The sequence below is a fragment of the Mya arenaria genome, chromosome 6 (assembly GCF_026914265.1).
Source record: "Mya arenaria isolate MELC-2E11 chromosome 6, ASM2691426v1".
Classification (NCBI taxonomy): Eukaryota; Metazoa; Mollusca; class Bivalvia; order Myida; family Myidae; genus Mya; species Mya arenaria.
In genome coordinates this window covers 73,280,214-73,424,392 of record NC_069127.1, presented here as the reverse complement: position 1 = coordinate 73,424,392, position 144,179 = coordinate 73,280,214, and the positions used below count along the sequence as shown (strand labels likewise).

The window sequence follows — 144,179 nt, the reverse complement described above, 5'->3', positions numbered from 1 at the left end:
AATAAGCTTGAGAAATATAATATGAAAATACAATTAAATCTAAAGGGACACCTTTTAGATGTACCATTTAAATCCCTCTAACGATAAGAGACAAAAAAACGTAAAACGGTTAACATTTTTAAAAAAAAATTTGGTGATATTTTATTTCATTTCTGATGAAACATGTGTTTGTATTCATTTTAGTGAATGTTGGCCTGAAACTAGTACTGCAATATTTTCCGCAAGTATATACACACTAATCATCGTTTGTAAAAGTCATTTTAGGAAAACCTTGTATTTATAATTAAATATGCAAAATAGGATCACACGCATGCGCAATGCGGTGCGCGTGACGACCCGCCACGTGAGAGTTGGTGTACAAAATGAAAAATAAACATGAAACATAAAAAAATCATAAAAATTGCTTTCTTGTATCGTTATAAACTTCAGCTTTTGATTGCCAAGTAACCTTATAATTGATTTGCAGTACCTGCTTTATGAAGATCTAAAGAAAGTACGTGAGAAAGCAATTTGTCGGAAACTGCTTCCCGTCGAAAACTGCTTCTCAGCCAGTACACTTACGTTTTCGCCATTTTGTTTCATTAATAACATGAAACAGCAGCTTAGTTGACAATGCCGATGAAAGGGTCGGTCTCATTGTGAAAACAATAACCTTCTTATGAAGATATACAGAATTCCAAGTGCTAAGGTTTCTTTGGTTTATCAAATAAAGTGCATTGTAAACGTCAAAAACGAAATATGATGAAAGTACTCATTGGATAATTTAAATAAATTATACAGACAGTTGACCAGTTTGTCTGGCAGCTAAATTGCGTAAATATTCAGTAAAAAACGCAACAACGATCGATTGCCCTTCAACTCTGGTGACCGTCTGCGACCCGGCTTTATTCGGAAGTAAATTTACTTTAATATAATGTAATGGGAAGCAGAGATAGTGCCTGTGTATGCTTATTACAACGGCTTATTTTAGCTCGTATAATAGTCGAGGCGATCCAATATATACTTATCATACAGCAATAATTTGCAAATCGTCCAGAGCATTTCCTATTAAAATGTAGGCGGATTAATTCAAATAGGCACGAATTATTTCTTGAAACAAGGCATTACCACCAACTAAGTACTATACGAATGGCGACCAGAACAAATACGTTCAACGAGTATTTCATTGTATTCCTCTATCTTCGTCCAGGCTTTTCTACATTCTTTGTTATGTTATATAGTAACACAAAGCATAAAAAGTATCTTGTATTGTATCAAATGCATTCTATTTATGTGCAAAATGATCACATCATAACGTTTCAATCCAGACGTTATATGACACTGCGGGGAGGCAGTTGTTTAAAACTTGTGGCCTAACCCAATTGTACGCCAATATATTATTATATGTTGCAAAAAGACCATATATTGAGCATAAACAATACAATATGATTAAATTAATGTTTCCCCTTCACCTCCCCCTATATCAAAGCATGTTTGATGGCATTTGACGAAACGAAGTGGATTAGAGAGACAAAAACTTACAACGTTTCAAAAGTACATGTGTTACTTTGTTTTGATGTGCAATCTTATCAATAAGTACAACATAGACCATGTTAAGGTCACTGAGAAATTAAATAAATATTGCACCTAAAAATATTTAAATACTGGTTAAAATTCCGTGTGCAATAGTTAAGGAAACTTTTGCGCTGTTGATGTTCCTTACGTTGAATTACATTGCAATCTTGAAGGCAAATAACAACGAGTGTTTCAGCTACTTTAATATTTAGATAATATCAATCCAATTGATCATCCATAAAATAAAAAATAATTCTAACAATAATTGAATAATGTCAGATCTTTTCATTAAATCTCGTTTTCAAGTATTTTGCTGAGTTTTACAGGAACATAAATACTCAGTATTGTTTTATCAAAGGAGTTTATCTCATTTAACATAAAATGTAGTCTGGAAATCATTGCTGTAAAATATATATTTGCAGAATTTGCTTTGTTATACATGGTCACTGGTCCATCTTTCATATGATAGACACCCCTACGCGAAAACAAGTAAGCGCGCGGTTTTTGTTTACTTAGACAGGTAGAGCGTTTTGCGCTCAATTTAAATATATCCAGAATCAACGAAATATGTTGCATACTACAGCTAAAAGTAACCCAAATCAGTTCTGGGATCTTATTCGTAAAAATTAATATAAAGATACAAATAATGTATACAAAAATGGTATGAACATTTAAAATGTATAGTTTTAGGTTCTTTTAAACAAGCTTAACGAACGTCGGCAAAACAAGGAATATTACTGTTAATACCAAAAAGCTGTAGCAATGGTAAGTTAATTGGGAACTCGAGTTGAACACATCGTTAAATTTTACGATAGGACAAAGCTTAATTCTGTATTTAAATTTACTTAAGGGGTCACTCTTCTTCAAATGGAAATTTTATCAGTCTCATAAGGCTTAATCATTAAGGGCTATATATTCTTTAAATTTTCTTTTTGACGTTCTCACATTTTGACGTTGTGCCACTGGGGATAAGTGAAAAACTTCCATTAAATAACAGCATGCTCTTAACTATTCCTAATTACGGAGCAGAAATATGAGTATTTTATGAAATCCCTGATATGGAGATGATACATCTAAAACTCCTGAAAGAAGTGTTTAAACTTCAAACACTTCAAACATGTATGGTGAGCTGGGGATGTTTCCCTTAGATATTGAATGTAAAGAGCGAATTCTGAAATGTTGGTGCAAAATTGAAGCAAAACCCCAAGATCAAGTTAATAGGATCACGGACATGGAGATAAAGCTATTGGATAGTAATTTAGGTTTTAGTTTGTTGTGGAATATTGATGACATTTCATTGCATTCATTAACCAAGGTAACCCATATAATAAGATTGCATTATCAGTATTATCAATACTGGTTATGTCTATTAGACACGTCAGTCAAATTATAAACATTTTGTAGAATAAATATATATTTGGTTTCGAAATTTATCCAAATCGTATTTAAACGACAAGCATTTATTATGCTGACCAGATTTAGATGTTCAGCTCACTTACTTGCAATCTATGAAGGCTGTTTTAGATATTTTGATCACTCTTGCCAAATGAATGTTTCAGATGATGAACTTCGCTTCGTCTGAGCATGTCCTCTTTAAAAAAAATATAGTGAAAAGTTCTCTAGATACGTTTGTCATTTGTCCCACAATACAAATTATTGAATGGTTATTTTCTGACTAAAATATGAATAATACAATGAAAACTAAATGAACACCTTTTCAGAGGTACAATGTAAACGGAAACGATAGACACAAAACGAAAAAACACCACATACAGATCAAGACCACAAATGCAACACAAACGCTTTACCAATATTTAATGCGATTACTGCATTTGATCGGTCCGTAAAACAAGAGCTCACTGAAACACGAGTTCACCGGGTATTTCACCTTTTTTATATGATCATTTCCTTACACTTGTAGTCAATTGATGTTTGTCTCACTGACTGTTTCAAGGACGTCGTCCTATCATGTTTCAAGGTAACCGTAAATTTCCGTACCGGCCTGATTTGATTTAACGGTACACCTGCGTTTACGCCATTTTTATCATTAATAACATGAAACAGTTCAGTTGACAATGCCGTCGGAAGGGTCGCTCTCATTATTAAATTAATAACCTTCTAATGAAGCAACACAGAATTCCAAGTGCTAGACTGTTTGCAGTTTATCAAATAATGTGCATAACTGTAAATTCGAAATGGATGAAAGTACTTGATATTTTGTTCATTTCTTCGTTCGCCAGTCTCGTTGCGTAAATAGTTTATTTATAACACAACTACGACCGATTGTCCTTGTACTCTGGTGATCGTCTGCGACCCGGCTTTTAAATTTACTTTGTTAAGAAATGTTATGGGAAACAGAGAAAATGCCTGTAAGTGTATGTCTGTTACATCAACTTATCGTAGCTCGTATACGTGTCGAAGCAACCCCAATACATACATATTATACAGCCATAATTTGCAAGTTGTCTAGAGCAAATCCCATGTTTACTTGACATAGGCACAAGTTATTCCTTGAAACTGGACATTACCGCCAACTTAGTACCCACAAATTACTGTACGAATAATGAACAGAGCGAATAAATTTGTCAACGGGTATTTCATTTTATTTCCCTATCTTTCTGTAGGCTTTTTCCTACAGTCTTGGTTATTTTATCCAGAAACATAAAACTAAAAAAAGTATCCTGTACTGTATCAAATGAATTATAACGTTTCAATCCAGATGTTATTATGACACTGCGGGGTGGGTTGTTTTCTAAGGTTATTTATAAATTATGGTTTTATGTTTCCCACATACATTCCCCTTTATTAAAGCAAGTTTAAGGGCCGTCCTTAAAACGAAGTGGGTGAGAAGAACAACAATTTTAAATGTTAATTCACTTTATTACCTCGTTTAGATGTGTAATCTTTTTAATTAAATATAACATACATCATTATCTACAACACGTTTTAGGTCATAAAGAAATAAAGCAAATATTTTACCAATGAATATATAAATATTGGTTGAAATTCCATTTGCAATGTTTAGGGAAACGTTTGCACTATTGCAGTTCCTTAAAGGTAACCGCACTACAATCTAAAGAGCGAATAACATCGAGTGGGTCGGTTACGCCCAGTCGATTATTTTAATAATAAGATAATATCAATTCAATTATATGATCCTCTTTAAATTTATTCTAACAATAGATCAATGATTCTCCTCTGGATCATTTTTATAAACCTTCAATATTTCAATATCATCTTAAAGAATGTAGCTGAGTAATACAGGTACTGACTATCTTAACACTTACCAGGTAAGGGCTTTCAGATTAATTGATTTCAAACGAAAAACAAAATTGTTTTATCAAAGGGGTTTGCCTCATTTAACATTCATTTAACATTAAAAATAAAGTCATTGCTGTTAAATCAAAATATTGCATGATTGGCTTTGTTATTAGTGGCCAGTGATATTGTACATGCATTTTTGTTATTAACTGTGCCTGTCAAGTGTTCCAAGCTGTTCTTACTTTTAAGCATTTTGGATTTGTTAAAGAAATGAATTACATGTCGTTGACACCATGATTTCACTTACCAATTAAAGAATTAGAACATGGAAGTTATGAGAGTGGGAGATTTTGAGATAGAACAGAAAGGAATATAAAATAATTCTGTTAACATAATAGACTGTTCTAAGTTAGACTTTTATCGACTTATAACAGTATGGAATTTAAGCGACAATTTCTTAATGGTTTCTCACTGATCAAACATTCAAAAAATAGACAAACATATTGCGAGACTAACGTCAAATATTCGATATTGCAAGCTGATTTATAATATGACTTAGATACCAATTGCAAAGTGCGGAAGATCAATCAATTTTGTTTAAATTTATAGTATTAAAATGTAAATACTTATTCTCTGTTGTCTCGGAATACATTTACTTGACTTATTTTCAACAAGCAACTTATCTGGAACAAAAGAAACACCACCAAGGATCTGTGTATGCTCCTTGTTTTGACAATGCAGCATCTATCTGCACTTGGCAACATTCCCGGGAGAAAACGGAGCTCTCATCACCTGCCATTAAAATGTTAGAGACGCAATATTCTCTAAGCACTGTTTGTGTGTTTAATTGATCATTTGTTAAAGAGAAGACAAGTCTTGTTTGATTACCGATAGAAGACGTCAACTTGTTTCGATGTTTTGGCAAATTATTTCCTTTCTTTGCAGCAAATAGGAGCAAGATGATTGTACATAAATTAAATATTGAGGGATTTGTTAAGTAATAGTTATATGACATGATGGAAAATCTTAATGATTTAAAATTGGCGGGGTGATCGTAGCGAACGAGCCCTTCTTAATTAATAAGGGTTTCCTTCAGTTCTTCTAAGTGACTTCAAATTCAACCCCAATGCTCACACAATGTCGGCGCAACATATGACACAGGTAGTGTAAATCGAATGAGTGGTAGTAGGCGGACATTTAAACACACGCGAATTTGAAAGTCTTCATGATTAAACCTACTGCTTAATGATTGCCGTTCTGCAGATTCATTGGCTGAAAATGAAGGTTGTAATATAAATCGATTATATTATTCAAAATTAGCTTTGGCATTAATTGATTTTAACGTATTTTTGGAAGTAATATACATATTATGTTTACTTAGCATATATCTTTCTTTCAAATCACCAGTCTCAGAGGAACACCTCTTAATCGTCGCTTTTCATCACAGCACTTAATGTGTTTCTTTAGCAATATCCATACGTAAGACAGCCAATAATACATTGCATAATTACCACTTCTCTCTGAAATGTGTATGTACCAATTGTACCGGTCCTCTGACCAAATAGTCAATTTGAAATATGTACACTGGGCTTCACAACGACGTAATCAGAAACACTTGTGAAGAATGTTGTATCGATTTGCTCACTGCACCACAACAGGAATAAATGCTTTTTTCCTATTTCATGTTGCAAAACTCAACTGCAGTTATGCCTTTTTTCAAAGAGCTCAATATTTCGAGCAGAGGTCATATCTCATCCACACATTTGGCTACTGGGCTTGTTTCTCTAGTTTTTCACGTCAGTACTATGGTTGTGTGTTTTTATCTTTTATGGCAAATTCTTGCTGATATTTAACAGCGATTTTTAATAATAAAAAATAGTATTGCACTTGTTTCGCTTTATAATTATTTATTCGATTTGCTTCTTCTCTATGAAGGTAATTGGCAAAGACACAGTTGCCGTACTTAATACGCTTCCTTTGCCGAGAAATAAAAACATTACTGAGCTGTTACCATGATTGTTAAGCAATTACTTAGGATATCGGCTTAACGCATTATATGCGTGTGACTTAACTTTCACAGCGGTGGAATATGCATCTGTTCAGCACTGGTCACATGAACGGAAACCCAAGCCCAGTATCCAAAAATGATGGATTTGACAAAATACCAGATTCCCTGTAACAACGACCGGATGCCAGTAGAGAAATCGGTCAAGGGTGGCGTAATTGTACTTCTATGACCATATCCAAACCATACTATTCAGTCTCAAGAGAACAATGATCATTACTTCGTATTTAATATTTATGCAAAAAGCTGCAGAAACAAGCTCAGTAGCAAAACGTTTAAACATAAACCCGATTTAATGGCACTGGGTAAACGCCAAAGACATAGAACATAAAATCACAAACAAGAAACATAGATGAACAGCACAAAACTCCACAAACAGCACAGTGCAAACATACTATATATAAAACACTAAGACATCACTGGGAATCGAACAGAAAAAACAACATTGAGTAGTTTTCGCTTGGGCTGATGAAAACGTCTCTGTGGCATTTCCTTTTCAACGTCTTAAACATCTGACAACATTGCATAAAAATATATAATTGCTTTAAAATTGCTATGCTTCTAACTTATACCGCACTCTAGCTATATAATGATCGTTTTCTAAAACAAAATGGTACAACAGAGAAACGTCACAAAGTACCCTCGCGATTAAAATTAAACACTTGCGTGTGTGTGCAAAAACTTTTTATTGTCATTGACGTTATTGAATATTTTACATTCTCCTTTCATAAAAGGGTCAGTGCGTAGTAATGTTTTCACACGCTATTTAAAAAACGGTAAATCTCCGCCAACTAAAGAAGTAGTTGCAATACCGGCTCTTCTTGTATCTTAATGAGAACATAAAATAAAATGTAAGAATGCTTATCATTAAATTACACATTATAGCTCTAAGTATAACCTTATAGTGTTTGTTTCAGTGCGAAAAAAAAACAATCAACCGCATCTTTTGTTTTATTTTTTGGTGTAATACAAATCCAAACAAGGCGGTGTCGACTTTGCGCGCGCTTATGCACATGTTTAAGTTAGTGTAATCTTTAATGGTTTCACGAACATGTAAATTGACTACATTTAAATCATCCAACCATTGTAAAAGCAAATAAACGCATATTGTGTATCACATAATGATATCAAATTTCTTAAATAATTATGCGGTTTATTGATATATCCGTCTTCTCCGGACATCTAGGGAATTGATACATTAACGTTGGAAATAATTGTCATTAGTCTTCTGCTTTCTAGGAACGTGACATTTTATGCACAATATTTATAAGAGTTGTCAATGAAAAAAGCAGAGGACTGCAATATGAAAAATACAATGAAACCAAAGATACACCTTTTAAGAAGTACAGTGAAAGGGACCAAAACGACAATGAGAGACACACTACGCAAAAAGGTAAAAACACCACAAACAGACCACATATGCATTTAAATAGCTTTAACAATTAATATTGTTGATACCGCCATTGTACGTTCAGTGAAACAAGAGTTCACCAGAGCACAGGTTCACCAGGGTCTAACCATGTTAATATGCGCATAACCTTACAATTGTGTTCCCTTGATATATGTCTCACTGACAGTTTCAATGCGGTAGTTTCATCATGTTTCATGGTAACCGTAAACCACCGTTCCGGCTCGGGTGATTCAATAATTTGATTTAATGGTACGGTTACGTCTTCCCCATTTTGTTTCATTAATAACATGAAACAGCTTAAATGACAATGCCGACGAAAGGGTCGCACTCGTTGTGAACAATGTACTTCGAACGAACCAACAGAATTCCATCACAGAAGAGCTAGGGTTTTTTTGTGTTTTATTAAAATTGTGCATTACGTCAAATGCGAGATATGATGAAAGTGCTCATAGTGTAAATTAAAAACATTAAACAGACAGTTGAACGAATTATTCGTCTGGATGCCAAGTTGCTTTAATATTTTATTAATAACACAACCACGATCGATTGCCCTTGTTCTCTGGTGACCGTCTGCGGGTTTATTCAGTAGTAAATTTACTTTGATAAGAAATGTTTCGGGAAGCAGAGATAATGCCTGTAAGTGTATGCTTATTACAGCAGCTTATCGTAGCTCGTATACTTGTCGAAGCAACCCCAATATATACATATTATACAGACATAATTTGCAAGTCGTCCAGAGCACTTCCTATTACAATGTAGGTGGATTACTTCACAAAGGCACGAGTTATTCCTTGAAACTAGACAGTACCACCAACTAAGTACCCACACATTACTGTACGAATGACGAACAGGGCGAATAAATTTGTCAATGGGTACTTCATTTTATTTCTCTATCTTTCTGTAGGCTTTTGTCTACAGTCTTGGTTATGCTATCCAGAAACATAGAAACATAGAACTTGAAGCGTAGTTAGTTCTGAATCAAATGAATTATATTCGTGCGCATGCAAAAACAGATCACATTATAACGTTTCAATCCAGACGTTACTATAACACTGCGGGGAGGGTTGTTTTCGAAAATTGTTTATAACTTGTGGTTTAACAAAACATTATTAGATGTTGTAATTATAATCATTTATTACCTGATTTTGATGTACAAACTTTTAAATTGTGTATAACATACATTCTCAACAACATGTTTCAGGTCAATAATAAATAAAGAAAGATTTTTACCAATGAATATTTAAACATTGGTTGAAATTCCGTTTGTAATGTTTGAAGGAACGTTTGCTAGCCCCATTACAATCTTAAGAGCGAATAACATCGAGTGGGTCGGTTACGCCCAGTCGATTATTTTAATAATTAGATTATATCAATTCAATAATATGATCCTCTTTAAATTTATTCTCACAATAAATCAAGGATTCTCCTCTAGGTCTTTTTCATAAATCATCAATATTTCAATATCGTCTTGAAGTATGTTGCTGAGTAATACAGGTACTGAACATCTTAACATTTTCCAGGTAACATCTTTTAGATTAAGTGCGTACAAACAAAACAAGATAGGGGTTTGTTTTATATAGGGGTTTGTCTCATTTGACATTAAAAATAATTATTGAAATCATTGCTGTAAATTCAAAATATTACGTAATTGGCGTTGGTGGTACTGGCCACTGATCACACTTTCATATAATAGACACACGCATTGCGCACCTAACGTAAAATCTTCAATATATATAAAGCGGATTTTAAAAATGACTTAATTACATATTGCAAAGCGCGAAAGATTAATCAAGGTAGAAGACAGCATTTAAAATTGTGTTCATTTCACATTAAAAAAAAAATAACCGCATATGAAAAAATCTTTATCTAAAGTCGGGTAAACGATAGCAAGACACATAAGCTCAATGAGCTATTTACCAACATGATTTACAAATTGTCATTACACATCAAAACATAGCAATGAGCTGGTGATCCGGAAATAAAAAGCATATAGTTTAAATGGGTATTATTTTGGAACAAGTATTTACAAAATCGTTTTTCTTATTATAGTCGTGCATACAATTTTTCTATAGGATGGATTAGAGTTCTGTATGCAATGATAACATCAGCTTGTTTTCCCCGGCTCAATATTTCTAGTAGAAGTCAAATGTCATCCGTAACGTTGTATATTGACAGTGTGCAGCTTGAATCATCGACTGGTTATGGATGATAATCATTCAAGTGTGCATCTATTGACATTACTCTAATATTAAACTATAGACAGATGATGGTTTGGGCACAAATACAATATACCAGCAAAGCAAAGAAGAGGCTCTGCTTCTAGATGAACATAATATATTTTGTTGTATTTGTGAACAGTTTTGTACGGTTTATGTTTTTTAAACTTTTAAAGCAAGTACTTATGACATTAAACAACGAGTTTTAATAAACTTAACTATTGAACTTGTTTCTTGTAGTCAAGTATTTATTTGAGTTGCTTCTACTTTACGAAGATGACTGGCAAGGACACAGTTGCCATACTTAATACTCTTCCTATGGCGGGAATGTATACGTAGAAAAAACATTGTAAGTGACAAAAAGTCCGAAATATATTTATGACGAATTAATACGTAAAAAAAATTGTAAGTGATAAAAAGTCAGTATACATACCCTGGTACCGTATTTGAAACTGAAAGCACGCTTTCGCCTTCCTTCAGAGGATTCCCTTTGGATAAATAGCACCAACAATGGTCTCATTTTCTCCTAATTACTTCGCTTAAACACAGTGTCTAGTCACAGAACCCATAAAGTCATCAAGCCGATTGAATACGGCACTCACATCATCCGGCCTACATAACGCTACAGACTTGACAACCTGAAGACACGTTGGTGTTAATTGCGACTTTGTAACAATATACTTTTAGTGGGATTTCTATCTTAAAAAGAAATCATATTGTTAATAATGCAGTGCCAATAATTCTTATTTCATAACCTTTGATGTAGCTCAAAAATATATATAATACATATTATAAACATATCAAGGTGGATTAAAATAATTATTCAAGGAAATATATTTGAAGTACATTTGCTGTGCTGTTTTTGCAGTGTTTTGCATATGTATTACCGGGTAAGTATGTATGTGTCCATGATATTTTGCCATTAAAGCGGTCAACAAAATAATAAATATCAATTAAAAAAAGAAAACTACATGAAGTCATAAACGTCAAATGCGTTTGAAACATTTTAACAATATTTATTATATTGTTTTACTCTTGTCGGGTGTTTTAAACAACATAGTTAAAATATGTGAACACTGAACAAGGCAGAGTTAACTTTTTCGTCCTCAAACGCCGCGTTGAATGCATTTGTATCATGGAAGGAAAATGGCCCTCCCCGTTCCAACCACTCCAAGGTTTGATTCCTATGTTTTAGCTATACTGATATACGAGGGCCATCCCTAAAGTTCTTGGACTCATGAATTTCAAACACATCTTTTGAAAGAAGAAAAGAAAGACACTGTTTCCCAATAGCACTATGTTGGTGCTGTCTTCATACAAACAAATAATCACAAAACTTACCAAATAAAAACGTATAGTGCATAAGTACATGTTCGAAGCATATCTATTAAGCAAATAACAAAAATATTATCAAAAAACGAGATGTCCGAACACTGCTATTAGATAATTCCAAGAACAATCACTGGTAGACATTAAAGGGACAATACACCAGATTGGCACCAAAAAAGTTTTTTTTTCTGTAACGAATCTCAGGACAATTATTTAGTAAAATGTTTTAGTCGTTGATATCATAATTGTAAAAACGAATACCAAAATTAAAAAAAAATGTGCCGAAGACCGGGTTCGAACCGGTGTCGCCATAATTGCAGGTTAGCTCTGTATCCACTGAGCTACGAAGGCTTACTCTAGATGGTTCATATAACTAAGCTATAACTCGGTAATATCATGTGATAACATTGACTAGCCAATCGCGCATAATGAATGAATTCTACTGGTTAGACATACCCAGTAATCTTTGTAATGGAAAAATACGAAAACACTGCGAAAAATAAATTAATTGTAAACTATGTGGTACTTAAATAAAGTTATTAAGTTTCAATGCATTGTACACAACGATACCAATTATGTCAGTTTTCGACAATTTTCTTTTTTTCGCAATTTCATTATACGGAGTAAAGTCCCTTTAATAGTCTTAAAAACAGCATTCTGCTGATGATAAAGGGGAGAAACGAAAAAAAAAAAACAATGTCTAGAAAAAACAAAATGTGCAAAAATAGGAACTTTTAAAACAAAGCGGTTGGGTGAAATTATTGAAAAAATGATGATTACAAAAAAAATATTGGTAGATTTCTTTCAGCTTACATCAAGAATGGACACATTTGAAGAAATCGAAACGAAATACTTGTAATAACGTTAATGACATTAAAAACAATCATGTCATTATGATATTTTATTTGGGAATGATATTGCCCTTCACACAGTGCCAATTTGTCACCTTGCGATTCGAACAACATTCATTTGACGTCAGCCAAAATAAATAAGATGTGCAACCATCAAAGTGTGTTGCGGGGTTTCTTTTGATAATGTTTTCGAGGAAAAGTGCAATACAGAAATATGATTTAAATGAATTCTAAAGAACTGCTGTAGACAACATATCTCGTGTACGGATGCTACAATAGGCAAGATTTGAAACAGTTTTTGCCTCCGTTACATTGAAGAGCCTATTAGCAAATATAATAAACACAGAAAACGTATGCATCGCAATATTACATATAAAGTGTTGGTATAATAGGACATAGAATAAAATATGCACCGGAAAGTACAAATCAAGCCATAGTTGCCCAACATTTAACGGTGAACCAGTTAAGACCAAATTTTAAAGGACCTAAATTGAAAGAAGAGTTTTCTCTTTTTGTGTTATCCTTTGTTTGGTGTGCCTGTCATTGCTATTTATAAGTTATGTATGTATAATGTTTTATTTACTATACAGTCATGTTATTTTTAAATGTCCATGTACGTGCATTCCTTATTGAAATAAGTATATCTATTTATAGTGTGTGAATTCTAATATTTAGTTACTGTTAACCAGTTTAGCCCACTACGGGCTTCTGTTTTAACTGGCAATTTTCATGCGGTAGCCCAATGTACCCAAATGTTATAATAAGCGGACTTCGACGTAAAGCATACGTCCGAAATCTACAACACCCAAGAATTGAAACCCAAATGTTTTTAAAAAATCTTAAACTTCCTTGTTATCAGAGATTCTTTAAAACTCGTAAATAAACACCCTCCGTATGGTATGTCCTTCGTAATATCACTAAATAATATTCCAACTTAGAGTACATTTTATTACCGTTAATGTTCTTTTTGCAAACGAAATATTTTGTGCTTTCATTATATAATATTATGATGTTTTTAACTGCAATTATTTTCAATATTATATTACAATTTAATCCATCCAAAATCGCTACTTGTTCGCGGTGGAAAAACACGTTAGTCATCTGTTTACTACGTAAACAAACATGTTATGGATCTCTTATGCGGACGTTTGACCGTTTCTCATTTGATAGTATAATATTTCTCGTATGATAAAGCAATGATTAATTATGATGATTTCTCGACAAAAATACCAAAGCAAAGCTTGATAGGTCACAATTAACTATTACGCTGACATACCATATCAATTATTGAAGAAAACACCAAGTCCTTGATCCAGTGGTTCTCTTATAATCAAATGAAAGCTAATCCTGATAAATTGCAAGCTATAGCAATTCGCAAAAAGGTCAAATTGAAAGTATCTTTCGTTAAATGTGAACGGCAGACCATTTATATGTTACGATGAGGTTAAACTGCTTGGGGAACAATTGACTTTCAACTCAAATTTCACATCCAATTATCTTATATCTGCAATGACGCCTCAAGACTATTGAATTTGCTTAAAAGGATGAGCACATGTGTAAATTTGGTACTCTTGAAATCTATTATTCATTCACCATGTCATCACTCAGTTATTGTCCTCAAACTTGGCATTTCTGTGGTGAAACTTATGCTACAAAAATAAAACAAAATAAAAAATAAGCGCTTCATTTTAAATATGATGACTTTTCCTCAGATTATAATGCTCTTCTGCAAAGGTCAAAGCTATCCATACTAAAACTAAGACGACACAGAAGCAAAGCATTCAAGATTCACAAAATAACAAATAAACTGGGGCCTACGTATTTACACGATATTTTTAGTATAAAAAAGTTCTTTTAATTTAAGATTCAAGAATATTGTCCTTATCCCGCTTTTGTCACGTGACATTTCGACTGATTTGTTAGAAACATGCAGCGGAAACTAAAGGGGCAAGGTCAAACGCAACTAAAACTGATTTAGAGTATGTTGATTTTGTTCTTAGGCTATGATTTGTATATAAATGTACTCATCCCGCGAACATAAAACCATACTAACGCAAAACATTGAACCAGAACACGTACAGAGGCCATTTTCTTGTTGCTAAAATGCCCTTATCGTGACAAACATTCGTCCTTGAAATCAACACTTGTATTTTCGTGAGTGCTGCATAATTTAAGAATCCCAACTGAACTCAAAGTGGCATAATAGTACCAACATTCTCATTAATGTCTAGGATATGCCAGCAAACCTATAATTATGGCCAGTAACAAAGACATTTCCTTGAAGTAATTATTGGTTACCCGCTCGACCGTAGTACCGCACACAAACCAATATTTACGATGCAAAATAATTACGCAACGCAATTACAGTATTTCGAAAAAATATGTCATACATTACGTTGTCATATTTAACAGTCCACAGTTAACAGCAGCGGGTTTTCGGATGAGAATAGCTTGCGCATAGCGGTATTTAAAGTTGAAGAACGCAATTAACCATAGCAAAGACCCTAATGTGTTTGTATATAGGTATTGTTTTGACGAGTTTACCTATGATATAATACTGCACTTATATTTTAAGATAAAAATAGTACCTGTTTAAAATTTACTTTTGGGTAATTCGTTGATTGTTTGTATGAATTTCATTGGCTTAATCGTGATATCAACTAACGTGTCCTTCTCTTGTTTTCTCGGTTCACCAAAGTTCTGTGTACTGAGTTAGTTGACGAAAGTGAATTTATAATCAGAGGACACACTTTGCATATAAAGTGAGCGTTATCGTGTACCAAGAAGTATATAATAGGATATTTTCCTGTAGTTTAGTGTATAATGCTTGTTATATGACAGCCCAACTCATGGACGTTAAAATGTGTCGCGTAATTGATTGGCGTCCTGATTGTCTGATCATTTATAAATTGAGATCATGTGACGGCTTGCTTCCATGAGGGCAAAACGATCATACTGGTATTTTAGATTTGATCATGTTCTAGGCAGCTGTTTAAAAGCTGCACTCTCACAGATATACCACTTTTACGACGTTTTTTATGTTTTGTCTTGGAAAGAGCAAATTTTTGCGTAAATATCTCCAAACCAATGATAAAAGATTGCTGACAAAAGATCAGGACGCGGATTTTCATATTTCCGTTCGGTTCGAAAATTAATGTTTTACGGCTTAAACAGTTACTAACGGTTTAAGAAAAATCCATTAAAATCGATTTTTGAACTTGAATATAAAAAATAAATTGCTATCTAATCTTTTGTCAGCAGACTTATATAACTGGTTTCGATGGATTTTCTCAAAAATTGGCTCGTTCCAAGACAAAAAAAAATAAAAAAAAAGTTGTCAAAATGTTCAATCTGTGAGAGTGCAGCTTTAAGTTTAGCTGTACTGTTTTATATCCACGACAAATGCTAATAAACTATTGCTAATCTGAATTCCAGCACTTATTAAAGATACAATGCAAGATATTAGCGCGGATGTATTTCAGCAATTGTATAGAATATTGTCATGTTACGCATAGAGAACGTTTTATACAGATGTTAATCTAATCATGACGCCTGAGTGCTTAGAAGAATTTAACACATAATCACAATACAACATTGTAGTATTTGAAACTGAAAGAGCGCTAAAGAAAAACTGCATTAATTGCTTGGGGAAAATAATATCGAAAGTGGAATAATTGAATCTCAATCACCAAACTTATTTAAATTGTAAGTACTTGTTCTATTTACCTCGGAACACATTTACTTGTTTTATTGTCAAGAAGCAACTTAGCAATCATCGCAAAGGTTTTGTGAAGACAGCTTATTTTGACAATGCAGGGTCCATCTAAATTCGGAGAATTTTTCAGTGGAAAAGTTATCGTTTGCCATCAATAACGTTACAGACTCGATATTCTATCTAAGGATTGTATGAGTGTTTAATAGATCACTTTAATAGAGATGACAAGTCTTGGTTGTTGACCTATATAAGACGTTAACTTGTATATATAATGTGGCAAATGATTAAATTTCTTTGAAGTACATAGCAGTAATAGGATTATTGTACATAATGAAATATTGAGGGAATTATTAAGGAATAGTTATATGACATGAACGAAATTCATAATGATTAAGAATTGGCGGGGTGAGCGTAGTGAACAAGCTCTTCTTAATCAATAAGATTTCACTTCAGGTCATCTAACTGACATCGAATTCAACCCGATTGCTGACACATCTTAAACGCAAAATATGTTAGAGTGTATATGGGATGAGCAGCAGAAGGCGGAGCTTTAAACTCCCGAGAATTTGAAATTCTTAATAATAATTAAACCTTGTACTTTATATTGGCCGATCTGCAATTTCATTGGCTGAACATGTAGGATTTATTCTAAAGCGTTCCGGAAATATAATGGGTTATTGTAATTGTTATAATTAACAATCTTCGGTATTGAGTTGCGCCAAGTGGGCAGCAGAAATTTGTGCTCTTGATAATTTGATCATTGTGTAAAAATGGATGACTTTAGAACCAGGATTGTTTGCATAGTGTTTGATGAATATATGCACACAACATTTGTGCGATTTTAAATTGAATTCATTTATTCGATAGTGGATTTTATTCGATAGAATGTACAATGAAATAGTCTAATTTTACCTGTAAAATAGTTTATGTTATTATAGTGAACGCAATCTCACAAACATAATGTGTTTTATAAAATACAATAGAGACCAATTATTGAAGTTGGAAAACATACCCATTACCTGAAGCTATTCCAACGGTAATATCAACATGTAGATCAAAATTTATGCAAAAAGCTGCAGAAACAAGTTCAGTAGCAAAAAAGTTTAAACATACACCCGATTTAATGGCACTGGGTAAACGCCAAAGAAATAGAAATAGAACATAAAATCACAAACAAGAAACATAGAAGAACAGCACAAAACTCCACAAACAGCACAGTGCATACATACATACTATATATAAAAAACTAGTTATGTTTAACAAGAAATGTTAGGTACCGCCTTGGAACGGTCAGTAAAATGTAAATTTACTGGGGGTGTAAACAAGTTGGTGTGCACAACCTCACTCTTGTCCCAACAATCCCGAATAAAGTAAAAACGCAAATGGTAATCTTATCGAAGTATTCATTAACGCCTAAGACCTAGAATACAAAAACAAACAATCACAAACCGGACATATTGAACAACACAAAACTCCACAAACTCAGTACACATATACTATTTAAAATAAAACAACAAACAAGGGTGTTTATCAAGGATTATTAGGTACCGCATTAACTTGAGGAAACTTATCAATAAAACAAATGATAATAAACGAAAAGGTAAACCCCAAGTACTTATATGATTAGAGATCCCAATTCTATCTGCAGACGGAGGAATACAATTCAGAGCACCTAATGCAAAAATTCAACAAAGAAATGCTGGACTCTAGGAGAACAATGAATGAGCAAAGTCCCTACGTAAGGCAGCCAAAATAAAATGGATTGGAATGCTATCATTTATGTATGAAATGTGTATGTAGCAATTGGACCGGTCAGTATACACTGACCTACAAGTCAATTTCGAATATCGATTAGTTTATTTTCACCGATACAAGAATACATGCTTCTACTTTATTTAATTTTGTCAATCCGACCTTCTCGGTTATTTTCCATCGAAAACAAACTCGGATGTATATGCCGGTACATCAGTTGAAGTACTTCATAGAATTAATAATGATAATATTAAATATTATTTAATAAATAATTGTACCGTGTTAACGTGTAATTTGTAATGCTATGCATCGGCGGGACACGGATGAGAATTAAACAATTGTGCATATATTGGCATTATTTTAGATTAAACAATAGACAAATGATGGTTTAGACACAGATAGAATATACCAGCAAAACAAAGAAGAGGCTCTGATTCTTGCTGGACATGTTTGGAATTTACTATGCGTGCAGTTGTGTAAGTTTCATGTCGTGTATTGATCTTTTATAGCAAGTTCTTTTGAGATTTAACAACGATTGTTTTTATAAATTCTTGCTTTTTAGTAATTATTAATTCGAATTGCTTCTACTCTACGAAGATAATTGGCGACACATTTGCAATTCTTTCCTGTGCCGGGAAAAGCATCGGTCATTACTGAGCTGTTACCATAATTGTTAAGCAAACACTTAGGATATCGTCTTAACGCATTTTCAAAATACTTTGCTTTGTCCGTGAACTGATGCAAATGAATTTACGACGAATGTTAATGTAGCAGAAAAGTCACAAAACGTCAGATTGCATACCGTATTTAAAACATAAAGAGCTCTTTCGCATTCCGTCAGAAAATTCACTTGGGATGAATAGCATCAACTATGAACTCATTTTTCCCAATTATTTCGCTTTAACACATTGCCTCTCTTATAACACTTGCACAGAATTCCCAGTTGAATACGGCGCTCACATCATCCGGCATTCAAAACGCTACAGTCTTGACAACCTACAGACATGTTGGTGTTAACGATGTCTAATTTAAAATAGACGGACAAGTCTTAAAACGATGTCAAAGAGTTAAAAATGCAGTGCCAATTATTCTTTTTTCATAGCAAAATGTGATGTAGCACAAAAATATATGCATTATAAACCCATCAAGGTGGATAAAAATAATTCTTATTGGTATTATTAAATTTTATATTTGAAGTATTTTGATTTTGCTGTATTTTTGTAGTCTTTTTCTGTACTTTTGTAGTGTTTTACATACGTATTCCCGGGCATGTATGCATATGTCAATGGTATTCTGACAGTAAGGCAGGCAACAGAACAATAAACATTAATTTAAAAAGAAAAGAAAAATACATTTAGCCATAAAAGTCACATACGTTTGACACACTTTTAGAAATATTGATTTTATTTTTATATTTGTTTCGGATGTGTGATACAAAATAGGTTAATATGTGAACAAAATAAGGTTAAGACTTTTGTCTTCAAACAGCGCTTTGAATGCATTTGTATCATGGAACCTATTTTGTGCCCAACTCCCCGGCCCAAACACCCCAATTTGTCACGATTTGTCAAGGTTGGATTCCCATGTTTGAGCTATACTGATATATTAAGGAAATATTATCTAATCAACAAACGAATTCCAGATGTTCTCTTGTTGATAGCGGGAAGGAACGTTAACACACAATGTCTACAAAATACTGTAGCACCCTCGTTCCAACACAAGTCGTATACACTAAGCAATATATCGATCTTTACAAAGTCAAAACAACCACGTCCGATTAAGGTGGAACGCGACTATGTATTTTTTTTCGAGTTACTGTCTAAAAATTGGAATACGAATAGAAGAGCATATGCCCGATTAAGAACTGTTTTTACATTTTCAATATTCGGAACAGTTTTGAAACTATGACTCCTCAAAATATACCACTGACGTCAATTTTGAGACGTCTCTCATAGTTTTGCGTTCCAGCTACAATAACCGATATTTTCATCAATTCTTCGTTTACAGCTATGAAATTTCAACGTCAAGTGCGTCTTGTGAAAACGTTCACGCACATATATTTTTCGTTCTCTTGTTTTACGTTATTTTTTTAAAAATTCGTCTATAACGTCATTTTTCGTGGGAAAAACGGCGTCGTGTTTCGCTGAAAAAAGTGCGCCTTTCTTTAATTCTTGAAAAAACTGCTCGTTTAATTTTTGATTTTTTTAAATACATGTATTCAATGTTTCATTACAAATCGCCTGATATCAAAATAAGGGTACCTCACCGAGTTCGTTTTTGCGCAGTATCAAATAATCTAACCCCTATACCTATTATTTTTCATTACGTATTGTTATAAAACGTTTAGCATGACGTAAATCGAACTATTATTTACACTTATAAGAGCTAAGTTTTCAATAAACCACCGATCAATAACATATAACAGTTGTTGTTAATTTTAGTTAAATTAATAATTCAACATTGTTTTCTTCTGTTGAATTCCGAATAGTTAACATTTTTAAATCATTAAAGCACTGATTATAAATGAACTATAGTTCAAGAGACATGCTTATCCAAAATCCATGCATACGAGTATAACAAGATCAATTTTGTCTTATAATTTTTTACTTCTTACTCAATTATGCATTTATGGAAAATATTAATTACTGGTTACAAGATTTCAACCGCGTGTTTAATAACAGAATGCGCAAAAACATTAAATTATTGGTGAATGCTAAAACATTTACTGTGGTCTACCCTAATCTCATAATGTAAAAAATACTATGTTATATGCTCATTTCTTTCAAATCGACTCGGTATTTCTCGTAAGAACCTTTGTTTTCGACAAGATTTCTGCATCCAAGCGTCAGATCACATACGACCTTACTATCATGGAAGATAAATAGACTTATTTTATTTGCATGTAGAATATAAGCTTTTTATTAATACTTATATATAGCTATATCCTACCTATATTAATATTTTGACACCAATTTGCTATAATTTTAAACTGTACTATTACTGTATATAATATTATTTATGTTCTATGTCTATCAATGTTTGGATATATTTGATTATGTCCAGCCATGGGGAAAATTAAGATATCGAGTTGAGTTGAGATGGGAGAGTAAGTGTGCATCATTAAATAGTTACTTTAAGCTCATTTTGTTAAGGGTTGTTAGATTACATACAAACACACGCACAAAACGTACAATAAAGTCACGTACGCAAGCACGCGTAAAAACGCATTCACAAACCATCCCATACTCAAGCACGCGTGCACACACACACACACACACACACACACACACACACGCACACACACACACACACACACACACACACACCAGCGTGCACACACGCACGCACGCACGCACGCACGCACACACACACAAACGATCATACGCACGCCCATACACACGCACGCGCACACTCACGCTCTCACGCACATGTACGCTCTCACACGCACGCACGCACATACGCACGAACGCACGCGTGCACAGCCATTGTACGCAAGGCAGTGATATTGAGTGCGGGATAAGGTAGCTATGCTGGCTTCTGTATTGTGGGCATTGAATGCATCGCCGAAAGTTGTCTCATGAAGTTGCTTGTACGCACGAGAAGCTTTGATTACGTGGTAAAGTCAGGAAAACAAAATAACTCGTTATGAATTAAAACAAACAATGCATTGATGAACAAAATTAAACATTTTATAGCACTAAAAACATTATCTTTAAGATCATTCTTTGAGCCATTTGGAACATATATTTTATCATAGCGTGTGTGTGTGTATGTGCGTGTATGTGCGTGTTCGTGTGCGTGGGCGTGCGTGCATGTACGAGTATGTGGGCGTATACGTGCGTTCATGTGAGTGCATTTGTGTGAACTATAACAACCTTTAATAAGATGAGATAATAGAAACAATTCAATGTGATCATTTACAATCAGTGCAAACGCAAGTATTAAACAAAAATACGATTTACCACAACTAATACTATTGTTTTAACATGCCTTTAAGAATAAACACATATCGAAAACAATGGTTCTTATGAAGAATACTGAGTTTAATTTGAAAGAAATATGAGACCATAGTAAATCCTTTAGCATTTACCAAAAAAAAATATCATTTTTGCGCTTTCTACTATTAAATAAACAGTTACAATATTGTAATCAGTGAATAATATTTTGTATGAGTTTATTTTTTAGTAAGAAGTAAGGGTTTATCAGTCAAAATAAGTGTTTGTTATACATGTGGAATATTGATTTTGAATAAGAGTTTCACTTTAAAATATTAGTGTATTTTAAATTAACGCCGATGTATCATTCAATTTTGACCTGTTATATATTGACCACATGACTCTTTTTCTTTCTGTTCAAAGAATGACCGATCATTTTTTAACGTCAAGAACTGACCATCCCCCACCCCTCCCCAAACCGTTGCGTAACAAATGACCCTCGTTGAAAATGTTCAAGAGTTATATTCACTACCAAACTTAGTCAATAATATGGTTACCCCTATTAGTGGAATTTATAAAGTGTATATGTTTGTATACAACGATAACTGATTGACTACATCAAGATTAGATTCAAAACACTGAACTCTATAGTCGCGTATTTGCGTATTTTATAGATCTGTATACTATTACATTTCTCTCCGATAGTGACATACAGAAGAAAACTTTGGATGATTTTAGGGGTGGGGGGGGGGGGGGCTGCACCCCCTCAACTGCCGGGATCAGTTTGTGCTTATTACAATGCAGATTTCTGTCGATTATCATTTTTTGGTTTGTTAGTTATATTTCGTGTATGAAATGAGTGCCACACACTGGTTTTACTATGCTATTGTTTAGTTTAGAGCCTTATAACTGCAGATCTTTTCTGAAACTTATAAAAGAAATTGGTAACTAATAAAGTAGTAGAACCGTTCATTGTTGTGTTATAACTGTAGATGTATATATAAAAAACAAAGCACTAATCAGCATAGTCGCAGTTCATAGCATAGTGACTGGAACGATTATTGATGTGTATTAACAAAATATTATAATTCGGCAAATGAGATTGCTTGATAATTAAGAAAGCCTCTTATTAAAATTGCCGCCAGATTTAAGTCATTGATTTATAAAAATGGTTATTCAGCGCCTGTCTTGTGTGGAATTAGTAATGTACAACAACAATAACAAATATCGCTAACATAAAACTGATCAGACACTCTAAGATTTATAATCTTTCCATTTAATAAACAAAAACAATTCGATTAACGTCATGCTAAACGTTTAAATACACTACGAATTGAAAAAGAAACAGGTATAGGGGTTAGATTATTTGATACTGCGCAAAAACGAAGTCGGTGAGGTACCCTTTTCTTGATATCAGGCGATTTGCAATAAAACATTGAATACATGTATTTAAAAAAATCAAAAATTAAACGAGCAGTTTTTTTCAAGAATTAAAGAAAGGCGCACTTTTTTCAGCGAAACACGACGCCGTTTTTCCCGCGAAAAATGACGTTATAGACGAATTTAGAAACAATAACGTTCAACAAGAGAAAGAAAAAAATATGAGCGTGAACGTTTTCACAAGACGCACTTGACGTTGAAATTTCATAGCTGTATACGAAGAATTGATGAAAATATCGGTTATTGTAGCTGGAACGCAATAATATGAGAGACGTCTCAAAATTGACGTCAGTGGCATATTTTGAAGATTCGTAGATTCAAAACTGTTCCGAATATTAAAAAAGTAAAAACAGTCCCTAACTGGGCATATGCTCTTCTATTCGTATTCCAATTTTCAGACAGTAACTCGAAAATAAATTCATAGTCGCGTTCCACCTTAAATAAAGTTTATTGTCAGCAATTATTTATTTCTTAATTGCCAATTATGTTGTTCTATTAAACGAAAGCAAAGTTGACTCTCAGATCTTTACCATGTAGACTATTAGAATCCTAACCAGAACCTGACTACTAGTCGTACTCCCAAAATGAGGTTTTATACTCCCTAAATAGCCTCGACAGCAATTGGCAATTCAGAAATGTTTCCTAATTCTTCCTTAATTGTTTAACGATATTATGTGATACCTTTAACCTCACGTGACAATAATCAATTTTACTTCCTACAAAAAGAAGCTTGTCAATCAATAGCTTCAGTGACGTTAAATTTAGCTAGACCAAACCCTTTTCACAGAACTTTAGTAAACAAGGTAACAACAAATAATTATTTTCTGCTCAGTACTTGAATAAGCCATAAGCGGTTGACCTTAGCCAAAGCCGATTGATGGTATCAAGTAAGGTCAGGCAGATCCTTGATAATTATACCCCCTCAAACTTCGTTTATAGGAGTGAGCTTGTCGGTCGGTCGGTCGGTCGGTCTGTCTGTCGGTCGGTCTGTCGGTTTTCATGGTTTCCGGACGATAACTCATGAAAGGCTTGACAGTTTGAAAAAAATTTGGTACACAGGTGTAACATCAGAAAATACAGGTCAAGTTCGATATTGGGGCTGGTGGGGCCAAGGTCAAAGTCACTGTTACTAAAAATAGAAAAACGGTTTCCGGACGATAACTCATGAAAGGCTTGACAGATTTGAACAATTTTTGGTACACAGGTGTAACATCAGAATATACAGGTCAAGTTCGATATTGGGGCTGGTGGGGCCAAGGTCAATGTCACTGTTACTAAAAATAGAAAAACGGTTTCTGGACGATAACTCATGAAAGGCTAGACAGATTTGAAAAAAAATTGGTACACAGGTGTAAAATCAGAAGATACAGGTCAAGTTCGATATTGGGGCTGGTGGGGCTGGTGGGGCCAAGGTCAAGGTCATTGTTACTAAAAATAGAAAAACGGTTTCCGGACGATAACTCATGAAAGGCTTGACAGATTTGAACAATTTTTGGTACACAGGTGTAACATCAGAAGATATAGGTCAAGTTCGATATTGGGGCTGGTGGGGTCAAGGTCACTGTTACTAAAAATAGAAAAACGGTTTCCGGACGATAACTCATGAAAGGCTAGACAGATTTGAACAATTTTGGTACACAGGTGTAACATCAGAAGATACAGGTCAAGTTCGATATTGGGGCTGGTGGGGCCAAAGTCAAGGTCACTGTTACTAAAAATAGAAAAACGGTTTCCGGACGACAAATCATGAAAGGCTTGACAGATTTGAACAATTTTTGGTACACATGTGTAACATCAGAAGATACAGGGCAAGTTCGATATTGGGGCTGGTGGGGCCATGGTCAAGGTCACTGTTACTAAAAATAGAAAAAAGGTTTCCGGACGATAACTTATGAAAGGCTAGACGGATTTGAACAATTTTTGGTACACAGGTGTAACATCAGAAGATACAGGTCAAGGTTTCCGGACGATAACTCATGAAAGGCTAGTTTTTCTTGTCAGCAGTTAAATTACTCAACAGATTTAAATAAAACAATAAATGCATGATAAAAGAAGATGCAGTGTGCAGTTGCCTTGGAGTTATGGCCTCTTTTCAAAGGAATGGTTTGCCATTCCTGTGTCCAGGCGGCATTTGGGGGTATTCGTCAGTCCTGTGATAGCTCTAGTTATTAAACAAGTCTTAAGGCCATTCTTAACATATGCTGAAGCGATTGACTGTTACATCTATTCCTAGAATATCTAATCGACACCTGCCAGTAGCGGTAATGAAGAACCAATGAAAATGAACGCTATGGAATTATGATCACTTAGTAGCTAAAGATAAGAATGATGACCTTAACAGAGATGAATTAATATTGGGTGGGGTCATTGTTACAATACAAAATTTACAAAAATAAGCACTTGAAAAACAAAGAGTTTATATGTAAGATTTGTTTCAGCGAACATCAAAAATTCACACCTTTAAAGTTACGAAATATAATGTTTTCGACATTAAAATACAATAGCATATCAAAATGATGTTTTATTTGCGAATGATATTGCACTTCACACAGTTACAATTCGTCACCATGGGGTTAGGATCACATTAATAAGTATGTAAAATCTTCAAAGTCTGTTGTGAGGTTTTTTTAATCATGTTTTCGCGGAAAAGTGCATTATAGAAATATGTTTTCCCACAGTTTAGCCCACAGCGGACTCCTGTTTTCACTGGCAGCTGCAATGCGGTAATACAATATTCTCAAAGGTTTTAATAAGCGGACGTCGACTTAAAGCATACGTCCGAAATGATTGAAACCCAAGTCTTTTAAAAATAATCTTTAAATTGCGTTTCACGTCAATAAAAATTGACTTCCGCGTTTTACGAGTTTCTCGTTAATAAACACCCTCCGTCTAGGATGCCCTGCGTAGTATTATACAATAAATTGCAATCCTGATCATTTGTAAGCTTTAACAATTGGTCAAAGAACAAAATGCTGGAATCTTGCATTTAATGTAAACAGCAGTCCAATTTTATGTGAAGATGAGGTTAAATGTTTGGGGAATATTTGTCTCTCAACTCATATTTTACCGTCACTTATCAAACATCTGCAAAGAGGCCTCAAGATATTTGAATGTGCTTAAAAGGATGAGCTCATGTGCAAACTTGGTAAACTTAATATCTTTTATTCATTTATCATGTCAACTTTCAATTATTGCCTCTTACTTGGCATTTCTGTGGTGAAACTTATACTAAATGTAAGAATAAACGCTCCGCTTTAAAAATATGATGACTATTTCTCAAATTATGACACCCTTCTCCGAAGGTCAAAGCTATACACATTAAAACTAAGAATGCTAAGAAACATAGCATAAGAGACTCATAAATAATACATCAAAGGCCTTTGTATTAACATGATAGTGTTAATTAAAAACAACATTATTTTAATTTTAGATACAAGAATATTGCTAACAGGACAACTTGTTACGTCAGCAACTAATTTCGTTCCAGTGCCCAAAACTTTGGAATTTACTGCCCACAAATTTAACAGAAGAAATAAGATATTTTTCATAAGTTGTCCTCAATCTTTTCTTTTCGTATTGTATGTATGCTAACCGCATTAGAATGTTAAAGATTAGACTCGTCTGTTTATAGAACTGAAGAAAACAAAGCAGAACATGTACTTACCAAAATATCATACACCCATGCTGGCCAAATATCATACAAAATGGCGACAAGTACAAAACATGTTAATACATGTATATGCCATTTCATTCATTACAGACTACATTAAGCATATCAATAAAAACACTTTTAATTGGTAATTGAAATTTTCAAATTTGTTATGTTTTCAAGGAAATCGTTTATATACGAGCTTATATGTATGTGTGTTTCCTCATTGCTATATAAGTAAGAAAGTACTTTGTTTATTTATGTAGTTAATACCTAATTCTTACCATGACTATTGATTTATGTTCTGAGAAGCTGTTGTTAATCAGGTCATTAATAATCTGATTGTTAAGCCATTTATGATTGCGTATCGTCTTTTCATCTAATTTCATGTTTTTACTGTCCTTCGTCTTATTTATATTTTAGATTCTATTAGCGGTGGCTGCTTCGTTTTACCTTTGTATAATTAGTTGTATTTGTCTAAATTTAAATGTGCAATTTAAAATTTCTTATAAGTTCTTAACCGCATGTTTTTGATTTATCTGTAAATATCCTACCATTTTACTCTTTGTTATGATTTCGGTTCAAGGTGCCTATCATTCAGTGTCATTAAAGTAATATATATATATATAAATATATATATACTTATTTGATGTAAAATCTGAACCTGTCGGTGAAAAGTTATTCAAAGAAAGGAGTAGAGATGACTTGTTTGATAGCTTTTCGCATAAATATTGTAACCGCCTCCAATTTAGCTGCAATAATGGACTGGGTCAGATACTATTAAGGCATTTGCAACATTGCTTAGGGAGCAACCAATGCCGCAAGGACAGGTAGCAACGTCACCAAGAGTCGTAACAGTGACGATTAAGTGTTAACTGTGTGGCGATTCTAGTGCGGGGACTGAATTACACCGACGAGATAGAAACAACGACGACGGGGTGGATTTACATCGTGAAAGCATAAAAAATAACGATGACGGGACGGACATTACGACAATGAAAATGATAGAAACTTGAATTAATGACAACATGATAGATAGTAACGGCGACGGCGGTAGACAGAATAACGACGGGAGTGCAAAAATGGCGATGGAATGGCTAATGACAGTGGCGAAAGTAATAGAATTATCGGAGACGGAAGGGGTTACAACTATAATGGGATGGGTCACAACGGCTGCTGAAGTGTTGACAACGGTGTTTGGCGAACTAGTTACAGCGAAGTTAATAGACACAAAGACCATTAGAGGGGTAAAAACGGCTATGTTAGGGTTACACCGCCGATGTGATGGTCACAACAGTGACAGGAATGTAATCGACTTGAGGGATACCAAGGTGGTTCGAGTGAACACAAGGTCATAAAATTGGTAACAACGGCACTATAAGTAGACAGAACGGCATCAGGGGTGTAAAAAGACAAAGGAGGGGTAGCGACGATATACAATACTTATGTGAAAAACTACAGAAACAAGCTCAGTAGCCAAAAGTTAACATAAACCCCGTTTAATGACACTGGGTAAACAAAGGACCAAAAAATAACAAACAAGAAACATGGAACAACATGTCAAGGAGTGTGAGATACCGCCTTGGAACGGTCAGTAAAATGTTAATTTACTGGGGGTTTAAACCAGTTTACGTGCATAAACCTCACTCTTATCCCAACAATCCTGAATAAAGAAAGAACGTGAAAGGTAAATCTTATCAAAGTATGCAGAAACTGGCGGAAACTTAATAATAAAACAATTAATAATAAATAAACTAATAGTTAAACCCCAAGTACTTCAATGATTAGAGATCCCAATTTTATCTGCAGACGGAGGAATACAATTCAGAGCACCTAATGCAAAAACTTTTCAAAGATACGATGCAGGTATTGTTTGAAACTATGAGCATAACATACAGTTTGCCTTAGAATAATCACTTACTAAATCGAAAACATGAAATAAATAAACATTTTTGTTTATTCTTAATAACATGTGTTGGTGGAACAGGCGTACCTTTTGCACAATTTATACAACAATCCTAAAAATTATAGATGGAATTTTGCAAAATTTCAAATTTTGGAGAGGCAATATTTGTCATTATATATGTCTTTTTGCGTGGCATCACCACAATTGACCACAAAACAGCTACGGTGCGCCATATACTGCCCTGTTATAGACATGGCATCCATGTGATAGTTTATATATGCTGATTGTTTACGGCTTAAAATATTTGGTGATTTCTAGTGAGTGTTAATTTTCTCTCAAACCGAATTTAAACATAAGTGTAAAAATTACCTTTATCTTAATACTGAAAACCTCAAAATTAATTGCAAAGTATTCGGTTACCTCATGGAATTAAAAAATGATATTTTTCCAACATTCCGTATTTTCAGATTCTGATAACAGTACAAATTTAACAAATTATCATCCTTCGAATCTTAGCTATGCAAACATTTATGGTACAATGTAGCAAATTATTGACCTTATGCACAACAACAGCATCGTTTCCAGCCCGAACAGTGATATCGAACAAATTCTTAAACACGTTTGATACTAACATGGAGTTAGTATTTTGTTTGTGCATTTCAAACCATCGGATCGGATTGCCCCAGTTCTCAGTTAATTGCTTTGCTTATCCTTCGCAATAATTGTATATTCTCACATGTACAAGTAAGTTAAACTATTACAATTTAAACCAACATTACGGTTTCAAGTCGCAAGATATCGAGCAAATTATGTTATATGGCTGATACGAATATCCCCTGATCCCTCTGTGCACCAAGAGGAAATTGTGATTTTCTCTGAAAGCATTTAGCTCTTAAATTTTCAAACATTTTATCAGTTCTGAATAATCATATTCTAATTTGATCAGAGCGTAGAGCTCCATTTTAGCATCTTTGTATGAACAACTGTGTAATTATACATGTGCGATTATCAGACATGGAATAATGATAACTTGTTATGATTTACGTTATTACAATAAAAAAGCGAAAACTATTGTTGGCACACTCTACGCTTTAAAACATTTAACAACATTACCGAGTTTTAATAACTAACAAAGGATTTAAGCAACACCTTTTGGTTAAAACCCGTAAATAAATATAATAAATTTGTCGTAAAAGCACGTTTTTTCTTACATTTCACAGAAATGCACATTTTTCGTTTTATAACAATTTGATGCAAGTTATTTAAAATAAGATGACGTAAAATAACGGTATTTATCCAAAATTTGAATGTGTTTTTTATATTCATTTTTATTTGATATTAATTTGATGACCGTGTTGTTTTGAAAAGTCATACATTAAGTTGCATTTAATTAAACATTTTAAATTTTATATCGGTGCGTGACTGATCTTCCACAAGGTTAAAAGAATCTTTTCTTTCCAGCATTGATCATATGACTGAAAAAGACCGATGCATTTAACGCAGTATCCCTGCAACAAAGATAGTTTGCCGACATGGATGACGTGATTGTACTTTTACGTTAATTTCCAAACCTCATCATTCACTCTCAAGAGAACAATGTTCAAATTCTAAACATCGCGCGTAATCAAACAGAGCAAATAGATTAAAACTTGTTTTCGCTTGAGCTGCCAAATATGACTCTTCGCCGTTTCCTTCGGGAACGTCGATCAATATCAATATTGCAGAGTTATACAATTCTTGTTCAGAACCATGACGCTAAAGCAAAAAATTCGCTTTTAATAAAACAGAACGTGGAATATTCGATATTACTGGTGACAGTGTATTCATTGGCAATCTTAAAATGGTCTCAGAACATGTAACCTCTAATTGGACGAGAAGCGATTCATTACGTGATATTTTGTGTTTTTTTTTGTTATAAACACAGACTGTTCTAGACTAGATTGATATCTGAGTACGTCACATTCCGCAAATTAAAAGTAGGTTGTCCAAAAGTTAGGATTTACGTCTTAGTCTAACGCTAACCAAACCTCTAGAAAATGTCTACCAAATAGTACAATATCTTCAGTTGACACACGCATTAATCATTCAAGCATAAACATATTGAGGCTTAAGAGTTGCCATGAAAACAAACGAAGTGACAAAAGGCAATTATCTCGTTATGATTATGTCAGCTAGAATAACGGTGTCTTGGCAATAACAGCTTTTTATCTTAATAAGAACAACATATTCCTCCCGGGCTATCTTTCATTAGAACAAAATATTATTCGTTTGTTTTAATTAAAGTTTGAAATTATGATACTTTGCACCATTGTTTTAATCTAACAAAAGTGGGTAAAATCAATCTACCACGTTTTCGGTTTACTTTATTAATTAAAAAAACATAAAACCCTTTGCCGATCTACCATGAAAAACGACATACACATGCAATACCATTTTTTGATTTACAAATATATTGCTTGACTACATGAATACCTTGAATACATGTATATCTTGATTGACGACATGTATAGCTTGCTCGACTACATATATAGCTTGCTTGACTGCATGAATAACAGGACTACATATATAGCTTGAATAAATGTGTAGCTTGCATGCCTAAAGGCACAGTTTGACTACATGTTTAGCTTGACTGTGTGTATAACCTACCTACATGAATAGCTTGACTACATATAAAGCTTGTGACAAGCTTGTATCCAAATATGCAACTATGCAATTGTCTGATATAATTTTGCGCTTGACAGAAATATCGGTCAGTTTAAGAGGTCTATGGAAGTATTTGTTTCATATGAATAGGTCGTTATATGCACAATATGTTTTATTATTGTAAGTTGGACCAAATACAATAACCCTAAATTGCCATAACGGCCACAACGCGATTCTGAAATAATTCCCTTCTAGAATTGAAGAACCAGTCCTATACCCTAGGGATAACAATTTTGACATTCAACAATAACATATGTTTGCATAGTACATTACTTTATTGGGACGACTTCGTTATTTTTCTATTCATGAGGATCAACAAAGGATTGCACATTTTAGAACTTAATTTGTTTGATTGGTTGTATTTTAAAAACAGCATTTTAAAGGAATCAACATAAAGAAGGTTTCTATTTGAATATTGTCACATAAATATTTTAAGCGTGCACTGAATAGAACTCAATACGATTTGATAGCTGATTACACATCTATCATCAAATTCGGGTTCATGACGAAAGCTACAACTGCCTCTAGAAAACGACAGCCGTAGCAGTCAATCAAAGTTATTTCGCGCATGCGCAGAAGGCAGAGAGATCTATAAAAATACGACGACTTCACCAAATCATGTAGATCGACAAAATACTTTCTACGAAATTACATGTTTAAGTTCACCGTCATATCTGCTCTACATGTTATTGAGCTGCAGTGAATAGGTACATCCTCGATTGTCATTGGCCCACATATATGTGCGAACACCAAACAGGGATGAGTCACAACGGCTGCAGGAGTGTAAACAACGGTGTTGGGAGGACTAGTAACGCCGAAATAAATAAACGCAAAGGCACTTAGACGTGTATCAACGGCTATTGTAGGCGTTAAACAGAGATGTGATGGGTGACAATATCGACAGGAGTGTAATCGACGGCGATGTGATTGGTGACAATATCGACAGAAGTGTAATCGACGGCTATGTGATTGGTGACAATATCGACAGGAGTGTAATCGACGGCGATGTGATTGGTGACAATATCGACAGGAGTGTAATCGACGGCGATGTGATTGGTGACAATATCGACAGGAGTGTAATCGACGGCTATGTGATTGGTGACAATATCGACAGGAGTGTAATCGACGGCGATGTGATTGGTGACAATATCGACAGGAGTGTAATCGACGGCGATGTGATTGGTGACAATATCGACAGGAGTGTAATCGACGGCAAAGTGATGGGTGTACACAACGGTAATGCAATGGGTAATGTGAGGGGAAAGAATGGCATCAGGGGTGTAAAAAATACAACGGATTCGGTAGCGACAATATACAAACCTTATGAAATAGTTTCATACCAGTTCAAATTAAACACTCCTCGTTTCTTAGCTGTGCAAACATATATGGTATATTGTAGCAAATTTTGATCTCGTACACAACAATGTCATCGTTTCCTGCACGGACAGCGATATTTTAATGTTTTTGTGTTGTTGTTTTTTTATGAATAATTTTATTGCGATAATTTAAAATTACATATATTAAGTTGCATTAAGTTAAAAATATCACAATTATCAATGGGTGCGTGATTCGTCTTCCAAGGGGTGGGAAGGATCATTTTTCCAGCATTGATCACATGACCAGAAATCCAGAACGATGAATTAAAAACAGTGTCATAATCCCTGCAACAAAGATAGTATGCCGGTATGGAAGACTTGATTGTACTTTAGCGATAATTTTCAAAACCTCATCATTCAGTCTCAAGAGAACAATGATCTATTTCTAAACATCACGGGTAATCAAACAGGGAATAGTATTGAAACATCATTGTTTCGCTTGAGCTGCTAAGTACGACTCCGCGCCGTTGCCTTCGGGAACGTCGATCAGTATAAATATTGCAGAGTTATACAATTCTTTTCCAGAACATTGACACTAAAGAAATGAGTTCGCTTTAAATCAAACAGACGTAGGAATATTCGAAATCAATGGTGACAGTGTATTTATTGGCAATCTTGATATATTGTCAGAATATGTAACCTCTAATTGGAAAGCAGTGACGCATTACATGGATTTTTTTCATAAACACAGACTGTTCTAAACTAGATATCTGAGTAATCCACATCCCGAAAGTAAAAGTAGATCGTCCAACAAGTAGGATTAATAAAATATGCTCACACTTACACAACCTCTAGAAATTGTCTAACAAAGAGTACAATATCTAAAATGCTTTGCCAGAATTATTGCCTTAAACAACAAGATTCTCGCCTACAGTTCTATTGGCACACGCATTAAACACTCACGCATAATCATATTGTGGCTATAGAGTTTCCATGAAAACAAGTAAAGTGACAAAAGGCAATTATATTGTTACCAGTATGTCAGCTAGGATAACGGCAATAACAGCCTTTTTTTTAATTTAATAAGAACAAAATATTCCACCCGGGCTGTCTTTCATTAGAACAGATGATCATGCTTGCTTGATTACATGTATAGCTTGCTCGCCTACATGGATAGCTTGCTTGACTACATATACAGCTTGCTTGACTTCATGAATAGCTAGCTAGACTACACGAATATCATGCTTGACTACATGTACAATTTGCTTGACTACATGTATAACTTGCTCGACTACATGTATATTTTGCTCGTCTACATTATTATCTTGCTTGACTACATGTACAACTTACTTGCCTACATGTATAAATTTCTCGACTACATTAATTATTTTCTTGACTACATTATTATATTGCTCGACTACATGTATAACTTGCTCGACTACTTATATAACTTGCTCGACTACATGAATATCTTACTCGACTACATGTATAACTTGCTCGACTACATGATTCTCTTGCTCGATTACATGTATAACATGCTCGTCTACGTGTAAAACTTGCTCGTCTACATGATTCTCTTGCTCGACTTCATGATAATCTTGCTCGACTACATGTATAACTTGCTCGACTACATGATTATCTTTCTCGAGTACATGCATAACTTTCTCGACCTCATGTATAGCTTGCTCGACTACATGTATAACTTGCTCGACTACATGAGTATCTTGCTTGACTACATGGATACTAGCTTGGCTACATGAATAATTTACTCGACTTCATGTACAGCTTGCTTGACTACATGTTAAGCTTCTAACTTCACTTTAAACTACATGATTAGCTAGAGGTTATACATGGACTTCATATATAGTTTGTAACGAACTGGTATCCGAGTATGCAATTATGCAATTGTCTGATATAATTTTGCATTTGATAGAATAATTGTTAAATGAACGGGTCATAAGTGAGCAACTAATTTATCATTTTGATAACATTTTCATCCTTTCCTGGCAGCATTCAGAACCACATTTGAATGTCAAACTCAGAAAATATGTAGGTGCAGTTCTTATGGACCTCCCAAAAGCATTCGACTGCCTGCCCCATGATTTCATCTTAGATAAGCCTAATGCATATGGTCTCTCAGCCCCAGCATGTTATTTTATGCACAACTGTCCTACAAACAGACAGCAACGTGTCAAACTTTGTCTATTTACCAGTGAATGGGACTCCATACTAAAAGGCGCACCACAAGAATCAATATCAGGGCCGTTAGTTTTCAACATCTTCCTTAACGACATCTCCTACTTTATCAATAATGCAGTTTTGTATAATTGTGCAGATGACAATAATCTTGCTGTGTATGATAAAAATCCTGATGTTGTTAAAAACACTTTTGAAGAAGAAAGACACATTTGATTAACTGGTTTACTTCCATTCAAATGCAGGCTAACCCTGACAAATTTCAAGCAATTTCAGTTGGCTCAAAGTCTGTTAAAGAAATAAAACAATTCAATATACTTAATCACAGCATTGTTTGTGAAGAGCAAGTGAACCTTTAAGGTGTTGAGGTAGATAGTATATTAAATTTTGATACCCAGTTTTCTAAAATGTGCAAAAGCAGCGAAGCAATTGCATATTCTTCAAAGATTAAGCAAATTTTTGACAATCAATACTTGGCTTATTATCTTTAAATCTTTTATCAGATCAAATTTCAACTACTGTCTTGTCGTTTGGCATTTTTGTAGCAAGACCAACACAGAAATAAAGATTCAACACAGAGCTTTAAAAATTGTTTTTTAAGATTACTACTTAACTTACGAGAATCTTTTTCATATATTTCAATTGCCAAAATTACATTTGAGCAGGGTAAGATACATTGCTATAAAATTTTACAAATGTCTGTGTGGTATCTCACCAGATTATGTTCAAAACCTTGTGACTTTTAAGACCTGTAATTTTATTCTAAGATACGAAAACTGTGTAGATGTGCCATCAGTAAGAACAACTAAATATGGTCAAAAATATTTCCGCTTTGTGGCCAGTCAGGTTGCGAACAGCCTCCCAAAGTAAATAAGGTGTTCCCAAAACTACCCAGAATTGAGAAGGCTGATCTGCACCTGGACAGGTCCCTCTTGTAAATGGTAAATGAGCAAATCATACTTTTTTGCTTTAAGAAATAGAAGAAATTGAGACTTTATTAGAGTCTTGTTTTCAGTGGGATGGCTCAAAACCCACTTGACAAGAGATGGCATTCAAATACCAGAAAAGTGTTCAGCGGACTTTCTGAATAAAATAACAACTTAAATTAAATAACATGGGCTAATATCTATTTATGGTTGTTTCAAATTTATATAACATCTGTCGAACACATACAACTACTTGTGCTTTTCTTTTGGCAAGAATTTTGTTTAGGTGTTACGACTTTACTTTTTAAATTATCATTCTTTACAGTGATAGGTGTAATATCAAAATGACATGATAAATATAATACCTCCTCTAAGAAATACTTTTCTTTTCCAAAGTTTTCCCCATCACGCTAGTTAATTATTAAGGTTTTTTACCAACTACACATCGATGTACAAAGCTGTTATTCCCTTTTATATGTTGCTACTTACATTTTCGCTATTTCAATTTATACATACGATTACCCTTTAAGCTATGCTTTGGAGAGAACTAACCATTTTACAGTGGTATATGAACAAGTGGAACCGTGCTCGTGTGGACTGGCCGTACAACCGGGAAAACTTGTTGATGTTATCGATGTTTTAATGCTCTAATCCAATTTTACTATTTGAATTTTGTATGCATGACCATGATAACGAATGGCTTTTGTTAATACTTGCCTTAATATGTGTTCATTTTAACATATATGCTTTTATTTCCAGGTCACAAGCTCATTGTTATTTTTTCATGTGTTACGTATGTCTGTTATTCATGTCGGAAAATATCTCATTGAGCTAATGTTTCTTGTTAACACATACCCGACTTAAAGTATTCTTATATCTTGTATCTTGTATCGGTTAGGAAAAATAGTGACTCATGTGAGAAACCCGTTTAAGTCAAGTGATTCCTCAACCTGAATTAGATGTTTTTCAAGGATTGCATCATTAAAATACTAGCAAATCTAAAATAAAATCACTGACTTGTTTGTTGACATCGGTTTTGATCCGTGGTGACCCATGTGAGAACCCCTTTTAGTCATTTGATTCCTCGCTCTAAATAACTATTTCGAATTATTTTTTCTTGTATGATGAGTCTGAAACTTACGCTCTTTTGATTTCATAAATAACTGAATACAACTAAGTTGTAAAGCTCTCATTTACTTTACTTGTACCTCATCATTGTGCAAGTTTTAGTTACGGTGTATCAAATAATATGTATTTACATTTCGCCAGTGAAAGTGTTCATTGTGTTAATGAAATACAATATTGAGACAGTAGAAGGACTTATTGGTTTGTCCCTTCATTCATTTTATACACATTTTGCAGCCACGATGAGTAAAGTTATTATTAGTCCCTAACGCATACTAAATTGACCTTGTACTCTGGCGACCGTCTGCGACCCGGCAAAATTCGGAAGCAAATTTGCTTCGTAAATTGAGTTGATGAATAAACAGGGATAATGCTTTTATGAAACCGAATGTTATAAAAGCAACATATCCGGGGGAAAAAGCCATATTGGTATAGCAATAATTTGGGAAAACGATTTTGAAATATCATTCACAATTAGGCTATCATCATCACTAGACAAATTTCCATCATTCTAAACAAACTAAATGTATATGTATGCTCCATGACGGCAGACAGAATAAATGAAAGATCATGGCCGCTTGAGAACAACGGAAGTAAATATTTCAAATAGTGTTATTGTATATTATCCCAAATAGATATGTTTGTTTTTAAATGTTCATTCGAGCTCAGCCTTTACTTTTCGATATAAAAATATTTTGAGTGAATGTCACTTTTCACGGTTTATTTTTTAAACATCATTATGATAATGTTCGGAACGTTCATTGGTAGAGCTCCTTAATTCCACTACAGGTTTGATGTAACTCGCTACATGTTTATAGAAGGGCATCATGTATTATAACCTAGATAATTAGAACATTGTTAAGTGTTCAATACAACACAAAGAGATATTCATCTTCTATCATATTTGAATTGCATATCGACTCTGGAAATACCTTTATATCTGCCAGTTTCACACTCTTATGTATGCACAGTTTTAACATATCAAATATTTCCATAAGGTCTATAGCATTTTTGCTCTGCATTAAGTATTATTTAAAAGAAAACTTGTCCTTAATTTTCAATTACATGACCTATCGGTAATAAAAGCATTCCAGTTTTGTATTATTCGGTCGTGAATTCTACATTTAAACATACGAAGACGATTAATGTCAACACATAGTTAGTCTTATAGCCATGAAACTAAGCTGATCAATCATAAAGTTAGTTCTTTATGTCCAACATGAACACTAAAATGTTTACTTATGATTAACATTATTTCAAGATTTTAAACAAAAATTTGACAGACCTTTTTACATATAATATATAAAGGAAATCTGCATTCTCAGTAAAAACTTGCTAAGAAAAATATAATGAACGTTGATCATATTAAACAATGTTAAATAATAAGTTATTTTTGCTCAGCAAGGTACTTGTTTGATATACCAGTATGTTTTAGACAAGCAAGGGTCACTATTTGCTTGATAATCAACCAAAGTGTGTATTATAACTCACTTATTCTCTGAATTACACCTTAAAACATCTTTACTCAACACTCTTTCTTTTTGCTCTAAACGGTATTCAAAAATGTCTAGAAAAATGACGTCACTAACGTTATTCCCTCTTCCGTTTGCTTATTTTTATCATAGCGTTTAACGTGAATGACATCACGACCTGTTTCGCACACTAGTTTGCAAATATATCACTTTAAATCGTTGTATATCTAAAGTTTGTCACCTGACAGACCTTCGGCCAATGAAAAAGGCTAAAATATACTAAGTATCTTATAAACATGTACAATGCTTCCGATTAGGTAAAACTGTTATTTGGATTTTAGCGGGGTTTTTTGGAAACAATTGAAGACCTTTATTTTTTTATGAACTACACTAGCAAGTATAATTTTAGTCCTGCACTTACGTCTGTAGAAACAATGCTATGCTACACATAAATAAATGTGATTCAAATAGAACCGACGTTTTGAAACAAGTACAGCCAATAACAAAACTTATTTCAGGGAGGATATACCTGGATAACATCAATAGAAGACAGAATATAGAGGTCGTACAATATCAGCCTAATTGTACAATAAAACAACGAGTTGTGGTCTAATGTCAGACTTATTACAAGTCTGTAATCAATCAAAGCAATGAGAGTTATTTTATTGCCCCCAGATTATGGAAGTTCTCCTTATACGAAACATAAAATTGCATTAATCGTGAATTTATTTCTTATGGCAACATCAGATATCTTCTTCTCTACAGTTCTGGTCACACAATGGCATCGCCGGGATAATTTATATATTTGTATATCGTTAGTCCTCCATGTTATCACGGACCTATAAACTATACGGATATGGGAAAAACAAATGCCATTGGCACTAGGTGTTTTAGCCTTCACAATAAAAGTAAGGACCAATAGCTCATCGTCTCAAAACGGACATAAGAAAGGGATTGTAATAACTTGTCTATTTTTATAAATCAATGAAACTTTAAATTCTTGAACAATTTTAAATTTGTCCACAAAGTGGCATCTATATTAAGTAGATCGGATATATATGAACTCTTTTCCCTTTATTTGTGCTGACAAATATTAATCTAAATAGTTCAAGACAGAAAAGAATACATCAATCTACTCATGACAACTATATAGTATAATGGCCATATAACTGACTTGAAAGAAGAAGTTTCGCCATTTGATTTAGCCAAAAGTCATTTCACAGACCCTCTCATAAATAACAAAAGGCCTAGCCGCCAATCAATTTCCTTCCCTTTGTCACTATTGGAATTTAGTTCAGTAAATTGATGTTATAGTACAACATTTCTTTGTCATTTCAAAGACGTGCGTTATATTAAATTCAATTTAATACAAACAAAAAATCAACTATTAAATTGATCTTCATAATCATGTCATAACTGTTATGTATTCGTCTATAATTATGTAACGTCCAAAAATAACAAACCTTGTATACGTATGTTTATCATATAGCATTGTGTATTTAATGCGCATGCCCAACTGATGACATTTAAATATCTTAACTAATTCCATCCAAAGGAATGATTTCATTTAACCTTGAGCGAAAAAAAATAGGAATGTCAGTTCATGCTATTTTTTATTAGTCAAGAATAGTCGAAGTTGGAGTGAGTGTCGATTTGGGATTTGAATTTTCATTTCCTCTACCAACGTACGTTTGTTTGTCAAACTAGTTGTCTTGTTCATCGTCGGATAGAAGAGTAAAATCAGAACACTCGTTGTCTTGAATTATTTAGTGCTGATTGGGAAAGTGGTTTCTGCTCTTTTAAGTGGTGGTACTTTGAAAGCCTTATACATCGGCGACCGAAATGGAGTGTTGTGTGATAAAAAGACTGTCGTTTCACTTTAAATGGTCTTAAAGGGTTAAGCATGCGAATCCGTGTATGATACCCCACCGATGCAACCCCCTCCCCTCTCCACCCCCATCTTTTAGAAACCTTCGCATTTCAGTGATAGGCTAAGTAACGAAGTCCAACGGCGGTTGGCGTCTTATCACTCACCTTAGCTTCCCATAGTCCGGCGGTAGTGTAAATGAGGGCACTGCAAACGAGCTTTAGACCATGTCATACACAAAATCCGATGCAGTTGCAGATATGCTATTAAATTTAGGTAAATCAGCCCTAATGGCTAAGTGCGATATAAAATCTGCTTTTCGACTTTTACCAATATCTCCCAAGGATTTTAAATTAATTGGCTATAAAATCGAGGGAAAATATATATATATAATGATTTAAACCTACCTGTTGTTGCAAGCTGCGCTCCGATTTAGTTTGAGGCGTTTGTGTCTATTATACATTGGTTTGTTAAGGACATTTCTCATATCCCATCTCCCGACCACTATCTGGCTAATTTCAATTTCTATGGCGCCAATGGAGCTAGGGACTGTTTATCTCTGCTCTCTTCCTTTAACCATGTATGCGATATGCTAGGCGTGCCATTAAACAAAAAAGCCCGCCACAGTGCTAATATTTTTAGGCTTGAAAAATGACTCATCACAAATGGTGTTCAGGATTCCTGAACACATAATTGTTTGATTGAAGTCCCTTATATTGCTATACTTTGTTGAGAAAAAATGACCCTGTGGAACTTGCAGTCCCTTACGAGCAAATTTCGTGTTTTTTTGTCTAGCCATTCGTTCTTGTAAGGCCTTTTTATGGCGTTTCTACGATGTTATGTCTAATATAAAATGTCAGTTTTTTAGAAAAAGAATAACAGAAGACACACTCGAAGACCTTCGTATCTGGCTAAACTTCTCATCAAATGTTAACCGCGTTTGTAACATTCCTGAAAAAACATGGTCAAAAAACGAAACCTTGTAACTTTTCACATACAGCGCAAGCCAGAAATACCTTGACTGCGGTTGTTATTGAAATGGACACTGGGATTTTTTCCAGTCGCCACGGATATACTATGATATTTTTAATAAGGTGATTTCATATCGGCCGAGTTGTTTGTTCGAGGTCAGCTGTATTGGCCTCAGCCCGAAGGACGAAGGCTAATAATGCTGACTTAGTATCAATGAGTATTAATTAAGTAACTAGTACGTATGCTACGACATTCTGGTTAAAACATTCTGATACCTTACCTTAAATAAGTATTGAAGTTTTTATCCCTTTTTGATTAATGGATCCTGTTTTTCAGACGGAACTTTTGATTTTGACATTCATCCTTTATAATGAAAATGCACAGATTTTTGAATACTGCCGATCGCACTGTACAGTCTAAGGAAGAATACCTTTTGTGATTATTCGTAAATCGTTTGTTCAAGTTCAAAATAGTTTTTACTTTCGTCGTCCATTTTGTCGGTTTCCAACCAGATAATTGTCATAAAATCCACCAACAGGTTAAATACAGCTGTGATATCAAACTGTACAAAGTAGTTGAAGTGTTTTATAGGCTAGTAATTCCTAATATCTTTTAAACAAGGCACATAATTTCCAAACAGTCGGTTAAAGGGAAAACAAAATGGCTGCCTTTTAAAAAATTTACAACATTTTCATATTAGGGCGAGTTTCGACAGCCAATGAAAATGGTTCATTCCTCTAATCCCGTATTTTGCGAGTTTAGTAGCCAATCAAAACGGCAGAAACTCGATATTGGGCGAATTTTTGCATATAATATTGTCAACTGTTAAATATTAGTACTACGATTGTCCCGGTATCGCGTAAAACACGAAATTGATGGTTAATAATAAAACTTAACGGGAATGGGCAGAGCCAAAACTCCAAAGAGAACGCGTATTCCTATTGCATCACATCTATTGCGCCAAAGTATAGCCAAACTCTAATCCGTTTGTATTAATGCCTATGAATGCACATTGTTTAGTGCGGCCTATGTTATCGCGTTTTTCGGGGTTTTAAGGGCAAATAACAGTAACATATGCAAATCACACGTTACGGTTGGTGATATCAAACACACCACTGACGGAAATTTACTTCTGACCATACGTAACTAAAAAACTGAACAAACTTGAAGTAGGTACAATTCAAGTCACAAGAACAGGTTACTTAATTTGTCCGATTTTAAGTGTTAATGAATTCTTAATTCGAAGGCTACGTTAAGATGGCCCTCTATATTGCCATTTGGACGGTTCTCCACTCACCCGTTTTCATTTTTCTGCCGTTCTTTTTTTAAATTGGGACATGTCAAAATACAATATCCATTCATTCCGCATTGGAGCTGCGACTACAGCCGCCATGGTAAGCTGCACTGAAGTAACCGCAAGGTGGGAGCACTACGAGGGATACTTCCACTAATGTTGTACGATGACAATAACAGAGGTCAAGGTTTCAAAGAGTCAATGTCATTAGAGATAACTTACAAGTCGGCACTTTGTATGTCAAGGCTTATGTTTAAACTTTCGGCTACTGTATTTGTTTTTGTAGTTTTTCATATAAATATTCAATGGCTATTTTGTATTAACTGAGTATCTGATAATTCAATTTGATCAAGTAATATATTTTGACATTAAATCAGGGGTTCTCCTCAAGCAGCCAATTGTATAAAAGTTGGTTAAATTTAACCGTTGGTTAAAGTTGTCCAGCGGTTAACTTTAACCAAGTTGGCCATTTTATCCAAACCGTTTATCCGTTTGTATAAAGGCAGAAAATGCGGCGGCTAAGTTAACCAACTTGGACAACTTTAACCTAACCAAAACTTCATAAAAATACCCACAATGCACTGGTAAACAAGGTTCCGGTCAGTGCGTGTTTACCGCATTTTTCTGTTAACATCATAGACTTGTTTGGCATATACAACGACATTACGAAAAGGTTGTTGAATTTTAATGAAAAAATACCCATCAAATCCATTACACATCCAATATCCATTAAGTAGCGTAAACATGTACCTATTATTTTAATATACACCAATATATAGGGCTTATGGTGTACCTTTGAAAATGAAAATGACAAATGAAAATCTAATATATGATGGTACAGTAGTACCAATTTAATAAAATCGCACTTACCTGTTTCAAGTGCATATTTCCTCTTTATAGAATTTTGTGCATCGGCAGATTTAATGACAAACTTCATTAAATCTGCCCAGCATATTAAAATGGTAACTATTCAACCAAATACCTGAAAAAACTGTCAACAATGTATACGCTCCTTCTGTCAAAAATAGTTTGATAAATATTACACATGCAACATCTCAACGGATAAGCTCATTCCGGAAACAGGGGTATTTAACTTTTAATGTGCACAATATTGTTGATATTGCATCAAATAAAAATGCATGAGCATGCAAACATCATTCATATAAGCTTCTTTAATATACCGTAACAAGTTTTAAGTGAATACCAGTTGCCAATAAATTGTATTTGCTAACCCGAAATAAAAAGTGTCACTTTCATTAAAATGCAATGGCTTCGTCCATTTAAGTGTGTGTTTTTGTAGAAGATGCCATCTACGGAATGTATAGTCAGTTTCAACTTTGTCCTTGAAAAAATCAAATGAGTTTTGTATGGGGCCATTCCTTTTGATACTAATTTAATATATTTATCTTGGTTTTTATATGTTGACATTATATGTTATTCAAAGTTGACATTAAAACGTTTAGTTTTATATGTTATTCAATTTAGTATTATTATTCAAATTTAAACTCATTTATATGATAAGTGACTTTTGGTATCAGTATCAGTACAGAGAAATTATTAGTTTACAATTTAACCCTCTCAGCATAATACAATGTATTATTAATAACTTATTCTCTATATGGCCTTCGATAAACCATTGCGTGAATCCATTTCCACTTACCAGGACCACAAAATCAACAGACATGAAATATAATTTCTGTTCTTTATTTTCATAAAACTATGTAAATAAATTCAAAGTCAGTGTGTAACAACATACTCATGTATTTAAGATTAATAAAATCTTTAATGTTAGTGTTGAAGAGACATGCAAATTTATTTTACAAACAACAAGTCAATAAAACCACACTCTAGCAATAATGTATTTATTTTATCATATTTGTTATAAGATTTTTTTTAAAACCAACCATTCATTATTTATACAAAATGTTCGTTACTATCCCCCCCCCCCCCTTCGAAGAAGAGGGGTATATTGCTTTGCACATGTCGGTCGGTCGGTCCGTCGGTAGACCAAAGCTTGTCCAAGTGATAACTCAACAATATCTGGACGTATGGTCATCAAACTTGACATGAAGGTTGGGCCTGACCAGGAGATAACCCTTATTGATATTAGGAGTCATTGGGTCAAAGATCAAGTTCACAGTGACTTTGAATGCGAAAATGTTTCAAATGATAATTCGACAATGCCTGCACCCATGGCCCTCAAACTTGTCTTGGAGTTGTGTCTGACCTGTAGATGACCCCTTATGATTTTAGGGGTCATCGGGTTAAAGGTCAATGTTACAGTGACCTTGAACGAAAAAAGCTTGTCTGTGTGACAACTTGTCAATGCCTGCACCCATGGTCCTTAAACTTGACATTTATATTTTTGGTGACCAGCTGATGACTCAGGACTATGGGTTTTGAGGTCGTAGAGTCAAAGGTCATGGTCAAAACACACTCTATCCTCAAACATTGAATGGTCATAATCTTAAAACTGCGTCAACGGCATCCAATGTCAGTGACAAATCAGCTGTCATTTCGGTCTATGCATATGTCATACAATTGTCCATATAATCCTGACAACATGGCGCTCAGGGGGGGGGGGGGGGGCATAATGTTTGACAAACATCTTTTGTAAAAACTATTTTTACAGTAAATGCAGTCCTGTGTCAATATAATTAATGTCAAATACTGTTGTTTATTTTCCAATTCAGCCATTAACTGTCAAATGAATAGTTTACAAAGAAAATCATTAAGAGTGAAATTTAAATATAAAATGACTATTTTGGTACATTCCAATTAAAAACAATAATCAAACTAAACATTGTTTCAACATGACAAGTGGTATTTATTATTTCTTGTATATAACACTCCCCATTAGTATGATAATTTTAATTGCAAGAAAAAGATCTAATATATCAAATTTGATGGATAATATAATAATTAACAATAATCATTTTTTATTTAACCCTACTGTCTCAATACAAGATAGGACGTTGACAATTAGGCCCTCTGGGAGCAGCAATTTGAAACGTTTTCTATTCCTCTCATGAACTTTTAAGTTTCTGTTTGTGGTGTTTCCTAAAACAGGAGTCTGTCAGATGAACTTGGTCATCAAGTGGCTAGTACCGCTACACTCTGAAGAATAGTAAAATGAATATTTTAAATCATAACAATCGTGTATGTGCGTTTAAATAGGCATTTGAACATATTTTAAAGGTAGATGAATGATATTTTTGCCAATGAAGGGAACGCCCCTTTAAAACACCATGAAAACAAACCTATATAAGTTACAAGAACTGGAATGTCAAAACATGATTTTAATGCAACAGAAAGCAATTTGGTCTCTATAGTACTCACATGTTCAAATTTAAACTATTTAATAAGCAATAAAGCAGAAGTATAAAAATCCATGCTTTACATTTGAATGTTCCTGTAAACTTTCCCTTAAATGGAGTATTAAAGACAATTTTAAATCAGGCAGTCAAACAGACTTACAAACAGATATTCAACATATTACCCATAACATGTGATAGGGTAGGCATTCTTAATAATTCCTATTAAGTATTGCTCTCACTTTATTTTATGATATTTATGTTCATTGTTATTAATTAATAAACCGTCTCCGTGGCCTAGTGGATAAGCGTCCGCCTACGGAGCGGGAGGTCGTGGGTTCGATCCCTGGCCGCGTCATACCAAAAGACGTTAAAAGTTGGTACAAGTAGCTCCCTTGCCTGGCGCTTGGCATTTAAAGGGTAGTGCTTGGAAAAGTGGTGTACTCAGTACTGGTTTAACCCAGGAAAGTTGTACCCCGTATATTGGTGCTTTACACCGAGCACGTAAAAGAACCAAGGGGTCTCTTCGAAAAAGAGCTAGGGTCTCGCACCCGGACTTCCTTGTATCCCACCACTGTCTCTTCAGCGTGCTGTCCCTTCAGCAAAAACAAAGGACCCCGTTGGAAATAAGTGCTTGCACTTTCACGGGTTATCCTTGATCGCAAGGTCTAAAGAAATACATACATACAATGAAGGTTGAATTATGAAGAAGCCAATTATTATATATAAATATGAATGTATTTTCTTTTAATAAAATGACTGTACTGAGTATACTGCTATATTTTTTGAAATATGTTTTCAATTTCACAATATAGTTTTGTTAACAATCTAACCTGATAATGCTATGTATATCCTTACTGCTCGTGAAGTATTAGATCTGGTGTTGGTCCCATTCCCTGCTGTAGCAGACATGTGTAGAACTTATCAACACTGGTTCTTCTGACTTTGGATGGTAAAACCACTCAACTGAAACATACATTTATTATATACAATAAGAGATAAATAATGTATCTGTCTTTTTATCTATAACATGTTATTTGCAGGATACAGTTAGTTCTCAAATCACAATTATGCTTACATTTAGTCATTTATATCACGCACGCACGCACGCACGCACGCACCCACGCACGCACGCACACACACACACACACACACACACACACACACTTCTTTGTGTGTTTTCAATAATATAATTACATACTACTGAACAGTAGCAATTATCCTCCTGTGTGCCTCAACCAGGGTGTGTTGAAAGGAAGTTGGAGAAATAGACTTTAGAATGGGTAAGATTCCTTGAAAATGACGTCATAGCTGTCAACTTTTCTCAATGTTTACACGCGGTTTAGTTTGATTGTAAATATGTGGAAATGAAACAAAATATGTTTAAAGCGAGGGTATATCTATACACAGTAAGGGCGAGACCTGCAAGCAATTGTTGGTCTCGACCCAGAGTCGTGACTAGTGTAAGATTATGGAATAATATGCACACAATAACAAGGTAAATATCGTTCTCAAAATGCAGCTTGTTGTCACTGTTTTTGTTTCAAGATTCCTTGGATAAGTTTTATGCATAAATTGCGTCACAAATAAGAAATTGTTTTTTTCTTACCTCTAAATTCATCACTGTCATGGATATCGATGATATACCATTTGTTTTTTTATTTAGGCAGTGTCCATGTGTCTGTAAAATCGTTGAAATAAGTTTGGAATCGAGCTTGTTTATGTCTGGTCCGCCATCTTTGTTTTGGATAAGTCAGTTAACCATACTCCCAGTGGTCGGTTAAATATTGTCCAAAAGTTAACCGAATCACGCGCTGGTTAGGATAACTTATTTTTTATACAATCGATTTACGGATAACTTGCCCAAACCAGGGAGATAACCAAAAGATAACCGCTGGTTAGGACTTATCCACGTTTATACAATTGGCTGCAGATTTTTTCCACATAAATCTTCATTAGCTTAATATTGTCTTGAATTTATATTTCTGTACGTTAATTCTCCAGACAATAGTTATGACATACAAACCAATCACATAATTGTTTTTATTAAATTCACGTCTGGAAAACATTGATCCCAAAAACAAAACAAAAATGTTGAATTTGTCCTCTAGTCCTACTTCCCTACGAAAGTCTTACATATGGATTACTCCAATGTACAGTATTCTATATTGTGAAAATGATTATATATATTACCCGTTTACCTATTATCATTACATAATTTAACAATTTTCCTTGACATTGATTTTTTTAGAATGCTTATAAATGTTCTCACCAGCGACCGAGTCACTGGTCTCTCTTAAAGTGTTCTTTAATCAGTACATCCAAAATCTCAAATAATTAACCGTTGAATGAGTTGAAATTATATATTTTCAGCATGATTTCCTTTCATATTTCTACCAAAACATAAGGCTCGTTTCCAACGCGTATATTCTTGTGCTTGCTTCCGAAATGTTGAAAATTGTAGATTCCATGTTAATCAGAAATGACGATCACTACATAATGTTATTTTCTTCAAGGTCGATTTACCTTAACATAATAAGTTTCCACACAATTAAAAACATTCTGTTCTCACGTCGATCATATCTGGGAGTAGGTTTATTGGTCCAAGGTCATATAAAAAATATTTAATAATTCATACGAGTATATATGCGTTTGTATGGGCTTCATGATATGCGTCCTGGAAAACGGATAAAATTCACACAAACAACTTTAAGAAACCCTTCTGGGTTCGTGTTTCTTTTCTAATAAAGCGCTGAAAACAATACTTGCCGTACCATTTACGGCATTAACAAACGTTGAGATGATCAATTGTATCATTCCAATACAACGTTTAGTTATTATTAGTCGCTACTAAAGACATGTGTCTTAATGGTAAAACGGTGTTTCGTCCATGAATAAACATTGCAGAAATAGGTATTAATCAATTTCCTTGTTCATCACCGGAAGTACTTCGCCAGCTCCTTCCCGTCTGTGAAGTTCTAAGCACTAAACAATACGTCGAGTGCTACACAGCGCATGCCACGTGAGTCTTTCACTCAAACCATTGCACGGTATTTAATTACTGCAATTGCTTGTATTGCCCGTATACCCCCATAATTTTGACAGTGCTGTATATGTATTGTATTATCGTTTGATAATCGGTTGTCACTATTATATTCGGTTGTCACTTTTACATTCGGTTGTCACAATTATATTCGGTTGTCACTATTATATTCGGTTGTCACTATTAAATTCGGTTGTCACTATTATATTCGGTTGTCACATTCGGTTGTCACTATTATATTCGGTTGTCACTATTATATTCGGTTGTCACTATTACATTCGGTTGTCACTATTATATTCGGTTGTCACTATTATATTCGGTGTTCACTATTATATTCGGTTGTCACTGTTATATTCGGTGTTCACTATTATATTCGGTTGTCACTATTATATTCGGTTGTCACTATTATATTCGGTTGTCACTATTATATTCGGTTGTCACTATTACATTTGGTTGTCACTATTATATTCGGTTGTCACTATTATATTCGGTTGTCACTGTTATATTCGGTTGTCACTGTTATATTCGGTTGTCACCGTTATATTCGGTTGTCACTATTATATTCGGTTATTATATTCGGTTGTCACTGTTATATTCTGTTGTCACTATTATATTCGGTTGTCACTATTATATTCGGTTGTCACTGTTATATTCGGTTGTCACTGTTATATTCGGTATTCGGTTGTCACTATTGTATTCGGTTGTCACTGTTGTATTCGGTTGTCACTGTTATATTCGGTTGTCACTATTATATTCGGTTGTCACTGTTATATTCGGTTGTCACTGTTATATTCGGTTGTCACTATTATATTCGGTTGTCACTATTATATTCGGTTGTCAGTATTATATTCGGTTGTCACTGTTATATTCGGTTGTCACTATTAAATTCGGTTGTCACTATTATATTCGGTTTTCACATTCGGTTGTCACTGTTATATTCAGTTGTCACTATTATATTCGGTTGTCACTATTATATTCGGTTGTCACTATTATATTCGGTTGTCACTATAACATTCGGTTGTCACTATTATATTCGGTTGTCACTATTATATTCGGTGTTCACTATTATATTCGGTTGTCACTGTTATATTCGGTGTTCACTATTATATTCGGTTGTCACTATTATATTCGGTTGTCACTATTATATTCGGTTGTCACTATTATTATATTAGGTTGTCACTGTTGTATTCGGTTGTCACTATTATATTCGGTTGTCACTATTATATTCGGTTGTCACTATTGTATTCGGTTGTCACTATTATTATATTCGGTTGTCACTGTTATATTCGGTTGTCACTATTACATTCGGTTGTCACTATTACATTCGGTTGTCACTATTGTATTCGGTTGTCACTATTATATTCGGTTGTCACTATTATTATATTCGGTTGTCACTGTTATTATATTCGGTTGTCACTGTTGTATTTGGTTGTCACTGTTGTATTCGGTTGTCACTATTATATTCGGTTGTCACTATTGTATTCGGTTGTCACTATTATATTCGGTTGTCACTGTTATATTCGGTTGTCACTATTACATTCGGTTGTCACTATTATATTCGGTTGTCACTATTATATTCGGTTGTCACTATTATATTCGGTTGTCACTATTATTATATTCGGTTGTCACTATTATTCTATTCGGTTGTCACTGTTGTATTCGGTTGTCACTGTTGTATTCGGTTGTCACTATAATATTCGGTTGTCACTATTGTATTCGGTTGTCACTATTATATTCGGTTGTCACTATTATTATATTCGGTTGTCACTGTTATATTCGGTTGTCACTATTACATTCGGTTGTCACTATTATATCTATTATATTCGGTTGTCACTGTTATATTCGGTTGTCACTGTTATATTCGGTTGTCACTATTATATTCGGTTGTCACTATTATATTCGGTTGTCACTATTATATTCGGTTGTCACTATTATATTCGGTTGTCACTATTACATTCGGTCGTCACTATTATATTCGGTTGTCACTATTATATTCGGTGTCACTATTATATTCGGTTGTCACTATTATATTCGGTTGTCACTGTTATATTCGGTTGTCACTGTTATATTCGGTTGTCACGATTACATTCGGTTATCACTATTATATTCGGTTGTCACTATTATATTCGGTTGTCACTATTACATTCGGTTGTCACTATTATATTCGGTTGTCACTATTATATTCGGTTGTCACTATTATATTCGGTTGTCACTATTATATTCGGTTGTCACTGTTATATTCGGTTGTCACTATTATATTCGGTTGTCACTGTTATATTCGGTTGTCACCGTTATATTCGGTTGTCACTATTATATTCGGTTATTATATTCGGTTGTCACTGTTACATTCGGTTGTCACTATTATATTCGGTTGTCACTATTATATTCGGTTGTCACTGTTATATTCGGTTGTCACTGTTATATTCGGTATTCGGTTGTCACTATTATATTCGGTTGTCACTGTTGTATTCGGTTGTCACTGTTATATTCGGTTGTCACTATTATATTCGGTTGTCACTGTTATATTCGGTTGTCACTTTTATATTCGGTTGTCACTATTATATTCGGTTGTCACTATTATATTAGGTTGTTACTATTATATTCGGTTGTCACTGTTATATTCGATTGTCACTGTTATATTCGGTATTCGGTTGTCACTATTATATTCGGTTGTCACTATTATATTCGGTTGTCACTGTTATATTCGGTTGTCACTGTTATATTCGGTTGTCACTATTATATTCGGTATTCGGTTGTCACTATTATTTTAGGTTGTCACTGTTATAATCGGTTGTCACTATTATATTCGGTTGTCACTTTTATATTCGGTTGTCACTGTTATATTCGGTATTCGGTTGACACTGTTATATTCGTTATTCGGTTGTCACTGTTATATTCGGTTGTCACTGTTATATTCGGTTGTCACTGTTATATTCGGTTGTCGCAATTATATTCGGTTGTCGCTATTATATTCGGTTGTCACTGTTATATTCGGTTGTCACTGTTATATTCGGTTGTCACTGTTATATTCGGTTGATATTCGGTTGTCACTGTTATATTCGGTTGTCACTGTTATATTCGGTTGTCACTGTTATATTCGGTATTCGGTTGTCACTATTACATTCGGTTGTCACTGTTATATTCGGTATTCGGTTGTCACTATTACATTCGGTTGTCACTATTATATTCGGTTGTCACTATTATATTCGGTTGTCACTATTATATTCGGTTGTCACTGTTATATTCGGTTGTCACTGTTATATTCGGTATTCGGTTGTCACTATTATATTCGGTTGTCACTGTTATATTCGGTATTCGGTTGTCACTATTACATTCGGTTGTCACTGTTATATTCGGTTGTCACTATTATATTCGGTTGTCACTGTTATATTCGGTTGTCCCTGATATATTCGGTATTCGGTTGTCACTATTATATTCGGTTGTCACTGTTATATTCGGTATTCGGTTGTCACTATTATATTCGTTGTTCACTATTATATTCGATTGTCACTGTTATATTCGGTTGTCACTATTATATTCGGTTGTCAGTATTATATTCGGTTGTCACTGTTATATTCGGTTGTCACTATTATATTCGGTTGTCACTATTATATTCGGTTGTCACTATTATATTCGGTATTCGGTTGTCACTATTATATTCTGTTGTCACTATTATATTCGGTTGTCACTATTATATTCGGTTGTCAGCGTTATATTCGGTTGTCACTGTTGTATTCGGTTGTCACTGTTATATTTGGTTGTCACTATTATATTCGGTGTTCACTATTATATTCGGTTGTCACTGTTATATTCGGTGTTCACTATTATATTAGGCTGTCACTATTATATTTGGTTGTCACTATTACATTCGGTTGTCACTATTATTATATTCGGTTGTCACTGTTGTATTCGGTTGTCACTGTTATATTCGGTTGTCACTATTATATTCGGTTGTCATTGTTATATTCGGTGTTCACTATTATATTCGGTTGTCACTATTATATTCGGTTGTCACTGTTATATTCGGTTGTCACTATTATATTCGGTTGTCACTGTTATATTCGGTTGTCACTATTACATTCGGATGTCACTATTATATTCGGTTGTCACTATTATATTCGGTTGTCACTATTATATTCGGTTGTCGCTATTATATTCGGTTGTCACTATTATATTCGGTTGTCACTATTACATTCGGTTGTCACTATTGTATTCGGTTGTCACTATTATATTCGGTTGTCACTGTTATATTCGGTATTCGGTTGTCACTATTATATTCGGTTGTCACTGTTATATTCTGTTGTCACTATTACATTCGGTTGTCACTATTGTATTCGGTTGTCACTATTATATTCGGTTGTCACTGTTATATTCGGTATTCGGTTGTCACTATTATATTCGGTTGTCACTATTACATTCGGTTGTCACTATTACATTCGGTTGTCACTATTATATTCGGTTGTCACTATTATATTCGGTTGTCACTGTTATATTCGGTATTCGGTTGTCACTATTATATTCGGTTGTCACTGTTATATTCTGTTGTCACTATTACATTCGGTTGTCACTATTACATTAGATATATCCGTTTTCTCGCTCAATGTATATCAGTATGAGTTTCTTCTACTTTAATGACCCCGGATTCGCCAATCATGGAGAAGTTACACGGTTCCTATTTGTGTCCAAGATTAAACAGGATTTTTTTTCAACTGCGCCACCTTGGAGGTAAAGATCTTGAAGAATTTCATGAGATCCCAACGATTTCAACATGACAAGTTTTAACTGTATAGTTAGTTTAAACGGTTCAACAGAAAATAAATATGTTGGAATATATACACTGATGTTTACGCAGTAAATGTAATACTGTGAAAGTCGAATTATTTATATTTTCACCATAAACACACATCATTAATGTAGAATCAAGTACATCTGAAATAAAAATTAACTTACTAGTATGTGTTTGTAGTTTTGTTTTAGACTTTACTTCAGGACAAACGTTTTGGACAGGTTTTCAGTATTTAAATTATTTGAACCAGCGAATATCGTAACACGAATTATAATTGTATTTATGCTTTGGCAAAACAATCGATTGAACCAGACCATTTCTTAGCAATGAGCTTACGTTATGGATAATACATCATGAACACCCTCATTTTAAGAAGCATCCTGTTCGGGGAGTAAAAAATGGAATCATGTTTAAAAGTATTGCTCATGGATTCACACAAGAGAAGCCGCTGTATATTTAATGAGAACGTACACAGTGTGTGTATACCACGTGATAAATTGCTACGTCGGAAGGCAATATTTTGCTACGAATGAAGACTCTTAACAAAGATTACTTCACTATTTCTTCACCATTTTAAATGAAACAAAGCCGCTTACGGAGCCCCGCCTTCGGTCTTTTACCAGAGTTTAATTGCGAGTTTTGTTTCTTAAAACACTTCGACAAACCTTTTCAAAATATGGCCGTCTGACGGAGCACTGTCAAAACATTTTTAAGGAAACAGGTTTGTTGAAGTGTTTGATGAAACTAATCACCTTATCAAACTTCGGTAATAAGACGAAGGCATGGCTCTTTAAGCGGCATAGACTGCCCTTTGTTTTGTTTAAAATGGTTTGGTAAAAGAAAAGTTATCTTTGATTTAAGTCTTCATTTTAAGCAAAATGTTGCATTCCGACGTAGCATATATGACGTAATTCATCACGTGGTATACACACACTGGTACACGTGTTCATGACATAATGCAAAACAAACTTGATGACGTAAGGAATGCATAGAGGTTTACAACCTTTAAATGTAAACATATGTTTCTATAAATTGTACAATATAAGTTTGTAGAAATCCTGGGTCAGCGGAGGCCAGCGTTCACTCGAAGGACATGATTTAAATAATCTTGGTAAACGGCCACTTCTATTAAAAAAAACTGGGAGCTCTGGGGCGGGGCGAGATTTCATCCAAGAGACATAAGCTGAGCGCTCTAGATAAAGGGCTACATGAGACTACATATCAAATATCAAAGGTCTGAAAATTGCAGTTTGTTTCAGAGAAGACAAATTTGACAAGATATCACTATTTATATAACATAAATATACAAGAACATAGTCATATACTGAAACGTACATTCGTCCCTGTCGGCAGTTTTAAACGAACCAAAATGGCTTGAAAGAAATTGATAAAGGACAAATCTATGGACATTTCTGTGAAATATGTTTTGAAATCAGGCAAGTGGATTCTGGGGAGAACTTTTTTCTCATCACACCTGCTCAGCGTTGAGCAATTCAAGCTCAGGTCAGCTAACAATACACATGCCTTTAATGACACAAATTATACAATAACAACTGCTGGCACACGGTGAGCTGTTCTTCCTTGATTTTTGTACCAGTTCAGTCCCAAAACAAAAACTTCCCCCCAAAACTTATCAACGATATTTAAATATAATTTAAATAGCAATTAATGTACTTAATCGAGGCTAGATTTATGAGAGGCAGAACACGCATAAGAAATATGTTGAAGTAAAGCAATGGTGCCAAAATGCAAATTGGAAGTGTTTGTAAACGCATATCATATTCGATATATAAAAGTAGTCAATCTTTGATCGGTTTTTACTCTCAGATCATCATTCCATCCACAACATAATCATTAATTATGTCACTAGTGGCGGGCATCCCACATTTGTTTATCATTGATGATAAAGAATGTGGGATTCTCACCACATGTGATAGTGGCTCATGCGCTAGACAATGTTTTACGGTCAGTAATATTCATCAAACATAAGAGCTCGTGACTCCCAAAAAAATGAACAACAATTTCTAGGAGGCAGGCACAAATGTGTTCGGTGTTAAGCTGTCTTTTCAATCGAGTTCGAATTATTTAAAGGGATATGAAATTAGACTTATCACTGCCGCATTAAACAACTCATTGCAAAAAAATACACATGTTTTTCGTTCCTTACATCTCGGGTAAGTTGGATCAACGTTGTCCCACTCTCGGGTAAGTTGGATCAACGTTGTCCCACTCTCGGGTAAGTTGGATCAACGTTGTCCCACTCTCGGGTAAGTTGGATCAACGTTGTCCCACTCTTTTGTTTGTATCTCTATTAAAAAGATATATATATATATCCAAACCAGGCCTGCACATCAGTGCAGTCTAGCTACGCCCTTGCGCGCGCACACATCTTTTCAACATTGTTAATTAACGCCTCATATACTACGTTATTTAAATTCACACACTATGATGTAATCAATATGTCATGCTGCACTATAAAAACGAAAAAGCCTTCCAACTTTCTTTGTTTTACAATATATCATAAGATAACAATTAAATTAGAACATTAAGAGGAAGAATTACAATAACAACAGCAGCAAGAACAAGAAAACGAACATCTATATGAAGGAGAAGAAGAAGAAGAAGATTTTCAAGTTTTAATTAGCAATTACCCATTGTAACACCAAATTGATGTTACGTTCCGCGGATTTACCGCACCTTCTTGTTTGAATATGTAAAAATGAATTGTCGATTGTGTGGTCATTGGCTTTTGTGAAAGCTGAAATACAATCAATTATAATATTCCTACGCAGTTATACAGTGTTTTGGTCATTGGCTTTCGTGAAAGCTGAAATACAATAAATTATAACATTCCTACGCAGTTATTCAGTGTTTACATCAAGGTAAATAACCAATGCTCGGAGGTTTATACTGTATATCAACCGGTTTAGCATTGGTTCAAATAAATTCAATCAAAATGGCGGCTTCCTTTAGACACACTGTACCTCGAGTTATTAAATAAATTTGTTGTGAACTTGCTCGAAGTCAATGAGTATCATTCCATCCACAACAAAATCATTTATTATGCAGTATAATGTGTGCTCCTGATACTGGTAGCTATAATATTGCGTAATTTGTGGATGAAATTTTGAATGATGAACAATGACACTGGAACCAATAACAATCCTTCTCCCAGTTACCAACAATAACAACTGATTTTCAAACTTTGAGCCACTGTGCGTAAACATGTTTTGTATTTTTTGAAATGAAATGTTTTTTCTCACTGAAATAAAAAACTAACTTCGAAGAAATTTTGAAATGGCACCATTTGACTGTGAAATGTTTTTTCATGATGATATAAGCACTAGCTGCCGCTTGTCTTAGCTTTTTACTATTTTATAATCTTGAACAAAGGCTATTGTTTGATTCAAGTCATGATAGTCGTGACTAGAATTTGACCTTTTGACGTCGATGCTATAGAAGACAGCTTAACTTAACAGGAATATGTTTCATTGTTTGGACTTAAATATGGCTTCAAAGTCATTTTTTTTATCAAATACTGACAAAAGCAACAATGGCGAACAAATAACTGGTCACAAATTGCGATCAGTATAGAAAGGAACAGTAGTTCGGACAGACCCCAAAAAAGGTTACTTAAGTTAATTACCTTGATTTATGTCTTCTTTTAGAGCATAATCTAGGATGAATTAAACAAATCCCTAACATTAATCGTGTTCTGACACACCCGTATACTGTTTATTTCGGTAAGCACATGTCATTGCGAAATGAACGAAATAACATCAAGATATTTACATGTATATGGACTCCTAAATTATTTGTGCTGCCTGTGTAAAACATGCATACCGGTCATTTTTAACTACCCAAAATCAATGAAATAAATGTCTAAAAATACAGTTGCAAATGATTAATATAATTGATTCAGGTAGATATGTTGTTTCAAAACTTTTACTAAAAGCAGTGTTATTTTTTTATTTTGAATGATCATCATACTTAGAATATGTTATAATCATCTTAGAAATTATGTTATCCAAATATTGTGCTTACTAAAAAGTAAAAAAACTGATGAATAAAAGTATGTATTTGAACATTTTCAATTGACCAATGAATATCAAGTTCAAGATTATATTCAACTTGGTTAAAGGGCAATAATATTTAGATTTCTTCTTTAATATGATTTAAGAACAAACATTTTTCGCTCTTCGCTCGCTCGGGGTTAATGAAAACTTACAAAATTGTATACTATATATATTTACTCGCTCGTTTCAATTTATTTTGACAAAAGTATGAGAAAAAATATATTTTCGGTGTGGCCTAAATGGTATTATTTCATATAAGAATTATCTTGATATACTGGCTTAAACATTATACCATAGTTATAAATTGAAGTTATCCTCGAACTGCTTTGAAGCAGAATCGACAAAATATGTCGTAGACGAAGCGTCTGAATTCACTGTTGAAGTAACCAATGACATAAGGATTCAAGGAGCTGTTCAAGAGGAATGATCTATGAGCGAGATATATCCATCCACTGCTTTCATGATCATATTCAAGAGATAGGCTCACCACAAAGTAGGGCACGAAACAGAGCAAAGAGCTCCCTGTCATGACAAACAGCATCTTTGTAATTCTTCTCTCCACTTCCAACATTTTATGGCTGTGAGTATGATCATTAGTTGCTTCCGATGTGTGAGCACCCCACTTAAACAATATAGAGGGTTTAACTATGGAATCGGTTTCATCTTTGATTGATAACTTTGCAGAGGAACACGTGTTTGCTGCTTCATCAGTGTCGTGTGCAGCGGAAGATGTACATTCTACTTCATCTTCAACTGCGCGTGTATCGATTGGATTTGAGAAGGCTACAACTGCCTTATGGGTCCGATCAATTTTCCTTCTTATCATGATATACATGCACGTAAGCGCGACAGACAAACCGATTACGGTAACCAAATCTATGATATGAAAGGCGTAGATGACTGGTTTCAGATAATCCTCTTTCGAGTGCATACAATGATGTCCTGTGACTGTCAAATTTTGTCCTGCATGTACGGATACTGGGACAGGTTTCACAATCCAAATATCTCGTAAAGCAATAAGCAAAGAGCCTGAAAAAATGCAAGCCAGCATACGGACAACATGGGACTTTTGGAACTTTAGTTTTGATGCCACAAGATATATTTGAAGAAATCTGTCCACTCCAATTACGGTCAATAACAACAATGAGTTAATGACCAAAACATGTGCAGCAAAGTATATTGCTGGACACCCAATTATACTGCTGTAGGTCACCGAGTTGACAAAATCGTAAACTGTTGTTACTGGATTCACCAACGAAGAGATGAGATCGTTGAGTGATATAACGATGAGAAGAATGACGTTCACGTTTTTGTCCATTTTCTTGACGTAATAAGCTGCTGCGATACTATTCCCTACAATCCCTAGAACACCAATAAAGATCACGTAGGAAATCAGCCATGCGTAATCAAGTGTTATGTTTTTGTTAAACTCCTGAAGCACGTTGTCTGTATTTTCGGTTGAATGTTTCATCTTTACCTCGGAAAATGGTTTTTCCATGTGCTCATAAATTTAGTTTGCAAGGACTGGATGTGTTGTTTGTCTGAATATATACCAGCACCCAAGGTTAAACTGAGAGCAAGGTTTACAGTGTTGGCCGTTTGCTTAATTGCGATTTTAGATTTTTATTCATTTTAATTCCAAAAGGAATTCCTGAACTAGAAGATAATAACCACCACTACTTCTACATCATATTACCATGATTTCCCATATGCATTAAACGATTTAGATATTATAAACCGATAGTTTATACAGTTTAGTTAGGTCAAAGTACGTGGAGGTTATTGACCTTAGGAAATGTAACGACAGAGGGCGATACATGAGGTCGATAAGTTCACATATTGGCCGAAACAACATTTGTTTCATTATAAAATGCATTATTAAAAACAATTTGTGGCTCTACTAGTTTATTTAATAATTGTCTGTTTCATTGTTATAGCTCATCTGTATATGTAAACATTTGGTTCACTAACTATATATCGACATTGCAATTTGTAAAATGAATCTGGAACAATTCAACTGCAACGCTAAAATAAGGCTTAAAATACAATTAAAAGTAGAGTAAAATGGGGTGTTTGAACTGCGGCGGCGTGAATAACGTCACATGTTTTACCGACTTCACCTACATTTTATCGTAATAAAACTAAATTTGACCAATCATGTGTCAGTGGCTGCTCAAACATGTTGCGTTTATCGGAATGTGGATGCAATTGAAGGGATATGTGTTCAACTTAGAAAGCATACTACATGTCAACTAGTTGCCAGCTCCACCACGTAACGGTGGTGCAAGGAAAATAATCTGTCGACACTTCCGTGGTGCAGCTGTGTTTACTTCTACACACGTGAGTATGAATAATATTTTATTAGATGTTTTAATTAAAAACGAACATATTTCGAAAATCGGAGAATGTGGTACCGTGTAAGAACACTTTTACTGCAGATTGGCTAAGATTTCTTTTCAATACTGTGCAAAATGTGGTACCAGCAGTTTTTCTGCCGAATCGGAATTAAGCATACTTTGTTGCTTACACACACCGCAAGAACATTCTGGCGCATGCAAATATGCATAACACAACAAAACTAATTCACTTCTTAAAAAGGAATAATGCACATACATAAGTAATAACAAAAGTGGTGGCGCTGTTGCTCTAGTGATGGCGCTGTTGCTCTAGTGATGGCGCTGTTGCTCTAGTGGTGGCGCTGTTGCTCTAGTGATGGCGCTGTTGCTCTAGTGGTGGCGCTGTTGCTCTAGTGATGGCGCTGTTGCTCTAGTGGTGGCGCTGTTGCTCTAGTGATGGCGCTGTTGCTCTAGTGATGGCGCTGTTGCTCTAGTGATGGCGCTGTTGCTCTAGTGGTGGCGCTGTTGCTCTAGTGGTGGCGCTGTTGCTCTAGTGGTGGCGCTGTTGCTCTAGTGATGGCGCTGTTGCTCTAGTGATGGCGCTGTTGCTCTAGTGGTGGCGCTGTTGCTCTAGTGGTGGCGCTGTTGCTCTAGTGGTGGCGCTGTTGCTCTAGTGGTGGCGCTGTTGCTCTAGTGATGGCGCTGTTGCTCTAGTGGTGGCGCTGTTGCTCTAGTGGTGGCGCTGTTGCTCTAGTGGTGGCGCTGTTGCTCTAGTGATGGCGCTGTTGCTCTAGTGGTGGCGCTGTTGCTCTAGTGATGGCGCTGTTGCTCTAGTGATGGTGCTGTTGCTCTAGTGATGGCGCTGTTGCTCTAGTGGTGGCGCTGTTGCTCTAGTGGTGGCGCTGTTGCTCTAGTGATGGCGCTGTCGAGTAGTGGTGGAGTAGCATTAGTCCTCCATGTAACGGAATATGTAACACATATACAATGGCTACCTCATGGTCTCAAAATGGACACATAATGTACAATTTGTAACTATTAGGGTTGGTTTCTATTTTTGTTCATTCACGAAATATGAAACCTCTGGAGAAATCTTGCCAATTGCCACAAACTGGTACCTGAATTAAGTCCTTTTGAAGATATGAACCATTTACCCTTTGTGCTGACACACTAAATATAATCCTAATGGTTCAGGACAGAAAGGTTTAAATTATTCTACTTATGAGAACTTAATTGTATAATGGCAAAATAAACTCACTTGAAAGAAAAAAATCCACGAGTTGATTAAGCCAAGATTTATCTATCAGACTCCCTCATGAATAAAAAATGTTTAGCCGCCAATCAGTTGTCTCGCCTTTGACACTAATGGAAACAAGTTCGGTAAACTTATGATTTATTACATCATTTGTTCGCCATTTCCAAGACGTGCGTTATGTTAAATTAATTCTAATACAAACAATAAATAAACCGTTTCATTCATTATCAAACTCATGCCATAATCGTTTTGTATTCGTCAACAATATTAAATGCAATGTCCATAAAAAATCACAGACAAATGTGTATCTATATAATAAAGCATTATTTACTCAATGAGCTTGCGAAAATCTGATTGGTGGAGAGCTAGATTTACAAAATACTTGAAAACTTATGTCGAACTTATTCTTATTCACATCGCAAATATAAATATTTCGGGTATAACCCTTTATCTGCAATTATTTAACAAAAGGGCGATTCCATATTGAACGTTACAGCAAAATCTACCAGTGGCAATGCCGTTGTTTTATTTGTACCATAACTTTTATACGAATTTCAAACAAAGACATATGCGATATAATAAGTATACAGTGTGTGTATACCACGTGATAAATTGCGTCATAAATGCTACGTCGGAAGGCAATATTTTGCTTCAGATGAAGACTTTAAACAAAGATAACTTTACTATTTCTTCACCATTTTAAATGAGACATACCGCAGTCTACGCCGCTTACGGAACCCCTCCTTCGGTCTTTTACCCGAGTTTGATTGAGAGTTTATTTGCTTAAAACCCTTCGACAAACCTTTGCACAATAAGGCCGTCTGACGGAGCACTGTCAAAACATTATTTGGGAAACAGGTTTGTCAAAGTGTTTAATGAAACTAATCACCTTATCAAACTTTTGTAATTTATAACAAGAAGGCGGGGCTCTTTAAGTGGCACAGACAGCCCTTTGTTTTGTTTAAAATAGTGCAGTAAAAAAAGTTATCTTTGATTTAAGTTTTTATTTTAAGCAAAATGTTGCCTTTCGACGTAGCATTTATGACGTAAATTATCACGTGGTATACACACACTGTTATAGACAGGTGTTAAGGTGTGTATATAGTTTTGCTGACCTCTGCCTAAATCTTTATCATTGTCTGCTTTCCATATTCACTGTTATTTGCTTCTTTGGTCATGTTTGTATTTTTGATAATTTGAAGAACAATCGTTAATGTACACATTTTCAGTTCGGTCAATAGATAACCTGGAACAACTAAGAATATGATACCATTTGCAGTGATTCGGTAATTAGCTTCAAAACAAAGCTTAGGTTCATGGATGTTTTAACCCGAAGGTTTGGAAGCTTGTTCTTCGGTCTTCAGAAAAACAGAAGCATGTTACGAAGAAGTTTCGGACCACAGTGGTGTGGATTGAACAATCTAAGACTAGTCTTGTAGACGAATATTAATGTGTTTCGTACCTACGAATAAAGACTAGGTGTTTTGGTTTCAGAAACGGTTCTGGTCTGTTCCTACAGATGTCTTCTTATAAAAATGGCATTGGCTAAGCAGACATCTGATATCAGGATTCGCGGTGATATTTTTCAAATATTTCTGTGGACACAATTTTTAATATGTGATTCGTTATGCAGTACAAACCATAATATACAAGGAATGCAACAGCTGCGTTGACCATTCCAAAGCGTGGCTCTCAGACTTTTATTGTCTTTAAGAAGGGAGTATCCATCTCTGAAACCTAATGTCAAAATAAAGTTTTGTAAAAGAACATTGTTTTTGTTATTTCTACCACTTCCTATTCAAAGAAAGCTATTTATCTAACGAGCAATCCACACTATTCGCTGGAAGGGAAAGAAAGAATATTTTAAGTCTGGCTTTCGCTTGCTCCGCTCACCTTAATCATTAGGTTGTTACACAATAAGATCTCAAAATAACACAGAGCACATACTATCAAGCCTACATGGTTTCGCACATGTTTACACGAATATTTAAATAACAATATTTCAATTTGATGCCGTTCCAGAAATTTATAACGACATTAAATCGACGACGCTTCTCCTTTTTTCCCCATAAACCTTCATTATATCAATATTGTCTTGAAATATATTGCTAAATGATACAGGTGCTAGCATCTGAACATTTTCCAGACAACAGCTATCAGATTTATGGCATTCAAACGAATCACATTATTGTTATTATCAGCTGCGTTTATCTGATTTTACATATAAGTTACGTCTGGAAAACTTTGATGCCAAAAACAATATATTGTTGAATACGTTTTCTGGACAAACTTCTATAATAGACTCACATATAGCGCGGCCAGTGTACAACATTCTACATTGTAATAATGATTTATGAATCCGCCAAGGTATGTATTTCGGGAAACGTTATTATACGCATGCTATTGACTCTTATGTTTTATTTTACTTTTAAAAAAAACATTTATGCCATTAACAAATGCCATATTTTTATTCAAAGCTGGTGTTACGTTTTCCCTTCATCCATACGAGGTCGACTAGGCCTGTGACTTAGTACCTTGCCCTTTGACAATACATAAAATATATTACCTGGTAACCTATTATCATCACACAATTGTAATATGATTCCCCATGTTGCTCAACATTGAACAGTTTTGGTAATGCTAGTAAATATTATAAAATCTAAAAAGAATCAAAGTGTTTGCTTATGTTCTTACGTCTGGCAATATTAAACGTATTTTACTTTTCCTACGAATATATGCGACACTATAGGCTTCGTGCTGTGCACCCTGAGCGACGGTCATAATACACCATTACTTGAAAAACCAATTAGTTTCGTGTTTCTTTTCTAGAGCTTCATATACAGCACTGAAAACAATGTTAGGTTGGAGTTCTGCCATTAGCCATACGACATAATGGAAAACGTTGAGTTGGTCAATTAAATAAGTTCAGTTCTTCGTATAATGCGCTAAAAACAATGTTATATTTGAGTACATGCAATATGCCATATGGCATTCACAAACGATGAGAAACTTGACTAAATAAGTCCATTACAACGCTTAAGTATTGCTGCATTACATGTAGTTATAAATCGTAACGCTTGTTCGCCACCGGAACTACTTCGGTAAACCATCCCCATCCTTGAAGTATTTAGCAGTATACAATACGCCTAGGTCTAAACACGACTGCTAAACCCAAACCATTGCACTCTATCTAACTTCAATGGCTTGTTTTACCCGTGTATCGCCCTTATTTTGAGAGTGTTGTATTGTATGATTGTTTGATACACATTCATGTTTTTTCGCTGAATATATATAACGGTTTTATCCACTCTATCTACTGGTTAGGGGCACTTTTATGCCAGTACCATAATTCGCGTACCCTTTAAAATCGTTCGTTGTTGAACAATTCTAGCATGACTGTTTTTAATACAAATGAAACTTTGCGTTCATTTCAAGCTTCAAATTGGAAAACATATTTATTTTAGAAAATTAGCTATTTATCAGCAATTAGCAATATTGAAATTGCACCATATTTATTCCAGCGGGGATTATAGACTTTTACCACTCAACAAAACAGAAAATATTCCACCCCAAAAATACTCGCTTAAACAGAGCAACGTGTAAGATATTATAGAAAATAGAAAGACATAACAAATCCTGTTGCCAATCAGGAATGTTATTTCGAGATATTTTAAATGATTACTTTTACTACAAGTGGGGGAAATATTGGTACAGGACACTACACTGTCTGTATTCAATATTATTCAGTATTTCTAAAGTTATTTAAGAAAAACTCCATTTCTGGGCGAAAATGGGTCTTGAACCAGTACACCGAAAATAATCATTTCCGAGGAGTATACGCGCATGGAACGCGGATCCTATTTGTGTTCAAGAGTTATCAGGAGTTCGAGTAAGTATCGCCCGTCTGTCCCGACGTGTCTGCATTTCAAACATCAACATGAAACTAAAAAAAGATAATCGTTCTGAACAAGTTCGTCGTTCGATGCATATAAGGTACATGTACGCGGAATTAATCTAGCTCAGTAAATGATATCACTGCTAAAAGCTGATGCTCTACTTTTTCACCTAACACACACGTGATGTACAACAAAGTTTACCTGAATTCGTTGTACTAATTAACTTCACTTTTTTCTTTTCTTTTGTTCAACTTTTTTCTGTAAAACATATACAACATCCGCCCTTACCCTGTGCTATTGTCATATGTCGATGTTAGTTCATGCTGTAGAAATATTTGCAGCCAGAAGAAACGTTATGTATGAAACTGGCCTGTTAAGATTAGCTAGATGTGTTTGGCAAGGGGGTTTTTACCGGCAAAAATACAGACAACGCGCAACAATGGGCAACGGGTGATTTGAATAGAACACATTTTGCTCCGGACATATTTACAAGGCCATGAAGGTCGCGCATCTGAGTACAACATTTGTGTAAGTTGTTTCAAACGTTTGTCCGTTTGTTCTTCACATGGACTTTTTGACGAGACACGAATAATACTCAAACGTGATCTAGATAACATACTTCACCAGACATGACCAATTATCAAACGTGACCTAAAATGGATATATTTACACCTCAACTTCCATTCCTTAAATGAACGTCATTTCGGCAATTGCGTTCATCAATCGATGAACGCAACATCTTCGGATATGTTCGGATCGCAATTCATTGCATAACAATATACATGAAAATTATTTATCTTGTTACTATTTGTATTGTGTCAGAAGGTCCCGTAATATATAAATCAACATTCTAGAAAGTGTTAGTTTTTTAAATTTTAAATGTTTAGTTGCCATAACTGTTTGAATTTTTACGTTTAAAAGTGATTTCAAGTGGTTGATCTTTTCCCGCGATATTGTTACGTCATTTGAAAAAAAATGCTTCCGGTTAGAGTCGGGTCGTTCTATAGGAATGGGTTACTGAATTATTTTTTTTATTGAAATTAAGTTTTTTTAACAATTCTTGAATGAAATAATGAACTATTGGTGTAAATATAAGTAATGAATTGCGGGCTTGGTGTCATTATCGGGGTATGAACATACCCCGATAATGACATCAAGCCCGCAAGTCATTCCTTAAATACAAACATTCTGCCAAGTTTCAACAGATATGACTATTGGTCGAACGTGATCCAGATCACAGAGACAAACATTCTGACAAAGTTTCATGACGATTTGGTTAAGGAAATATCCTGTCAAGTACGACTATTTAATTAAACATATGAGCTAGCGATCTACTATTGATCATGAGAGACACACATTCTGACCAAGTTTTATAAAGATTGAATAGACAACATGGCCGATAAAGTGTTAACAAATGTATGGAGGACAGACAGCGGACAACGAAGGTTAAAAATTACTGACAAGAAGTCCCCCGCCTGATATACATTTAATGCTATGTAAAGAAGCAGTTAAATAATTAACATATACACCAACATACAAAATACTACAAAAATATTCAATTCTCAAAAAAGTATTAGCACAAAAGTAAAATATATCACAGTAAGAAAAAAAATAACAAGAACACCTATACGTGGAGAACATTTGTTAGCCCTGATGAGGAAATTGGGAAAATTCTTACTCAAAATTAAAAAAAAAACAGAGTTGTAAAATAATTATTGTAGACAACAATTTTAAGCATAATAACAAGGGCAGTAATGTCAGGTGCGTCCATGCTTCCCGTTTGTTTCATTGTTTTGAGTGGAAAACGTCCTCGATTCGGCGAGTATTGCCACTGTTTTCTATATGTTTCAACGATAATTTTTAGAAACGACCTTGTGCACCGAATGAAGAGCAATTGCTCGTTTACGAAGACGTTTGTTTTAGATCAAAATAATGTCTGTATTAAAATATCTCGTGAAAACAATGCACGTTCTTACTAGGCTTCCCAACTCACTCAATGCATGCATTTTTTTGCTTCAAAACAACTATTTAATACCGTTCTCTTGCGTACAAACCCCACCCTATGCTTTGTTTTGGACAATAACAGTATTGCTATTGTTTTCTGAATGCAGACAGCCAATTTTGGAGTTATATCGGCTCATTTACGAAAATGCTTGCTGGTTCATTCTGTACATTTTTAGAACCTAGGTTCATCCCAAATCTGGAAGTTCTATGGCACATAATAATATTTTAAATATGGGCAATCAGAAATTTTAGCCAATTTGTTTCCTGTATGAGTTAGAAAACGCTATGTAAATGTAACTTGACATTTACTCTAGTTAAGTATTTGTTTGTTTTTCTAACTCCAGTTTTTGGGGAGAAAACATGTTTCTATTTTAGTAACAGTGATCTTGACGTTGACCCTACCCTCCCCCCTCTAAAGCAATACCAAGCTAGCTCTTTACATAAGCTACTTACACACCACCTTTCATTACTTTCGATCAATTCTAACTTAAGTTACTTGGCAAAAACCATTTTTCATTTTTTTGTAACAGTGACCGTGACCGTGACCTTGACCTTGACCCCAACCCCCTCAAAAGCAATCCACACCGTTCTCTTCACAAAGCTACCTACTCACCAACTTTCATCACTATCCATCAAACCTTACTCAAGTTATTGCCCAAACCCATTTTTCTATTGTTAGTAACATTGACCTTGACCCCCCCCCCATCAAAGCAATCCAAAGCTAGCTCCACCAACTTTCATCACTATCCATCAATCCTTACTAAAGTTATTGCCCAAACCCATTTTTCTATTGTTAGTAACATTGACCTTGACCCCCCCCCCCCCATCAAAGCAATCCAAAGCTAGCTCCACCAACTTTCATTACTAGCCATCATTTCTTACTTTAGTGATTGGGCAGAAACTATTTTTACATGTATTTTAAGTAACAGTGACCTTGATCTTGACCCCCTTCCCCCCTAAAAGCAACCCCAAGATAGCTCTTTGCATAAGCTACCTACACACCAACTTTTATTACGATTCATCAATGCTTCAGTTAAACCAATGTTTAATGCCTGCCGCCAAATGACATTTCCATTCTTATGACCTGATTTTCGTTGAAAACCTCCTTAAAAATGACATATGAAAACATTAACAAAATATTAACAAATAAAACAGTAACAAATGTGTTCATTTTTAGAAGTGAAATTTGAGTATGGCATCTTTGAAGATCCAGCTGTTACAGCATGGTTAACAATAACAGATAAATAAGGTCCTATTAAACCAAGAAATTGTGTTACCAAATACATGTATCTAAAAATAGTTATTTTTATCCTTTGAACTAAGTTAACAAATTAAATGTATATTGTTTTTTCAATGATCTCAATGAATATTTTTTATTAACATATCGTTTTTTCATGACAAGCTTAACTTAGATCTATGAAATTAATATGCCAATTAGCAAATATTGTAATGTCCTAGCAGAAGATCATTTTGGATTTGAAGGACTAGTCTCCCTTGATTATGTAAATTCACACATAGAAATATGCTTACAAACATCAATTATTTTATTTACACTAATATAGTATTCCAAACCACTTCATTACATTCAAGATGTAGTTATATTTTATTTGATACATTTTTGAAAAAGAATATTAAATAATTTAAAGTACAGATTACAAAAATAATGGCATACATTAAAATTACATACTTAGTAAAGAATTCAAATTATTCTCCAGAAACCATCCTATTAGTCTCCAGAAACCATCCTAATACTTACTTTTACCATTATATTTTCACAAAAAGCAGTCACACTCACTTTCCAGTGTCCCTGCTGTGGACCAATCTTTGTAACAGCTCATTAAAATAAAACTTGGGTTTCATATTATTACAGTAAAGATGTAGAAAAACAAAGCACCATGGTTTCTACCAATTGAGCTAACTTGTCAACGTGTTATTTTTATGCAATCTATAATACTTTAAATATGTTTTGAGATGAAAAGAAGCATCATTAACATAGGTTTTTCAATCTCTGGTCCCAAAAATTGTTCTATTAAAACATTTATCTATAGAAAATTAATCAATACCTATTACCTACAATGTATATCATATTATGCGTTCATATCACTATGCACTCTTGTATTTACTGTGTTCTATAACAATTTAGTCCAGAACACACCCATCCATCACATAACTCTATCAACTTTCAACATTGTCTAGTGTAAGTGATGCTTTACACATTGATTGCACACGCACACACACACACACACGCACACGCACACACACAAACACACACACACATCAATTTGCATTGTATGATTATATTATGCATTGCTATATAGAATTACTTTCTCATTCATCAGAGGTTTGATAATGATAAATCTAACACATACGCATAGCATCATCGCTCTGGTGTACGATCATGTGAAATTAGTGTCCACTATCTTTTTTGACAATACAATGTGTTTACACATACATTCAGCACAGCTGTTTTTTAGTGTAACACAGTGTACATTGTCAAAAAAAATTCAATGCTATGAAATCTTTAGATAGACCATCCACATATTCAAAATTGGTTCAACTCTCCAGTGTCCATCGTTGAACAATTTTATAGGTATTAACAATGACACTAGCTATGACTCTGCTGTAGTGTGTATGGTAACGTTTGTTGTGTTGGCCTCCGATACAGATACAAGGTCTGGGACGTGTGTCAACATGGGCGGTGGATGGGTCATAGGAGGGTGGGAGACACTCCGCAGCATACCAGTCCGTCGCTGAAATTACAATCCAATACGAGAGGTCATAGGTGTCTTTTGAATTTGCAAACACTGTTGTTTTCAAGGGAAATAACTCCTTCATTATTCAAACCTGAGTTATGTGTATTGCTACATGTATGTGTATTGGTTACATTGTATTGAGTAGAAAATTTGATAAGAATATCTTGAACAATTCAAGTGATTCCTAAAGGTTAAGGAGACTTATACAGCTGACAAAGACACAAAGGTCATGGAAGAACCGCAACATTTTTTTGAGAAAAAATAATACTCATGATGAATGACTATCTGTGTATACAACACTAAACTGATTTAATTTTTTAGTTTTCACATTTTGTTCTGGTTACATTTCATGCTAGATTCATGACATTAATATAACCTAACAAAAGTCATTATAAATACCAATCCAGGTTTCTAATTTCTCATCCAGTACCTTTCTGACAGGTGTTTTCTTGGCCACCTTTGCCCTCGCAACACGGAGCTGGTGTTTGATATCAATGAACACGTCTGTCTCATCAACTATTTCCTCCTGTATAAGCTCTTCCAGGACATCTTCAAGGGTTATAATACCTACAACCTGAAGGAACAGACAACAGATGTAACATTGGTCAAAATTAACACATGATCTCAAGACCTGCACTGGTAAAATGTTTGCTGGATTGCTAAACATTTCAATCTAACATACAGCTGCCTAGATTAAATTTGTGAAGCCAGGTAATGAAGAGTGAGGCTTTTTGATAAAAAAAAATTTGAACACAGTTAAAACATACAAATTAAGCTTTGCAAAGCATTTGTGCATACAAAAAATATTGTCAATTGTTTCAAGTGCTACATGCGTCCAATACTGTCCACATAAGTTAATTAAGAGCTGCTATAATGTTTGGTGCCCAATTAAGAGCTTTGTCATACCCTCTCACATACAACACTAGCAATCATATCTTAATAAGCCTAACAAAACGGATTTGAAGTACGTTCATATCAGCTCTTTAGCCGTCTTTCAAAAATAGTTAAGCCTAAGATACCTCATATATGTAAGTACTTAAGTAAGTATATATTGTGTACTAAAGTTTAGGACCTGTGACCGTATATCCAGCATAATATCATCATCTTCTTGTGAATTTCTCAGCAGAGGCATGTTTGGATCGTCGTTGATTAAACCAGAATCAGGACTGTCCATGGACATCTCGTGACCAGCAAAGCGATGCACAATGGCTAGATGACCTATTAAAGAAATAATTATTTCAGTTTCATTTATTTCATTCCACTGATTCCACTGGAAAATTTGGAACGTCAGACAATTTTTATAAAACATTATATCTCAAGCGCAGTCAAGGGTACAGCTTGCTATAGACAATTTATCTGATCTCACAAAAGTGTGCAGTATCACAACAGAAGTGGAGTATTATAAGATTTCTTACATAAATATTGAAAGATGAAGAATAAAGTTGCTTATATCAAACAGAACTAGAGCTGTCACAGGAGTGACGAATACCCCCAAATGCCGTCTGGACACAGGAATGGCAAACCATTCCTTTGAAAAGAGGCCATAACTCCAAGGTTACTGCACACTGCATCTTCTTTTATCATGCATGTATTGTTTGTCCGGAAACCGTTTTTTCTATTTTCGTAACAGTGCACAAAAACCTTTACTCCACTGGCCCCGTTTTCAATCACGAGCATTGTCTTCACAGAGGCTGCCTATACAGCAAGTTTCATCACAATATCTTATGCCCAATTAAAGTTATGAAGCAGAAACCATTTTTCTATTTTTAGTAACAGTGACCTTGACCTTGGCCACAACAGCCCCAATATCGAACTTGACCTGTATCTTCTGATGTTACACCAGTGTACCAAAAAATGTTCAAATCTGTCAAGCCTTTCATGAGTTATCGTCCGGAAACCATTTTTCTATTTTTAGTAACAGTGACCTTCACCCCACCAACCCCAATATCGAACTTGATCTGTATCTTCTGATGTTACACTTGTGTACCAAAAATTGTTCAAATCCGTTTAGCCTTTCATGAGTTATCGTCCAGAAACTGTTTTTCTTTTTTTAGTAACAGTGACCTTGACCTTGGCCCCACCAGCCCCAATATCGAACTTGACCTGTATCTTCTGATTTTACACCTGTGTACTAAATTTTTTTCAAATCTGTCAAGCCTTTCAGGAGTTATCGTCCGGAAACCGTTTTTCTATTTTTAGTAACAGTGACCTTGACCTTGGCCCCAATATCGAACTTGACCTGTATCTTCTGATGTTACACCTGTGTACCAAACATTTTTAAAATCTGTCTAGCCTTTCATGAGCTATCGTCCGGAAACCATGAAAACCTACAGACCGACCGACAGACCTACCGACCGACAAGCTCACTCCTATATACCCCCTCAAACTTCGTTTGTGGGGGTATAAAAAAATAAATCGATGAGCTACATTGTATTTTCAACATTAACTGTATTACAAGTAAGTGCTATTCCATTTAAACATATAACCCCCAGGGGGAAGGCACTTTTAAATTATGCCACCCTCATACAAAAGCAAGTTTACCCTTGTGGGGTCCATATTAGCGAAAATAGACACCCACCTATATACTATATAAATAACTGCCTTCCCCCCGGGGGTTTTATGTTTTACAGGTAGTCCTAATAAGATTTTAAACAATCCTGTGAAATATCTGAATGTCCTGATTAATGCATATTAATGGATATTAATCTGGACATTCAGATATTTCACAGGATTGTTAAAAATCTTATGAACATATACCATCTCACAGTCTAGCTAATTAGAAAACAATAGCTGCCTTACCATTTAACATTACTAGGTATTATATATAAAACCATTTCAAACAAAACTGTACCTCTTCCTTCTTGAAATTCATTGAGCAAATCAAACAATGGCTTATCATCTGTGGTTGTAATGACAGACTTGGCAGTGCCGTTCTCGACAAGGGTCCTTATGGGTGTGGCATCATCAGGGTCAAGTTTGATGAGGGTTTTAACTATCAGGAGACCCACGATGTTGTCGCGACTGCCTTCAAACACTGGAACTCTAGAATGGCTTTGGGACAGGATCTAAAATGGTTAAACTTATATTTCAAATAACTGACATATATGGAAAACACACATTATATTTGAAACTCATCAGACCCCACAAGGGCTCATCAATAATGGTGTTTTGTGCTATTATCTACCATTAAACATGGTTAAGTTATGCATACTGGTGAGACTTTGCTATTTTTGACAGGGTCAAGCTTTAATTTAGGATTCATCATCCACAGTCTTTTCAGCAACAGTTTATGAGGCAGGATTAATCTATTGTGTATGTTTCATTGTCCATAAACACTTCCTACTCGAAGGAATTCATAGGCAAGGAATAGTTTGAAACTTTAAAGCTGCATTCTTACACTTAGGCCACTCCTTTTTTATTTTTTGGTTTACAAGAATTTTTGGAGAAAATGTCCACCGGGTGGTCGAAAAAAAAAAAAAAAAAAAAAAAAGGGAAAAAAGTCACAAAACATACTCTTGAAGGGAGAAAATCAGAGAACAACATTAAAACATTGAAAATGTATATCATTAACTTGACATTTTTAAACTGCTATTAATGCATGTTTTAATGCACTCAAAGTTTCAAAGTTCTAATTAAACACAATGTTTAAATCTTACATACTGTGAATATAAAACATTAATCAAATTGACTTAAAACATGTTTACATGTATAAACTAAACTTTTTATCAAAGACACATTGAATATCACTCAGCAAGATATATTTGTTTAGCTTTAAGGGTATGCTAAAGCAAACGTGAATGCAGAACACTTTAAAACTGACCAAAATTAAATTGAAAAAAAGAGAGAAGGCGAATTTTACGCATTAAAATCCACAAAAATTGCACTGGATTAAAACAATACATTACATTTTCTAATCATTGTTTCAGTTATTTCAATATTGGAAAATGTCAATGAAGTGAAATAATTACCAATTTTGTAAATAAGGAAGTAACATTTAATAAAGTCATTTGAGCTTTAATATTGTGAAAACAATTCCTGAAAAACTAAAATCCAAACTAGACCGAGATTTGAGTTTTAATCACCTTTACCATGCGGGGTCCTAGTTGTGTGTAACCCGATTCATGCTAAGTCCGGATATGTTCACCAAATCCATTTCAAATTCAAATCTTGTAGCAAAATACCACATCAGTACATAAAAGTCACATAGCAAAATAATAAATCGTGCATGTGACTTAACTTTATGTACCAATGATAGTAACAGAGAAATCCATAATTATGTATTGAATATTTTCATCTTCTTCCATCTCCGCCATTTTGTGTATACAAGCGTTAACAGGGCATCGATCTATACTTCATTATTGTTTATCTTGTATTTTAAAGAGTATTCCTTGGTTACAACAACAAATCTCATTTATAGTGAAATATCAAGTTCATTACAAATTGAAATGAACTTATTCAAAATAGTTTCCGTGTTGTTTTATCTAAATGTTTTGCACACAACTCCTGGCATTAGTAAATGTCATTGACACATGTGTTCAACTCTTTCATTGTTTTTACTCTACTATTAACCCAAACATGAATAAACATGTAATCTAGAATAAACACAAGCTTTACATTGACTCAATGATAAGTATTTCCAAACCATTTAAAAAATGAACCGACCGAACTTGTGAAACTAGGTCACCGGTGTCAACTTAGAAATTTTACTTTCGATTTCACCACTCACACTTAGGGCACTGTTATTTGATATGTAGCCATAAAATGTTATAAATGTTTTTCTCACACATAATTTACATATATTTGTGTCTACTAATTCGATGGCAGCCGCTGACATTTTTATTTTTTATCTATAAACAACAATGTTTTCATGACCTAAATTGGCGGGGAAAAACAACAATCACGTAACAGTTTTTGTTTGTGGCGGCTGTTAAATTTGCCAATGTTTATTGCTTTTGTTATTTTCACAACTCCTGTATATTTTAATTAATTATTTCATACAAAGAATGACTGCTATCGTCAATTCCGCCATTGCCAACGGCGCTGCCATAACAGTTGACTGGCTCACATGCTATCACTATAAAATGGCGAATACGGCTACAGAACAACAAACCAGTCGAGATCTACTGCATTCGTACTCTCATCTGTTCGTTTTTCTTTCGTTTCGCACCAAAATCAATACGGTCGGGAAAATAATTTTGAAGAAAAAAGTGAAATTCATTTTTTTATTTTTTTGTACTTTTCGGAAAATTAGACCCGCCGGTTTTGTAAACCAATTTATATAAAAGTAGTGGCCTTACAGTTTGTCAGTTTTGACTTTTATTTTATATTTTTGTCTCAGAATCAGTTGATTTTGGCACATATGCCTTCAATTCAGTCATATAAGACAACACACCAAAGAACAGATCTCAATTGTTTCGAATACTGCTGAAAAAAACATTTTCCTTAAAGAATTAGTAACGTTTTTAGTCATAAAACGTCAATTATCAAAGGTAAATATGAACAACTGCGATCTGATATTTTGTCAGCAGTCTTATACCACTGGTTTCAAGACATTTACGCAAAAATTGGCTCATTCCCAGACAAAAAAATAAAAAAGTTGTCAAAACAGTCCATCCTTGACAGTGCAGCTTCAATGGATTTGACATGATCTATGATGCTCAAGAAAATACTTTTCAAAAGAAGATATTTTAAAAGTCATAATCTTCAATGCTACCTCTGTCATGGTATCATGGTCAAGTGTCTTGTCTATATCCAGCATGTACACACAGTCAATGGGCACCAGAGCATCCTTCGCCTGCTTGTTAGTCATGTCCAGCGCTCCCTGAAATATTGACAATTACATTAGTCGATAATTGTCTGTTGACCATCAACATTTTCACACATTTGGAGGAATAAAAGGATTTCAAATCACGCTTAGCGTCATTTAGCTTTGATTGGCTGAAAAGAAAATCTGACAAGCGAGAAGCACCGCCCACTCGCGCGTCGACATCGCTCATCACCCGACTTAGATAGGTCAAATTAGAATTACTGGAACATGTGACGGTGTGTCTGTTGTTTTATTTAATTTTATTATCATCAAAGGCCGCTCTGTCAATGAAAATGGCACAGCGAGGCATTTGAAAAGGCAGCAGGGCGCCATAAAAGGGCAGCGGGGCGCCCCAACACTCTATTCATGCTTAGCTGGAGCACTGATATGGCCATTTGATAGGACGCTTAATCCGATTACGAATACCCTCGATAACTAACTACTTTGTTTATCAAAACAGTACAAGTAGATTGAATCCAAGTCTATAAGTATCTGTATATCATGGGTTAAATGTGACAAGTAAATGTCTCAATTGGTTGAACAGGTATGTGAGAATTCATGACGGGGGTTGTTTGATGTCATCATCTGTCTGAAAGCTAGAGCACAGTATATGGCTCATGCAGGATCATTGTCTGATTTGTCATGGACGATCTAAGGGCATACATAAGCATCTCAACAAACAGAGCCTTGGGATAAGCTAAGGCCAGAATAAATTATGTTTATTTCCAATCTCAAAGCTCTGTCTGAATGTAATTTTTACACTAGAAAGTGCAGTCAAAAGAGGAAAAAACAAGAGCTGTCACAGTATGTGACGAATGCCCCCGAATGTGACACTGACCTACGAACAAGGTCAGTACATGAAAAGTAGATCTTGCCTTTACGTGTCAAATACATATGGCAAGTTATTTTAAATTGCCTCTGAACATAAAAAAATACCACCCATACTTGACAACCTACACTGTTATGTCCTTATATTCAGAATTCCCTTGTGAATAAACACAGTGTATCTTTCACCTTAGAGGTAGGGACATGGGTCTTGCACACGACACGTCGTCTTCGTATGTGGAACACATGTAGCAAGTGATTTTAAAATCTGTCCATACAAGGGAAAGTTACAGCCCTGACACGACAACCTATACTCTATGTCCTTATATGCAGCACTCCATTGTGAATAAACACTAAGTTTGACCTTGACCTTTGAGGTAGGGACACGGGTCTTGCACGCGACACGTCGTCTTGGTATGTGGAACACATATTGCAAGTTATTTTAAAATCTGTCCATACAAGGGAAAGTTACAGCCCGGACAGGACAACCTATACTCTATGTCCTTATATGCAGCACTCCATTGTAAATAAACACTAAGTGTGACCTTGACCTTTGAGGTAGGGACACGGGTCTTGCACGCGACACGTCGTCTTGGTTTGTGGAACACATGTGGCAAGTTATTTTAAAATCTGTCCATACAAGAGAAAGTTACAGCCCGGACATGACAACCTATACTCTATGTCCTTATGCAGCACTCCATTGTGAATAAATACTAAGTGTGACCTTGACCTTTGAGGTAGGGACACGGGTCTTGCAGGCGACACGTCGTCTTGGTATGTGGAACACATGTGGCAAGTTATTTTAAAATCTGTCCATACAAGAGAAAGTTACAGCCCGGACACGACAACCTATACTCTATGTCCTTATATGCAACACTCCATTGTGAATAAACACTAAGTGTGACCTTGACCTTTGAGGTAGGGACACGGGTCTTGCAGGCGACACGTCGTCTTGGTATGTGGTACACATGTGGCAAGTTATTTTAAAATCTGTCCATATAAGAGAAAGTAACAGCGGACATGACAACCTATATACTCTATGTCCTTATATGCAGCACTCCATTGTGAATAAACACTGTGGTATGTGGAACACATGTGGCAAGTTATTTTGAAATCTGTCTGTACAAGGGAAAGTTACAGAGCCGGCCGGCCGGCCGGCCGGACGGACAGTGCGATTTTAATATGCCCACCTTCGGGGGCATAAAAATAGCCGCCAGAAAAATTTGATTGGTGGGAATAAACATATATAAAGGGTCACGTTCAAAATATAAGGGTTGGTTGGGAAACCATAACAAGAGGGCCAAATGGCCCTGAATCGCTCACCTGTCATATATTGCACATTGGTTTGATAAAAAATCTGGATGGTTCAAAGTAGTTAAGGTTTTTTAGAAGTCTGGGTCATTTTTTACCCCAATGCCAAAGTTTGGACAATAAAGGTAGAGGTCCACTTAATGATGTATTATGCCAAATAGCTCTAGTCCTTGTGAATTCGGAGAGAATTTTTTTTAATGCTTCTATTATATACAAATATCGAAAACATAAGCCTATGAACACGGGGCGTGGCCAATTTTGACCCCAGGGCTAAAGTTTGAACAATCTTAATAGTGGTCCAATAAACGATGCTTCATACCAAATATCTAAGGCCTTCGCCTTTTGGTTTCGGAGAAGAAGATTTTTTAAGTTTTCATCATATACATATATAAGGAAACCCATGACCGCCCCGGTGGGGCAATATTTTGACCCCAGGGCCAAAGATTGAACAATATTGGTACAAGTCAACTAGATGATATATCATGCCAAATATCTAAGCTCTTGTCACTACTTGATTTTACGTGTGTATCTATATATGTATATTTGTTATTAATTGTTGTATGTGGCCCATATTGAAAATTGGTATGTGTACTAAATATGTTATCCAGTTTAAATTAAGACGTTACTTGTCTTTGTGAGTTCGGAGAAGATTTTTTAAGTTTTCACTATAACACATATAGAGAAAACCCATCCGCCCCGGGGTGTGGCCAATTTTGACCCCAGGGCCATAATTTGAACAAATTTTGTAGAGGTCCACTAGACGATGAATCATGCCAAATATCTAAGCTCTAAGCCACGTAAGTTCAGAGGAGATGATTTTTGAAGTTTTCACTATAAACATATAGAGAAAACCCATGACCCCCCAAGGGGGCGGGGCCAATTTTGACCCCAAGGCCATACTTTGAACAATCTTTGTAGAGGTCCACTAGACGATGAATCATGCCAAATATCTAAGCTCTAGTCCAAGTAAGTTCAAAGGAGAAGATTTTTGAAGTTTTAACTATAAACATATAGAGAATACACTAACCCCCCGGGGCGGGGCCAATTTTGACCCCAAGGCCATAATTTGAACAATCTTTGTAGAGGTCCACTAGACGATGAATCATGCCAAATATCTAAGCTCTAAGCAACGTAAGTTCAGAGGTGATTTTTGATTTATTTTACTATAAACATATAGAGAAAACCCATGACCCCCCGGGGGCGGGGCCAATTTTGACCCCAGGGCCATAATTTGAACAATCTTTGTAGAGGTCCACTAGACGATGAATCATGCCAAATATCTAAGCTCTAGTCCAAGTAAGTTAAGAGGATAAGATTTTTGAAGTTTTAACTATAAAAATATCAAGTATACCCATGACCCCCGGGGCGGGGCCAATTTTGACCCCAAGGCCATAATTTGAACAATCTTTGTAGAGGTCCACTAGACAATGAATCATGCCAAATATCTAAGCTCTAGTCCAAGTAAGTTCAAAGGAGAAGATTTTTGAAGTTTTCACTATAAACATTTAGAGAAAACCCATGACCCCCCGGGGCGGGGCCAATTTTGACCCCAAGGCCATAATTTGAACAATCTTTGTAAAGGTCCACTAGACGATGAATCATGCCATATATCTAAGCTCTAGTCCAAGTAAGTTTAGAGGAGAAGATTTTTGAAGTTTTAACTATAAACATATAGAGAATACCCATGAACCCTCAGGGTGGGGCCAATTTTGACCCCAGGGCCATAATTTGACAATCTTTGTAGAGGTCCACTAGACGATGAATCATGCCAAATATCTAAGCTCTAGGCCAAGTAAGTTCAGAGGAAAAGATTTTTGAAATTTTCACTATAAACATATAGAGAAAACCCATGACCCCCCGGGGCGGGGCCAAATTTGACCCCAAGGCCATAATTTGAACAATCTTTATAAAGGTCCACTAGACGATGAATCATGCCAAATATCTAAGCTCTAGTCCAAGTAAGTTCAGAGGAAAAGATTTTTGAAATTTTCACTATAAACATATAGAGAAAACCCATGACCCCCCGGGGCGGGGCCAATTTTGACCCAAGGGCCATAATTTGAACAATCTTGGTAGAGGACCATTTGGTGATCCTACCTACTATATATCAACGGCCTAAGCCTTGTGGTTTGGGAGAAGAAGATTTTTAAAGTTTTTCCTTTTGGTTGCCATGGCAACCAGAGTTCTGCATGGAATTGAATTCTTTGAACAACTTTGATAGAAGACCACCCAAGGAACATCCCTATGAAGTTTTATTAATATTAGCCCAGCGGTTAAGGAGGAGATGTCTTTTAAGTAAATTGTTGACGGACGACGCACTACGCACGACAGACGCCGGACAAAAGGCGATCACAAAAGCTCACCTTGTCACAAAGTGACAGGTGAGCTAAAAAACAAACATTATTTTGATAGGCCTATCGCTAGATGTATTGTTATTTTAACATGTGTACCAATGTTCACAAACATGTTTTTATCTTAAACAACTACCAAATTTAGGCCAACATTGGTTTTTAACAATGACATAAAATTTTGATCTGATCATTGGCACCGAGTAATTAATAGGACCATAAGTCAACTTTTTTTGCAAAATATAACAACAGACAAGCTTAATAAAGCCTATTATTTGAAACTATTGACATAAGAATGCTATTTTTGAAGAAGAAAAAATGAATGTCTTAGATGTCACGTTCATTACAGTCAATGTCCAATCAACTCTCTAGACTTGAACTTCAAGTAATGAGCTGGAGTCTCCGCAATTATCTTCCTTCCAAGAAATGTTTTCACTAATTTAGACATAAAAGCACTGACCTATACAGATCCTAGAAGTTTGTAAGGCAGTGCAGAAATGGCACATTAAACAACAACTAAATTCATAACATTGTCATCAAATGAAATGCAAAAGAAATCTCACTTTTAATTATGAATGCATTCAACCTAGAACTGTGATATCTACATTATTGTCAAATTTAAAACATGAACTAGACTGATTTTAAACAAGACATTTTTCATTTAACAGATCTCCAGCTTAATACCAAACTAGAACTCTGCGAGTCGGATGTGTCACCTGACGAATTATTTACTGGCGACATTATAGCTGTTAGATTGGCGTTTTATTCATTTATAGACAAAGATGTTGCCATTTTAATTTCAAGTGTAGGTGGCATTTGAACTGAAGGTAACAACCTTAAGCCGGACAAAAATTAACAACGAAAATTAACAAAGGGCAATAACTCTAAAAATATAGAAGCAAGAGTTACAGTTCTTGTGCACTGCACTTGCCCTCAATGGGATCTATCTACATATGAAATTTCAAGTTGATACCACTAATAGATTACGAGATATACCCTGGACAAATGAAAACCTGGACCCTGGACACTACCGCCACCGCCGCCAACGACAAAAGTAACCGCTATATGTTGCCTAGTCAGGCGACACAAAAAGTATATTGATAGCAAAACTTCAAAATCTTCAAAAACTTAGCAAAAGGTCAAGATACTATAGTTATCTTTAAGATCTAACCACAAGAATGACTTCTTTTACTATGACTATTTTTCTGACCAGCTTAATGGGCTACCTTGATAATAAGGACCTCATCCCTGGTCAGTGTTTCGTGAGCATGCTCTCTCGCCTCTCCATGTAGATCCACTAACACCTGAAATATACATTACCAAAATAATAATATTTCAATATAATTTACAATGCTTCATTTTGACATATAAGAATGTTAATTGGATTTTAATAGTTTTCACAACTATCATGTTTATATGTCATGGTGCTGATGTACAGAAGTAAATAATAAATGAAACAACGGCAGCTTTATTCACAAGCACAATAGTCTCAAACTTTACCAAGATCCTATCTTAAAGGGACTGGCTCGTTAATAACGTGTATAATGGTGAGATGTTCATATGTCAGAAAATAATGTGTCCGGTACAGATGTTCATATGTCGGAAAGAAATGTGTCATGTTCATATGTCAGAAAGTAATGTTTCATGGTACAGATGTTCGTATGTCGGAAAGTAATGTTTCATGGTACAGATGTTCATATGTCAGAAAGTAATGTTTCATGGTACAGATGTTCATATGTCGGAAAGTAATGTTTCATGGTACAGATGTTCATATGTCGGAGAGTAATGTTTCATGGTACAGATGTTCATATGTCGGAAAGTAATGTTTCATGGTAAAGATGTTCATATGTCGGAAAGTAATGTTTCATGGTACAGATGTTCATATGTCAGAAAGTAATGTTTCATGGTACAGATGTTCATATGTCAGAAAGTAATGTTTCATGGTACAGATGTTCATATGTCAGAGAGTAATGTTTCATGGTACAGATGTTCATATGTCAGAGAGTAATGTTTCATGGTACAGATGTTCATATGTCGGAAAGCAATGTTTCATGGTACAGATGCTCATATGTTGGAAAGTAATGTTTCATGGTACAGATGCTCATATGTTGGAAAGTAATGTTTCATGGTACAGATGCTCATATGACAGAAAGTAATGTTTCATGGTACAGATGTTCATATGTCGGAAAGTAATGTTTCATGGTACAGATGTTCATATGTCGGAAAGTAATGTTTCATGGTACAGATGTTCATATGTCGGAAAGTAATGTTTCATGGTACAGATGTTCATATGTCAGAAAGTAATGTTTCATGGTACAGATGTTCATATGTCAGAAAGTAATGTTTCATGGTACAAATGTTCATATGTCGGAAAGCAATGTTTCATGGTACAGATGTTCATATGTCGGAAAGTAATATTTTATGGTACAGATGTTCATATGTCGGAAAGTAATGTTTCATGGTACAGATGTTCATAAGTCAGAAAATAATGTGTCCGGTACAGATGTTCATATGTCTGAAAGTAATGTGTCATGTTCATATGTCGGAAGTAATGTTCATGGTACAATTGTTTATATGTCGAAAAGTAATGTTTCATGGTACAGATGTTTATATGTCGAAAAGTAATGTTTCATGGTACAGATGTTCATATGTCAGAAAGTAATGTGTCATGTTCATATGTCAGAAAGTAATGTTTCACGGTACAGATGTTTATATGTCGAAAAGTAATGTTTCATGGTACAGATGTTCATGTATCAGAAAGTAATGTTTCATGGTACAAATGTTCATATGTCTGAAAGTAATGTGTCATGTTCATATGTCGGAAAGTAATGTTTCATGGTACAGATGTTCATGTTCATATGTCGGAAAGTAATGTTTCATGGTACAGATGTTCATATCTCGGAAAGTAATGTTTCATGGTACAGATGTTCATATGCCGGAAAGTAATGTTTCATGGTACAGATGTTCATATGCCGGAAAGTAATGTTTCATGGTACAGATGTTCATATGCCGGAAAGTAATGTTTCATGGTACAGATGTTCATATGTCGGAAAGTAATGTTTGATGATACAAATGTTCATATGTCGGAAAGTAATGTTACATGGTACAGATGTTCATAATTATGTCGGAAAGTAATGTTTTATGGTACAAATGTTCATATGTCGGAAAGTAATGTGACATGGTACAAATGTTAATATGTCGGAAAGTACTGTTTCATGGTACAGATGTTCAGACACATTACTTTCAGACGTATGAACAACTGTTCCATGAAACATTACTTTCCGACATATGAACAAATATGTAACAGTTTTAGATTTACCCTCACTTCTACAGTCATTGTTTTCTGTTTAAAATCATTTCATAATGCATTAACTACATGTACCCGTAGATTCTAAAAGCACATTATCATTACTTGATTTTTTAATCAAAGAATACCCATAACTGCAAAAGAAATTTTCAGGAGAAATGTACCTGTTAAACGAAAATAGAAGTTGTTCAATGCCACAATACCAACCAAATGTTAACTTATTGTTGTTTCATGTCAAGAGCATTTCTATTGCTGTCCTTGAAAGGATGTGACACCATAAACCAGATATAAAATGACATTAGTCTTAGTTGTTTTCTTAAATGGCAACATGCAATATCTTCTTCTGTCCATTTCCTGTCACACAATGAAATGACTGAGAAAATCCATGTACTTGTGTATACCATTTAACCTGGAAAAAATTACCATGACAAGAGCTAAGTAATCTTCCCCTCAATGAAAGGAACAATAGCTATCACATTGTCTCAAAATGGACGCAAGTACAGGTTGTAATTACAAGGTCTCATTTCCATTTCTTCATACATGCCATATTTCTAGAGACCATCCAAGGGGATTTGTTCAGAAAGGCTGAAAATTCAGGGGGATATTGATAGTATTCAGGGGGATTTTTTTTTTTGAGGACTAAGTTGGTGAAATATCAAAATAATTTAAGACGCAAGTATGAAAAAATGAATTTACATATATTTATTGCTATGAAAAACTTTACCTTTTTGAACATCTTATAAACCATCATATTCTTATGAGACACTGTGAATTTTCATAAATTATTCATGAAGAATGCTTTGCTCTGGAGCAATCTGGCAAATTTCCAAAGTGCTACATGAATTGAGTATTTTTTAACATATATGAATGTTTTTTTTTAGATCTGTGTAAATGGCAGACAAACATGAATCTAAATAATTCAAAACAGAAAGGAATATATTCTCTTAATTGAGCAATATTTGACAGATATAAACTTGTTTTCCTAGAATTGTGTTACTGACAGACAAAAATAATCTAAATAATACAGTGCAGTAAAGTATACATCAACTATATTGAATAATGGCGGCATAAATAATTTAAAAGAGAAAGTTTCATAAGTTGATTTTAGCCAGAAATCACCTAGCGGACAGCCTCATGAATAAAAGATAGACTTAACCACCGATCCATTTCCTTGCCTTTGACACTAATGGAATCTAGTTCAGTAAATTGATGTTTTATTGTATCATTTGTTTGACACTTTGAAGACAAGCGTTACGTTGAATTAATTCTTATACAAACAAAAAATGAACTAATTCATTAATCATCAAAATAATGCCATAACAATTTTTTTTATTTGTCTACAATTCTGCAACACCATAAAAAAGAACCTATTTATAACGTAAATACGAACGTGACAAATGACAAATGCTATTTATCATTTTCCTGACACTTTATGAAACGCTAACAAAATATTCTATGATTATTTTGGAACAAATGTAAAATGTTTTTTTGGAGATGAAAACTATATATTTTATTTTTGATGAATAGATATTTATTAACAGTTTACCAGCACACGCCATAAATAAATGTTCATTTCATAAGTAATTATTTCAAAAGTAATTCAATTTCAATTTTGGTGTATTGTTAATATTTCAGTACATAAATAAAGAAACGTTATAACACACAGATTAGTGCATAAAAAATTAAAAGATTGTTTTTTAAAGTCTTAATACAACAATTTCATTGGAAGAAACAAAACCAAAGAAGTCCATACAGAAAAAAGTTTTCAAATTGCTGATTTGTGTATATATTCCAGAAATGGCACTAAGTCATTGATGCGATTGAATTATGACAGCATTTCCGGAGTGGAAATTCCAAGAAAATGTTGAGCAAAATCTAAGTGCAGTTTCTTTGGTTTAAACTATTAGCAGTGCATTTAAACATGGACATAATCAAAGGGGACATAATTATGATTAAGGAATATTACATTTTTAACGCTTTTCTGACAACCTTATCACATCTTGTTTGGTGTATAACATGCATCCATTTTGAGCGCTATGCTGTCTTCTTTACACACCTAAGATTTTGATATTGCAGTCTTAGAGTAAGGCAAGTTTATCATTACAACTGATCAGGCTTATATAGTTGTTATTACCTTCAGTTGTGCCCTTCTGAAGAAGGTTGAATGATCTTTCCCCAGTAAACAGTCCAGAAGCTTGGAGAGTGGCCATGCCACCACAAAGAACAGACCCATCAGTAGATATACCAACCTACATGATACAAGAATCATGATATAAAATCAGGTATATGATAACAAGAAACATTAGCTCAATGAGCTTTTTACCAGCATGAACCTAAAAACATGGTTGTCCGGTTAACTCAGTGGTTAACACACTCGCTTTTCACCTAGGCGACCCGGATTTGATTCTAGGCCTGGGCACATGTGAGTTTGGTTTGTGGTCACGAAGCCGGACAAGTGGGTCTCCTTCAGGTTCTCCGGTTTCACCCACAACACCAGACCATATTCTCGCATAAAATGGTGCAAACAAGAGTGGTTAAAATAACATTTTAATTACTTACAATTGTCGTAAAATATATATATTTAGTTAAACTAAAACAAGGTAAAAGTTAATATCAATGGTTTGAGAACCTTACATTAATATTAAGCCTGAAAGGTTCAGGTTAGGTGTGATGTTTCAGTCATCCATAAAGTTCATTATTTATTCCGAGGAATGGACATTTTTGCGGAGAAAAATCCTCCACCAATTTTTGCCTAGGAGGACAAACTCACTCCATGTGATTACCTACTTTTCTTGTCATTTTTGAAAGGTTATTTATCATATGAGCAGCATCGAAGAATTTTGGGCCTTTGGACATAAATTTGCTTTTATTATTTGAATAAAATGACATTCTAGGAAGTAATACTTATAAGACTTGCATAAGGTATGTGAGCTTTTAGCTCCCTTTGTCATCAAGCTTTAAAAAATTATTGTACAATGACTACTTACCAAACCTGTATGTTACCCACTTCTGTATATCTAACTGTCTAGATTTAGACCACTAACAGTGCCAGTGTTGCCCCTATAGCCAGATATTTATGTTACCCACTTCTGTATATCTAACTGTCTAGATCATAGAAGACTTACGGTGCCAGTCTTGCCCCTATTGCCAGACCAAACCTTGTGCAAATAGCTTGTGGAATCACTCTGAAAAGTAACAAGCGTTCATTCAATTAGTCATTGACTTTGACCTAACCAAGCAAGAAAGTGACTTCACTTGAACTACATTTATATATTGATGTTTAACAGGAAATTTTTTTATTCCCAAGCTCAAAATTGAAAACATCAATTACTGTTAACTCACAGAAAATTTAGTTTGTAAACATTGAACTTTGAAAATGATTTCCTGTCCAGTTATAAAAACCTGACAGAATGTTTCAGCACAGCCATAATTCACCAAGAATGTCTATCGTGTGTTTAAGAAATATCTTAATTAAATCTCTTATCAAGCTTTCCAGCACTTGCTCATAGAAAGAAGGTATTTACGTCAAAAGTAGAAAAACAAAAAGAAAATCCTCTACATCCAAGTACATCTTATTACGATTTTCTATTTAAATATTGGGTTTTCAGTGTCTTAGACCCTTTACACTACACTGTGATGAAACAAAAGGCTCAACAACAGTTTACAGCCATCAAGCATCTCATGTAGCCAATGTTTCAAATGACTAAAACATGCCATTTTTGCCTCATGAATACTGTAATTGGTGAAAAAATTGACAAATCCGCGTTTTTCAATAAAAAGTAGGAATAATATGGAGAATTTGACAGGTAGTAGGAAAAAGGCAGCATTTTAAGAAGAAGAACAAAGTTTGAAAGTCAGGAATGCTGAAAAGCCTGTTATTTCACCAAACCTCTTTAGGATGTTAAAAGAACAGCAATTGTTTTCACTTTGCATTTTTTTTACACATTAAGTTTAACTTGAATATGCTTACTCTCCAAAAATAAGTACTGCAGTAACAGAAACTACTATAGCTGTAACTGGGTCTGATATCCGATCAAGGAATATTGGCATGGCCTCAACAGAAGCAGCGTTGCCTAGCAACAGCGTCACCAGCAACAGATGGTGCCTCTTGATGATGGGAAGGATTTTCCGAGCATGATTCTTCTCTGCAGGAGTCCCTCCATCTTTCAGGACTTTCAATGTCATCATGTCTAAGGACAGTAATCCCATTGTGAGGCCGGACATCAAACCTAAAAATAAATATTGTTATGGAATTAACAGTTGACAACACTTTCCAGCACAGGATAGCAATCTTGTGTGTCAAAAAGTCAAAATCTCACATCTTTCAGTTTAAAGATTTTTACATAACTATGATCTTTTCATAAAAGCCATAATCAAATTACCAAAAAAAAACAATATGAAAAAAAGAGTTCACTAAGGATGAGACATATCTGATAGTAATATCATATCATGCATCGCTTTTGAACACACAAAAAATTCTGTTCAATGAGAAATTTTACTGTAAAGAAATTACAGATTATACTTATCAATTCTCTATAATTCTATTTTAATCAGATGAGGGTGAACATTTCGGACCAGACCTTCTTAAGAGTTATCTAAGAAATGGTCTGTCAAATTAACAAATCAGTTCTATGAAATTACCTGCTGCTAGAACAAGGCCAACGTAGATAGCAAGGTAGATCCAGAACCATGTGTCTTCATACGACAGTTTCTCCTCGGCCTTGAAGCTTGTGCCGTTGCATACCACCTCATCAGGACTCACCAGTGTACAGTTCATAAACTCCATTGCCTAAAACTGAATGAAGATGTATACAATATTTATTTATTGTTTGTGCCAATGTTTTCACCAATGGGATGGCCTGACAAAAACTGATGTAATTAACATCTCTCATGCACTTCACACAAGTGCAATGACATTCAGGGTAACACTTTCGAATTTTAGCAGAAAGTTTAGGTCCTTTTAAGTTTGCTTCACTGAAGAAATAATTTGTCAAACAGTCGGTGCCTGATTTATTTGTTAAGTAAAACAACAAAACTATTACGTAATTTTACATAATCAGGAAGGTTACTGGAATAGTTATAAAAACACCATGCCCATGTAATCAAAACAACAATCTGCTTTATAATGTGGGAATCTTGGAATTATAAATATAAATAACAACATGTGTCTTTCTTCATTCCACATACATCATTCGTTTCATCCCCCTAGCTCAACCTTATCCAGACACTGCCAACCTTATCCAGACCTACTGTCTAATTGCAATTTGGATGAAAAATATTATTTGGTTTTCCACCCAAAAATCACTACTGCAGTTCCAAAATCTATTTTTGTATACTCTTAAGCAGGAATGAACAATGCTATACTGGTTTTCTTTTTTTGCTGTCAGACACGAAATTTTGACTACATTCTACTAGAATTCCTCTTAGCATATTCCTGACTTTAAATAAAAATTATTGTATCTTATTGTATCTTATATGGCTTTTTTAGATAATTACCACACATATCCTTCATTATGCACCAGTCAATTGTAACCATGACACCCCCCCCCCAAGGTCCGGGGAATAGTGGGGACTTTGATTTTCGGTCAAGCCAAGCACGGGCAAGATCTCCCCCCTGCGGGAATGAACTGCTGGTAAAATCACCGCCAAATGCCCGGCACTTTGGGGTTACCTGGAAGGTAAAAACATGGCCCATTTCCTGGCTATCCCCGGTATACCCCCGGACCTGGGCGGGCCTTGGTTACAATTGACAGGTGCATTACAAACGCAAAAGTTTTTATGAAATGGTTATGTGGAGGCAGAAATCGTCAACAATACGCAATACATAGACTGAGCAAGACAACACTATGTTATATGATTTGTAACTGAATCATTTAAGATGCACACCTACTCCCAAATAAGATTTACCACAATTAATAATATATTGCTTAATATTCCAGAAAGGGTGGATAAATGCCGGAAAACAATGGTTCTTATAAAGTACCCAGTTAAATTTGAAAGAAATTAGCATAAAACTCGGTATTTCTACCTTATGAGACTGTAGTAGACCACAGTTAATCTTTTAGCATTCATCAATCATTTAATATGTTTGCACTTTCTGCTGTTAAAACGGTTACAATCTTATCACTCAAATATCAGTCATTAATATTTTGCATCAATGCATTATTTATAAAGTAGTTACATGTTTATCAGTCGAAATTGATGATTGTTATACATATATATGTATTGATCTTGATTAATTCATTTAGATTTTAAAAGGGTCTTTCATATTTCCGTTACGTTATGTATCTCCCGAAAATATATTACAATTCAATATTCGTATTAAAGACTTAAAAAGGAGAGTATCGATATGTTAAAGTAATGAAAATTGTCATTTAAGGCATACCTGTGTGTGCTGAATTGAATATCAAGTCGATGACCAAAACAAAAAAATATTTGAAAATATCTAAAATTAAAAAAGTTCCTTTAAAACGTAATGTGGGGCGTTACTATTTCCCGGTCCCGGTCTCATCCGGTCCCGGTCTCATCCGGTCTCTGTTTTCAAAATTTTATTGTAGCTATCGGGCGTGATCGAGAAGGTGTGAATGACAGCGGGGGTAATAGGATTACAAAAGATTACAGTTAATTAAAACATTAGATATTTAATGATAATTATTTCACCATTTATTTCATATTTTATATCAATAAAACAAAAAATAAATTAAGGCAAAGATAAAAACATAATATATGCACATGTTCTAAAATTAATGTACTGAATAACAAACACATTGTGTTTTTTTTCCTTATTAAATTCAGTTATAAGTAAACTTTTGATAATAGTAATATAAATAGAAATGCAAGAATACATGTAAATCAAATGTGTAAGTTAACTCAGTACTTCATAAATTCTAACATTTTTGTTTTGTTTAACTATTGATTTTGTTACAAGAGATGCAGTGCCACGTCCAGTTCCTGCATGTTTTATTTTCGCAAATCACTATCGACGAATTCTAGCATTTCACATAAACAGAATGGTTAATTTTTTTAAAGTCTAAGGGATCGCGCCTTTTCATTTTCTTTATAAAACGTTTTTTTTTATGTTTTCTAGACTGACTAGATGTTCCCTCATTTCATTGACAACGAGTTTGGCATAAGTATTTACACAGTCATTCTTAAAACAAAATTCTACAGCATTCGCAATTGCAAAGACACAACAGGCATGTCCATTTGACGGTTGTTGTAAACAGGCGAGTAGGAAGGAAATTGACATTGGGGCCGCGGAAGGGGTGTGCTGGGGAGGGGTGTCCCCTCCCGTCGAGATTTTATTTCAGTTTTAAGCATTGAAGGACTCGATTTCCTGTGAGTTCAGGTTTTATTTTCGTGTTTTTATCTGAACCCCTTTTCTGTTGAAATAACATGTATACAACAGCGATATGTTAATTATTGTGCAATCATAAATTATTATAAACACCAGTAATTATTTCTCTTTAAATAGTCATATTTGCACAGTCTCACAATGTATGTTAAATAACTAATTGGCACAGTTCACCTCTTCATAGTGAAGCCACGAGTGTCTTTGGAACCATTTCGTGTTGAATGCCCCATGTTCAGTTTTTTAGTGCCAAAAGATCTCTATGGAAATCTTAAACTTCTAGGCAGATTTGGAACGTCCATTTTTAAGTCAAACTTTAATGTGATGAGTTTGAAATAATACATATTGCTGGCTTTTTAATGGCAATTCTATTTTAACGATCATGACGACTTTAAATAAAGATTATTGTATTTTGTAAGTTATATTTCATTTGTAAAATAGCATTCCAAATATTTCAGTAGTTTATTTATCATTACTATACTTACTATTTTTATTGTCAAGGAACTCTTCATAACAGGTTTATGACAATACACAATAACATCATACCATGAAAGGTGTAAATGCGATATACAACGCGTGTCAGAGATTAGCGCATGTCCCTCGATCGTTAAGGACATGATAAATGGATAAGCCAGTTTTATTACACACGCACGGCTTCTGTTCGGTTCATACCTTAAAAATATGGTTGTTTATTATAATAAATGATTGTTATGCAAAGGGTCTAGTAAAGTTAAGAAATAATACGATAATAACATATAACCAAATTCAAAAATAATCAGCGTCAGATTTCTTAAACAGTTAGAGATTTATTGCAAACTTAAAGTTGACAAATAAAATATATTCTGCTAAAGTTGTGTAATAATGACGAAGGTATTCGAATTTATTCAATGTAAGGGAATAGCACTGAAAATATATACGAAAAATGGAGACGTAATGTTGTTCTTACTTAAGAATGGCGCAACTTCAAATAAACACTCTTTCATCTAGTTGTAGATCTTGTGTACTTTTCACCATTCATTGATTTACTTGTTTACATGCTATGAACACTGTATAATGTTTTACGCAATAAACATATCTTATCGTAACGACATGCATGGGTCGGATATGCAACCATGGTAACGTTTTCAATTGTAATCATTAATTTTACACAATGCTTCAAAGAGAACCGTGCACACTCATAGCTGGACTGCTTAAACAATATTATGTGTGTTTGTTTTTAAACAGAAGAGAAAAAACAATAAACCAACTTGAAAAAACATATTTTAAAAGGTGCAATTCTAAGTTTCTTCATACTCTAGCCGTCCTTATTCCTTTATTAAAAAATATGAACATTTTTATTGCCATCGCATCTTTCTCTACACCTTTAACAAATTGCATAAATAGTTTAGGCCTATAACAAATTGCATAAATTAAGACATAATGTTTATATATCTTATTCTTTTTTGTTACATATAAAAGCAAATAAGATTGTAAAATTAGTTTAACAAACATCGGCAACACAATCCGTCGCCTCGGGCCATAAGTTATGAACCGGTAATTATGAGACCGTTTGAGACCGGATTTTACGAGGAGAGACCGGGAAATAGTATCGCCCCGTAATGTGTTAACTTAATGACGTAACGGAAACGGCTACGCTCCCTCAAATTCCAATTAATCACCAATTCTTTATCCCAATCGGATCAAGTGTATAATGGTAGCTTATTTCTCAAACCAAATGTAACATATCAAGATTCAGTGAGAGTTTCCGTAAGGCTGGTTATATACTCAGTTTATACAGCATATGCATAATTTTAACTGAAAATCAACCGAGCCCTGTTGTGCGAGGCAAGGAACAAACTGTTCCTTTGCATAGGATTATACGAGTATAATTTAAAAAAAAAAACAGGGCCTGTAGCTCCGCATAGGATGGACTATATGTTCTGTAAAATATAAAAGTTCTGAATGAAAATCGGAAACTGATTGTCTGGAACTTGCCTAACTCTCAAGAACTGGTGACAACATAAAGGTCTGTAAGTTTTATCGTTCCGTTGGTTTTAGTTATTCCCTCATATACTTGAAGTATTTTTTACAAAAGGTTGCCTCTTTACCCTTTTAAAAACTAAACTGGCCTATAGTGTGTGCGCTAGGCTCTATTTATTTAACGCTATGGAAGCAATCATGCCATCGTTCTCAGATATCATGTCGCAGTTCGACCAACGTTTGCCTAACAGATGAAATGACTATGATAATATTGGCTCAACGTCATCTTACCCATCGGATCTAACGCCAAAATGTCGGCGTTGTAACACGGGTTGCCCACATAAAATATTACGATTAACCAACGTTGGCCGTAGGTCGGCTAAGTGTTGGGATATGTGGTTTTTCCTTTCTCTGCGCTGCCCTTCTGATGATGCATGTTTTTGAACCAGAGATTTTCCTGACGCAGGGACCCCGTTTCCAACTTGCTATCCATCCCTGGGACGTTCAAAATAAACTTTTGCTGAGTATTAACATTACAATGAGCCCCACTTTGCACTTTTAGTTTACATTAAACAGAAGTTGTTTTTTGTGGGGTCCGTATACAATTTATAAAGGCCCAGATTTGTCAACTGGCATGAGGGTCCAAGGATTCTGAAGTAAATCTGCTCTTCTTCAGTTTTCGTCATCTGTATTTATACCCTGTCAGCAACAGTTACATGTACATGTATGTCCATGTGATTTGTATAGCTCTGCCGACAGAAACCTTACGCAACCGTTTGCTAACGTGAGCGACTGTTAGCCTTTACTTGAACGCAGTGAAATAAAGAGAAAAGGTTAAGTTTGATATTATTTTCAATTATAGATATTGTATATAGAAGAAAGCGAAATAGCATCAATAATAAAAGCACATTTATGAACGTAAAAACGTGTTTTTTTTCATCTGTTTTAACATTTACATGTTATTATCAAGATTAACATTTATTACCAATATTAACTGTCCATGTGTTACTAGCCCCACGTTTTTGCATATCAATTTTCGCAAATGATTTAGCCACTGACTCAAAAATCTAAAGGTATCGTCGGAGGAAAAGCTACTGGATAAAAAGAACTTGAGCTTTCTTCAGGGTCACATTTACCAATATGTGTTCGCACATCCTCCGAATCATGAAACCTTGACCTCTGATCTACTGAGTCCAGTTGATCCGGGCGAGTTTCAGAGACTATATTATATAGCTCGCGCATGCCTCGAACCACGAGCTCGATGCAGTCACCGTTGGTATGGTCTTGGCAAGCCGCGTCAGCTAATGTCGCGTTTGCCAAGATCAAACCAACAAATCGCATACTAGTATTCACATTCACATATAAGAAATGTATACAAGGGCTCATTTAGAAGAGTTTTTACTTTCCATTACAAGTATTGCTAATTAAGACAACAATTAATTTCATGATCTTCCTTCAAAACGTTCGACCATCACCGACATTAAATGTGAGTGCCTCTTTTTTTTGGAAACGATGCATCTAAATAATCATACTGCATGATTCCAAAATTGACATGTAAGTAGTACATATTAAGTCACGAAATTATTTAGATAACACTTAGACTTAAACTACTCTAAGAGACGGAAGTGCACAGTGTGTCAAAATGCATTTTCCTTGTGGGATAGTTTTGCTCCTGTTTTTAAATCTGGAACTAGTGAATGCAGGTACTATACTTGGCTTTTCAAAGAATTGATTAAGTTTATACTTATTTATTAAAGCTAAAAACCGGCTTGAGTCCATTTCTCATGCAAGAGACCAGAGGACAGGTTTTAAATGTTGTAATGTTTGAAAGACCAAGAAAACGTACGGTGCTCGACCAACCCAATCGCATTGATCCATGTGATAACTAGAAAAGAAGTAAATGTGTTTACTTTTTTTCATTGTAAAGGAGCTTGTTCACGTTTATAGATAAAACTTTTATACTCTTTGATACCGAAGTTAAAAATAATACAATTAACTTTTTAAAAACAACCGGTTTTAGCGGGGAGCGAATCCATGCCTGTAGTCAAGTAAAAATAGAAAACAGACAACAAACCACTCACCCATGTGGACTCTTACATGACCTGAGGGATGATTTAACCTTTAAGCCTTTTGTCATAAAGCGTAACACAATATTTGGGCATATATCAACATTTGTTTATAGGTTTCAGCCGTCACTATCTTAGTTTTAACAATCCTTATGATTTGCCACACTTTTTTTCGTCATAATAAGAGAGCGCATTTTATTAAACATGAGCCAGCCCCTTTAATGCGACGTATTTGCATCTGAATATATTTCAATAAAAACACAATTATATCCTTGTTTTTATGTTCGAGATTTTATTTTGTCTATTGCTTTTAAAATTTTAAATCTACTTATCCCTCTGATTAAAAATGTATACTAACTTAATGTAAGGCAGATACATAGTAAAGAAACTGCCATCCCTTTGGGAAAAAATATAGTTTTGAATACTATTACATTTAAAAACAATTAACTGTTGGCAGTTATCTATTTATTACATTACTTAAAGAGAAAAAGAGAATCGTTGAAAGGCTGCATCGAAATCAAATTTGGATTATCGTACAGTCTGAATACTGTCAGAATATTAGAAAACATAATATACAGTTTTTGAAAGTGGCCCGTTTTTCGAGTCACGATCGCTAAACATGTAGGTCGAACATGGCAATTTTGCACACATATGCACATTGTGACGACTTGCATATTCGATAACGCCCGAGCCAGTGCAGGATAAGAACATAAGATAAGAACAGGTTGAATCTGAAATAGCAAAAACAAAAGAACTAGTTATAATCGTTATAAACTATATAGAATGTGTTGAATAGCATTTAATTTAAATTACCTGTACATCATTGACTTTATTATTAACTCTATCAGGTCAGTTAATAATATCAATCGAAAATAGTAATCCGATTAGCTACATTGTTCCACTAAGACCAGTAATGAATACCAACCCTGTTTTTTTTAGCGGCTGCCCGTGCGTGTCATGGTCATCACTGCACGGTTCCAGGTCACGAGGAGGCCGAGGGCGGCATATTGAACTTACACATGCACTACAACGACGACCTGTGTCTCGAGATCCTCCTCATCGACTGCGGCCATCACGTGACACCAAACGACGAGATCATCTGCGGCTCGGACGGACACGAGTACCCAGACCAGTTAGTATGACCCAGATATGTTTCTCACTAACGGCATCGATACATTTGTTCTCTAAAGATGTTTGTTTTACAAACAAATACGAGTTCCAATCTAACGTATGTCATAACGAATGCCTGTAGAAGTAGTCAGTGTTACATGTGCTTTTGTGTGGAAGAACCATATTTAACTGATTTCTAAATATCGGGATAATTTCTACTGAGACTTGGTTTTTATAATCAGAAGTGGGGTTTTTTTCTAATAAATTCACAATCTACATGCTAGATGGCATTTACAGCCGTGCAATATTAAAAACTCTTTGAACTAAACTGTAAATCTTATCATGAACATGGCCAGGTCTTAATTCAGTGGCATGTTAAAAAGGGTTAAGCCATTTTCAGTTAAAAAAATAAAATGTATTCTCCTTAGTCTAAAATAATAGACGTGTTATACAGGATTCATCTTATCCCTAACGATTTGCCATATTAAAAAAAATCCGTCAACGTACACTTATTTGGACTAGTATTCTCCCTTACCTTAAGAACATGTTCTTACGCCCACATGGTGTTGCTACCACTGAATTCGACTACCTAAGTACGTGTTCCCTACGGGTTTGTCTATATTCAACTGAATACTTCTTGTTTTGCGCAGTTGCCACTTCGCCCACAAGCGGTGCGAGTTTCTTCATTCGAGCCACAAGCTCAAGGTGGCGAACCATGGACCCTGTGCAACAATCGCCCCACCCACCACGGCCGTCATCACAACCGAAAACTGGGTTCCCACTGACGTTACGACCACGGCTACGACCGTTGGAGGCGTGACGACTTCGACTGACTCCTCGACCACTGGTGCAGATGGCGGTACCACAACACAGACTACTACAACGACCATTGGTCTGTTTTGCAAAATATTAAATTGTCATTATCTGTATACTAGTACTATTCGTAGTAAATATACATGGAAAACAAGAAAAACAATGTTTCAAGTAACATTATCTTGAGGCAGGTATCAGACTAGCACTAGTAGTAAACACATATGTATCAAGTTGCAGTGGACTAGCACTAGTAGTTAACACATATGTATCAAGTTGGAGTACCTTCGAGGCAGGTATCGGACTAGCACTAGTAGTTAACACATATGTATTAAGTTGGAGTACCTTCGAGGCAGACATCGGACTAGCACTAGTAGTTATCACATATGTTGTAATGTAATATCTCTGAGGCAGGTATCTGACTAGCACTAGTAGTTATCACATATGTTGTAATGTAATATCTCTGAGGCAGGTATCAGACTAGCACTAGTAGTTATCACATATGTTGTAATGTAATATCTCTGAGGCAGGTATCAGACTAGCACTAGTAGTTATCACATATGTTGTAATGTAATATCTCTGAGGCAGGTATCTGACTAGCACTAGTAGTTATCACATATGTTGTAATGTAATATCTCTGAGGCAGGTATCAGACTAGCACTAGTAGTTATCACATATGTTGTAATGTAATATCTCTGAGGCAGGTATCAGACTAGCACTAGTAGTTATCACATATGTTGTAATGTAATATCTCTGAGGCAGGTATCTGACTAGCACTAGTAGTTATCACATATGTTGTAATGTAATATCTCTGAGGCAGGTATCAGACTAGCACTAGTAGTTATCACATATGTTGTAATGTAATATCTCTGAGGCAGGTATCAGACTAGCACTAGTAGTTAACACAATATATGAAGTTGCAGTACCTTCGAAACAGGTGTCACACTAGTACCAGTAGTTCTATTTTAATAACTATTAGAAACTGTTTCGGAATAAAGCGTAGAACTGTTTTGCATCAGGAAACTACGCGAATGGTATGCATGTGTGAAATGTTATACAAAGAAATACATTTCTTCCTCTAGTTTTAGCAATTTTATATTTTAACAGTTAAACTTTAACATGATGGTGAATAACCCAATTCAGTAAAGGATTCTGAACAGCACTTATTATTCACCAGGCACCACCACCGACCCCTTCTACAGCATCATGCAGAATGTTTTCTGCATGAACGTCTACACAGTACAATGTCACACCGAGGACTTCCACATTATCTGTGGCTCAGACGGAAACCTGTACCCTAATAAGTAGGTCGTTCTCGTTTTATTTGTGTTGAATTCTGTCACACCGAGGACTTCCACATTATCTGTGGCTCAGACGGAAACCTGTACCCTAACAAGTAGGTCGTTCTCGTTTTATTCGTGTTGAATTCTGACTATATTTAAATCCAACTATGCGACTACTGCAACTAACATTATTGTCTCGACTTCATGAATGTGTGCGAGACGGATAGAATAGCTTTTGTAGTACATGTACATATAACTATAATTGTGCTGACTAGCGATTAATGATGGATTGTAGCATTTCTATAACAAAAAGATTGCCTTAATATTAAAATACAAAAAGAATTGCTTGGCATAGAAATATATACATTTTTATACATTTCAGTTGTGAGCTTTCCAAGGCGAAATGCCATGACCACACCCTAACAATTGTGGACCCGTCTAACTGTACCATATAGAAGAAACATTAAAACTGTTCAAACCTTGGGACTTCATACATTCTTTATGATTAAACATCGCAATATACTGAATATAGTACATTTATCTCAAATTTGTTTACATTAATAGTTGAAGTTCTTGACATTTCATCATTTCGTTTCACTTCTAGAGCACCAAGAAAATATACATTTACATCTTTATTAAAGACAGCATTGTTTTACAATTATGTTACAATATTATCTTAAGCAAATGGTCATTACAACAGCAATCAAACTACGATTAAATGAATAACAAAGAATCAAGACATTTAATGAATACTGAAGTTAAAAATTCAACATTTCATGTTTTTACCACGGTACTTGTCTCTAAGATTGCCTTTCATGACTTGTAAATCCATATTAAATTACTACTGCACCAGAATTAATTTAGTGGAACACTAACACACATAAGTTAATGAAACACTGACATCTTGGCAAATACGTGCATTAAACAATAGTAATTAGTAAGCACTTGATCCACAGTTTCACATGATTGAGTATAATGTACAAAATGGGCCCTGCATATCAACCAGTGTATGACAAATTCTAAAATAATTGTTCCAAAACCATTTGATTTGTCATGGACTACATGTGAATTTAATGATGTTTTATTGCATGAGAACACAATTGACAATGAGAATATCACTGCAAAGATCGACACAATATTGAAACTGTCATAATAAAATCAAGCATGCAAAGGGATTGGGCCACCAGTTTTGCCAACAATAGTTACGACCCTCCCAAACTACAATGTATGTCTGAAATCAAATCTAATGAATCTATATAGATTTCCATTTGAGACTGTGTAAACCAAATACTTAACAAAGGTCTAGTTTTGTTGACTTAACGATTTCAAATTTGTCATACATTGGCTGTTAAGCCAGGCCATACTAGCTAGTCATCAGCCCACAGTGTGGGGGGGCAAGTCTGTTTTCACGTTCACATTCATGAGGTCTGTTGTTCCAGTTCACTGGCAGGCGCATCTGGTTCTTCATCATTGTAAATGTTCTCAGCCTGAAATTGAACATTGAATGTTAAATATAGCACAAAAGGGTCCCCGCGCCTCCCAGAGGAGACCCACAGACCCGTTCATAAAGCATAGAGTATGTACATGTATATTGATATATTTGGGGGCAAGTGAAGTTGAGCACTCTTAAACCAGGTTAAAACCCCAGCAAATTCTTACAAAGTTTTCACTGACTGTGCCAGAGAAGTTACCTAACATTTACCTAATAACAAAATTTTAATAATAAATATATGTGTAATGTGTCTGCTATCTTGCATTGTATGTCACTGTGTATTCATTGATTGTCCTTAATCCTTTGCCTTTGACCAAGATCTTGGCTCAACTTTGGCTATTTAAGACTAGGCTTGTACATGTAGGTTCCATTAAATTATTACTAAATGCAATTTAGTTTCACTTGTTTATAAGGCCTAAAAAAAAATTGTTTGGTTAGGGTTACATCCTTTTCAAAAATAGGTAGGGTAGGCAGGCTTTTTATTAGGCTTTATATAAGAATGTTATTTTCATCATTGGAGAATGGTGTTAAAGTAATCTTCTGTATAAGCATTTAAGGTTTTAAACTACATATTGAAAAGCAATTAAAAAATAAATAAAAAAAATTCAGGTTTTTTTTTTCAAACTGACTAAAAACGGTAGGGTCAGCGCCTATTCCGTAGGTAGGGTCGGGTAACCCGAACCAAATGTATTTTTTTTTAGGCCTAATACTGTACTACTGCATTGAGGCAAGTCTGGAATTGAACACTCAAAATCAGACCAAGATCATTTAGGATATCACCACTACTTAAAACAGGCAAAGAATTGGAAAAAATAGTCTAAAAGTATACCGCTGGTGTGTGCTTTCATGTAGCAATTCTAGTAACAATCAGATATTTCAAACATTGAAAATTACCAGGTTAGGTTTTATTTCATAGCAAAAATGTTCGCAATTAAAAAGTTTCATCACTTTTCTCATGTATATCACTGACTTGTCAAGGCCATTTGGTAAGAATGTGTACAAATAGCAAGCTCTATTCGCCATCATTTAGTCACAATGCTCCAAGGGAACCCAAGACAAAACCAAATTGAAACTCGACAAACCCACTGTCTGAACATACAAACTCGTTCAATTTATCGCATATCAAACAATCTTTTCCTCAAGAAGATAATGAAAACTTAAAAATCATTCAAATAATGTTACAAGCAATCTTTACCTCAAACTTTGAGGTATAAATTGCTTTAACAGTATTTGAAAGTTTTCATTTTAAAAGATGAAGTATTGGTCTGACACAAATCAAAGTAATGGGCCAGATTGCTTTCATCGTAGGCTTACAAAGGGCAGTTACCCTCAACTCTGTACAGCGTGCCAAAAATCAAAAGGCTAAAACAAGAATCATGGAAGCCACTTCAAGTAAACACAGACCAGGGAGCATGTTATTGATACTGACCATCTGCCAGACTTGCATGATGTTGTCCTCGGAGACAGAACAGATCACCCATGGCTCGTTAGGGTTCCAAGTGAAGTCAGATATTTTGGCCGTGTGACCGCCATGGATAAACTGGAATAAAAAGGTATCATGTATGATATAATTTTTTCTTTAATTTTTTATGGCACCTTTTTTCAATGGAGAAAATTAACCAATCAAAGTAAAAAGATTACTATTTGCGAAATAATCCAACATACATTTTGACATTTACACATACTTTGTTTATATTGTCAGTACTTTCAAATAAGTTTGAGTGAAGTCAATTCAGACAAGAAGAGCTTTTATATGGAAGACAAAAATGTGAACTATAATCGCCCATATGAATACTGCAATGTTTATGGCCACTTCCGCCACTCGAGGTAAAGGTCAGTCCCAATATGCATACCAGGAGTTCTGGTGGTCCGTCCTCAGCATCTTCTGCCGACTGTTCCTCCCCTATCTTGCTCAAGTCCCACACATGCAGTCGCCTATCTGTGCCACTGGATGCTAGGATAGTCTCATTGTGGGGCGACCACTGCACCTGCAAACACAAACAACATACTCATGCATTATATAAGATCAAAACTATCATTACTAGGCATTTTAAAAGGAGTACTTTAACCCCATGCTGAGTATGAACAATTTAGTTACACTCACTCTGCTTTTTTATTTTTTAACATATTGGATATGGACAAGTTCTTGCATATAGCCATATTTTTAATCGTTCCAACAGAGCTATTGTAACATCTGAATACATCCAGTGACATGCTACAAATATGTCCCAATTCTTATTCAAGTGTTATTATTTGACATATGTGATATGACAGCCAATTTTGAAATTTGTCAGCCAACATTTCTTTGTTCATACAACCATTTGTTTATATCATACCTGGAAGATCTCGTCCTTATGAGATTCAAAGGAGTGCAGTTTTAGCTTCAAGTTTCTCAAGTCCCACAGGGCAACAGTCTGAAGAAAGAAATGATAGTTAGGACACTACTTGCACAACATGAGAACCACATGAACTATATTACATTCAGCAGCAAACCAAGATCAAAACAATTGCTCAATTTTTATTCTTTACTACAAGAGAGGTTACAGCAGAGAGGTTAAAGCCGATTTTTGTTACATATCAAATTACCCTTAAAAGTCATAATGATTCAACACAATGGCCCCAGTTTTAAAGGATGACTAAAACAAGCAATACAATAACCACTGACCTTGTCTGCAGAGCCTGTAGCCAGAATGAACTCGCTGTAAGGGTTAAAGGAGAGGCAGTTGACCTCGGCCGTGTGGGCATCCACTGTGTGACTCGGTTTGTTGACATTGTTAGACCGGGTGTCCCAGCTGTAAATGAATCAAAGAGGATGTATCGAGCAGGCAATTGACACGTGATACATTTACTGTAAATATATATAGCTATGAATATACAAGACATGGGACTCTTTGTTACTTTTAGATGTATATTACATCATGTTTATGCATCCTTCAAAGCCAAATAGCTAGCAATTTTAAATGAATGTAGTCTACTATTGATTATGTTTTCATATCATATGCAATATCAATTTCTATATAATTGAACTCAAGTACTTACATCATTAACTTTTGATCATCTGCCACAGAACCAAACAGGCTTTCATGCAGAAGATGCCAGGCAACATCCTTGAAACACAAGTAAACAGATCTAAACAACTAGTACACTCAAGATTTAGAAACACAAATTATATATGATAAATATCCAATGTTCAAAGTCTTAATATTTGCGAGGCTTAAAGTATTTTTACTGGCCAATGGGATATTAAGCTTGGTATCAACTGTACTGACAATGCAGGTCTGTCCTGGCCGGTCTTATTTGCAAGCAGTGGGTACCGGGATCGATCCTGGACTGGCCAAATACTTTTCTGAGCCTATAACAAATGTACCTTTTCAGTTACTAAAAGAAATTCATTTTGTGAGCCACCTTCCAGGGTTCACGCTTGGAAGAGAATGATCCAAAGTGTCTGCAAACCATACTCATCCCCAAATTAAAACGTTACCTCTACAACTGAAGTGTGTCCCATGAATATGGTGAATGCATCCACAACTCTGTGTTCTTTTGGGGTTGTGTTGATATCCCAAAGACAAATGGTCTGAAACAAGAGCATATAATTGGATTAGGAAATTATATGTCAACATAACACACCATATATGTTTTAGGAAATCATTAAGATAAAGATCTTGATAACTGGTGCATAAATACACAGACCTTAAAATTATTTTTATTAATCAAAAATATATTTTTTTAAAACAAGCCCCTAGTGTACGCAGAAGAATAACACATTTAGTTAGGCATTGTTATTTTCAGAGCATATTGATACTTTTCAATAAAATGACAATATCATATGTGTCTATATATCTGTGCTTTAATATCAGGGTTCCCGCTGGCGATCGCCATTGTCGCCATTTGCGACAAAATCGCAAAAGTGGCGACAACTTTTCAAATTTGGCGAATTTATGGCGACAACGATTTTTTTCTAAAATATTTTCTTAAAATGACGTAAGTGGTGACCATGCGGCCTGCATGATAATCGATTCTGTCACTGTCATAAATCAAGCGCATCTGCTGGTGCGACAACAAAAATTAATCCGATAATTAAAGCAAGCAGTCACGGCCCAGTCAACACCTCGCTAATTATTGCAGAATTTTATTGCTTTCACGGATAAACAATGACATCCTTTAACTGTTATGTCTCTTATTAGCAAACAATTTTAATATTTAGCTCAACAGCCTTGTTGTTGCGTAATTATCGTGTTAGTTTTAAATATGCAAATTGTAGAATTTTATGTTGTCGGAAAGTCACTTGATATGCAAATTTCGTAATGACGTTTACGCGCTAAAAATAGACTTGCTTTCGGTTTTGTCGCAATTTGTAATTGCTATAAATGCAGCATTCTAAGAGTTCAAACAGTGTCAAAAAGATTAACAGAAATCAAATAAATAGGATTAAACCCCATTTGATAAGGCTTCTAATATGTTGGCTGGAGTAAAGAGTAGGTAGACAAATTTCTATTAGGAAAGTTATGGCCCTAGTTTGACAATGTATATTTCTTTGAGTTTCCATTTATTCTAAATTTATCTCATAACTTCACAAATGTATTCTTTTATTGTATGCAGGCATTAGACTGAAATCAACATATTGATGTTTATGTCACATTTTTTGCAATATTTTTTTATTTATATACTAGTCCATATACAATGAATTTTGTCAACAGAATAACAATTTGCTATTAATATCTTGTGCTTCATGTACAACAAAATGTTATGATTTGCACGACAATGTGCTAATTAAATGCAATTTAAGGCTCTTAAAATGCTTAAACCCCATGACCCACCCCCTTAACCCCCCGCGAAAAAGTGGCGACAACTTTTTAGAACCCAGGGGGAACCCTGAATATCCAAAAGTAAGCATATAAAATGTAAGCAATCTATAGACATTTTGTAGATTGGTGCATTACTGACTGACAGATACGCAAAAGACTTCAAGAATTATACTCTCTTCATTGCAAGCTTGAGCTGTTTTTTCACCATACTGATACTTGTTTTGATGTTTTCAGGTATTTATCTTAGATATGCACTAGGATTTTATGTTCTAGAATTTATTTCTGTCATGAAATATTGCCATCATAAGCACTGAGAAAGTGACCATGTTAGTCAGGGAAAGAAAAATTCCATTTGGGTAAACTATGAGCACATACATGGTCATCAGAAGCACTGAGAAGGTGGCCATTCATGTTTGGGTTCCATGACAAGCCATAGCCTTCCTTCTGGTGGCCCTTCAGTCGCAGCTCCGGCTGGCATTCTCCACTCGGATCTGGAACATTTTAGTACATTTCCATACCACACCATACTTATTTTAAACAAAAATAAGTTACTTTTGGAGGCTTTAAATTAAAACAAAATTTGATTTTGTTCCCAAATTACGGTGCATCAAATCAAAATATGCATGGATCAGAGGCATTTCAAAAGGAAATCAACACACTGTAGAAAGACAATGTTTTTTGTTTGTTTATTAATTCAAGAGACTGAGGATCGACAATGATGTCATTCATTGTATCACGAATATTGTAAAAGAAACTTAATATAAATTACACCAACTTACCTGGTTTTGATGGGTGTTTAGTGTAGTCGAACACGAGCACATCGCTGGAGGGCGTCTTGGTGGCAATAATACAGGGGTTCTGGGGCATGAAACGAGCCCGATTTACCTCGCCTTCATGGTTTATCTTGATCTCTATTTCTATCTTCCCACTCACACTGCCAAACCCACCAAATTCTGCAACATACAATTAACTCAATCATGTAATTGGCCATTATTAAAACGCAATTTAATGTCGCATAAAAGTAGCGCAAACAATTAGTTATAAATGAAAATCAAAATAATTTTGTAATGAAATATCAACATTGGAAGAATAAATTATTTTCGCATCTAAATGGAAAAGTTAAAAAAAAAAATGAATTGACAACAGTAAAATATTCACAGAGCACAATAGTCTAAATGCAATTTTCACAACACAGATTACGAACTTCTGAGACCAAAACTGTAGCTTCAAATGTGTCATTTTCTCCCACACAATTTGTGGTTACAATGTTACTGGTGACATGTGCACTAATAGATACTACACTTACCACCTTTCTCCCCATCATAATGAGAGGCATCAAATTGTGTGTAATCATTTGGCAGCTGCACGCTTGCTATCAGCAAATGATTTTGCTCCTCAGACCTGCATTTTAACAGTACCTCATCTCAGTAAATACTTGACCATTGTCACAAATTGTTAATCTTGTTTCTCTGACAAGACATGAAGGCTTTGATATGGTAAACTTACTGCATCCAATCATTATTTTTACTATCTATGAAGTTCTCACTCCAAAAACAAAGACTGAACTTTGAAAAGTACAATTCACTTTTTGGCACTTGAATTTCGCCAAAAAATAATTACAAAATCTTTTGTTCATAAACATGGTTGGAAACACTAAATCATATCAAAGCCTTCTAAGCTAGGTTAGTAACGACAGGCAGCCGCAAGCAAGGACTGTCCACAGCAAGAATACCTCCACGATTCTCCGGGTAATTGGACTCCTCAGTCTGTGAATTAGGACCAGGCAGCTTAATGTTGCAAATGAGAAGATGGTTTTGTTCTGCTTGGCCAAATGTCTCTGAACTTGGCAGCGTCACACTGAAAGTATAGCAAAATTACCTCCCCTCAATTTCTTTTTCTGAATAAATGACAATCCCACAACCACAAAGTTAAGTAGCCCATGCAAACTGTTAGTTTTAGAATATTTCATGATTTGTTTTCTTTGAAATCTTGAGGGGAAGCAATCTGCTACACCTTCATCGTAAAAAATAGTTTCCATTCAAATGGCTGTAATGAATAAACAATGTCAACCATCTTGAATTAATGCCACTTGATTCTTTGACCATCAAAGCAGTGTGCTGATCCCTATGAGACTTATTATTGCCTATTTGACCTGTTGAAAGCAGAACCAAAATAAATAATGAATATGCTTCGAAAATCACTTCATCAACACAGATCACCCATATTAATAAATATTGAGATCTTACTAAGTCCCTTTAAAAAACTACTTTCATTTTTAATAGCATTTCTTTTCATTGATTGTGAAAGACTTGCAACTCAACATATTACTGATATGCTTCGAAAACAACAACAGATAATTATTAACTATTCAATATAATACTCACGTATGTGTTCCCAAAATCAGTCTGTGTAATGAATAATCTTTTCCTTCAGGTCTGAAAGAAACAAAAGTAAATTATTCATAAAACTTGAATTTAACAAATTTTAACAGCTCTAGGTTTCAATCAGATTTCTTTTGTTATAAGCTTTGTCCTTTCTTTCATTTTTTCTCCCACATTTTATTTTTGAAAGCTCAACAAAATAATAATTTTATTAATACTGTTTGCTATTAAATTTGGCATTTGGTTTTGAAGAACTGAAAGATAGTTTTTTCTTCACCCAAGAATGCATTTCAAATCCAGTACAACTGAATCTGTGAATCAAAGAAAAACCATCTGCCAGTATCAGTAACTTGATGCATTCTTTTACATATGAATTGATATCAACTAAGGTAGAAGCGCTCTGATTACCACACAAACAATACATACAGTTTGCATTGATTTGACTAGCTACAGTCGAACCCTGTTGGCTCTAACTCGCTTGGCTCCAATTCCTTGTTGGCTCAAACTAGATGTAAAGGACCGCTTTCTTTAAGCTAAAGCTAAGTCTTTCCGCTTGGCTCGAAATTTCCGAGGCTCGAGGTATTTTTTTCGGTCCCTTGGAGTTCGAGCCAAAGGGTTTCGACTGTATTTGCATTCGTAGCTTTAACTCATTTAAGCAACAACACCACAGTGTCAAATGAAACTCTTAGAATTGAAGGTTGGGTATAAAAGAGAATTGATAGTGGTTGTCCAAAATTCTTTCCGATAAATTCTCGTCAAGTACATTTTCAAAAAGAGAGGTTACTCTCTTACACAAATGCGGTGAATGCAAACATTTTTGGTTAAAAACTTACAAATTTCCAAAATTGTAATTAATTATTTATATATTTCATAAAACCTTAATAATCTGCCTCTATTGTGTAGTTGGTCCGGTCTTACCTGCAAATACCGGGGATCCCGGCTTGATGCATTCTGTTTTTGAAACCTTTTTTGGTATCGTTTGTTAACAATTTTACTTTTTTGTAAAAGTTTTATGAAATTAAGATATTTTAATGACATCTTCAATATAACAGGTTATAAAATGACTGTGAAGCTGGTTAATAAATATTTAATATTACATGGATAAAATGCTATGGTAACTTACTTGATTGATGTGCAATTATTAAGTATGTGTTTTGTTGTTGTGTTTTTTTGTTAAGTTATTAAAAACAGAAAAAGGTTATGAAAATTTACAGTACTGTTGCAAAAACATGACTATAGCATCACATGTACTGATTCCAGGTTGAACCATTTAAATGATCATGATTATATTTAGTCCAAATAATTGTACGTTGACGGATTTTTTTTAGATTTTTGATATGGCAAATCCTTCACGTACAAATTGTTTAGTATCAAAAGTGGGTAGTTGTTCCGATCAGGATTCCGGGTTAAAGCATATAGCGTCTATAAAATATCATAAAAACAAGAAATATTACCAGATAATGTTATTTTATATTAGTTCCGTACACAAAAAAATAAATATCCAACTTATAATTATGAGTTTGACGACTTTTCTTCATTTCATTCTGTCAAAACATAACGATATATACATGAAGGGCACCTGCAAGGCTTCAGGGCACAGTTTTAAATCGCTCGGAACATTTCGGCCATGGCCGAGTTGTTACGATTGTATAACGAGGTCTATCTCGAAGCTTTGTCGGAGGAGGCCGAGCTATTACGATTGTATCGAGTTGTTCCCCTTCGCATAATTGTTGTCTGTGTCAACTTTCATTTTATTGGAAAGGTAAACAACTTGTTTTAATGCATTAAATGCTTGTTTGGTGCAAAATAACATTTCACTTACATGGTAAAATATGAATATAACTCTTTATGATCAATTTCAACCATAAAATACTTCACTTAAAACAATTTCAATATTTTTAAAACACCGTAGAATCCCGTATAACACGTCTATTATTTTAGACTAGATTATACTACGAATGTATTCCTAAATGATATTATGAACTTCGATTATTGTCCGATAGTAAATCAAACTACTTGGTCAGATTTGATTTGTTTATCGATAGCAAATGGAGTTCGATTTTCAAACACTAGTTTCGATCCAAACATGTATAATATTATATATTTATTATTAATATTTAATAAGATGTTAGTTGCTATTATAATAATTGATACTGAAATGATTCGATCCGGCCAGATTTTTATACCCAGACAAAATTCAGATGACTCCCATATGATTTCAGAACTGGTATGGAAATTTCTGTTGGTCTGGAATTGGTCCGGCCAGTCTAATATACCCAACCAAATAGTAACTAAATGTCTGAAGCCATTGTTATGGCATTAAAAATGGTCTCTGCAAAATGGCATTGTGGCAGTATTTTAGAACTTATCTCAACATTTTTTGCTAAGTAATAGAAAATGTTGAATGAGCCAGTGTGCTGACTTAATACTTATGTAAAGCAATTGAACAGAAGTCAACAACAAATGAGGTTACCTGGTCACATCCGGGAGCCACTGTGCAGTGAGACTTGGCCATTCAAGGGCATGTGTCATCACCAGATCGTACAGAAATGGCGTGTTCTTCTTCCATATTTTGTACTCTTCATTTATAACCCTCTCTTCAACTGCGTCATCAAAGCTTTCTGAAATTTTCAGTGAAAGGTGGGTGGGGTAAGACACAACGACAAAAATAAAAACAAAATAATACAGTAAGTACGCATTGCTTTAAATAAAATCTACCGTAATAAACTTACCTCCGTCTTTATCTGTCATACTGTTTTGTTTACAATGAAATACAATTTACAATATCAATGCAATTGGTAGAATTCTTTCCGGGAACAATGAAAATTATTCACGAGCGCTCTCCCGCCAATTGGTCTGCTTGATTTTATCGTAAGACGCGTACATCGATTAACTAAAAGTGAGCTAAACCGGTTTAACTTCGAACAATAAACTTGCTCAATACCACAGTTACCCACCTTCTTACGATATGATGAATTACCAGTGTCAATGTAAGATCACACACACGCGCGCGCACGCACGCACGCACGCACGCACGCACGCACGCACGCACGCACACACACACACACACACACACACACACACACACACACACACACACAACTTGACTTTGGACAACATGGCAAACAGCTTGTCGTCATGTAAATAAAAAATATCATCAGTCATTATTGCATAATACTTAAATGTTAATGAAGATAAGCTGCATTAAGGCTTCATCCGCCGTGACGGCACCACAAGTGTTTTAAATGCAGCTTTATTATTTATGACATGCAGAAGTGACTTCAATTTCCAGTCACAGCTAGATATTATCTGAGTTGAAACAAAATACTGAGTTTTATGGAGGTCCGGGGGTGAGACCATATAGCTTTTTGCGAATATACCTCTTGTTGTTTTAACATGATCGGTGTAAAGCACTAATACACAGGGGATAACTTTTCTGGATTTACATCAAAACCGAACACAATGGATTTCTAGGTTGTTCTTTGGTTTATTTAGGTCTTAATGCGCCCTATAGCGGCTGCATTATGTCTAAACCTCGTCATATCCCCGAGTGTAAAAAAATGAAGGCAAAGGGGGAGATTTTGCCTCAAACCCACTGGTGGGATATTCGCCAAAGGAGTAATTCTGTACCAAATGTGCCGTGAGACCTGCAATGGGGTGGTTGCGTAAGATTATTAATACTTGCACTCGGGCAAGGCATATTCGGCGATTGTTAGTCATATATGGTTTATTGAGCATATCAGTGCACAGACAGAATGTTACCCTGGTTAGAGGTACCCTGGTTCTTTAACGTGCACTAGTGTAATTTTTAGCACTGTCACACGAGTCCCCCATTTTATGTATTTCCCAGAGACGATTAGTATTATAAATTAGTGGTGCGGCGGGGAATCGAACCAACGACTCCTTGATTGACAGTCAAGTGTGTTACCATTAGATTACGGATCCGCCGCTATCACACATAATTAATTCTCAAGTGCTATCCTTTAAATGCTTAGCCCGAAGGAAACTGGTACCAATGTTGAACGTAGCTCGGTATGACCCGGCCGTGAATTTAACCCGCGACCGTCCACACCTGATCGCGGCGAACGCTCAACTGGCACTCAAAGGCTTTTTTGGGGGTGGGTGGGGGGGGGGGGGGTAGACCAGTAAGCAGGCTGTATAACCCTTAAAACGAAGGTATTTGTATATCAATTGCAATTAATTAAAAGAAATATCGATTTACAGTTTGTTATTGCAAAATAACCGGTGACTAAGGCCCGCTTGTGCGTACCGTTGACACACACAGAAGATAACACCAATAAAATTGTATTTCATAAATGATTAAATCATAAAGGTTATCTGCCTTCCTGAGATTCAGCTGCCCATTTTGAATGAAATAAATGAAGATAAATTCTTGCTTTGAAATTTTCATTGACATTTTCCTTTTGATATAGCAATATCTTATTTTTGTGCCGACGTAAAGATCATTTAATGGCTAATGAGTTATTAATACCTGTTCTTTTTAAAGCTGCACTCTCACAGATTGAATGTTTTTATTTTTTTTTATTTTTTGTCTTGGAACGAGCCAATATTTGCGAAAATCCATGGTAACCAGTTATATAAGAATGCTGACAAAAAATTAGATCGCAGATTTTTATATCTAAGTTCAAAAATTGATGTTTTATGCATTTTTCTTAAACCGTTAGTAACTGTTTAAGCCATAACACATTAATTTCGAACGAAAATATATAAATCTATGATCTATTTTTTGTCAGCAATCTTATATCATTGGTATGCAGATATTTACGCAAAATTTTGCTTTTTCTAAGACCGTTGAAAATATATTTTCTTTTTGTAAAAACGGTATATCTGTGAGAGTGCAGCTTTAAACTTTCATTTCTATAGTAAACCATTATCACATATAAGTTCACTGTTAATTTCAGATAACCGTTGAAATTTGATCGTTATGACGTTGAAAGTTGTACGTTGAGCCGTTGTTTGATGTTTGAACGTTGAATGAAGGAACGTTGTTTGAATGTAATTAAACTACTGTCAGTTCGTTCCCTGACCTCTGTCAGGCTCAACCCGCGCCCAGTGTTAAACCGGGTTGAAGGCCGTGAAAACTTAACAATCGGCGTACCGCGTTACAGCATCTTGTGTCCCGAATTCTCCTTCAATATTAAAACCCTGAATACCGCCTACACAAAATACCTTCATATGTGTATAAACATGTATGATGACAAATGTACTGACCGTAAAGCGAAGATAAATCTGCTTCAAAACCATCTAATGTGCGAGTACGAGTTATCTGTTATTAGATTGTCTGTGAAAACGTGGTAATACATGTACTTTATATTTGTATTTAAATTAAAATTGTATTATGCACCAGTCAATTGTAACCACGGCCCCCAGGTCCGGGGGTATACCGGAGTTAGCCGGGGGAAATGGGCCGTGTCTTTACCTTTTAGGTGGCCCTGCAGTGCCGGGTGAATGCGGTGGTTTTGTCTTCGCTTTAAACATAGCGGGGAATGGGCCTTACCTAGGGTCCCTGGGGTGTGGGGGCATTTGGCGGGGATTTAACCATCTGTTCGTCCCCGCAGGGCGGGGATTTTAGCCGGGGTTGGTTGGACCGAAAGTCAGAGTCCCCGCTATTCCCCGGACCTGAGGGGGAGTGGTTACAATTGACTGGTGCATTACTCTTTTATGCACCAGTCAATTGTTACCACGGGCCCCCAGGTCCGGGGGTATACCGGGGATAGCCGGGAAAATGGGCATTGTTTTTACCTTTCCGGTGGCTCTGCAGTGCCGGGTGAATGCGGTGGATTTGTCTTCGCACTAATTATAGCGGGGAAAAAGCCTAACCTAGGATCCCTGGGGTGCGGGGGCATTTGGCGGGGATTTTACTTACAGTTTGTCTCCGCAGGGCGGGGATTTTACCCGGGCTTGGCTGGACCGAAAGTCAAAGTCCCCGCTATTCCTCGGACCTGGGGGCCGTGGCTTCAATTGACTGGTGCATTACTGACTACCAACAGCTTATTACTACCACACTTAGGCATACAAATAATTCATATGAAAGTCAATTCGTTTCGAAATGATATATTGACAGTGCTCCGGCAGACGACCGTATTGTGAAAAGGTTTATTGAAGTGCTTTAAGAAACTAAACTCTCAATCAAACTCTGGTAAAAGACCGAATGCGGGGCTCCGTAAGCGGCGAAGACTGCGCCATGTTTCATTTTAAATGGTGAAGAAATAGTAAACTTTGTTTAATGTCTTCATTCGAAGTAAAATATTGCCTTCCGACGTAGCATTTATGACGCAATTTATCACGTGGTAATCACACACTGTAAATACTGCCTGTGAGACCTCCGTGACGGATCTGTGTTCTAGTGGTAACACACTCGACTATCAATCCAGGGGTCCCAGATTCGATTCCCCGTCGCATCACTAAAAATACTATTCGTCTTCCGGGGGTCCCGTGTGGCAGTGCTATACACAGGTGCACGATAAGGAACTAGGGTAGCTCTAACCAGGGTTATATTCTGTCTGTGCACTATGCTCCAAAAAACCTATAATGACTAACAATCTTAACGGAGCACTCGCCGAATGGGCAAGGCCCGAGTGCGAGTATAAATAAGCACACACACACGCACGCACGCACGCACGCACACACTCCGTGAGACCATTGTTCAACGTTCCTTGACCGCCCTAAAACCTGAAAGCGAGCTTTGAAACCACTGAACTTTCGTCTCGACAAGGTTGCATCGCGGTTGCAATGCACTTTTAAGTAGGACTTAAAACATAGCGCATACCCAGGGGTACAGCGATCTATGAATTCTAGACGATTACCATCTCACTACATGTAGACCGACAGCATTCTGCTCGACGAAAATAAATAACTCCACCGTCAGAGTAGGTCCTTACAGACCATTTGACATCCTGGGCTGTCATTGACCCTCAAGTAAGCGCAAACACCATATAGTTTACTGATCCAAAAACGCAAAAGAAAGAATGAGATCAATCAAATACTTAATACATTATGAATCATTTTATCAACAATCGTACGACAAAATATCGTCAGGTAATGACTTTTATTCGAATATTTTAAAAGTGCTTATCGCACATGGAATTTGAAGTTTAAGTTTCAAAGGCATGTATGCCTTGCCTTAAAACACCAAAACAGATTTTAGTTCCGAAAAGATAGCATTAATATTACTCAGAAATGTTCAATTGCGATATGTTCGTTTATAAGATGGCCCCATAATGGGGATGGAGTTCGCACAAATCTGAGGGCAAAGGACAGTCGAGATTTTGTCCAATTTTCTGTAGCTCATTTTCATGTAGCTCAATTCTGACGGCGGAGACAGCCATTAAACGTCTGTTTTCTGTAGATCCCTGTGTCGTCTGCGAATGCACTTGGTGCCTGGTGGTGCTATCAACTTTAGGCCAATTGGTGCTTACGTCACGCAAACGAAACATATAATGTATTTAAACGAAAAAAAATCAGTATTGTTTATTGAAATCCGAACAATTTAAAATGGAAGGTATCAGTAAAAACAGTATCCACACCTACATGTGGGAAACCATCCGTCAAGGAACACTATTAAATTTCGAGCTTATTTGCTATAGATTGAGATAAATCACGGACAGACTTATCCTAAGATTATTTTATGTATTTCTTGGAATTATTATCAAAACAAAATTCAGGGTAAACTGTGTAAATAGTTCATTGCACAATAACACTAACGTAAATAAACAAAAAGAATGGAAGGATGCCACCACGGTCAGTAAATATGATAACAAACCTGAATAATATTAATGATCAAAACGTCAAAAATTCGTTGCTTTTGACAAAAAAAAAGTCAATTAGGCATTTCTCTTCATTTTTCTACCAAAAAAATCAATTTCATTTATAATAAAAATCTCAGTTTTACTTTTCTCCATCACCGAAGCGATTGAACTTTCGCACCAAATAATGTGACTGAGTCGAAAGGGGCGGAGACAGGGAAACGAATAGTAAATAAATAAGCATTTAATATTGGCGTTCTACAGAAAATTAATGGAGTAATGCAATCTCGCTCCAATTTCTAAGATCGCAAGAATTGACCTCTTATACAATAAACATTTTATACAGACAATGAACGACGGACTCAACAGAAAATCTACAATCCTCCATTTAAATGTAAATCTATTTAATAAATGTTGACGCCATGACACAGTCATAGTAAAACGTGTTAGTCCATTTATTTAGTCATTTAGTCATAGGCGAGTAGATATACGGTAGGTATATGTTTTTCTCGTTTTCTCGTGTCTTTAATGGCAGAGCGCTCATTATTTTGAAAAAACATCCATGTCATGAATAATATGTACCGTATTAAACAGAAATTTTGGACAAATAATCGTGTACACCATTATCTTTTGAATCAACCAATCATTAGCGTCATAATTGCCACAGGAAACTGCGCAGCATGCCGGGAAGGAATGTATCACTCCGCGCACACGAGCCTTGTCATTCAATTATTTGTGATATATCACTGTTAAATAGTTCCCCCTATCAGGCGCTGTTGATGTTTTCATAGTAAACTAGTTTATTTATCATTCTATGGCTTGTCGACTTTTTCCTTGGCAGTTTCGGTAGTTTTTACAGAAATTGTTTATATCCCTATCATGTCTTTTTTTTGAAATGTCGAAATCTTTTCCTTCTCTTTTCAGAACACCACGAAGCAAAGAATTTCGTAGTGATTGTAATAATAACGGAAGTGCCATAAATCAACCATAGTAGTTTCATGATTCAAATTGCTATAGATGAAACGGTCTAACAACAGAAACACTAGAAGGGTTTGTCAATAACTCCAATTTGTCGGAGTGTATATGTACATTTTTATTTTTATAACATTCTATGAGTTTGGGTACGGTGGTCTGAGGTTGAGGAAGTTTGGTGATGTCAAACAGTTCTTTCTAATGGCTTCTCAAAATACGAGTAATGGGACTCGTTTCATTACAGATTCAAGTCGTGCATTTGAATTATCGTATCATATTTCGTAATTTTGCTACAATATCAAAATTGACCCCATATGTAAGGTAAAGCTTAAGTTGAGAATATAGAAACAACAGCACTTGTTGTCATCTGTGACAAATCTGTGAAAAAATGAAGTTAATACCAAGATCCTTAAATAGCACGAGCCGTTCTTTCATGAGCTTAATAGAGCTAAAATAAATTGGTAATAAATTTAGTAACAAAATGTCCAAGCCGCAGAAATTTAGCACTGTTGAGAAATTGGCATCTGTCGAATGGTTTAAGTGAAGCTCCTATTAACAAAATACCGAAGAAGTTCTGATTGTTTTTCTTGCATTTATCACGCGGTCTCGCTTTCCCAAATCTAGTTTTTCGACGAAAGACGACCTATCCGTCTTTGGATGTCAGGTTTTAATGGATATTGCAAACGTGTATCATTTTCTAGAAAAGCCATTTACTGTTATATTATTTATACCATAGTGTTATACAAATTATGTCAATGTATATTTGCTGATGTAACTGTTTTGTTTAAAATTGATTTATACGCTTGGCACTTTTTTAACATCCATCAGATATATAATTAGTATGCGCTGCAACTTTAGGAACTATCACATTTCAAGCAGACAAACAGTTGATATTGTTTGAATAGTTTATAAGACACAATTCATTATGGGACGGGAAGTATTTTCAAGCAATCAAAGCGCAACGAAGCGAAGGTAATTTTCGGCATACCTTTGTCCTCAAGCTCCCGATAACAACAACATGGCGCCAGTGACGTCGTCGCACGCGCTGTCTTCGCAAAATGGCGACTCCATACAATAAATGCTAGAGTAAAGGTGATAATAATCATTATCTACGCTCAATCTGACGTCGGTTTCTGAACAAATTACTAGAAAGACGTTCATTTTATCTATTTACATGATAAATGGGGCCGTCTTTCCTTATCTGCCATCAGTATTGTCCATTTATCGCAGCAACAGAAGATATCACTCAAGTTTTACTGCATATATTGCAACGTTGCTCATGTGACATTAGCCATTTGATGTCGACGCTGTTTCAAATAGAGGGTCATAATGGTGTCAAAGAATGATTTTTATTGTTTACCGTTGTTCCTAGTGAAATTTGAGAATATATAAAAAACAATTATACTTATAAATCGCTGCGCCATTGCCTGGACAAGACCAAAGTAGGTTTTTGGACACTGCGCTCGTAACGTATTATTCTATTGCATCATTATAACAAAGAAATAAATAACATGAATTCTGTTGTGTTGTTTATTATGTTGCTAATATTGCAGATACTCTAAATAGGAGTATTTTTGACAACCGATATTTCATTCAATTGAAGAGGCTTCATTTTAACCGCATGCCAACTATCTTAACGGACGAATCGGGCAGGATCTGTTTGTTTCAATCAGTCATACTCGTAGGATTGACGGCGTGCGGCGAAACGCAGTCATGTAAATGTCTTGAATAGCACCAATTAAACAATATGTAAACCCAATATTGTATCTGGCATTTCCGTAAAAAATATATTTTGCCATGTGGCAGGGCACTGAACTAACACCTAGGATTGTTAAATTCTTCCCAACATTCCAAACGATTTTAAATGGATTCGGTCAAGTTTTGTAAAATGCACTTTCTTTTAACAAAATATACTGTGGCAAATCGTAAGAAGTGTTAAAACTAAAATACTGACAGCTTGAACCCTTCAGCAAATGCTGATGTTTGCTCAAATATCGCCACTGAAGACCACAATTTTGAATACCGTTACTAACGGGGTTCAGCTATTCGTTATAGCGTTATTGGTTGATTGACATTATCACGTGATGTTATCAATGTATTCTTAAAAGGTCAAAATATCCATCAACCGTTGGCTTAGTGGTTAAATCATTGCTTTTCTTTCAATACTTTTCTTGAATTAACCGGCGTGGGTTCGCACCCCACTAAAACCAAAAATATTTTGTTTATACTTTAATGGTTTTTTTTGCACTTTTCGGTATCAAAGAGTAAATAAATGATAAAATTAGTGTATTGAGATGCATTTCCATGGGGGAAAAATGGTCCAAAAACATGAGCGAGCGAGTCCCTTGAAAAGACAAACGCGTGTAACAAATTCAGTGTTCACATAATAATCCTTAGGCCAAAAAAAAATTGTTTGTTTAGGGTAACCTTCCCAAAATTTCTAGGAAGGGTAGGTAGGGAATTTTTTTTTCAAAATCTGTCTTAAGTTCAGAGTGTTTTCTTGCACATGGCAGTCTTTCCTACATTACTGTCATTGTCTGACTTTGTTTTATCATATAAACAATAATTCTGATTAAAATCTGCATTTATCCGCCCTTCGTAACTCTCTATTCGCTAACGAATATTTTTTTTTTTGCTCAGAAACGGAAAAAAATAGTTAGGGTCGAGGCTTTTTTATAGGTAGGGTCGGGTAACCCGAAACAGACAAATATTTTTTAGGCCTTACAAGAGTTGCATTTAGAAGTCGCGGACAAGACAACTATGCAATTAACGTGTACATAACATGAATACCTTATGCAAAACCCACGCGATTCATTATTTTCTAAAATAACGCATATTTTTGCAGTAAAATGGTGCAAAACAAAGGCAATGCATCATTGCAAAGATATACTTGCATGGAGAATACAAACGATTTATGATCAAGGAACGATGTTTTATAATATAGTGTTATGTCATAAAATAGCGTAATAATCGACTGAAAAAGTAGATGACTCTTCAGCACACACTGTCTACTTTGACACGTGATAATACTGACACAGGCAGGGAGACCAATTCAGGTTTGAACCAGTTTATGCATCTTTCAGAAGGCAAAAAGGTTTTTTGTTTCCACTAAGCATCTCAAAAAAAATAAGGTAGGTAGGTACTACTTTTTCTCTATTTTTTGAGAACCTGGATACTGTAACATCAGGGTATATATATCTCTATTGTAGGATATTTTAAATATACGAGTCAAATCTTAACATGTTTACTAAAATAATCCACACTACGGCAAAAAACCCAACAACAACTGAGTATCGGGTCGGCAGGAAAAAGGGTCGGTCGGATTAGTGGAAACAAATAACTTTTACGTCTAAGGCATAACTGTAAACTTAAGGCCTAATTCGTGTGCGTCTTAACAGGCGTCGTTCAGTTTTGGAATACTCGGCTTCCCCCTGTTGTTTCCATTGTATTGTTGAAACTTATGTGGAAAGAAATATCAAGATGTATGCTTTCTTACATAATTATGGTATCTGTAATAGACACCGCTTATGCCAATTGTTTTAACAGACTCAAATATGACCGTCACGTGACTACAGTGTAAAAGAAACAATTTATGAAAATCCACACGCTTGTTGGCGCAGCACTGTTTTGGCATATGAAAGAAACTATAAATCAAGGTGTGATCAACTGATGCAAAAATAATCATTTGTCAAACGTTCTATACTAATGCACTCTATAAAGTATAGTTAATTTACTGGACTTGTATAAAATTCAATTTTCAGTTTGCAAATGCATATTGCAGATGGATACTCATCTGTATTATTCATACATTTTGACAAAACACATTACAGTGTAGCGGCGTGAATTACACGCGATTCATTGGCCCCTGCTTGACGCATTACCAAACGCTTAGAAAATCTGTCGAATTCGAGATGTTTGGTATAGCCATTTGTAGTTCGTCAATAAACGATAAAGCAGACCCTGCACGATGCTTAAACATCTCAAATGAAGCAGTCTTATAAGCACTTTCACACAAAGTCTTAATGGAGATTTCATTAACTCTGAGTTTTTGTTTATGTACAATATGTTATAATGCGTGACGCCCTTGGCATTTAGACGCGCGGCTCATCCTTTAATCTGCCTGATTATTGCTCCTAAGATGTTCATATATCTGTCATTGCAAGATCGGGTTCTGTTTGTATTGATAGTTAGTGAGACATGAATGACAACAAACACCAAAACTTTGCCTTTACTTGTTTCTATGTTGGAATCAAATTATTAGTTTGTGGTTGACTTTAGACCCATAATCATAATTCTAATGTCCACAAAGCCTGGCCCCGATTTCTCGAAACTTCTTTAGTACCTCATAACAGGTTTAGGCTAAGCTCACTATTTTTGGGTTTCAATGAATTGCGTAATGTTAACTTCTTTAAGAGATTTTATACTTTAGATAGGATTTATCTTCATGATAATCAGAATAAAATAGTTTTCATTCATCAAAATTCAATATAATTATTTGGCTTATTGAAACAAGCTACTTGGGCCTGTTAAGCTTACGAAGTTTCGAGAAATTGGGGCCTGAGGTTTAGACAGCATCTTCATCACGCCGGGTAATCATTGGAGCCATAACATTTTGTTATGTGTTGAAAATGCTCCAACGCGTCTTCCGTTATAGTGCCAATGAGTGGGATATGGATGTAAACAGTGAGTATGGTTTCTTATTTTTCATTTTTAGAGGTTTATACGAGTAAATTTGAAAAATTGGAGAATGTAGTTCCACATAGGAATGGCCATGAGTTGCTCTAAATGTAAAAGTTTTGAATAAAATTTAATATCTGATCGTCTAGAACTTGCATAACTTGCTAGACGTAAGTGTTGACAAGGTAAAAATCTGGATTTTCGTGAGAATTGTTCTCGTACCTTAGGTTTAAGCATTTTCTTTACATGTGTGTGGCTTTTTTATTGACAAAAGGTTGCCGCGTTACGAATTTTAGAACTTTATTTGTTATACTTGCTGCACTACGCTCGATTTTCTGAACGTTGTGGTGCCAATGAATAGGTTGTGGTGCTCATGAATAGTAATTTAGTAGGAAACGAAATGTGAAAAAACTGTAGCAATTTCATACCATGAAAATCTTTTGCCAATAAAAAAGCCACACACATGTAAAGAAAATGCTTAAACCTAAGGTACGAGAACAATTCTCACGAAAATCCAGATTGTTACCTTGTCAACACTAACGACTAGCAAGTTATGCAAGTTCTAGACGATCAGATATTAAATTTTATTCAGAACTTTTACATTTAGAACAACTCATGGCCATTCCTATGTGGAACTACATTCTCCATTTTTTTTTTAAATTTACTCGTATAAACCTCTAAAAATGAAAAATAAGAAACCATATTCACTGTTAACATCCATATCCCACTCATTGGCACTATAACGGAAGACGCGTTGGAGCATTTTCAACACATAACAAAATGTTATGGCTCCAATGATTACCCGGCGTGTTCATGTTAAAGTTTGTTTTGAACATTGTCACAATAGAACGATGGAACTCAAATGATAAACAAGAATCCTAATTCTTAACCAAGATCCTGCTTAAAGAGATAATGATCAAGGCAAAAACAGACACTAAACAAGAGACACAGCCATCCAATACAAAAACACATTGCAATGTAAATGGTGGGTTGACCGCCCTGGCAGGGCCAGTGAAAACAGTTATTTAAACATTATATAATTATTTTACAACTTGTATGCCAAGTTCCTCTGGTTGGAACGATTTTGCGCGATAGTGCTGTCTTGTGTTGTGGGGGAAAACAGGAGTATCAGGAGAAAACCCACTTGTCCGGCTTGGTGACCACTAACCAAACCGTCGCTTTGGTGAAAAGCGAGTGCGCTAACCGAACCACAGCTATTTATATATATATATATATTCTCATCAGTTTGCCTCGTTCCTGAAATGCACAACTGAGAAACTGAAATGTAACTACTTATTAAAACTACAAAGTGTGCATTAAACTATAATTGATTTGCAAGAATTAATCACCATGAGTCTGTTTTAAAATCATCTATAAAACAACAGCAACAAAAATAACCCCAAAAAGAAGAATACCAGTGTTACTTCGGTATCAAATGCAATAATAGTCAAAATTCAAAGATAAGAATTTTCTTGTCAAAAACCACTGTTATTATATTTCTTCACTTAAATATTTCCTTTTTTTATATAAAATGTGCAATAATATAAAATATACATTAATTTTGATTTAAACATTTTAAACTCGGATCGACTAACCAATGCCAAGAACATTTCATGCAATTCTGTGATTTCATTTCAAAAAAATTACATCAACGACACCACGGATACAAAGGCTCTTAATCGAAACTTTCTATGAAGTTAGCAGTAAACCACGTGGCAAGGTCAAAGACGAGTCAACATATCCACACTGTTGCTAGAGTTTCGATTTCAATCATTCTTAGATTTCAGAGTAAACACATTTAATCATGAGCCATTAATACGTCCTTCTCAATATAACCCGCTCAACATTTATGTATGTTAACACGTGATATTATTCTCTTTAATTGCTTGGATAGTAATTTTCTTACATTTTCGCGCCATATCATGGTTACGGCAAGGTATGTGAACTCTTTGATGCCGTTCATGCAAATGGTTTCATGATCGTTACATTAAATCCCTAATTATGTCTTGGTAACTTAATTAATTTCTCCCCAATCTTAGCTATATAGCCAGTTTCGGTTTTAGAACTAAGTCTGCCTGTCTTGATTAACTTGCTGATTCCTGAGTCTGAAGATAATCAAAATGACCCCTTGTCCCTTCCATTTAATAAAGAACCATCGGATTTGAATCACTTTATGGCCCCAATATCACGAAGAATCTCAATCTCATCTTTTTTTTCCATATTACAGTATGACATTATTAACAATTACTCAGTTTTACTATTTTTAAAAGCACATTATCGCATGCAGTATGTTGATTAACACGATTGTTCAATATTCTAAAAATATTATTTCTACAGCACAAACGTACTTGCGTAAAACTCAAAAATGATAAATTGGACTGAAGTACAATTTTTACTCTCAATTTTTTTCTATAAATATTGACCAATGTTTTTTTATCAACATAATGAATGAGAGAATGCGATTTTAAACAGGGTAAAACATTTACAATTTTGAATCATATGATGCTGTAATTTGATAAAAAGAGTTGAGATTGAGTTTTTACTCGAGTATTTTCGTGATATTGGGGCCAGGTCCCTCACTATTGACACAACTACCGATCTTTTCGAGTCCCTTTTTGTGTATTGGTCTTCAAATTTCCGATTCGGCTTGTTCCTGTTTTTCAAATAATAGTAAATTTAGTATCATTAGTGAGTTCGTATACTGCATGTCACGTGTCGTACAATTACATTCCAAAATCGATTGAGTAACACACTCCTTTCAATAGATATAAGAAAACAAGTAAGATATTTCTTAAAAAAACAATTCCTGGCAAAATAAAGGTCTTATGTTAGGGAATGGCGTTAGAAGAGTAATGAAAGACGGCATCTAGCTTTGGCCAACAGACTTCTATTGATATATATATATGAAAGTCTGCAAATGATGCAAAATTATGTTCTCTCATACAGAAATAAAATTCTTCAGGAAACAGTGAAGTATTATCTTCGAAGTTTGAGAAGGAAGGGATTTTAAGACGAAATAGTCAGAAACCGATATTTAAGTTCTAAGTACTTGAGTGTTATGATGTACGATGAAAGGAGAATGTCCTATGAAGTTGTAAAAACTGAAGAGGCGGTTTAGAATGAAAACGGTTACATTGGGGAATTTAAATCGGTCTATTGGAACAAAACAAGAGTGTTTAATAATAAATGTTGATAAAAAGAGTTTTTGCAACATATCTCTGGTATTTTATATCGAATTATTCCGAGTTTAATTCGAAATGCAGATGTAGAAAATTGGAGAGAAACTTTACACTAATTCAAGATCAAGGGAACTCCTTTCAATTAAATCAGGATTCAATTGATTTTGTGATCGCGTTTATATATCAGAAGTTCTTGTGAAATTTAATTACAAGAGAGAATGAAAGATGGATTAGAAGTGTTGTGCTTACTGTGATTACTGCATGTTGTAGTTCTTCAAGGACCCAAAGTGGTCCGTAATTCAAACTGAAAGACTCATTTGTTACCAGTGCAAGTACCCCCGGATAAACACAGGATTGTTTAGAATTGTTTTGAAGTAAAATATTATATTTTTTATGTTTGGATATTTATGGTTGTAATAGTTCGAATACTTTGTAAATGTATGTTTTGTTATTGAAAATACTTTTGCTTTTATTTGTAAGAGTTTTTCCACGCACATGGGTCACATGTTTTTAGAGATGATTATAGTAAACAATACTGCAATTGAAACTTGATATTAAGCAACCCCAGTAGCCAAAACCTACTGGGGTAGTGTTTTAGTCATAACGAGACAATAGAATTTCTCGAACTTCATAAGACAAACTTGGCTTAAGTAGCTTTTTTGTTAAGCCTAATTCCTGCATTAAACTTGACTTTACATATCAGAAATATTTTTTTTGTGATTACCATAAAGATAGTTTCCATTAAAAGTCTAAAAATACAAAGAATGGGAATACTTCAAAATTAATACTAAAACATCAAAAGTGATTTCAGCTTAATCCTGCTATTGGGGACTTGAGGGTTTTCTAAGCTTAATCCTGTTATGGGGGACTTGAGGGCGTTGTCAGCTTTAAACCTGTTATGGGGGACTTTGAGGGTTTTCTCATTTTAATTCCGTTACTGGGGACTTTCTCAGCTTTATCCTGTTATGGGGGACTTAAGGGTTTTCTCAGATTAATCCTATTTTTGGGGACTTGAGGGTTTTCTCAGATTCATCCTGTTATTGGGGACGTGAGGGTTTTCTCAGATTAATTCTGTTATGGGGACTTGAGTTTATTTTAAGCTTAATCCTGTTAGGGCTGACTTGAGGGTTTTCTCAGCTTTATCCTGTTATTGGGGACTTGGAGTTTTTCTCAGCTTTATCCTGTTATGGGGGAATTGAGGGCTTTCTCAGCTTAATCCTCTTACTAGGGACTTGAGGGTTTTCTCAGCTTAATCCTGTAACTGGGGACTTGAGTGTTTTCTCGGCTTATTTATGTTACTGGGGACTTGAGGGTTTTTTCTCAGCTTTATCCTGTTGTGGGGGGCTTGAGGGTTTTCTCAGATCAATCCTGTTATTGGGGACTTGAGGGTTTTCTCAGCTTTATCCTGTTATGGGGGACTTGAGGGATTTCTCAGCTTAATTATGTTACTGGGGACTTGAGGGTTTTTTCTCAGCTTTATCCTGTTATGGGGGGCTTGAGGGTTTTCTCAGATTAATCCTGTTATTGGGGACTTTAGGGCCTTCTTAGTTTAATTATGTTCCTGGGGACTTGAGGGTTTTCTCAGCTTAATCCTGTTATCGGGGACTTTAGGGTCTTCTTAGATTAATTATGTTACTGGGGACTTGAGGATTTTCTCAGCTTAATCCTGTTATGGGGGACTTGAGGGTTTTCTCAGATTAATTCTGTTACTGGGGACTCGAGGGGTTTCTCAGCTTAATCATGTAATGAGGGACTTTAGGGCTTTTTCAACTTAATCCTGTTACTGGGGACTTGAGGGTTTTCCCAGCTTAATCCTGATATTTGTGACTTGAGGGTCTTCTCAGCTAAATCCTGTTATGGGGGATTGAGGGGTTTCGAGAACCTCGTGCCAAAAGTCATAACATTTTTTCACGCAAAATATCTCAGGTCAGGGATTTCTAGATCGAAAAGTCAGACATTTTTCATGTAACCATATTCTTCCTTCACATGTTGTTTGGTTTAAATATGTTTTACTTCATGAAAAGGTTCAAAATACAAAGAAAATTTCTATATAAATATAAAGAATTTGATCGAAAGCGTAAAGCTTATAAAGATAATCTTCTTTGGCACAAACAGTTATTTTTATTATCCACTTGTCTTATGAATTTGAAATAATGTGTTTGCCTGAAGAAAACTATTTAAAGAGTCAAAAAATGGGACATACACTGTAGAATACGTAATTTTTAACGAGATTCATTTCCATTTTCAAAGAGGATCACATAACTTACTTTTTTAAAAATCATATCGCCTAATGTCGAGATGCGTTTAACTTTTTATTGTTGCCATAATAAAAACAAAAATCTTAGCGGCCGAACTTTGAAGTGAATGGTGAAAATCATGCCATTTTTAAAAAACAACATGTTGGCAGGACTAAGACTTTTGAACGACTTTGAACGAGGACTACCAATGACCATGTATTGTAGAGTTTGGTTGAAAATTTCGGATACCCTCGGTTATAAAAATAAATAAATACCTGTGTGAGTTATGTTTATGCGTAAATTGCTGTTTATCAAGGCAATATGTCTTATTTTGGAAGACATTTAACTTTGTTTATAGGTTAAAACCCAACTCCCCAGAATCAGGTTATTACTCTCGTTGTCCATTTCCGAACAAAGACGGAATTGCCGAGCAGTTACGATTGGCCATTGAGGAGAATTCGTATAAACATCAATTGTTGGCGGAGGCGGACGGCAAATGATGGACATCTAGCGATCTAAATAGCTTACCTAAAACAGGCATGGAACATTATTAGTAAGAATAATAATATAAATAAATATCATCAGTTACAAGGTTGGATAAAATGAATCTAGTGAAAGCTAAGTTACCTGAATGTACACGCCAAAGGCAAGCAATTGGCCAGAAAACGTATTTTAGTTACGACATACCACACGATGGCCAGTATAAAAATACAACAAACAAAAGGATAGAAACGACAAACCATTTGAATATAAGATAAAATCGCCCGTAAATATTTAGATTCAGAAAACAGATTACAGAAAATGACGTTTCTGACGGGTCGGAAAACCCGGAGAAATTGGGCATATTTTTTTTTAAACACAGTTGTATGTGGATCTTCATAAAATAGCATATCTATTTTCTGAAAATAATTTACTATATTTGTGAGCATATACACAACTTTGTAAAACAAACATTCCGAACTTCTAGATTAAATCATCAATTTTGTCAAACCGAGCGTAGCATATAATCTATTTTTTTCGTTACGAGCGATTAATCATTTCACTGAAATGGTTAGGCTCCCATATAGCATTTCCTTCAGGATCGGAACTGCAGATATTTTAATTATATTTTTTCACAATACCTCAAAATTGTTGGAAATTATGCATGTCTATCTTCGTCGACATCAAGAAAACGAATTTTACGCTTCGTTTTAAGTCTTTTCCATGATTTACACGTAACAATTTAGTTGAAATACCATAAACCAAAACCGATGCTTAACTAAATCACTGGCAATGATTAAGTCATTGCTTCTTCCTTCATAACAAAGCCAATTATTTTCAAGTCGGTTTTGAAAACGTTTAAAAGTGACAGAAGTGTAATACTTCAGAGTACCAGACACCAGACTGCAGTATGTGTCATGCCGTTTACACACGGTAACTCATTTCAGTTGACAAGCTTATAGACATCTTGGAAGGACCACCAACGTCCAATTTCACGACGTATAAATCACTTGTTGAAATCAACGATAAGTCCATCTGCAAGTACATTTGACCATTGTATCAAAAGCCGGAAGTATTTAAACTCAGTAGAGTTGGGTAATCGGACAAACTTCATAATCGATAATATAATAGAAATCGACAACCATATTTGATCGTCGAATTGGAAAAAATCGAATGTGTACTTTCTGACTAAATATTTGAATGAGCATACCTATTGTTTATTTGAACAAAATTGGCCCAAAAGAAGAATACATTAAAATGAATATCCTTTGTGCATTCATAACATCTATTTGGACACATGGGGTTATAACTCAACACATGAAACCGTACACATGAAAATCAATTAAAGGTGCTTAAAATCGATTACCGCCGACAGCTAGCACCATTTTTTTAACGTCATCAGGACGGTGGATTTACGGCCTATCTTGACGAAAAAACATTTTCCGCATCCTAATTATGCAAATAAATATGTGTTTTTTTTATATTATTATTTGAAATCAGTATAGTTTAAGATAATATTTATGCTTTCTTACGTCTAGCTTATTAAAACTGTACAACTTTATTGAAGGTTGAAGACCGGGATATCAGGATCGGGAAGGGAAGATCATTCGAAATTGTTTGCACACACCGTTTACTGTACCATAGCCGATCTCCTTTGAAAATAATTGCTTTTCTAGCTGTTGTTTTATCCAAATGCATTTCATCCCGTTGCTAGTATTTTAAGCATCTTGCGGAGACACAAAAGCGATATGATCGACGGATTAAATATCTTCACACTGGCCTCTGTAATGAATATTGCATTATTTACACAAAATTTCATTTTCAAAACATATGCAGACATACATTAGTGAGATTAAACGGTAACTATACAGAAACAGTACAACCACAGTTATCCTTGCCCATCACGACATTCAATATCGTGGCGTTAAATGGGCAATTCATCTTGTCGATATCAAGCTTTCAATATCTGGAACACACGTCTAGTAATCTGGACAAAATCAAGTTCGGACAATTCTCATCAATCGCGAACGTCCATGATGAATCGATTTTCACATATCAAGATAATGTCTGACATTTATTCTTGTTATAAATGGATATAATATTTCATGGTACCGTTATTGTTAACCGGAACAAAGAAATAAATGTACTGCTACCGATAAATTTATGTTCCAGATATAAAAATGTTACCATTATATCTATGGTTGCAACGTCTAGGCAGACTTAACGGAACATAATTTGTAACAAAAAAGAACCAAATGTATTCTGTTACATACATAGATATGGCAAAAGAACAGATTTGCCACTCGCGCTCTTGATGCAATTCCACTTTTAAGTAAAATATGCAAGCAAACACATTTATTCATTCAATAGTGGAATTAACAGTACGCATGTTAGTATAAAGGCATATTTTTGCTATAAAAATGTAGAAACGGTAGTCTAATAATGAGGTTGATCACTGATGAGATGGCACATCGTCTGATACGAACGGCTGGTCCATTCAGTTGTTATTCCTAAGGGTAGGGGGTAATTGAAGGGGTCCCACGTGGGTATCCGACAATGGAGTTGACATGGAGAGCCTCGAATCATTATAATAGAACACCAATAATTTATTTTCACAATTTATAAACAGTTTTCCAAGCCAATAACAGCGATGAACTTGTAAAATGTAAATGTATACTATAAAGTTTAAAAATATAAAGCATACATAAAATGTAATATATATTTTATGAACGTATACCACCAAAGCAAGCGGTCCTACACACTAGTGTGCGAGAGCGTCAACATATGATACAGCTCTACGCGACAGCACGAATAATCGAGTCTCAACGAAAAAACATGTCTCTCCACTCAGTCTACTAAAATGGGACATATTTTTTACCTAATGTTATGTTTAAGGAAAAGAATATTTTTTCTCAAAACTTCAATTAAGGTGTGTACCCATGTACAGGCACTTGTCCTTTATTGTTTATTTCTGCTCCATTAATATGAGAAAATTGTAAGCCTGTCATTTACTCTTCGATATTGGTTGCACTTCTCATTGGCTTTCAACAGTTTTATAAGTATACATTTAAATCAAACTCGGATATATTTATTTACACAAAGGCCGTACAATGCCAAAAAGACTGACTTTATGCTTCGTACCGACTTCGCAGTCGAAGAATCTATAGTAAGTCATGTTTTAGACACCAGCCTTACTTTAACAGTTGAATATATATAATATATATAATTGGAATACAGTCAGCAGTTTTCCGTTTGTGGTAATGCATTAACGTTATAGGCTTTGCCATTTTTCTCGTGAACATAGAAACGACCTTTCTGTTAACTACAGTATTTCTTAACTTTTGACTGTAGGCTGAAGATACTGTCGGCCGTTCGAAATCCCGATTGAGTCTCGTCATTGATTTTTTTGCTTACTTCCCAAGACGTAAGACGTAAGTTATACTATTTACATGAGTAATAATGATTTCACACCACGTTGCTGGGACATGCCCGAAATTTAGCACAGCACTAAATAATGCAATTTTAATATGGCACAGTATATTCAATATTAGTATGTTTGTACGATTTAATGCATAGTCCGTCGACTCCTGATGAGCAAGAACCTTTGGAAGATTTGATGTTTTAAATGATTTTGTCATCAGTTATACGTGATTTTAGCTCCATGTTATCGCTTTCTATGAGCCGATTGTTTAACATATTTTCTGACCATTCATTATCGCTCAACATTGCCTTGGCTTTGAAGAGCTCACTAAAATAGTCAACCCATGAATTGTGGTTCATTGGTACACAGTTGCCCCGTTTATTAAAGTGGCATTTATTATAGCCCAAAATTTGTGTCCCATTTCACGTTAATATGCCAGTGTTTTTGCTCGACAATGAGAAAGTGTCAGTTCTGCAGTTTTGCTTTTTGCATATATATTGCACATGATGTGATGGCATGTGTTTTGGAAATGATTTAGAACGTGATCCCAACAAGGTGTTTATTAAACAGACTGGTTAGTAAATCACACCAAGGAGAAAATCTCTCTCAAAACAGATGAATAAGTTGAACCGCCTTCAAAGTCAATCCTTGGAAATAACGGTTGTCAACCCTATGTGTGAACATAGCATACAAGATGATCACATAAAGCACAATGAAGATGTACAAATAATGACTGAGATCGATTGTTATTAACCTATGAATGTTAACAACCAAATGCATATTGAAAATGATGACAGGAAGGGTCGCCCTCCTCAACAGACAGCCTCATCGTCACAAGTTTAGAAACTTTTCACACATTAGTTAAAACATTTTGACAGCATCTTGATTTCGTTCAGATAATTTGACATACGTTGAGATGGGACGCAACAGTTAAACTATCGATTCAAATATTTAAATAAGTTCATAAATAGTGTATAAAACAGTATAATTCATGAATATAACAATAAACATTGTGAGAATATTGTTACGCATGTAAACTGACTTTTTTATTGAAATGGTTTACGTGTCCTCTGTAGAGACGAGATACGTTTACATGGCGTGCTGTCGGTTAAGAGCTGCATCGTGTTTCGACGCTGTCGCACATCAGTGTTACGTGGGTCTGGGAAATGGTTGATACCATGTAGAAAATAAAATGTGATAGAACAATGTTACACCATACAGATGAATAGTGAATGTGTGTAGATAATAGCTTGACTGACATCTTCTTCCTCGTCCAACTTATAGGTTGCAGTAAATAAAACCAATCGCGAATTGTCAATCAAACAATCACGGTTGACAAAAAAAAAACATTTTGTAAAGGAGTACAATCACATTGGTGCATTTTATCCAATTAATTTACAAAATAATTACATGCCAAATGATCTTGACAATAATTTCTTAGGTAACTGGTCTATTATCCCTCATCCTTATAACGTGTCGTGCTAGATAAACGCGTCCTTCCTGAAGGTACCTTATCAGGCAACTTTATGTTGAAATATATCGTCTTGTAACGGTTATGATTCGATCAACGACATCAGCTTTAAAAAAATAGTTCCTGTATTAGAGACGACGAAATACAGAAAGAAAGACAAACTTCAAAGATGGCCAACACCTGCTATATACCCGATTCTTAACTCTGAGCCACGCCTCTCCCTAATTGTACTAATTAATTCATGGTACAATGAAATATTAACACCGAGTTTTGTCTTTAATGTAGAGGGCGTTTATAGTTGTTTTATTTTGTTTTATGTCTGCATGGTAGGTTTGTTTTCATGACTTTTCTAAATTTTGAATTCATCATCGATATGATCAATGCGTGTAGGAGAAGTGGCTTTGATTTGCTGAAATATCTATTATAAGCGATAATAGTGTGGAGATAACTTTGTGTTTTTGGGTATTAATGATATTCCTTTTCAAACGAGAGAATATTAACAGATAATACACGTTGGCAATTATAAACCATTTAAATACTTTGTTACGATATGCGTTAACGCATTTTCAGTTTGATCGTAGGAGAATTCTGATATACGCCATAGCGGAAATTGCCGCTAAATGTTTGATGTTTGGCTTATCAGAATGGAGAATCAAAATGAATGAAATAACAACATGAAAAAACATGAAGATCACAATTTTTGGACTTAGAATGAGTGCAGAGTTAGGCCCAGGTGTGAGGTTGTACAGATATTAAATATGTGTTTCATTCGATACTGATTTGTAACGTAATTGCATGTTTAATGCTGTCTTTTGAACTATATCTCCTGGTTTGAAGTTGTTAATGAAATTATCATATCTTGCAATCAATATCATTTACCAGCAAATACAACATTAAGAAAATAATGCACGTGCAATTTAATGAGAAGGTTATGTGGCCCAAAACCACTATTCATTTATATATCCATTTGTACGAGTGTTAAGCATTCTATATTTCCAATTAGTGTTTGCAGATCTCCCAGGAGAAGGCCATGGTGATGATATTAGTAGTTTCAACATTTGAAATTCTACTTTATATCTTTCGATTACACCCAATACAAAAACACATTACGAAACAACTTTCATTCAGTGCGAACAAAAACAAAACTTGCTCAAATATGGCTTGTACAAACCGTGTAGGAGTTATGTGAGAATGGTTAGGGATAAATGTAGATCGATTATTATAGAAAGTCGATCGTTTGCTCCAGAAATCGAAGATATTCGATTATGATCTCCAAAACTCGATTATCGCTTGTAGTAAAATCATACCATTTCAAATCTTTAATTTGAATTTCAATCATAAAATTGCGATGTTATATATTTCATGAATATATATGTTAAAAAAATATTCGGAAACCAATCCTTCTCGTGCATATTTTCGGTTTCGATTTTGAAATCGATGATTTATCGTCGAAATAACCATTTCGTTTATTTCAATCTTCGACTATGGTTTTGGTTTGATTTTCGATCCCTAGTCACCAATTTAACAAAAATGATACTTCTTATTCGATCAAAGTTGTCTTACTTAAATAAAGCGTAGGCAATAAAACATTTGCATACGAACCTGTGTGATGAAGACATTATAGGAATGTCTAGATGTCAGCCGCATCTGGAATCTTCATCAGAAATTTATTATAATTATCTTGAGAAAAAAAAATCAAGTGAAACTTTAATCCACCTTGCCCAGATTATGAAAACAAATGCAAAGAAAATTGTATACTCGGGTATCGAGGGGAGTGAGTTGTCAGGTTCATGGTTCTCTTGTTCGAAGTCTTCCGTGAAAGTGCCTTCTTAATTGGCCGCTGGAAGGTTTTTTTCTGGTTGCAAGTTTATTTTCAGATCCCTGGAAGAGTTGTTTTGTGAACGAACGAAAACCCCAGGGTGTGTTGTATACCGCAGAGGCAATGTGTGTCATTAAAGGGTGCAACAGACTCCGTATCTTCGGATTTGTAGCACGTAGGCGACATTCGGGGTGGTTCAAATATTTGTGACAATGATTATGATGTATTCTTCGAAGTGGTCAATTTTGTATTTGTAAATAGAAAGGCTGCATTAATGGTAATTCCGAACCTAGCTATCATTGTCAATATACGTTGTTTGTACTTTTTCTACTAACATTGCAAATTTTACCGGAAAAAAAGTTTTGCCACAATGCTGCTTGATGAAATTTAACACATTTCAATTAATTCTGAGAATAGTTAAATGAAAAACAACCTTGCAATCAATTAAACAAGAAACACAATAGAAGCTAAAGGGATACGCCCAGTAGCCTAAATTTGTACCTGTTTATGGGCAAAAGAATCAAGGCAAAACAGGCGCTCAACGATGTAACTTCACAAGACAACTAAGACGTTGTGAACACACATAACTATATTATTAAAAACAAAACCCATTATTCTAAAGGGCGAGTCTCTGTATTTTCCATTGAATTAGTACACAAGGTAACAAAAACATAGATCTATATATAGTTTAGCTGTAGCCAATTGCATAAAAGTTATCGGTTTGGTCAAAGTTATTCAACCTGTTTATTGCTTGGTCAATATGTATCCAATATTAACAACTAACCAATCAAATAGAGTCTGCTAACCAAACGGTTATCTGTGGACAACTTATCAAAGTTCAATTGGCTGCTAAAACAAACAACAAACCAACGTTTGGATATTACAGTCTCAATTTTGTTGAAACAGTTCAAATGCAACAACAAAGGTACAAATCGGGGGCCGTTCCAATACGATTTGAGTCGTACTGCATTGAAATTATTTCGGTGTCATATCTTCGTGTTTTAGGCTGTTGGCCGCTAGACCTGCACAATTTCATAACAGTATCTCGAAATTGGCCATCGGCAGATGGACATTACATTTCTAACTTTTGTCGAATCAATGCTCGCACGGGTGTATCATTCCATTCGCTGTTTTAACTGCGGTGGTCAACGACCTAATTTACATTAACATTTACATCTAAATTACCTAGTTACCAATCTGCTCAAATATCTACGGACTGCATTCTGCATATTAAGTAGCTTGCTAAAAGTAGCGCTTTTTTATAATATGTTATGTGGTTAATAGAGTGCAAATAAGCTGCGTTTTTGCGTGATTACGCAATTAAAATAATAGAAAACACGATTATTGTAATATCGACGAGTTAAAATAAACGAAACTTAGAAAACAAAATACGCAAAAGTTTCAAAATGAACGCGTTTTGAATTAAAATAAATACATTTTAATATATGTTTTAAGATCTTGGACGCGGCCGTGGAACTAGCTACTATCAGTTAAAAATAGAATCTGGGTGATCGGATTAGGACAGGTTTATTCCTCGGAAACTAACCCGGAGAACTTTTGAATACCCGGAAAAAACATGGAACTTATTGAAGATGCAATTAAGTGCTCACTTGGCGTAAGGTATCAAACCTTTTTTTTAAATAAAATTAAATAATTTCATTGTATCCTATAATCATTTTTTGTGATGGTAGTTAATTCATAATTATATTTTTATGTTTAAAGTAGCCAACATCGGCTCTTATGACTGATACTACATGTTTTTGATTTAATTGCGTATCAGCATACACATCTAACAGTATTTACTCTCTTTAGATAGTACTAAATACATGGAAACATCATTCACAAATTATAGCAAAAATATACGGAATGACATTCCTTTACATATACGTAACTTGAAACGTTCAAAGGAAATTATAAGCTTTATTTATTGTTTGAATGATAAGTTATTTTACATGTTCTTTAACATATGTTTAATTTATAGTCATGTCGTTTGAGTGTCTGTCAGTGATTAGTTAAGTATGAATGCATTTTTAAACAGAATGTTTAATACTTTTATATGAAAATGTATCTTTCTAGTTTTAACATTGACAAGTGACTTATTTTCAAGGATAATGTTTGATTTTTTTCTCCTTTGTTTCTTTACTTTGAAGGCCATATTGAAAATTAGATTATATGTTCGCATATGTCTAAATGTGTAACCTTCAGTAAATAAAGCTTTTATTGTTATTATTATTATTATTATTATTATTATTATTATTATTATTATTATTATTATTATTATTTGCTTTACAATTACATGACATAACTCACTAAACGGCAGTCCGAAAGCCTTTCAACGCTTACAGCGCTTTGATTTTTGCTACATATTTGAGTGGATTGAACTCCAGGCAGTACTTAAATGAACACAAAGTTGTGGGGAAAATATCAAATCGTTGCCCTTTGTGGCGTAAGTACATATTTAAGATGATTAAAAATACGACTAAAATCCATTATTGAAACTGCCTCTGTAAGAAAAATAATCAGAGATTTGGCGTTGGGGTGTAACTTCAGGGCGCATCTTTACATGTGCGTCCCCTCACCCAGAACCAAAATGATATAATTTAAATGTGAAAAGGGAGTTCGGGGTTGTGATTAAACGGGTATCGAGTACAATCGATTAATCGTCGCTGACTATGTCATGTCGGCGACAATCGATAGTGGTTGTTCAAATTCGATGTCGCTTATGCTATTTCCGGTAATTACGTGGGTTTTTTTTAAATGCGGTAAAAATGCAGCAAATGTTGATTTTCTTTCCGGTAAATCGTCGTTGAGTTATTTTAACAAGGGAGGTCACTCTCTTACACAATGGCGGAGATTGTAAACACATTTGCTCAAATCGTAACAAATTCTCGCAAAATTACAAATCGTATATTTCATCAACCTTTTGCAATAATCTGTCACCATGGTGATGTGGGTCCGGTCTCACCTGCAAATCCCGGGATCCCGGCACGATGCATTCTGACTGTGAAACCGTGTTTTTTTATATCGTTTGTATTTTAGGTACATAACTTTTTGTGAACAATTTTATAAATAAAGATATTTTTTTTTTATAATATACTCATACATGGATAAAACGCTAAGATGACATACTTGACGCGGTGCGCATCATCTTACATCATGTGCAATTGTTATGTTTGGGTTTCGTTGTTATGTTCTTTCGTTAAGTTATTAAAGACAGTAAAAACTTATTGAAATATAATAATTGTTCCAAAAAGCATCACTATAGTATCACACTTACTGATTCCAGTTAAACCATTTAAATGCTCATGATGATATAAAGAATGTATTCCCAAATGATATTATAAAGTTTCGATAATTGTCCTTTAAGAAATGGAAATGCTTAAATGAAGTCCGATTTTAAAACACCAGTTTAGGATCTCTACCCAAAAAGTAATTGCTTTCTTGGTTTGAAATAGTGCGTTCTAGTGTATTGTATTCATTTTTCTCCGATATTGTTATAAAAAGGTCCAGATGGACAATACGAAAGGGAGGGGCAAGCACCCGTTCCTAAATCCTCTGGTAATAACTAGATTGTTACATTGCACATGTTTATTCCAGTCCTCTTCATTTACTTATGCATCAAAACTGTTATTTACATCGTACAAGTTCCTTAAGCAGCTTGATACAAATTATATTAGATATGTTTTATAAATATGCCTGTATAAAGTATACATCTTACAGTATGAGTTACAGTACCACTGATCAGATTACATGTTAACTCTTTATTATATACTTGAGTGTTGCGATTTGTCACCGACGTAATACCAAATAAGGATTATTGTCGTATTGGCACTGACTTTAAACTACAAGCCACCTTAGTTTGAGGTTTGTATTTTTCAAAGAACTAGTTCGAAAAGCGTTCGAGGTACATTTTTATCAAGAGCTTGGTTCACATTTCGAAATATTTAATGCTTGTATTTTGAGTAATGTCATAAAATGATTCTGATAGTTTCTGGCTAAATATATTTCTTTAAATTTCGACTTTTTACGAATTTAGTTTTCATATTAAAATAATCGAGCTTGGAAAACAAAAAACGGCAGTCGTTTGATAAAAAAAATATATCAACATCAGCATAATCATATAATAATTATGAAGACATCAAACATTGATATTTAATCAGCACGTGCAAGCAGCACTGATGCGAGTTACACAAGAAGGCGTCCGGAAACCCCGGGTAGAAAATACTTAGTTTTCCAGATAGGGACGATATAAACATTCCCGAGGGGCGGGGCGTTCCCAGCGTGCTGACACGTGATACTCACGCTGATTGGTAGGCGCCAAACATCAAACGCCTGAGTCCAACCCAGGTAATGCTAAGAAAATTTTCATAGGGTTGATAATACTGTGTTTATGTTATTGTCTATTATTTTCAAACTGTGCCTGCAAGCAAGTTAGTTGAGGTTTTCATCAAATAATATTGTGACAGAATTTGATGAAAAATTGTGAAAAGTTTTCAAACTTTCCTGGAAAATCTGGAGCAAATGTGATGTCAATTAGGAGAACATGATGTGGGATTTGTGAGAGTTTAGCTATTTCTAAGATTTCAAACACTTAAATATTACACGTGCTACATCCTGTATAATTTGAAGGAGTGAAACTTGAAATACTTGTACATGTAAGTTAGAGTTTTAAGCTAATTTTGGACATTGCAAGTTCCTTGAACGTTCTTTAACATGAACTACTACTTGACAGGAAATTTAAATCCTAGTGGGGCTGATCTTTGTATTGCATATTTTATATAAAAATAATAGAAACTAATAAGACATTTACACATTTTTTCACCTCTATGTGTTGACCATGATGATGACAGCGGATTACAGGAGCTGTAGGTTCGATACAGCCATGCAGTTCAGCGCCGGAAACGGAGGACAGGAAGTGTTTGACGGACCGCCCCGATACATTGCGGAACTCTCATATACAGGCGGCACCGGAAACCGCGATTATTTCCCGGCCTCCGGTACCCCTTATCAACGCTTCCCAGGGAGATCCTTCGCAGACCACTACCAGTACACAGGAAACTCGAATAACACATCGCCACCGAACTTTTACAGCTCACAAAACACAGACTACAATACAAGAAGTAGTAAAGTGCCTCCTCAGAGTTCTGACAAACAACAGAAGCAGTCGAAGCCGGTGAAAGATGATTCGGAGGAAAAATCGCTTAACGTAAAACCAAGCATGTCGCCAGAAGCAAAGGACGTTAAAAGTGTTGACCATTGTTCTGTTAACGAGGATGATATTGACATTAAACACAACAGTCCACTGTCATCTTATGGGGGTTCATTAAAGGACGAAATGTCTGACAAGAGTGGGGACGATATCAACTCTGCTGACGACAACGATGAACATTTAACTCATGTGCTTGCACCTGGTTACCATGGTGAAAATAGACGCTGCCTTTTATGGGCATGTAAAGCGTGTAAGCGAAAAAGTGTTCAAATTGACAGAAGAAAAGCTGCAACAATGCGTGAACGCAGACGGCTAAGGAAAGTAAACGAAGCGTTTGAGGTGTTGAAGAAAAGGACTTGCCCCAACCCAAACCAGAGGCTGCCGAAGGTAGAGATTCTACGGAACGCCATCGAATATATTGAAAGCCTGGAGGACATGTTGCATGGCAACCGTCTCGTACGACCTGACGACCACATAAACGATTCCGGGTCAAACAACGGTTCTGACTATATGGTATAATTTTTAGCTTTTATGTTCCAATGTTCTAAGGGGTCACTCAGATGGCTTTAAAATATACTGATGTTGTACCACCATATTCGTTTACAAAATTTCGCATTGTTTCTAAATGGCATGTTTATGCATGGCTTATAACACATCATTGTCTTACCCGAAATGACAACACTCATAGGTATATTTTGTTGTTGTTTGTATTAACATTTAAACTACTCCGCAAGATACTGTTTCAAATACGCGGGATTTAGTCATAAGTGTACAATAATTATTTGGTAGAAATAATTTTTCAAATAAATGAAAGCTTTATTAAATAGTTCCATCACGTTCCATTGATATTTATATGCCGAATGCAGGTGCAGTTTACGGTACCTCTTATCCACTTTTTATTTCTTTAATTATTCTATGACGAACTTTATATCACCTTTCGTTCATAAATTTTCTAGAAGTTAAATTCCTCGTGTGCCAATCTTATCATTAGATTGTTTCATTTTTCATCCATAATTCAGCAATAATTGTGTTTTATTTTCGCGGAGAATCGTTCTGTTTGACACTGAAAACATATATAATGCCAGCGATAACCTCATATAAATATAACATTACCTCTGATACCCTTATCTTTGTGCTGAGTGGTCTGACTTGGCTCAAATTTGAGAATTTAGACAATTCGCCACAAGGGATGAATGGAGAAATTAGAATTTCCATGTTTCCACCGGGACCTATCTAGAGCCTTGATATTTATCAAGGTTGTTATGACAGGCGAGAGGTCAAAATGAAAGCAGGGAATGAACTGCATCACAGCTTTATAGCATATTGTTTTGGTCATTTATTTTCGTTTTGATTTGCATATATAAATGTATAGGTACAAACGTACACAAATACACTCATACACTTTTTAACTATTTTATGCCATTTTAAATTGTTTTGTTAGTGAAAGAAACGATGTTCGGACTTATTGGAAAAGAAAATTGATTTTACTTTCTGACCCGTTCAACAAGAATTTTAATGCATTTTAATTGTATGTAGAACTATTTTATCATGAGCATATATGCTAACTAACATATTTTCAAGCATCATTTTATGGTTAACATTTTGGAATCAACCCAGTTGAAATCAATTAACATCGTCATAAATATTATTTTCTTGACGAAGGAATTAGAATAATCGTACACAAGCCGAATTCTTTCCATACATTACACTAATGTCTGATCCTTTTTAGCAGGGGAAGGGTTTTCAGCGATTAATTTCTAACCGGTTTCTTTGTTCGCCCGCGGCGTTATTATTCATTACAGTATCCCACCTAATTATGTGTGAGTTATTTCTTAAATTATTATCCGAAATATTACGAGCCAGAAATGCGTTTCTCATAAATGAAAGTAACAGTTCAAGCTTTGGGTATTTCGGCATTTCTGTAGCAACTTTTATATACATTCATGGATTTATGTCCTTCTCTTTTCAAGTACCGAACACTTTACTGTGAGAAATGATAGCAATGCCATAGTAACGATATATGAATTAATTCTCATGTGTCAAAACAAATCTTATGACAGTTATAGAACTCCCTCTATATTCCTTGTTAACCGCCTGGGAGAAGTAACATGTGCTTATAATTTAATGTTTATTCCCAAACACGCAAAATACATTTATGATTTCTACACCCCAAACATCTTGTGAATTTTCAGATGTTTTCAAGATGTACTTCGGCCCTTTCACGAGAACGAGGAGTCATGACATTTACTACATTTTGACATATTTCTAATTTACAATCTTGTTCTTGCCTCAAGGATAGTAATCTCTTATGTCTCTTTGGGGTTTATCAAACCGGCTATTTAGGCGCGAACTACTTTTTCTCGGCTGCAAAAGTCAGGTTATTTTACGTCTGATTACACTTTCATCGTTGACATAAGCGTTTTCATACACTAGAAATAGTCCATACGACAGTATGAAACAAAGCAAAATGCATTTTTGGCTCACTAATTATATTCTTGTTTGTCGAAAGCTTTCTTTTCTTATCAATATCTGGATAACATCGAAGCTGTTTTGCACCCAGAGAATTTTGAAGACAAGAATAATGTTACAAAAACGCATTGCACAGGGACGCTGGATGCTTATTTTGCAGAGAGCGTAATTTCCCTACCAGACACGAGATTATTTTGTTTTGAGATTAATTTACGTCACATTTTGTTGTAATTATGATGTCAAAATAATTACACAGTATTGGTTCATTATCAAAGAACGTTATGAACTCATCCCGAGACGTCGCTATTCAAACAACCCTCATTAAGACGCCATTACTCTGTTGTCTAAGAAAACAGACCCCGGGGTCTTGGACAGCCCTATCAGCAGGGGCCGTGGTTACGGGGTGTCGCCGCTCGACCGTGGGTAATTTAGACAACGATAGACTCATTTGGTGAAAGAGATTATCCTCTCGGGCGCGATTTATCACTGGTGTCCTTCAACGTTCGAATCAGCACATGATTTATTCGACTTGACGAGTTAATCAAGAAATTTCCGCAGTTTGTTCAGGAATAAAAATGCGTTTAATTCTGTCGGGAATATTTAAAACACATGATATGAAAATATATTTTATTTTGGCCGAAAAAAAGCTGCATAATTATTATACACATATGATACAGAACAATTATATACTATACAAATATTAGACGACCGTTCCCGCGTCTTAAATTCAATTCAATGAATGTGAGCGCCAAATAAAAGAAATCAAGCGTAAAATTACCAAAAAGGAATTAAAGGTACTAGAGGTACAAGAGTTAACTCCCTTATAATTACGATTTTTGAAGCAAAAATTGCAGTCTATAAACCAGCTTTTAATATGTATTCCATGTACATGCATCTTTGCTAACCAAAAACAACTACATTGAACACATTTTCTGGTATGTATTGTTCGAAAGTGAAGAGATATATTTTTTAAGAATATACAAGTATGTAATTAAATTTACCTAACGTTCAAAGACTTCGCCATGTAGGTAGAGCAAAGAGAAAAAGAACACTAACCATTTTTATTTTAACTGTCCACTTTTACAGTTACCAGAAAGCAAATGTGCTATTCCCTGTTGAGTAAACGCTTGAAGCCGGGAGGACATAAGCTCTTCAAAAGCAATAAAATCCATGGAAACATTCTCATTTCAACTGCATTTCAATTGTATTCTTTAAATTCGAAACATATTTTGTCAATTAAACGAGCGTGATTTTTAAACATTAGTGCATTTTGTAGTTGGTTTGATAGTTTTAAACGTGTTCCCACTTGAAAGGATACGAAGGTTTTGTCAGTATATAATGTTTAAACGTTAGGCTAAGTAGGATGGTAGTTTTAAAATTTAAAAACGGCGTTCATGGCACCTTGCCTGTTTCAGTACATTTGTCCGTGTTGTATAATACACACTGGTAGAATTTAACACGCATTACATCGAACATTGTTATAAATAAATACAGTATTATTCAACCCTGTTAATTCTATGCGGGTTGCCATCACCATATTATGATTTGATAATCCGCAATGTGCTTGACAATATATGTAACATCTACTTGACAATCTGGGCTGGATAATCTTTCATTAGATAAAAGAAAATTTCGAATTATTGTTTTGTTTAAGTATCTCAGTGTATAAAGCAGAGTTGTTCTAGTCATAATTACTTTGTATTCAGTGTCAAGTAATAAGAAAACGGTAGAAATTTCCATTGTGTGCGTATGGAACTCGCCTGTCTACAGTAGCAAATTTAGGGTCTGTCCTACAAGCGATTAGATTTAGTTAGGATTTTATCTCCGCTCGCAACGAGACCGATAAGCCACCGCCGAAATTTTATCCATGTTGACGCCCGGTGATTACTGCAATTAAGTGGCTATCTGGGGGTAGTGGGTGGTGGAATAATTACATTTGTCATTTTGTATATTTGGACGCCTACAAGTATAAATGTCAGTGGGTTTTAACAAAAACAGAAGGCGGACGTTATAATGTAACATAAATCATTTTCAAATTGTACTGATAATCATTCAACACATGACAAAAGTGTGATGCGTTTCTAAATCATTTGTAAGTCACGCTTGTTGCGAAAAAACAGACTTGGTGAACATTATCAGCGTCGCATTTTCTTTTTCTCAAATGACTGATCAAAGTGACACTCTTATTCAAAATCAATACATACACATGTATAACTAACATAAATTTTGAGTGACAAACCATTAATTACTTACTAAATAACGCAATTATGGAAAATATTAATTACTGAAAACAAGATGGTACCGTGCAGAAAGCGCAAAAATATTGAATGATTGATGAATGCTAAAACATTTACTGTGATCTACTTTAGTCTCCTAAGGCAGAAATACCGTGTTTTATGCACATTTCTTTCAATTTAAATTCGGCATCCTTCATAAGAACCATTGTTTTCGACATTTATTCATCCTTTAAGGACTATTAAAACAATATTATTAATTGTGGTAAATCTTATTTGGGAGTAAGAGTGCATCTTTAAGCTTTACACAACACTAAGAATGTATTTCCTTAGCCTAATCGCAGATTTCGCTCATCTTTGAAGCTATGTCCCCTACGATGCTCTCATTATGTCTGATTCCTGTTAACTTCTACTTCTTGCAAACTTGTAAGAATAATTTTCTGGCGACCGACAGTCAAAAGCCCATTATAAGATCATTCGCTGTGAAAGAGGCACTTTTCAAAAGGACAACTTGCAGAGTTAGAGCAAGATGATCGAACCTTGATGACGATAAGTCAAAAGGTCCTTTGTATATTGCTGCTCTTGGGAGGTGTTTGTTTTGATAATGTGGGTTCCTACTATTTCTCTGCTAAACCCAGTTTCCAAACATCTGGAGATATTATGCCTGGATGTGTGTGATTTAGTGTTTTAACATATTGGTAGCCAGATTACATCGTTTACCATCGTGAGGCAAGGGGTTTGCAAATCATACTTTTGCCTTGAAATAGGTTTTTCAGTTAGATTGGTGATATATAACACTTGATGGAAACAACTAACCGATTCAGTGTTACTCAACTATATTATGTCGAATAAACGAGGTTTAAATTCCCAATTAGGAATGAATTATGCAATATGGGTACACAGCAGCTTGACCATAGTACTGTTTCATTGATTGATGGCATACTGGTCAATGCCAAATCCCCCCAAAAAAAACAAT

The 144,179-nt window shown here is 35.0% G+C and overlaps 5 protein-coding genes across 6 annotated transcripts in view; 2 read left to right on the top strand and 3 right to left on the bottom strand.

The window, feature by feature from the left end:
* Nucleotides 1-58,484: 58,484 nt before the first annotated feature.
* Nucleotides 58,485-59,672, bottom strand: LOC128238024 (5-hydroxytryptamine receptor 1A-beta-like). Its single transcript, XM_052953592.1, has one exon. The coding sequence runs from the start codon at nucleotides 59,670-59,672 to the stop codon at nucleotides 58,485-58,487; it is 1,188 nt and encodes a 395-aa protein (XP_052809552.1).
* A 7,457-nt stretch (nucleotides 59,673-67,129) lies between these two features.
* Nucleotides 67,130-90,533, bottom strand: LOC128239234 (uncharacterized). Its single transcript, XM_052955783.1, has 11 exons — nucleotides 90,398-90,533; nucleotides 88,654-88,807; nucleotides 87,983-88,241; nucleotides 87,138-87,197; nucleotides 86,147-86,261; nucleotides 81,932-82,009; nucleotides 76,129-76,236; nucleotides 73,267-73,480; nucleotides 71,488-71,633; nucleotides 70,846-70,989; nucleotides 67,130-70,412 (listed from the first exon to the last, which is right to left on the bottom strand). Exons 2-11 carry the CDS (start codon nucleotides 88,796-88,798, stop codon nucleotides 70,272-70,274), a joined length of 1,410 nt encoding a protein of 469 aa, XP_052811743.1. The 5' UTR covers nucleotides 88,799-88,807; nucleotides 90,398-90,533; the 3' UTR covers nucleotides 67,130-70,271.
* A 4,398-nt stretch (nucleotides 90,534-94,931) lies between these two features.
* On the top strand, nucleotides 94,932-99,074 carry LOC128238702 (uncharacterized). Its single transcript, XM_052954862.1, has 5 exons — nucleotides 94,932-95,025; nucleotides 96,328-96,520; nucleotides 97,149-97,390; nucleotides 98,486-98,612; nucleotides 98,974-99,074. The coding sequence occupies exons 1-5, from the start codon at nucleotides 94,965-94,967 to the stop codon at nucleotides 99,044-99,046; spliced, it is 696 nt and encodes a 231-aa protein (XP_052810822.1). The 5' UTR covers nucleotides 94,932-94,964; the 3' UTR covers nucleotides 99,047-99,074.
* A 136-nt stretch (nucleotides 99,075-99,210) lies between these two features.
* LOC128238701 (chromatin assembly factor 1 p55 subunit) lies at nucleotides 99,211-110,131 on the bottom strand. 2 transcript variants are annotated; one of them, XM_052954860.1, is made up of 13 exons: nucleotides 110,002-110,131; nucleotides 109,743-109,890; nucleotides 107,273-107,323; nucleotides 106,621-106,745; nucleotides 105,668-105,841; nucleotides 105,264-105,379; nucleotides 103,565-103,657; nucleotides 103,123-103,190; nucleotides 102,749-102,875; nucleotides 102,420-102,497; nucleotides 101,937-102,071; nucleotides 101,513-101,623; nucleotides 99,211-100,078 (listed from the first exon to the last, which is right to left on the bottom strand). In XM_052954860.1, exons 1-13 carry the CDS (start codon nucleotides 110,018-110,020, stop codon nucleotides 100,010-100,012), a joined length of 1,314 nt encoding a protein of 437 aa, XP_052810820.1. In that variant the 5' UTR covers nucleotides 110,021-110,131; the 3' UTR covers nucleotides 99,211-100,009. The 2 variants fall into 2 exon arrangements, with proteins under 2 accessions (XP_052810820.1, XP_052810821.1); XM_052954861.1 differs by lacking the exon at nucleotides 106,621-106,745 and adding an exon at nucleotides 106,195-106,289.
* Nucleotides 110,132-137,697: 27,566 nt separating this feature from the next.
* The window catches only part of LOC128239009 (myogenic factor 6-like), a 21,886-nt gene continuing 15,404 nt past the window's right edge, over nucleotides 137,698-144,179 (top strand). Inside the window, exon 1 of the mRNA XM_052955416.1 lies at nucleotides 137,698-139,013. Coding sequence (XP_052811376.1) covers nucleotides 138,129-139,013 — 885 coding nt within the window. The 5' untranslated portion in view covers nucleotides 137,698-138,128. The remainder of the gene's footprint in view (nucleotides 139,014-144,179) is intronic.

What these genes read in the sequence shown, in the direction of transcription:
- LOC128238024 (XM_052953592.1), bottom strand. Translation starts at nt 59,672, where the DNA reads ATGGAAAAACCATTTTCCGAGGTAAAGATGAAACATTCAACCGAAAAT.
- LOC128239234 (XM_052955783.1), bottom strand. Translation starts at nt 88,798, where the DNA reads ATGGAGTTTATGAACTGTACACTGGTGAGTCCTGATGAGGTGGTATGC. An exon ending in TGGCCTTGTTCTAGCAGCAG is followed by an intron (nt 88,242 to 88,653) that starts GTAATTTCATAG and finishes ATTTATTTTTAG; the next exon opens with GTTTGATGTCCGGCCTCACA. An exon ending in TGCTGGATATACGGTCACAG is followed by an intron (nt 70,990 to 71,487) that starts GTCCTAAACTTT and finishes CTGTTCCTTCAG; the next exon opens with GTTGTAGGTATTATAACCCT.
- LOC128238702 (XM_052954862.1), top strand. Translation starts at nt 94,965, where the DNA reads ATGCATTTTCCTTGTGGGATAGTTTTGCTCCTGTTTTTAAATCTGGAA. An exon ending in TCTGGAACTAGTGAATGCAG is followed by an intron (nt 95,026 to 96,327) that starts GTACTATACTTG and finishes TGTTTTTTTTAG; the next exon opens with CGGCTGCCCGTGCGTGTCAT. An exon ending in GGACACGAGTACCCAGACCA is followed by an intron (nt 96,521 to 97,148) that starts GTTAGTATGACC and finishes TGTTTTGCGCAG; the next exon opens with TTGCCACTTCGCCCACAAGC.
- LOC128238701 (XM_052954860.1), bottom strand. An exon ending in CTACAGGCTCTGCAGACAAG is followed by an intron (nt 102,498 to 102,748) that starts GTCAGTGGTTAT and finishes TTCTTTCTTCAG; the next exon opens with ACTGTTGCCCTGTGGGACTT. An exon ending in TCATGCAAGTCTGGCAGATG is followed by an intron (nt 100,079 to 101,512) that starts GTCAGTATCAAT and finishes GTTCAATTTCAG; the next exon opens with GCTGAGAACATTTACAATGA.